The 125,221-nt window shown below is 44.5% G+C and overlaps 1 protein-coding gene across 1 annotated transcript; it reads right to left on the bottom strand.

Annotated features, from left to right (window-relative positions):
* Positions 1-37,684: 37,684 nt before the first annotated feature.
* Positions 37,685-122,456, bottom strand: LOC136626491 (nitric oxide synthase, inducible-like). The gene is made up of 25 exons (XM_066601550.1): positions 122,409-122,456; positions 119,921-120,043; positions 118,235-118,383; positions 117,680-117,842; positions 103,540-103,631; positions 99,609-99,750; positions 93,265-93,404; positions 92,129-92,303; positions 88,514-88,615; positions 80,377-80,571; positions 79,073-79,155; positions 78,406-78,550; positions 76,323-76,427; positions 67,859-67,908; positions 66,948-67,122; positions 66,378-66,510; positions 59,958-60,036; positions 57,760-57,941; positions 52,886-53,049; positions 47,818-48,028; positions 45,436-45,523; positions 43,720-43,838; positions 40,812-40,960; positions 39,440-39,634; positions 37,685-37,795 (listed from the first exon to the last, which is right to left on the bottom strand). The coding sequence occupies exons 1-25, from the start codon at positions 122,454-122,456 to the stop codon at positions 37,685-37,687; spliced, it is 3,318 nt and encodes a 1,105-aa protein (XP_066457647.1).
* Positions 122,457-125,221: the final 2,765 nt, after the last annotated feature.

Genomic DNA, 125,221 nt, shown 5'->3' with positions numbered 1-125,221 from the left:
TTTGAAAGGGGAGGGCGGCAATAGCCCACAATGCTGTTGAGAATTGATGAGAAATTGACATTCGATCTTCATTCCAATCCTGTGCCACCTCCGTCAGGAGCTGCAAACATGGGCATAAAGGGGACTCAGGTGCCAGCACTTCTACACATCTCCACAATGCAGCAATACTCAGTATGGGAAGCACATGAGCGGGCCCAGGGTCAAGCTCGTTCTCAGCCTCCATCTTGTATGACCCAAGGTGCCGCGAGTTACATACCAATGGGGAATCCATGTGCCCACACACTATTCATTCTGTGTTGGTGTCCGATAGCTCAATCGACACCACAAGGGGAAAGCCATCTGCACTCTGCTCCCTACCCAAGTCAGTCAGTGTCTTTGTGCCAGACAGGTAAATCACCACCATTGGAAGTTTGTGTGCACCTACAGCATAGGTGGGTCCTAGGCAACCCAAGACATGAACCATGAAGAAATCAGAGTGCCCAAACATTGCAGACTTTCACTGCGCCGAGGACATAGGCCTCAGCCCACACCCTCAGCAATCGCGGGCATGAAGCGGACTTCGATGCTAGTACATCAGTGAAGGTCTCATTAAATTAGTTACGCTTTCTTTCACCGCTCCAAAGACTGGATTAGCTAGGAAAAAGTTCTACAGGCCCAACCTGGCGCAGTTGATGTTCCCCCGGGACATAGGCCTCAGCCCACACCCTCAGCAATCGCGGGCATGAAGTGGACTTCGATGCCAGTACACTTGTGAAGGTCTCATTAAATCAGTTACGTTTTCTTTCACCGCTCCATAGACTGGATTAGCCAGGAAAAAGTTTCATAGGCCCAACCTGGCGCAGTTGCAGTTCCCCCGGGACATAGGCCTCAGCACACACCCCCAGCAATCGCAGGCATGAAGCGGACTTTGATGCTAGTACACCTGTGAAGGTCTCATTAAATCAGTTACATTTTCTTTCACCGCTCCAAAGACTAGATTAGCCAGGAAAAAGTTCCACAGGCCCAACCTGGCGCAGTTGCAGTTCTCCCGGGACATAGGCCTTGGCCCATACCCTCAGCAATCGTGGGCATGAAGGGGACTCCGATGCTAGTACAGCATTGAGCATCTCATTATTGCAGTAACGCTCCTCTTCTTTGGCCCAAACCAGTGTATCAGATAACTGTGGTAACACGAGAGCAAATACATGATGCCCAGTGCTGATCCCCTGACCCCAAGCAGGAGGAGAAGGTAGCCTTACAAGGCCAAGAAACCATGACCAGGACCTGCTGTAGCCTGTGTGGGAAGTATGTGAGCGGGTCCTTGATCAGTTTCGGTGTGACCCAAGGTGCCGCGAGTTACATAGCAATGGGCAATCCGGGTCCCCTCACACTATTCATTCTGTGTTGGTGTCAGATAGCTCAATCGACACCACAAGGGGAAAGCTATCTGCACTCTGCCCCCTACCCAAGTCAGTCAGTGTCTTTGTGCCAGACAGGTAAATCACCGCCATGGGAAGTCTGTGTGCACCCACAGCATAGGTGGGTCCTAGGCGACCCAAGAAATGAACCATGAAGAAATCAGAGTGCCCAAACATTGCAGACTTTCACTGCGCCGAGGACATAGGCCTCTGCACAAATCCTCAGCAATCGCGGGCATAGAGCGGACTCCAATGCTAGTGCAGCTGTGAACGTCTCATAAGTGCAGTATCGCTCCTCTTGTTTGGCCCAAAGCAGTGCCCCAGATAACTGGGGTAACGCAAGAGAAAATACATATTGGCCTCGGCCCACAATTCATGCCCTAGTCAGTCAGTGTTTTTGGGCCAGATAGGTAAAACACCGTGATGGGAAGTCTGTGTGCACCCATAGTATAAACAGACCCCTGTAACATTCCAGTAGAAAAGGTATAAGCAGACCCCAGTAACATTTTGGTAGCAGTAGTATAGGCAGACCCCAGTACCATTTCTGTAGTAGAAGTATAGCCAGACCCCTGTAACATTTTGGTAGCAGAAGTATAGGCAGACCCCTGTAACATTTATGTAGCAGACGTATAGGCAGACCCCTGTAACATTTCTGTAGCAGAAGTATTGGCAGACCCCTGTAACATTTATGTAGCAGAAGTATAGACAGACCCCTGTAACATTTCGGTAGCGGGAGTATAGGCAGACCCCTCTAACATTTATGTGGCAGAAGTATAGGCAGACCCCTGTAACATTTATGTGGCAGAAGTATAGGCAGACCCCAGTAACATTTATGTAGCAGCATTATAGGCAGACCCCTGTAACATTTATGTAGCAGAAGTATAAGCAGACCCCTGTAACATTTCTGTAGCAGAAGTATAGGCAGACCCCAGCACCATTTCTGTAGTAGAAGTATAGTCAGACCCCAATAACATTTCTGTAGTAGACGTATAGGCAGACCCCTGTAATATTTATGTAGCAGCAGTATAGGCAAACCCTGTAACATTTTGTAGCAGCAGTATAGGCAGACCCCAGTACCATTTCTGTAGTAGAAGTATAGGCAGACCCCTGTAACATTTATGTAGCAGAAGTATAGGCAGACTCCTGTAACATTTACATGGCAGAAGTATAGGCAGACCCCTGTAACATTAATGTGGCAGAAGTATAGGCAGGCAGACCCCAGTAAAATTACTGTAGCAAGAGTATAGGCCAACCCCTGAAACATTGGGGTACTGTGAGTGTAGGCGAAGGTCGGAAAAATTAGTTGGATAAGAGTATAGGCGTGGGCCAGAAAAATTAGTGTACCAACAATACAAATGTCCCCCTGAAAAATTGCTCAACCGAGAGGGCAGGTGAAACCCATAAATATTTTTTGAAAGATACAGCTCGCTGTTGCCTAATTTGTAACAGAGCCTGGAGACAGCCCTGTGAAAAAATTTGGTTCATGTTAAAGTATCAATACTTTTGAAACTTTAAACAATTGTAAAACATTGGTAGATGAGCTTTTTGGCAGCTCAGCGTGATGACATGTTTCAGGAGGAGGAGTAGCAGGAGGAGGACTAATATCAGAGACAGATTGACAAAGCTAAATGCCCCGTTTTTCTGGTGATAGAGAAAAATGCCTTTATCTGCGGTTGCAGCGAAAAGAATCTTTAGGTTCCGCTGCTCTCCGCCGGTGGAGAAGAGAAGTCTGGAGAAATCCAGGCTTTGTTCATCTTTATGAGTGTAAGCATGTCGGCACTGGCAGTTGACAGGCGGGTACGCTTATCCATGATGATTCCTCCAGCTGCACTAAACACCTTCTCTGACAAGACGCTAGCGGCAGGGCAAACACAGCACCTCCAGGGCATACAGCACAAGTTTGTGCAACGTGTCCAGCTTTGACACCCGAAAGTTGTATGGAGCAGAGGCATAATGGAGGACGGTGGTACGTACTCCCTCACCATCTTTTTACAGTGCTCCCTCCGACTCAGCCTTGACTGGGGAGTGGTGACGCAATCTTGCTGGGGAGCCATAAAGCTGGCAAGGGCCTTGGAGAGTGTTCCCCTGCCTGCACTGAACATGCTGCCTGATCTCTGCGCTTCCCCTGCTACTTGGCCCTCGGAACTGCGCCTTCTGCTGCTAGCACTGTCAGATGGGAAGTTAAGCATCAAATTGTCCACCAGGGCCCTGTGGTATTGCATCACTCTTGTACTCCTTTCCTCTTCAGGAATGAGAGTGCAAAGGTTCTCCTTGTACCGTGGGTCGAGAAGGGTGTACACCCAGTAATCCATGTTGGCCAGAATGCGTCTAACGTGAGGGTCACGAGAAAGGCAGCCTAACATGAAGTCAGCTATGTGTGCCAGGGTGCCAGCACGCAAGACATAGCTGTCCTCGCTAGGAAGATGACTTTCAGGATCCTTCTCCTCCACAACCCATAAACGCTGAACAGATGAGAGGCAAGCAGCATGGGTACCCTTTGCAGTGTGCCCAGCTTCCCCCTCCCCCTGCTCCTCCCCCTCCTCCTCCTCCTCCAAAACACGCTGAGATATAGACATGAGGGTGGTCTGGCTATCAAGCGACATACTGTCATCCCCTGTCTCCTGTTCCAACTGCAAATCGTCGGCCTTTATGCCTTGCAGGGAACTTCTCAGCAGGCATAGCAGTGGAATAGTAACGCTAATGATTGCAGCATCGCCGCTCACCATCTGGGTAGACTCCTCAAAGTTTCCGAGGACCTGGCAGATGTCTGCCATCCAGGCCCACTCCTCGGTTAAGAATTGGGGAGGCTGACTACCACTATGCCGCCCATGTTGGAGTTGGTATTCCACTATTGCTCTACGCTGCTCATAGAGCCTGGTCAACATGTGCAGCGTAGAATTCTACCTTGTGGGCACGTCGCACAGCAGTCGGTGCTCTGGCAGATTAAACCGATGTTGCAGGGTCCTCAGGGTGGCAGCGTCCATGGTGGACTAGCGGAAATGTGCGCAGACACGGCGCACCTTGCCAAGCAGGTCAGACAAGTGCGGGTAGTTTTTCAGATACCACTGAACCACCAGATTGAAGACGTGGGCCAGGCACGGCACGTGTGTGAGGCTGCCGAGCTGCAGAGCCGCCACCAGGTTACGGCCGTTGTCACACACGAACATGCCCGGTTGGAGGCTCAGCGGCGAAAGCCAGAGGTCGGTCTGCTCTGTCAGACCCAGCAACAGTTCGGGGGGCCGTGTGTCTCTTGTCACCTAAGCTGAGTAGTTTCAGCACGGCCTGCTGACGCTTGCCCACCGCTGTGCTGCCGCGCTGCGCCACACCGACTGCTGGCGACGTGCTGCTCACACTTCTTAATTGAGAGGTAGAGGTTGCGTAGGAGGAGGGGGAGGGTTTAGAGGAGGTGGCATAGACTGCCGCAGATACCAGCACCGAGGTAGGACCCGCTATTCTGGGTGTGGGTAGGACGTGAGCGGTCTCAGGCTCTGACTCAGTCCCAGCCTCCACCAAATTCACCCAATGTGCCGTCAGGGAGATATAGTGGCCCTGCCCGCCAGTACTTGTCCACGTGTCTGTGGTTAAGTGGACCTTCCCAGTAACCGCATTGGTGAGGGCATGATTTATGATTTATGTTTTTGAAAGCCTCCATTTCCACAAGCCTGTACGGCAGCATCTCCAGGCTGATTAATTTGGCAATGTGCATGTTTAAAGCTTGTGCGTTCGGGTGCGTGGCGGCGTATTTGCGCTTTCGCTCCAACGCTTGCGCTAGCGACAGCTAAACACTGCGCTGAGAGACATTGCTGGATGGGGTCGAGGACAGTGGAGCTGAGGGTGTGGGTGCAGGCTGGGAGACGCTCGTGCCTGTGTCCTGAGAGGGGGGTTGGATCTGAGTGGCAGGTTGGGGCACAGGGAAAAGGGCAGTGGTGCGACCCAGAGGCGCTGAACGGCCTTCGCCCCCCCTTGTGGGGTGCTTGGCCATCCTATGCCTGCACATGCTGGTGGTGGTGAGGCTGGTACTGGTGGCTCCCCGGCTGATCTTGGTGCGACACAGGTTGCACACCACTGTTCGTCGGTCATCCGCGCTCTCACTCAAAAATATCCACACCTTTGAACACCTAGCCCTCTGCACGGAGGCTTGGTGTGAGGGTGTGCTTTGGGAAACAGCTGGGGAATTCTTCGCTCTGGCCCTGCCTCTACCCCTGGCCACCCCACTGCTCTGCCAACCTGTCCTGCTGCTGCACTTGCCTCCCCCCTCTGAAGACCTGTCCTGAGTAGGCTTAGCAAACCAGGTGGGGTCAGTCACCTCATCGTCCAGCTGCTTTTCCTCCAAATCCTCTGTGCACTCCTCCCTCGGACTTACTGCCCTTACTACTACCTCACTGATAGACAACTGTGTCTCATCATCATCATCCTGCTCACTCACTGAAAGCCCCTGAGACAGCTGCCGGAAGTCTCCAGCCTCATCACCCGGACCCCAGGAAATTTTCAAAGGTTGGGCATCGGTGACAACAAACTCCTCAGGTGAAAGAGGAACCATTTTTTCCCACTCAAGGCAGGGAACCGAGAACAGTTCCTAGGAGTCTGCCTGCTCATCATAATATGTCATTTTCACGGAGTGAGGAGGCTGGGAGGAAGGAGGAGCAGCAGCCAGAGTTCAAGCAGTGGACTGCGTAGAAGACTGGGTGGCCGATACATTGCTGGATGCATTTTCTCATTTTCTGCCATCCACGACAGGACCTGCTCACACTGCTCTGTTTGTAATAAAGGTCTACCACGTGGACCCATAATAGTGATATGAAGCTGGGGACCCCAGAAACTTGCCTCTCTCCTAATCTCGCAGCAGCTGGCTGTGATTCACCTGGACCAGGAACTTGGCCTATGCCCACACCCTCACTTGGAACTCCACGTCCACGTCCTCGAGCCCTACCCCTACCCCTCATCATGGCGTATTACGAATAGAGCAGGGGCCAAATAAATTACCCCACTCTACAGCACTGACAATTGGGCCTTAATTCACCGCACACAGAGACTTGTAGATAGTGGAGGCTCTATGCTGTGACTAGGAAAAAGTAACCCGCTGTCTCGCGCTGATACCTTGGGGTAATTTACTGCTCGCAGAGACTTGTAGATTATAGAGGCTGTGTGGAGTGGAAGAAGACTGTAAAGCCAGTGGATAGTGCTGGTAACTGCGGCGATCTCAACCCCACCAACTGAAATGGTATTGTGGGAAGCTCTGCACAGCGGCTGAGCTGAAATACTTAGCAGTGGCCCCGGTAATATTACAGCACTGTTTAGCAGTGAGACCGTGGTCTAATCCACTTCAGACAGAGAACTCTATAAATAATTATGGAATTATTTGCGTACACTGTCATGCTGACAGCGGTATTGTAACGCAAACTCCAGGCAGAAAAAAAATTATACAGAAGGCTGCAAACAGGCCTAGCTATGTAATACTGAAGCACTACAACTCCCAGCAGGCACCCAGTAAAATACAGACGGTGAGAGGTAGCCCAACGAAGGTTTTTTTTTTTGTGAAAAAGAATACAGGCTGTATATTGTTTATATCACTTTCCCTCTAAAAGTGGCTGTGTTGGGCCTGGGCTGTGCGTATAATTCACTGCAGACACAGACCGATGTAAATAATTATGGAATTATTTGCGTACATTTTTACGCTGACAGCGGTATTGTAACGCAAACTGCAGCCAGAAAAAAATTATACGGAAGGCTGCAAACAGGCCTAGCTGTGCAATAGTGAAGCACTACAACTCCCACCAGACACCCTGTAAAATGCACACGGTCAGATGTAGCCCTAAGAAGGACCATTGGGGTTCTTGTAGACAGGATCCTACACTACCACTGTCCCTATCTCAGCAGCACTTTCCCTATACTCTGTATAATAGACTGCAGACTTAGAACGCTATAGCTGTAATGGCCAGCACAGCCCGAGATGAAAAAAAAAAATTTTGGTGCAAAACTGCTCCCAGCAGCCACAACAGTAATGCACACGGTCAGATGTGGCCCTAAGAAGGACCGTTGGGGTTCTTGAGGACAGGATCCTACACTAACACTATCCCTGAATAAGCAGCAGCACTTTCCCTATACTCTCCCAGTGTGTGTCTGAGGCGAGCCGCGGGCAGGACCGCTTTAAATACTCGATGGTCACTTGATCTCGCCAGCCAGCCACTCACTGCAGGGGGGAGGGATAGGGCTGGCACGTCACAGGAGGAAGTGGTAATGCCTTCCCTGTATGTCTATTTGCTAGAAAATGGTGCTAAAAATGCAGGGAAGGAAATGGAATTGACTCGAGTACCGCGTGGTGCTCGTCTCGAGTATCGAGCATCTCGATCACCCTAAGGGCGAGCACCCACTGGCGTTTTTTTACCTGCGTTTTGCGTTTTTCCTGCACAGGCATAGAGATAACATGTGTTCCTGTCCACTGGCGTTTTTTTTGCGTTGCGTTTGTGTTTTTAACATAGGAACTGTCAGTTGCATATGTGTCCTTATTTTTCTCAATGGAAATTAACGGGAAAGCCGCGAAAACGCCGCGAAAAACGCGCGGAAAAATCGCGGGAAACGCGGCGAAAACGCGGCGTTTTTTTCCCGCGGAAAACGCAATCGCCAGTGGGTGCTTGCCCTAATGCTCGAACGAGCATCAAGCTTGGACGAGTACGCTCGCTCATCTCTAGATATTACATTTACTTTTTTGGGCAGTTCTGAAGCCATAGACATAATAATAAAGCGTGGTGCAGAGGCAGCAGTATGCCTTCCTAAGCTCTTACTCACAACCTGAAGATTGCGATTTCAATCCCCGCATGGTTGAGGTAGCTGACTCAAGGTTGACTCAGCCTTCCATCCTTCTGAGGTTGGTACAAAGAGTACCCAGCTTGGTGGGGGTTAATAAATAAGTTACCTGAAAGCGCTGTGGAATAAGTTGGCTCTATACAAATGACAAGTCCCCCTTAACAAGTCCCTTATCCTACTACTTTTCCATGTGTATGAGCAGGTGAGATTCAAGCACATAAGCGAGGCTGTTTGTTTTTGCAGCTATTGAACATTTTCATCTTTTAATTTTACTATGTTTTTTTTTTTTTGCTTTTATACAAGTTTCAACTGATAAGAATTTCACTTTGTAGAGTTGGTGAACTTATGACACCAATAGACACATTTTTCATGTGGAATTGAAGGGAAATCAGAAAAAGAGATCCACAAAACTAGCTTTCATGAATATTAAAGAAAGAGGTGCTTCCAGCTCACAGGTGCGCGACGTGACCAGGTGCAAACATTTAGCCGTCGGGAGATCAGAGGGCTCCAATATACAGCTCTGTATCTATGTCTATTTCTCATTAGATAGATGGTATGTCAAATATTTCCTTTCTGGAAGCAAGTAAGACTATACCTACAGCCATGTTCTGGAATACATTTTTGACATTGTGATGTCTTCAATAGATGCAGCACATTTTACCAAATAATATATGCATGCTTAAAGGGGTTTTCCAGAGGAACAAAAGTGAATCTAACTGTAATAGCAGCCTCATAAGCAGAATCTTACTAATATAAATGCTGCGGCCAAGACCCTGCTGTTGCGCCAACACAGCGACCCATTAGGTCACCCAAGAAATTCAGTAGTTTCTTCCCCTGTGATGACGAACCAACACAGCCGCATATGACCATAGAATCCTAGAATGGTAGAGTTGGAAGGGACCTCCAGCGTCGTAATGACCCAGAGGATGAAGTTAGTACATTATTTTAACCCCTTAATGATATGGCCCCTTTTTTTCTTTTTTCCCCATTTCTTTTTTTCCTCCCCGTGTTTAAAAATTCATAACTCCTTTATTTATCCACCAGCGTCGCTGTATGAGGGCTTGTTGTTTGCGAGGCGAGTTGTATTTTTCAATGGTGCTATTTAAAGTACCATATAATGTACTGAAAAACTTTTACAAAATTCTAAGTGGAGTAAAATGAAAAAAAAGGACATTCCGCCTTCTTTCAGTGCGTCCTGTTTCTACGACACACAAACTACAACAAAAATGACATGATAACTTTATTCTATGGGTCAGACTCAGTACGATTAATACGACACCAAACGTGTATAGTGTTTTTTTGCAGTAGTACTTGTATTTTTTTTCTAAGACATTTAATTTTTTGAAATTATTTTCTGCTGCAGCTTCTGCGCGCAATAACTTTTTATTTTTCCATTGACGTAGTTGAGCAAGGGCTCATTTTTTTGCGTGATGTCCTGTAGTTTTTGATAGTACTAATTTAGAATACTTATCACAGAGACGGGAAGTCTATATGTAAATTTTTCTTAAAAGCCCTTCACAGGTATAGACTAAAAGAATATAGTTTATTAGAAACTCTTAAAAACATATACGGGCTGACTAACAGTACTAACATACATTAACACAAAAAAGAGGAGAAGATATATTTCGGTGCAAGTTTGAATTATGCATCCAATGTCTCCAATGTAGATAATGGTCACAATAGCATGGTCAGTATAAGTGGATAACTTTAGTGCATATACAGAGTTCCTGCACTGAATGACTGGTGACAGTCGTATGTAGAGGTCGCAGAGAACTACGGCTCTGAATGACTGGTGAAGTCACAGAGAAATACGGCTCAACGCGTTTCTCCGCTCGCTTTAGAGCGGTTCATCAGGAGCCTCAGATGTATATTTGACCAAAAAATCTTTAGTGGGATTAATAGCGTCAATCATTTAATTGACTAAGCTATCTTCCTCTTTTAGGATATATAATCAGGAGGATTAAATTGGCAAGAAAGTGGGTTGTCTGCGAAGATGTCGCCAACAGGTATATATATATGCCAGACACCGTTAGACAAAAAGTCAGCAGGGTATGATGGTATAGTGGCTACGTTGGTAAAGAAGGAAGGAGGACTCGGATAAAGAACTTATGCACTGACAGTAGTCACAAGTCAGATGCGTGTTTAGATATGTCAGCTATAAGGATCCTGTATTTAGCGCTGTATACCTATCCTCCTACAAGTGTTGCAATGTTAGCAGCACTAATGTAGAATTTCTAGTCATATGCACTGACATTAATAGAAAGTCAGGTGCATGTTCAGATAGGTCAGCTAAAGAGGATCCTGTATTTAAAGCTGCATACCTATCCTCCTAAAAGTGTTGCAATGTCAGCAACACTAATGTAGAAATGCTAGACTCCTATCAAAAGTTCAGACAACCAATCTAATATTCAAGCAGGCAGCCAAAAATAGGCTTCAACAAATTTTTCTGCTCAAACAATAGGTCCCCAAGATAAGGCTACCTAGTGTGCCAAACATAGAGTAAAATAACAAACAGATAAAGCCTGTGGCCCTGATGGTGAGCCACAGGCTTTATCTGTTTGTTATTTTACTCTATGTTTGGCACACTAGGTAGCCTTATCTTGGGGACCTATTGTTTGAGCAGAAAAATTTGTTGAAGCCTATTTTTGGCTGCCTGCTTGAATATTAGATTGGTTGTCTGAACTTTTGATAGGAGTCTAGCATTTCTACATTAGTGTTGCTGACATTGCAACACTTTTAGGAGGATAGGTATGCAGCTTTAAATACAGGATCCTCTTTAGCTGACCTATCTGAACATGCACCTGACTTTCTATTAATGTCAGTGCATATGACTAGAAATTCTATATTAGTGCTGCTAACATTGCAACACTTGTAGGAGGATAGGTATACAGCGCTAAATACAGGATCCTTATAGCTGACATATCTAAACACGCATCTGACTTGTGACTAGGGATGAGCGAACGTGTCCGTTACGGACACATCCGCACCCGGACACCGGCTTTGCCGAACACTGCAGTGTTCGCGCGTAAGTGTCCGGGTGCCGCCGGGGGGCGGGGAGATGCGCGGCGGCGCGGGCGGCAGTAGCGGGGAACAGGGGGGAGCCCTCTCTCTCTCCCTCTCCCCCCCACTCCCCGCCGCACCCCCCCGCGCTGCCACGGCGGCCCCCGAACTTTTTCGCCCGAACACTGAAGTGTTCGCAAAGTTCGGTGTTCGGGCGAAAAAGGGGCGGAGCCGAACGTGTTCGCTCATCTCTACTTGTGACTACTGTCAGTGCATAAGTTCTTTATCCGAGTCCTCCTTCCTTCTTTACCAACGTAGCCACTATACCATCGTACCCTGCTGACTTTTTGTCTAACGGTGTCTGGCATATATATATACCTGTTGGCGACATCTTCACAGACAACCCACTTTCTTGCCAATTTAATCCTACTGATTATATATCCTAAAAGAGGAAGATAGCTTAGTCAATTAAATGATTGACGCTATTAATCCCACTAAAGATTTTTTGGTCAAATATACATCTGAGGCTCCTGATGAACCGCTCTAAAGCGAGCGGAGAAACGCGTTGAGCCGTATTTCTCTGTGACTTCACCAGTCATTCAGAGCCGTAGTTCTCTGCGACCTCTACATACGACTGTCACCAGTCATTCAGTGCAGGAACTCTGTATATGCACTAAAGTTATCCACTTATACTGACCATGCTATTGTGACCATTATCTACATTGGAGACATTGGATGCATAATTCAAACTTGCACCGAAATATATCTTCTCCTCTTTTTTGTGTTAAAGGGGTTGTCCCGCGCCGAAACGGGTTTTTTTTTTTTTCAACCCCCCCCCCGTTCGGCGCGAGACAACCCCGATGCAGGGAGGTAAAGAAAGCTCACCGGAGCGCTTACCTTAATCCCCGCGCTCCGGTGACTTCTCTACTCACCGCTGAAGATGGCCTCTTCCTCCGTGGACCGCAGCTCTTCTGTGCGGTCCACTGCCGATTCCAGCCTCCTGATTGGCTGGAATCGGCACGTGACGGGGCGGAGCTACACGGAGCCCCATAGAAGACTGCAGAAGACCCGGACTGCGCAAGCGCGGCTAATTTGGCCATCGGAGGCCAAAAATTAGTCGGCTCCATGGAGACGAGGACGCCAGCAACGGAGCAGGTAAGTATAAAACTTTTGATAACTTCTGTATGGCTCATAATTAATGCACAATGTACATTACAAAGTGCATTATTATGGCCATACAGAAGTGTATAGACCCACTTGCTGCCTCGGGACATCTCCTTTAATGTATGTTAGTACTGTTAGTCAGCCCGTATATGTTTTTAAGAGTTTCTAATAAACTATATTCTTTTAGTCTATACCTGTGAAGGGCTACTAATTTAGAATACATACGACTTTTTGATCGCTATTTATTGCATTTTTTCTGGGAGACAGGGTGACTGAAAAAGTGCATTTGTGGCGTTCTTTTTTTTCAGACTACGTTTACCGTGCAGGGTAAATAATGCACTACTTTGATAGATCGGACATTTACAGACGTGGCGATACCAAATATGTATTTTTCTTTTATGATTTAGATTTTTTTATTATAGATATGGCAAAAGGAGGGCGATTTAAACTTTTATTACTTTTTTTTTTTTTTTTAAATGTGAAAAAGTCATGAAAAAGAAAAAAAACTCTTACAATTTGGTATGGGCATAATCCTACCGGCCTGAAGAATGACTTTAATACATTATTTATACTGCTCAGAGAATGCAGTGAAAAATAAAAATAAAAAACATGCAAAATTACAGATTTTGTTAATCTTGCCACTAGAAAAAATGGAATAAAAAGCGATCAAAATTTTGCATGTTCCTGAAATTAGATAAATGAAGACTGGAGTTCATCCCGCAAAAAACAAGGCCTTTTAGAGTGCTGGCAATGGGAAATAACATTTATGCAGCTCTTGGAATGTGGCGACACAAAAGCAAACCTTTAAGAAAAAAAATGTTTTAACCCCTTAACGACTGCCCCATCGGGAAACTACGTCCTCAGAAAGTGGGCTTTAATCCTAGAGGACGTAGTTTCATGCATCCTCTTAGGATTAATGCCCACTTGCCTGAGGACGTGACAGCTCCATGCTGTTGGTGCCCGCAGGTAGCCGACAGCATGGAGCTGTCATCCCAGGATGCGGGCAGTCCCCCCCGGAATTGCGATCGGCAATTTTGCAGTTATGCGCAGTACATTACGCGGCCGTACGCAGGGTCACAGCTGGGATCCGCTGCGGGCCTCTGCAAGCGGATTCCACCTACGGCTGCGTGAGCCCGGTGTTATTCAGACCGCTACCTGTAATACGCAATTTACAAGAAGCCCCGGGAACGCTCACCTTCCTGCTGTTCCAGGAGCAGCTTGTTGAGCGTCTTCTGTGTGAGACCGCCGCACCTCATCAAGCTTACGAAGACTCACGAAACGCTACTTTTTACACCCCATACCCACTACTGAGGTCACAAAATACCCCCCAAAAGCATGAGAGGAGGGGACGGATACCCGGTTTTATTGCCCCATGTACCCATCCCAACCAGCCTCCGTAATTACCCGTCTTTGGAAATACTATATTGTTCACATTATTACTTTTATCTAAGATTTAGGGAACGCCAAAAAGGGTGCGGAGGGGGGTGATATTTTTAGGGAGTCAATTTTTATTCCGTACAAATGAGCAATGGGGCCTGGAATTTATTCAGTTGTGCCCTGCAATCCAACAAGTGTTCCCTCCATTACAGGCCTTGCCATGTTTCCTGTAAGTAGATTAGGGCCACAATGGGTATGTTTTTGAACACGGGACAAATGGGGGTATCCATTTTGGGGTAAACGTCTTCATTCCTATGTACACTGTACAAAAAAACAGTTTTTAAATTGACAGAATTGCCAAAAAAATGAAAATCATAATTTTTTCCTTCTGCTTTGCTTAGATTTATTCAAATACTGTGGGGTCAAAATACGCAATACACCCCTAGATGAGTTCGTTAAGGGGTCTAGTTTTTAAAATGGGGTAATTTGTGGGTGTTCTTTATCGTTTTGGACGCTCAATGGCACTATAAGTGGGCAATGGGGCCTGGAATGTATTCCGTTGTACCCTGAAATCCAACGAGTGCTCCTTCCATTATAGGCCTAGCCATGTGTCCTTTAAGTAGATTAGGGCCACAAGGGGTATGGTTCTGAACACAGGACAAACAGGGATATCAATTTTGGGGTGAAAGTCTTCATTCCTATGTGTGCTGTACAAAAAAAACAGTTTTTAAATTGATACAACTGCCAAAAAAATGAAAATGTAATTTTTTTCCTACTGCTTTGCTTATATTTATTTAAACATTGTAGTGTAAAAATATGCAGTACACCCCTAGATAAATTCGTTAGGGGGTCTACTTTTCAAAATGGGATCATTTGTGGGGGTTCTATGTTGTTTTGGCCGCTCAAGGGCTCTACAAGTGGGCAATGGGGCCTAAATCACCTTCATGCTAAATTTCTGTTCTGAAAGCTACCGACTACTCCTATCATTTTGGGCCCCGTTGTGCATCCAGACAAAAGATTAGGACCACAATGGGTATGTCTCTGAACACAGGAGAAACAGGGGTATCCATTTTGTGGTGCAAGTCTTCATTCATGTGTGTACTGTACAAAAAAACCCAGTTTTTAAAATGACAGAATTGCCAAAAAAACGAAAATCACATTTTTTCCTTTTGCTTTGCTTCAATTCATTCAAAAACTGTGGGGTCAAAATGGGCAGTACACCCCTAGATAAATTTGTTAAGGGGTCTAGTTTTCAAAATGGGGTCACTTGTGGGGAATCTCTTTGGTTTTGGCCGCTCAAGAGCTCTACAAATGTGCTATGGGGCCTAAAACGCCTTCAAGGAAAATCTATGTTCTGAAAGCCACCGACTACTCCTTTCGTTTTGGGCCCCGTTGTGCATCCTGAACACGGAAGAAACGGGGGTATCCATTTTGGGGTGAAAATCCTCATTTTCATGGGCTCTATAGGAAAAAAATATGTCTTGAAAATGACATATTTGTAAAAATATGACATTTTATTTTTTCTCCTCTAATTTAATTCCTGAAAAAAACTGGTGGGGTCAAAATACTCATGACACCCCTCAATGAATACATTAAGGGGTGTAGTTTTTAAAATGGGGTCATTTGTGGGGGTATCTATTATTTTGACACTTATGAGCCTTTGCAAACTTGGCTTGGTGCAGGAAAACAAAGTGCTCCTCAAAATGCTGAAAAGTAATGTTAAATTTGTACGTCCTCTAAATGGTTAAAAAAAACACAAAAGTTTTTCAAGTGTGCATTCAGAATAAAGTAAACAGATGGAAATACATATCTTATCAAAAATTTGTACAGTATGTTTGGACATATTTGAGATATTACGGTTGAAAATGTGAAAAAATGACAATTTTTTCAAAATTTTTCCAATATTGGTACTTTTAATAAATAAACACAAATGATATCGGTCTCTTTTTACAACCTAAATGAAGTACAACATGTAGCGAAAAAACAATGTCAGAATCACTTGGATATGTAAAGCCTTTACGGAGTTATGCTACGTTGAACGACGCATGTCAGATTTCCAAAATTTGGCTCCGTCACTAAGGCGCAAACAGGCTTCGTCACTAAGGGGTTAAATATACAAAAATAGCAAAACATAAAAACCTGTATAAACTTGGTATTGCCGGAAACATGCGACTCAGAGAATAACGTTATCGCATTATTTATTCTGCACGCTGAACGCCGTAAAAATGAAATCCAAAAAACAAGTGGCAGAATTTTTTTTTCCCTAATCTCTCTACAAATTGTTTTACAAAAGTTATGCAATACATTATATATACCTAAAAATGTTGCCATTAAAAAGTACAACTTGTCCCGCAAAAAACAAGCCCTCATATGGCCGTGTCAATGGAAAAATGAAAATGTTATGGCTCTTGGAACGCGACCTCAAAATTAGTTGAAATTAAATGATTAGACCATTTAAAGAACCTGCCCTGGTGGGTCTGACAGGGTGGTAAGAAACCCGCCACTCAAGGGGTTAATACTAAGTTAATAATTTGCTTAAAGCAAGCCCCCCCCCCCCCAGACAAACAAGGATAGCCGCACCGCTTCTCTGACTACCTGATGCACATTGTGCATTAGTATGCATCAGTAGTCTAAGACACTACATGCTGCTCTGACTGGCCAGTGCTACTGACATGAGCAGCACTGGCCAATCAAAGCAGTGGGTAGTGTCTTGGACTAATAATGCATACTAATGCACAATGTGCATCAGGTAGTAAGAAAAGTGGTGCTGCCAACTTTGTTTGTCCAGGACCAGGGGTTCGCTTTAATGGTTTGGGTATGTTTTACCCCAGAGCTTATTCCTAAACCAGAGTTTTCTAACCTGTTTCAATAATCTCTTCATGGCCTTGCAGATGTTATGAAGTACTTCCTCATGAAGCCACTGTCCAGATCACTTCCAGATTGTGTTCTTGCATGCAGAAGAACAATGCTTATTGTATGTATGTACAGATGGTTCAGGTTTATTCTAACTTCCTTGAAATTCAATGACGTACTTATGAACATGTGTATACATAATAGGCAAGCCTGTATCTGATAAGAAACTAAGGGACCTTTTACACAAAATGATTACACTGGTCAACAATGAAAATCTTTCCGACTTAAAAATAGGTATTTCTTAATCATTTCATCATGGAAAAGAGGAAAATGACATTGAAAACGTTGAGTTAGCTATTGGCTCTGAGATGTAGCCCATGTAAATTAAATATATGTACCTTTATTCAGATCCACAAGGTTAGATGAGTGACAGTGGGAGAGTTGGGATAGGTCTCCTCACTGCATGATAAAAGTCTGGCCCCCAAGGGAAAATCTCTGCTCCGGAGAGAAAAATGTCCAGCATAATCCTATTGTAGAAAGAAACAAAATTATTTTGCCCCCTCTACACATCAAACTTGGACTCATGAAGAACTTTGTAAAGGGAGTGAACCAGGGCAGAGAAGCTTTTCAGTACCTCAAAAGGCAATTTCCACAGCTCTGTGATGCTAAAATTAAAGAAGGCACCTTCCTTGGCCCGCAGATTCGTCATCTTCTTAAAGATAAAAACTTTGAGCAAGTTCTTCAGGGTCATGAGACAGCAGCATGGGAGGCATTTAAAGATGTTGTGCATGGCTTCCCGGGAAATCAAAGAGCTGGCAACTGCGTTGAGATTGTGAATAAACTTCTAGAAAAGTACCATCGATTGGGTTGCACTTGCAACATGTCACTCAAAATCCATTTCCTACATTCTCACCTGGCACTCCCGGGCAAAGGCGTGTTGAAGCTAGGTTGCGATCCTGCTCTGGCCTTGGCTACGTGTCATCCCTCAGGGACCAGAGCCTGGTAAATGCCACCGTGACAAGACAGCACTTATTCCTCACAGCTCTTCATGTTAGCCAGGTGCCCAGGGTCACCCCTCTGGGGTGTTACATACCCATTGTAGCCCCAACCTACTTACTGGACACATGGCTAGGCCTGTAATGGAGGGAACACCCATTGGATTTCAGGGCACAACTGAATGAATCCCAGGCCCAATTATTCACTTGTGCAAAAAAAATATAGACTCTCTAAAAATAATCCCCCCCCCTCCATCCTTTTTGACATTCCCTAAATCTTAGATAAAACTAATAATGTAAACTGTGTGGTATGCCTGGTTTTACATGGGGCAGTAAAACCGGGTATCCTCCTACCATGTTTGCTGCAAACCCGACACTTTTTGGGGGGGTATTTCTTGACCTTAGCAGCAGGGATTGGGTGTAAAAAGTGGCGCTCTGTGAGGCTTCGTAATCTTGCTGAGGTGCAGCGGTCTCACAGAGAAGATGCTCAACAAGCTGCTCTTAGAACTGCAGGAAGGCGAGCGTTCCCGGGGCTTCTTGTAAATTACGTATTACAGGTAGCAATCTGAATAACACTGAGCTCACACTTCTGTGGAATCCATTGGATAGCGCCATTCGCATGACCGGGGGGAACTTCCCTCGGCCCTCCATGACAGCTCCAGGATGTTGGCTACCTTCGGGAACAGACAGCGTGGAGCTGTCACGGCCTCAGCCCGCAGGGCTTTAATCCCCAGAGAAGGCATGTTTTTACGTCCCTGAGGATTAAAGCCCACTTAGGCAGGCCGTAAAAACACTATGGGGTGGTCACTAAGGGGTTAACCCTTTCCAATCCACTGTCTAACGTCTTCCAACATTCTGATTGAAGCCTGTACAGCTCCGATGTCGGAAGACATCCGGCGGGGTATTCTTACTGTATATTGCCGGCCGTTCTGTTGTCGGGGGCCTCTGTGGCATGTCACATACTGCAGTACTGGCTCTGGCCAGCAGATAGTACCATTGTAAAATGGCAGAAAGAGAAAGCCCCTAGGAAACCCTGAATCTAAAATTGAATTGCAAATGGTTAGTAGCAGCTTCATGTTGGCGTAGGTGTTTTTGTTTGTGCCTCATGACTGCATTTTTGCGGAATGAATTAGGCTTTTTTGCATGCTTCCTGGTGAATTTTACTGTACTTTTTGCATTTGCAGGGCATGGCTTTGGCAGACCTACATGTTTCTGATACCACACTTCTGGCTAGCCTTGATGTAGAGGCGCTCTATACCTCTATTCCACATGAAGGCGGTCTAACAGCCATTAATTTCTATCTACAACAAAGGGGCAGACATTTTCTTGATCACAACAAGATGGTTCTAGAACTTTTACAGTTTATTTTGGAACACAATTATTTTGTGTTCGACCGAAAGTACTTCCACCAGCTCAGGGGGACCGCGATGGGGAGCCCTTGTGCGCCCCATTACGCGTGTCTTTACCTGGGCTGGTGGGAGGAAAAGTACGTCTTTAATGAGGCCACCATCATATGGACCCAATACATCGATATGTGGATCCGTTATATCGATGATATTTTCATTCTGTGGACCGGGACGGAGGTTCAGTTTCTTGAATTTGTCAGTGTACTTAACAAAAATTCCCTGGGCCTGTTTTTGACTTCGGAAGTCCAGGAACAATCCATAACCTTTTTGGACCTCAAAATTTCAAAGACTGAATCAGGGCTCATTTCCACAACACTTTTCAGAAAATCTACATCCACCAATAATTTTCTGCACTATGATAGTCACCACCCGAGATCGTTAAAAGATGGTATTCCAAAAGGTCAATACATCCGTGTCAAACGTAACTGCTCCAGTGAAGAAGACTGTCATGAGAAATCCAACGATCTCACGCGTAGGTTCCTGAATAGGGGTTACCCCCAGGAGGTTTTGGAAAAGGCACGCCAGGGAGCAACCACTAGAACGAGAACAGAATTATTAAAAGGGAGAAATAAGATGGAGGGGGTAAACCTCATACGTCTTATTGGTACCTACGACGACGAGGCTCCCAGGGTTAGAAAAATTATTTCCAAATACTGGGACATCTTACGTGAAGACCCTGACCTAGTCGATTCGTTACATCTGTACCCCGCGATCACCTATAGAAGGGGTAGGAGTCTTAAGGACCGCCTTATGCGGAGTCATTATACAAGACCATCCGCTCCCCCAACCTGGCTCACAACAAGCAAGATGGTGGGCTTTTTTCGGTGCCACGGTTGCAAGGCTTGCCCGGTAATGGAAAAAACAAAAACTTTTCAAAGCGCAAGTACTGTGCAGATTTTTTCTATCCGCGACTTTATAAATTGTCGATCATCCTATGTGGTGTATCTGGCAACCTGTCCGTGCCCAAAAGACTATGTGGGAAAGACTATCCAACAGTTGCGTAGACGTACACTGGCCCACTTGGGAAATATAGACAGAAACGAAGTCACAAGTCTTTCCACTCACATGCGTGAATGCCATCCTGATCACCTTGAATCGGTTGTATTCAGAGGCATTGAAATAGTACGGGACAACGGCCGAAAAGGCGACATGAATCGAAGACTCCTCCAAAAAGAGGCCTTTTGGATTGACAAATTGGATTGTTTGGCACCCAAGGGTCTTAACGAAAATTTGTCATTTGTTCCGTTTATTTAAGAATTCTGACCTCGGGTTATCTGTGATGCACCCCCACTACTCAGGTGCTTTAATCCCTCTTCTTTCTTGTTTCAAAAATATACTGAACCGTTCTTGTCCCTGTCTACTATCATCACACTAGGAGATAGCTACGTCATTTGACTTAGTAAATTGGACAATTTTCTATTCAATCATATGGTACCCTAAATCTATAGATCTTTCCCAAGGGGCTGATTTATCGTAATTCCATGATCTACCTATAAAGCACGTTCATGCTGGTCCAGCATTTTCTTATAACCATATGTTCAACAATAACACTTATGGGCAGACATTTTTTGAGGTAGCCATGTGGTAAAAAAAAAAATAAAAAAAAAAAAAAAAAGGTTTTAATGCCTTCCAATAAGGTTGTTTCTAACTGTAATTCGACAACAATAAATAAACAATGTATGCAGAGTGTCTTCGATAATTTCTACGCAATCTATATCCCACTGCAGTGCTTTATTATACCAAATAATATCTATATAGTAGGTCCCACAACACTTCATGCTGGGGATCCAAATAATGTGTTGAGCTGCATCATAATGCATATTGTTTTGTTTGTCCTTAGTAGTTAACAAACGGTGGCTGTCAGTTTTTTCTGTGACCTGTTAGCCACGCCTTCTCATACCTTACCTCTGTCAATAATGAATGAACAATGTGTTGTACTGGAACGCCTCTGTATTGAGGAATTCCCTAAGTGACAGTCACGTCACACGGAGGGGGCGGAGCTTGCGCTCAACGGCATCACGTCAGACGCTGCAGCTCTGCTGGTAGGCCGATCGGTAGCTGAGCAACGAGCAGCGTTGGTAGCGATGTACATAGGGGGCGGAGCTAGCGCCGCAGCGTCATCACTCCACACGCTGCGGCCTCACCCCTAAGCCGTTCGGCTGCCTAGCAACGCACACAGCATGTGGCGACGCGTCAAGCGGCCTGACGTGTATATATATATATATTTTTACGAATCAACTAGGTGTTGCTTAGCAACAAACCATGCGTCCTCCTCCCCATAATGGACATGTCATTCTGGACCTCCCATGAGTCTCTTGCCCAATTGGAAACACAGGGTATCTCCCTCCCACTAGGAGGAGCTAGCCCTATAAGAACAGACCAGTTTCAGACAGTTACCAGGTCTGTCAAACTGAAGTGCTGTCTCACAGGGGCAAGTTGTGTAGTTTAGCCAGCGGTCACTACCTTGGACCGCGCTGTAGTTTAGCCGTGGTTGGGTGTTTACTAACACAATTCTAAACTGACTCTTTTTGGCTCTTTACTGTGTCTGGAAGTCAATCATCAGACTCCTATACAATTAACCAGCCGACACTTTGAAAAAAGTTCGTTATATAATCATTCAATAACGCACTCATTCAATATAAGTGTCGCAGGCCAGAATTTTTTCAGCTATATCAACTCAGTTCAGCGGCTATTACCCGGACGGCATTATAATGTGCTTGCCCATGTGTATATCAATACTACACTAAACTAGTCCTTGCAGCAGCGTCTTAAGTGTATTGAGCATCAGCTGTCAGGCATCAGCATACAAAATCAGATCTGTGTAGTTTAGCCGTGGTTGGGTGTTTACTAACACAATTCTAAACTGACTCTTTTTGGCTCTTTATTGTGTCTGGAAGTCAATCATCAGACTCCTATACAATTAACCAGCCGACACTTTGAAAAAAGTTCGTTATATAATTATCAAATAACGCACTCATTCAATATAAGTGTCGCAGGCCAGAATTTATTCAGCTATATCAACTCAGTTTAGCGGCTATTACCCGGACGGCATTATAATGTGCTTGCCCGTGTGTCCATCAATACTACACTAAACTAGTCCTTGCAGCAGCGTCTTAAGTGTATTCAGCATCAGCTATCAGGCATCAGCATACAAAATCAGATCTGTGCAGTTTTGATGCACACTACACAGATTGATCAACAACAACAAATCTAGTATAATTTAATAAATTGTCTCAATTTCGTCCTGATGAAGCAGCGGTAAATTTATTTTACCCGTGCTGCAGAAACGCGTCGACGATTACGGACGACTTCTGTTGGCTTTAGTCGTTATTAGACTACAGCGTTTGACACACACATGAATCAAGTGTATGTCTGTCGTGTACTATTTATACTATAAACGTTGTTGACTCCTTCTGATATAATTGGCATAAGGAATTGTCAACACCACTTTAGTCCAGCTTTTTATTAAAACATTTAGATCGCTGTCAGACCCAACATAGGTTGGGATTATATCACATTTTTGGGTCTTGACGGACCGTTGCCCCTATCGGAATAGCAATTGTAGCAATTGTGACATATGGACACAGGGCATTGTTGTCACAATTGGATATGAATATAATAATATTTTTTTGTGTAATGGATTGCTGAGTATCAACACCCCTTACTTAATACTGTGGAGTGGCAATATATCCTGGTGTGAACGAGGCCCTCTAACATAACGCGCACGTTTCCACCAGTGGATAATAACCACAAGCTAATTATTTAGTGACCACCTTTCTGGCCCCCTTTCACAGGAAACGGCCACCGCTTTCACTAATTCATTTTACGCCCTCACAGTATTACCTACCTCTAAAACCAATGAGGTCGGTATGAATTGATGTATCTAAGCCAATTGCTTAAATTCCCATAGGTTTTTTGTGTGTTTGTCTCTTTGTGTCTGTTTCGGGTCTCAATTACCCCCGGAATCTAGAGGGGTTTTTTATCCTTTAAATTAATAAAGATTATATTTTATTTTCGGGCCTTTTTCAGTGAGAAATAGCTATTTAGCCTAATGAGTTCAAGTTGTGTTCTTTTTCTCGTGGAATTGCATATCCCGTTGTGTATTGCATGTGCATTTGCACATCCTTCCCCCCTAGACTTTTATGGTGATCTTTGGGGCACAAAAGTAGAGCATGCTGTGGAAATCAGCGGGTTCTATTCTCTGCATATTACCAGTGCAAATTTTGTGCATGCAAAAATGCTCACAGACACACCAGTGTGCCTCTGCCCTAGGAACTTTACTGTTTTTATGGAAAGTAAATACTGAACTGCAGGACTTTTTGCATCAAAAAAACATGGAAACCGGAATGAAGTTGTTTTTTTTTAACATTGTACTTAATCAGGGAAGGACCTTAAATTGCACATTTGGGACTTTTTCTACCAGTTGCTATAAATGTACATTCTTTTCTTTTTCACTTGCTGAAGTCTTCCTTTGGTGACATAAGAGTGATGTCATTGTGCCACTTGTATCGGGACACTGAAGGTCCTGGTAAGACGCCACAGTCTGTGTACTCTGGTTGGCCAGGCTACAAGCAGATGTTTTACGCTACCCAATGTTCTGACTTCTGTTGCGACTGCTGAGATAAGCGGCCATAGCGCAAGTCAGTATGCCTCTTAGAGAAAAGTAGCCCCAGCAAAGGACAGGACGCCAGGTGGCCCCAAACATCTACTAGAAGTATGGCCTGGTCTCCACCCAGCCCATCACCCGTCTCACCGCGGCCTCAGCAGATGGGTGGGGCAGTGGTGGTGCACGGTGACAGCATTTATTATTAATAAATTCTCCCTGCTGTTATAAATACGGATATCATTATGTAAGACTATGGTGGTCAGTTGGTCAATAAACCCTCAGCACATCCCTGAATGTCTCTTCATTTTACAAATATGCAGGACCTTCTAGAGTCCATACTGTACGCTATGCCAGAACTGTAAGAGTGTGAACAGAGAGGCCTTTTGGTTCCTATAGGTTTCCTAAAAATGATTAAAGGCATTTTTGGGGACTAAAATATTGATGAACTATCTTTCTTCTTCAGCATAGGGCAACCTGATCTCTTCCAGTATCTAGGTATGTTCAAACTGTTCTACAGTCCTTCGTATGCAATAAAAATAGGCCCAACACCGCGGTATGAGAAACATCCCCACATCATGATTTTGCACCACCAGGTTTCACTGTCTTCACAGCGTACTGTGGCTTCAATTCGGTCCTTGGGGGGTCGTCTGATATACTATATGCGGCCATTAGACCCAATAAAAACAATTTTGCTTTCATCAGTCTACAAAATGTTGTGCCATTTCTCTTTCGACCAATCAATGTGTTCCTTTGCAAATTAATTTAAGCTATTCAGAGCATGTCTTTTTCTACAAACAGACTTTGTGGGGAGTTCTTGGTGGTAACTTGGCTTCACTTAATGATCTTTTGCTTGTAGCAGTACTCACTGGTAAGGTCAGATCTTCTCTGATCTTTCTGCAGGTGGTCATTGGCTGAATCTTTGCCATTTTGGCTATTCTTCAACCCAATTGAACACTAGTTCCTCGCTTCCTTCTGTGTCCTTCAGGTTTGGGTTGCCACTTTACGCCATTTGAGATCATTTTAGATAAGCAACCTATAATTTGCTGCACTTCTCTGTATGTTTTTCCCTCTTCAATCAACTTTTTAATCAAAGTACGTCCTTTATCAGAACAATGTCTGGAACGACCCATATTCACCAATATTTCAGTAGAAAATGCTCCATAACCAACATCTGAAACATTTTCCACCCCCTACCTTAAATAAGGGCCAAAATTCATATCTGTTCTACCACAAAATTAATGACTTCACCAACTTTTCCCCTCACTGCTATGATTTTGAAAACTCCCCTTTCATTTAATGATAAAGTTATTCAGAATGAGCGGCACGCAGCTCCTAGTTGTGGGCTTAGTTTTTTTCCATTACTTTACTACACTTACAAATAAATTACTGGCTCTTTAGAAATATCACTTTTACTAAAAACAGTGATTTATCAGGCTAGGGCTCTTTCACACAAGCGTATTTGCGTAGCATATTACATGCGCAAACCTTTTGAGTGTAATATGCTCAATTTCAATGGGTTGATTTCAGAAAATCCGCATATTCGCTGCGCTAATACGCACAAAATCAAATGCACTTCATGTTTGCGCACACAGAAATATGCCAGAGTGGCTGAAAAATGCTTGTGCAAGCAATTTTTGGTTGTGCAAACATGCGCAAGCATTTGCACGACCAAAATGTCCATACACCTGTGTGAACAACTCCTTAATGATGTTGGTCTGCCATTTTTTTTGAACACTACTATATACTGAAGAGCGCTTGCCCAAGAGCCACCGCAGCCCTTTCAAACAGTTCATCAGAAGGAGTGCCAGAAGTCAGACTCCCATTGATACGGAATCAGTAACCCATCCTAATAACTCATCAGTATTTAAGTCCCTGAAACCCCTTATAAACCTGCCATGGGCTGCCCTCACTGAATGCACATTTTAGTGTTCATTTCACACTGGAGGTACACTTTAAAATCTGACAGCACCTTTTGTAGTTTATGAATCTTATGACCTATAAATAAGGAATTCATGTAAATTCAAGATATAATACATGTAATGCAATAAATTATCTTTATTTAATCTTACATTTATCACAGAGAATAAAATAAGGCAGCCAGTTTGGTAGTCAAAAGCATAGTACAGTATAGTATAGTACAGTATAATAGTGTTATCGGACCACACCGGTACCGATCTGATGACCTCGTTGCCAGGTGCCAAATTGGTAGCTATGGAAGCCCGTGATGAGGAGATTTGCTAGCAATTATCTATCAATAGAATGAAATTACTCCATGATATGTCAAGACATTTCTCCAGTGAGAATCTCAAGGAAATTCTACTTTATTATGAACATTGCCAACTCTTATACAGAAAGACGAGGGCGTATCCAAATGTTGCTTGGTACAAAGATTAGTGTTACGTAGCTTACTGTTACAAAGGTGAAAATACTTATTGATCACAAGACCTTTTGACATCTACCAAATAGTCTCAAAGCTCTTAAGGCCCGTCTCAGACATAGAAATTACCTAAGTCAGGATATTGCTGTTGCATTAGACAATATTTCTGCTATAGTTGTGTGTCTTCTCTGTTAACATAGCTTAGCCTTATTTAATTTGTCTGTTGACTTCTTATCTTAAAATCCTAGTTACCAGCACTACAAAGCATAGGTTTTAGTCTTCTATTTAAGGGTCAATAGTCCAATACAAGGTAAGAAACATACACTTATTGCATTCTGAAACTTAACACTTTATATTCCATGACAACAGTATAGAATAGTACAGTACAGTATAGCGCAGTATAGTACAGTACAGTACAGTATAGGCACATAATAGGCAAGCAAACAAAGCAAAGTTCAGCTTGACACAGGAGAAGTACAGATATGCAGCTATAGTACCTTAATATTTGCTACAGTCATATATCGTTTTAGAATTTATTTTTCTGTCTTTACATAGTCACATAGTATATAAGGGCGAAGTCAGGCAAGCATTTTTTTGCGTGCACCTATGTGCGCAAAAAAAACGCATCAATTAGAACCGTTGGTTTCCTATGCAGTGCTCATATATACGTTTTTACAGGCGCAAAGTCTTTCCACTTGCAAAAGATAGGACAAGATGTTCAGTGATGATGGGACTCCCCTCGGGAATGAAAGAATCCCCTGCCACAGCTGTGGCAGAGGATCGCGATGTTCTCCCATTGCTTTAAATGGAGCCGGCGGTGCAGCCGCCCCATTGAAAGTAATGCGATGCAGGCGACCCCCGCATGGATTTTCAAGGAAGGGCTTGAAATATAAGACCTTCCCTGAAAATCATCTCTAGCTGCTGTAAAAAATAAAAATATATACATCACCTCTCCGCCGCTGTCAGGCTCCGGCGCGTCTTCTCGCTGGCTCCCCGGAACTGTTCTGAAGCACTTTCTCCTGACTGGGGATTTAGAAATCCCTGCCTTCTGAAAATACAGCATTCACCCATTCATTAAATGACCGCTGAGTGCTGCTTGTGATTGGTCATAGTGCTCAGCCAATCAGAGGCAGTGCTCAGCCATTCATTGAATTCATGGTGGGGGTTGCCTGCATTTCAATGGAGCAACAGTAGCGCCGGCCCCATTGAAAGCAATGGGCACGGAGCTTCGGTCACACGCATTTTGAACATGTGTGGAGTGCAGTTTCTTCGAGCACATAGGTGCACAAAAAAAACCCACTCGTCTGACTGAACCCTAAGGCTGTAAAAAGATATTTAGTGTATCCATCCAGTTCAGTCTATTGTACTTTGGATACACCTGTTAAGGTCATGCATACAAATAGGCACGGAGTAAGCATTGTATGTTACCACCATGAGAACCATATTTTCCCTAATATTTTATTCTCTGTTGTAATACGGCATGAGGTGTATAATTTCAAGATTTCTCTTATGAAGAATCATAGAGGAGCCGACTTCTAAGAAAAGATCATCCAGAACTGTTTAAAGGGGTATTTCTATCATCTGGATAGGTCATTAGCAGTTGATGGACAGCGGACTACCACTAGGGACCTCCGTCCATCAGCTGATCTTCCGACCTGCTGTCATTGCAGCATGCTGGATTTTGTCATCTGCAGTCACTGCAGGAAGTAGGAGTGCTGGCTTCATTCCCATTGAAATCAATGGGAGCGCCATGCTTCTCTGCCACTTCTGCTTGTCGTATGGTCAGGAAATCACATCCAGTCTACATCATAAGAGGTGCAGGCAGTGGTAGAGATGTGTGGTGCTCCCTGTCACGTCACAGTGAGAGAGGGGGAGACCTGATCGATCCCACTGTTGCCACCAATTTGTCAGGACGAGAGAGAGGGGGGCACTCTACAATATCCAAACACTCTTGCTGCCACCACCAGCTTTTGTTTCCCAAGTTAGCTGGAACCCAGACTATGAATTATTAACACAATCTTCAGAGTTATGGTCCGTTTTAAAACGGACAAGGTTTGACTAATAAATTGCAGATTTAATCTAAAAAAGACTAGCAGTGCTAAATATTCATATATATACAAAAAATATACAGAAAAAGATGTTACGGTGAAATAAGGTTTACAGGCATACACAACAGACAGTACTTAAAATAAAACAAGGAACAAATAAAAGAAAGATACCAGATTTTATATGTTCAGCCCAAGGTTCTCATTGTACAGAGTCACTGGGAACAAACGAGAAAGTCCATGCGCCGTAGCGCATCGCGATGGTCTAACGCTGGGTCTCTCTGACCCCATAGTTTTTAAAGTTTCCGCAGAACACACCTCCCCTTTTCCCTTTTGAGGTTATTCAAAGAGGAGTGGGGTAATTGTGTTTGAACCTGTGAAAAACCATAATTCCTCATTTCGGCCATATTTCCGTAGGAGATCCTCCAATCGGGAATATATGCCGGGCATATTTCCAGTCATGACTTTATCTATTTAGCGATATCAAACGTGACATGAAAATTATGAGCAGGTATGCTGATACACTATTTGGGAGTGTTTCAGGACCCGCACCTCAATGAGTTTAGAGGCGTTTTATTCAGCTAGTCTGCTCTATACCAAAAATATAATTCATATTGAGCTAGGACCTTCACGTGACCAATAATCCTTATTAAGATATTTTTCCCTAATTTAAATGCTGGAGCCAGAGTGTCTGTGAGAATCCAGCTTCTAGTAGGATAATTTCCTTAGACTTTCCTTTAACAACTAGTTAACAATTTTGTTTCCCCATACTAATTCAAAACTATACAGCCAGTAGGACAAGATGAATGGAAGGGGCTCAATCACTCTTGTCAAGGGTAAGGCCAGACAATTGCTTTCTAAATACAAATATTCAAAAGACAGGGGGGACTGAGAAACTTTACAAAATGGATGACAGTATAGATAAGTCTGACACACACTAATAAAGTAGCTGACTTCCCACCAGTCTCCATATCACACTCCCATCAATTTCAATGGGTGTAAAGCCGGCACTCCTACAACATCCTACCTGCTGCAGTGACAGTGAGCCAGATGACCAGCTAATGGACAGGGGTCCCACGTGGCGTAACTCATTCATCACCCAGGGGATGAGTCATTACTGTTCAAATAGCCTGGAATAACCCTATAATAAATATAAATATATATGCGATCTGTTCATTCTTGTTATCAATAGTGCACAAGACCCCTGCCAGTGTAACTATAAACCAGAGATTGACGTGTCATAAAGGTAATTTAACTGAAAATCAATTTAACCATTAATATACAATGTGCTGACATTATGTGAGGTTTGTCAATATTCATTTAACAGCATTCTACAGGATTATCCCAAGCCAAGGTTTAAAATCTATTAAGATTATTTTATTATATAAATTAAATATTTTATGTTAAACATTTTTTAAATTTTTATGTGATTTTTTTATTTTTATTTTCGGTCACAATATGTTTTAAAAAAAATCCTAAGATCTTGTATTTGTCACACTGACCACGGAGCCTAAGGGTGGATTCACACGAGCATGTTTATGTGCGTACAATTTTGTGCCCAAAAACACGCTCCTATTAGAACCATTGGCTCCCTTTGGTGTGTTCACACGTTCGTGTTTTACAGGCGTGCAAACGCACGTACCTGCAAAACATAGGACATACATGCATCATAGGTCCCTGGTGCACATCAATATTCCCCAGCGGGGGGCGTGGCCTGGACGAGCACAAGATGGCAGCATAATACCTGACCTCAGCTAGGCATACCACTAAAAGCGGCTCCAAAGCGACTGAAGAAGCTTTCTCCTCTGCTAATTATACCGGCAAACACCTCTGCAAGCCGATATCCACCAGGAGATGTCCCGCAGAAGAGTCCAGCGCTCCCAGCCTAAATGGCTGGATGATTTCTTTTCAGCGCCGGCCACCCGACACGCTGCTGCAGCAAGCGCTCCGACATCCCCGGTGTCTAATGCAGGACGACGAAGGGAGAATTCCTCTTCACCAGAGACACAGATAAGATCTTCTCCGGAGCAGCTGCTACAAGAAGCGGTGAGTGAAACACACAAAGCCCCTATACAACATAACAACGCAGGGAAAAGACACAGCATGGCCCCACATGTTGCCCACAAAATGGCGCTGGCCCCCCTGCAGCATAATACAGATCACTCTCCATCAGCAAGCCCACAAAAACAGAAACCCAGGATAGAGGACAATACAAACGCAGATTTTCAAGATGAAACTCTTAAAGAGTATATTTCTGCTTTGCCCTCTTCTTCACAACCAGCCTCTGAAACATTTATAAAGGACATGGTGATGGCTTTAAGTGACGCACTGCAACAAAATTTTCACTCTCTAAAATCCTCCATAAAAACCTCATTAGAAGATATAGGCGCCAGAGTCTCGCATACGGAGAACAAAATGGGAGAATTTTCACAATCCCATAACGCATTGATAGATGCACATTACGAGCTTGTAGATGAAGTTTCCCAATTAAAAGCAAAAATAGCAGACATGGAAGATAGGAATAGAAGGAATAACATCAAAATTAGAGGAGTGCCGGAGTCTATATTAACATCTGAAATTCCGGATTACCTAAACCGCCTAATGGCAACTATGCTTCCTAACGCATCTGCACTAGACCTAGCGGTCAACAGAGCCCACAGGCTTCCTAAGCCCAGCTATCTCTCTGACTCTGTACCAAGAGACATTATCGCAAGGATACATTTCTTTCAAACAAAAGAAGCTTTCATGTCTGCTGTACGGAAAGCAAATCAGCTACCTGCACCATACGAAGGCATTCGCCTATTCACAGATTTATCCAAAGCTACCATGCAAGAAAGGAAAAAATTCTCCCATATCACCATAGCTCTGCGTCAACAAAAAATACCTTACAGATGGGGATTCCCCACAAAAATCCTGATTAGGAAAGATGACATAACCCATGCAATCCTCAAACCGGAGGACGCTTTCCAATTATGCAAATCCAGGGGCATAAATCTACCCCTTCCACAACATCAGCTACCCACAGGAGAAAAAGATATCACGAGATCCAAAGACTCGACCTACAAATGAGGGACACTCTACAAGAGGAAGCCAAATTCACCTAAGTTGGTGGTCCTGCCAGGCTGAAATACCCAGGCGAACTTTTCACCCCCCCACAAATATTGTACAGGCCCTCTAGCCTGAGACAACCCCTTAGTTCTTAATTTTCTTACTATTTCTGATCTACTAGTTTTGGTAGTTAAATTTGCATATACGCATAATATTGCTCTTCGTAATTATTGTAAGATTCTGAAACTAGATCCAGTATTATAGAGAGCAAGTTGTTTAATGCTATAGAACTCATACCTATATAGTTAAAGGGGTGGTCTCGCGAAATCAAGTGGGGTTATACACTTCTGTATGGCCATATTAATGCACTTTGTAATATACATCGTGCATTAAATATGAGCCATACAGAAGTTATTCACTTACCTGCTCCGTTGCTAGCGTCCCCGTCGCCATGGTTCCGTCTAATTTCGGTGTCTTCTTGCCTTTTTAGACGCGCTTGCGCAGATCCGTCTTCTCCCTTCTTCTCCCTTCGGCTCCGCTCGGCAGCATCGGCATTTTGGCTCCGCCCCCTTGTACGCATCATCGCGTAGCTCCGCCCCATGATGTGTGCCGGTTCCAGCCTCCTGATTGGCTGGAATCGGCACGTGACGGGGGCGGAGCTACGCGATGATGCGTACAAGGGGGCGGAGCCAAAATGCCGATGCTGCCGAGCGGAGCCGAAGGGAGAAGAAGGGAGAAGACGGATCTGCGCAAGCGCGTCTAAAAAGGCAAGAAGACACCGAAATTAGACGGAACCATGGCGACGGGGACGCTAGCAACGGAGCAGGTAAGTGAATAACTTCTGTATGGCTCATATTTAATGCACGATGTATATTACAAAGTGCATTAATATGGCCATACAGAAGTGTATAACCCCACTTGCTGCCGCGAGACAACCCCTTTAAGTTTTCTTATGTTTAACTGTTGGTCCATTTGTGCTCCCTCATCTTAATAAGAAATACCAAAACTAACAAAATGGCAATCAAAATACTCTCCATTAATGCAAATGGTTTAAATTCTCCATTTAAGAGATCCTCTCTCTGGAAGGAAGCAATTTCTTCCAACGCAGATGTATTGTGTGTTCAGGAGACCCACCTCGTAGCCTCCACAGGACCTAATATCTCGCACAATAAATTTCCAAAAATATTTTCTGCATGTGCATCTAGAAAGCGTGCGGGAACGCTGATAGCGTTCAGAGATACACTACAAACGGAAATAACAAAACAAATTATAGACCCTGCGGGGAGATACCTTATCTTGACAGGTACGCTTAACTCTAAACTATTCACTTTGGTAAATCTATACGCACCAAATAAATCACCCATACGCTTTCTAAACAAATTGACAAGGAAAGGTGGTACCCTAATCATTTGTGGCGATTTCAATACAGTGCCAGATAAAATACTAGACTCATCAAGAGGGCTCGTCAGATCTACCCCATCCCTGTCTCCATGGCTTCAAAAAGAAGCATTGTACGATACGTTCAGATGCTTAAACGCATCCTCTAAAGAATTCTCCTTCTATTCTTCTAGGTTTAAATCCTTCTCAAGGATAGATCTTATCTTAGTGAACAAAAAAGCTCTTCCATCTCTTACAGATGCCCAAGTGGGCCTAATAAAATGGACAGATGATGCACCTGTTACAGTATCTATCTCACTAGATCACACACAAGAAAAAAATAGAAATTGGAAAAACAATACATTCCTTATGAAACTCCCAAATTACCACAAGACTATCCAAGCGGAGATCAGGGAATATTTTAAAAATAACGTTACCCCAGATGTATCTCCAATCATCATATGGAATGCCCACAAGGCATATATAAGAGGCACTTTAATCAAAATCAGCTCACACCACAAAAGGGAAAAAACTAAAAAATTAGACACGCTTACTACGCAAATTTCTAACATAGAAAAAAAGTTGCAAGACTCTCCCTCTGAGGATCTACACAAAACTCTTTTTGAACTACGACAAAAACTTAGAAAGCTTTTATTAGATAACTTTGACAAGGAAATGAAATCTTCACAAGCAACATTTTACAAGTCAAACAATAAACCCTCACACATGCTTGCTAGACTAATCAAAAAAAGACCTCAAAAAACTTCCATACCTTACATCATAGATCCAAAAAACCCAAAAACAAAAATCACACACCCTACTCATATAACAGAAATCTTTCGTCAGTATTATATCAAGTTGTATAATTTAAAAGACGATAGAAACATGCCTCAACCGACACCTCAAAACATAAACAACTTCCTGAAAGGATTAAAACTGCCAACCCTGACAAAAAACCATATAGAACATCTAAATACTCCAATTACACCATTGGAAATCAATGACACCATTAAGTCATTGAAAGCCCAAAAAGCCCCTGGTCCCGATGGATTTTCTAATGACTACTACAAAATCTTTTATCCACAGTTATCCCTTCATATGTCCCGAGCCTTTGACCAAGGAATCAAACAAAAATATTTCCCCCCAGAGATGTTAGAAGCCACAATAGTGACTATTCCAAAGCCCGGAAAAACACCCACCTCACCAGAAAACTTCAGACCTATTTTGCTATTAAATTGCGATATAAAAATTTACTCAAAAACAATCGCCCATAGACTCCTGAAAATCTTACCTGAATTAGTACACTCTGACCAAGTGGGGTTTACAAGCGGAAGACAGGCCTCAGATGCAACAAGACGTATATTAAATCTACTTCACAAAACAACACAAACACATTCCCCGACATTATTGGTTGCCCTCGACGCCGAAAAGGCCTTTGATCGCCTTCACTGGAAATTTGCCTTTTCTACCCTAAACAAATTTGGATTTTCAGGAAACATTCTGAATGCCATATCAGCCCTATACACATTTCCATCAGCAAAAATATTAGTAGATGGCACACTCTCCAACTCTTTCCCAATCACCAATGGCACGCGCCAAGGCTGCCCTTTATCACCGCTACTGTTCACACTAGTCATGGAACCCTTAGCAGAACATATTAGAAACAATTTAGAAATACAAGGCATAAACGCGGGTCATAGACAGCATAAAATAAGTTTGTTTGCAGACGATATTCTGCTAACAATAACAAACCCACTCAAGTCTCTAAGAGAAGTATACCAAACCCTAACTAAATTTGCAGAAGTTTCCTTTTACAAATTAAATATTACGAAATCACAAATTTTAGGAATTTACATAACGGAAAAACTAAAACAGGACATCAAAAAGGAGTTCTCTTTCCAATGGAAGGAAAAAAGCATCCCATATTTAGGAATAAACCTATGTTTCCCCCTATCTAACTTAACAATAGTCAACTATCTCCCTCTTCTGGCTGACATACAAAAAGAACTGGAAAAATACAAAACATGTCCTCTGTCATGGATGGGGAGAGTGGTCGTGTACAAAATGATAATACTACCTAAAATCCTCCACTACTTTCGTACCCTTCCGGTCCGAGTACCGAAACAAACTATTGCAGAATTTCAAAAACAACTTTCCAAATTTGTTTGGCAGAATAAAAAACCTAGAATTGCGCTTTCAATCCTATCACTAAATAGATACCAAGGAGGAATAGGCCTACCAAGCTTGGAAACATATCGAAAAGCTACTATATTAAGCCAACTAACTTCTTGGACACAGCATAACCCAAATAAAGCCTAGCCCACATTGGAAATAGAACTAAATAAACAGAAACCACTACTTCCCCTTCTCCATGCTCAAACATTGGCCTGGGGCACCCCAAGTATGGCAAAAAATATGCACTTACCCAACTTATCCCCGCCCATGTTGGCTTCTTTGGAGGCGTGGAAAGATCTACTAGAAAAAGCAGAGTTTTTAACTCTATATACATAACCCAAAAAATACCTTTAAAAACTCTTGAATACTTAATTCCTAACCTTAACTTAACTTCATGGATAAACGCAGGAATTACATTTATCTCTGATCTAACTTTAAAACAAAACATCCTATCCTTCCAAGACTTATCTGCGAAATATCATATAAAGGAATCTGAAGGCTTCAAATATACCCAGATATCATCCCTCATACAAGCACATAAACTGCAAGACATTAAAATCCCAAAGATAGCAAATACAATTCTTAACTCCACACAAAACAAACTGATCACCAGAAACTTTTACGACACACTTACAGGCACACTAAAACAGGGAAAAAAGTGTCACCTATTAAACTGGGAGAAAGACATTGGTCAAGAAATACCAATAGACCAATGGATAAAAGCCTTTAAATGGGCTGGACAATCCTCTCATGGAGCCAATTTGATAAAGACCCACACAAAAATACTCACTAGATGGTACTATACGCCAGCCTTACTAAAAAGAAGGAATCTATTATCAAACGATCTCTGCTGCAGAAATTGTGGGGGACAGGGTTCCTTGATCCATGTCTTCTGGTCTTGCCCATACCTCCTAACATTCTGGAAGGATACCTTTAAACTAATCCAAGACATATCCGGGACCGCCCTCCCGTTCAATCCAAAAGTAGCTTTACTACTAATAGATCCCGGTGGTCTCATACCTAATTTAAAGAGACTAACAGGACATATACTGCTGGGAGCGAAATATCTGATCACCAAAAAATGGAAATCTGAGACCCTCCCAAATCGACAAGAGCTCATCCAACTGATATCTGAACATGGAATATACGAAAAGATAATAGCCCTAAGAAACAACTCAATACAAAAGTACAAAGAGATGTGGAGCCCTTGGTTAAGCCTATTCCCAGTTTAGGGGAGCCTTTTATGGACCAACAATCTTTGAGTTATAGGCCTAGTTGTAGAGGCCAATGTTTTGTTTACTTTATATGGATGAACAGTGAAATACTCTAAATTATCCCATACGTCCTTTCCCTACCCTTCACCCTTTCCCTTCCCTCCCCCCCCCACATATACCTTTCTATTTCAGATCTCTCCCCCCCCCCCCACTATATAAGGTGAGCACTCCTCGATTTAAGTAGTAACCGAAAAATAGAATATAAGTGTATAAGTGCTCACAAAATTTTAATTTATAGAAAAACCTATGTTTCCTTTATCAATGTGAGGACTGCATGTTGGTAAGCTGTTAAAATAATCAGAAACTTGTAAGGTCAAGCCTTTGATATAGGATATGATCTATTCACATTGTAATGTAATGTTTTCTAAGCGTTGATTAATAAAGAAAAAATGTTTAAAAAAAATAAAAAATTCCCCAGCGGGCAGTCCCCTTGTCACTGAGCACTGTGATAGCACTGTCACAGTGTTCAGTGACAAGGGGACTCCTCGTGGGGAGCAGAATCCCCTGCCACAGCTCTCACAAATTGTGGCATGCATTATTTCTGTGCGGGGCTCGCACATGAAAGAGTCGGGGCCGCGGGAGAGGTGAGTGCCCGCGCTGCTCTCTGCAGATGCTCGCGTCGGGTCCCGCTGCAAGAATTCTCGCAGCCGGATCCGACCCGGGCGTCTGCAGGCGGCCTTAGAATACATAAAATCTCTACAATAATGTTTAAATCAACTATAAAAAAATAAAATATGATTATAAATATGATAAAACTTAGTGTTGTCAAATTGAAAACCCCCTATTCATTCAATGTATTAGGCTGCTTTCAGACGAGTGTATATTCGCTCCTTATTTGGTCTATGTTTTGCAGAACCTAATACAGAGCTAATGTAACTCTATTCATAGGACTGTATTTGTCTTGACTTCTTTTTTCCATAATTGCCTCTATATTGGGTAAATAAATAGAGATCAGTATTTGCCCAGTAGATAATAAAATATATGGAGGCAAGTACTGATCAAATAGTGCTGAAATACAGATGACACAATGCAATGTCATCTGTAACACGGCCGTAATACGGATCCGAATTACGGACATATTACAATAAGCGCTGCGGAATAAGTTGGCGCTATACAAATAAAGATTATTATTATTATTATTAATACGCTTATCTGAAACTAGCCGTACAGAGATGAAATGTATCAACTGCTTGTCAATACAAGACCTACTGTATGTAAAGAGTGATGCTTATTACAAAGCCAATCACAAGTAGCAATTCTATAAAATCATTGTACAATTGCGCACACATAAGTCTGAATGCTAAATCCGTATTTTTCCTCCTCTAGACATGCTGCTGGAATGCCAAGTCTGATGTTCAGGCTAGTGCTGCAATGCTTTAACAAATGGGAACAGGCATCATGTAGAGTGAAGATCCACCGGAGACAAGTCATCTGTAGAGTCTTCACACGTCTGGATGGTTCAGAATTCTGTTGCTCCAGTTATAAAGGAAATACAACTTATGTAACTTAGAATACGTTTAAACAGCACTGTGTATAGAAATAAGTGATATTGCCAATATTGAATAATAAAATATGAAAACATTTTGATAACAGTTAATGTGTTCGTTTCTTGTGTCCCAATCCACATACTGTCCATGCAGGAAATATATTGCTTCAACATAATCCCAAAGGAATTTGCCTTCCAGATTTGAATTGGTTCCTTTTATACTTGTCCGTGTTTTGATGTACAATGGGTGGAAGAAATAACGCCTTGATCATATAGCAGTAGTCTGCATTTTGAAAGAGTTCAAACCAATTCATGGCAGCAATACATCCCCGAGGTTACATCCTGGGGCTGTTCTGGCTTATTTGATGCCCCTGTTGTCCCAAATATATCTTCATGATAACGCATGTCATGCTGTAAAAGATAAGTATCATTGTTATGTACTTCGCTAGACAATTAGTTCCTGTGGAGTAAGTACCGTATACTAAACAGCACACATGTATCAAACAATAGTGGACAATTCAGGCTAGACGGATAGTGTCCATATCCTACTACTGTCATCTTTGTCATCTCCAGTGGTTGGCATATAAGGCATCTCTAGTACACAGAAAAACTCTGCACCACTCATGTGTTGCAGAGTGTTAAGGCAGTAGTATGCAGTCCTAAGTTCTCGCTCATGAAAGTTTCAAGTTCAATCGCTGCCTGGTTCAGGTAGCCAGCTGTCCAGGATCCGGCGAGTCTTCTAAACGCTTTCTCTGATTGGTCACAGCACTCAGCCAATCAGAGGCAGAGTTTTCTTCTGGTGCAGATATTTAAATCCCCTGCCAGAAGAAAACGCTTTAGTGCAGTGCTGGCTTTACAGAAAGAAGACGCGCCAGACCCAGACAGCGCCGCTAGGTGTTGTATTAATTTTTTTTTTCTCTTTCACCAAGGCTTATTTTCAGGGAAAGGCTTTGTATTTCAAGCCCTTCCCAGAAAATCACTGCGGGGGTTGCCAGCATCTCACTGCTTTCGATGGATCTGGCTGCCTTGGCAGCTCCATTGAATTCAATGGGATAGCATTGCGGTCCTCTGCCACAGCTGGTGACAGTTGGATTCTTTAACCTGCGTGGGGTGTTCCCTCATCACTAAAGACTATGACAGTGCTGTCACAGTGTTCAGTGATGAGGGGATTCCCTGGGGAGATTTTTTATGCGTGCTGGTTAAGTCCAATGTGCGCATGAGAGGCACGGATGTCCAATCTATTGCAGGTGCGCATTTTTTGCACCTGTTAAAGACAGACATCTGACCAGTGCCATAAGGAACCAATGGTTCTAATACATGCGCTATTTTTTTGTGCACATAGGTGCGTGCAAAAAAACGCTCATCTCACTGAGCTCTAAGGCCTCATGTCCACGGGGAAAATCAGATCCGCTGCAGATTCTACATGTAGAATCTGCAGCGGGTCCCTCCTGCCCCGCGGACATGAGCGCCTAAAATAAGAATTTAAAAGTATTTACCATCCGGCGCGGGCGGAGAAGATCAGCTGTTCCTCACGGCCGGATCTTCATTTTCGGCCGGCGGATGAATTCCTGACGCCGGCGGCACGTCGCCGGCACGTCGCCGACGTGCCGCGCGCATGCGCCGGGCACATCCGCCGAGCCGAAGCAAGGAAGATGCGGCCGTGAGGAACAGCTGACCTTCCCCGCCCGCGCCGGATGGTAAATACTTTAAATTCCTATTTTAGGTCTCCCGCGGATCCGGACGGCTTCCATAGGCTTCAATAGAAGCCCGCGGGAGCCGTCCCCGCGGGAGACCCGCACGAAAATGGAGCATGGTCCGGATTTTTCCATGCTCCATTTTTTTTTAAATCCCTTTTATTGACGATCCGCGGGTATTTATCTACCCGCGGGTGGTCAATGCATCCCTATGGGATGCGGATCCGCATGCGGGAGATCCGCTGCGGATCTTAAATCATATTTTGCCCGTGGACATGAGCCCTAATAGTGTACTTTCTTCTGCATTTACTTTTGGCTCATTGTAAGTGAAGGACACGTCACCCAGTAATGTGTAATATACCTTTATCTGGGTCAGCCATTGCTCCACTTCCTCGGCATTTATACCCTTATTCTTTGCAATAATCAGTTTAATTGTTGTAGCCACATCTCTGGCCATCTCAATTTGCCCGCACACATATACATGGCCATCTTCTTCACACAGAATCCTGAACACTTCATCTTCAAGATTCTTTTTTAGAATGTGCTGAACGTACATCTGTGCATAATAAATAGGGAAGAAATTCATATTAAAAAGCACAACTGTATATTTTCTCACATAATTGAAACCAGCGATGACAACTGGTTTATAATGCTTAATACACTGATATAATGAAAAAGTACTAAGATAATGCAAATCTATGATGAAACATAATAAACATATTTAAACAGGTGGTCCACTGTGAACAAAGTATGTCTGACAGATCTGGATATGGCATAGGTGGCTCGGTGTGGTGCTACCGCTGGGACCTCAAGCCATCAACTCTTATTGCCAGTGAATGGATTAAAATCTATTCATTTAAAGCGACCCTCCAGTTTTGGAACAAAATTCTGCCCTGGGGCTAGAAGAGTATCTTACTGATAGTTTATCTTCTCTTTCTGGCCTCTCTATTTTGCTGATTTGGTGCTTCATTTGTGAGTGACCATCATGGCTACCGCCACCTTCACAGAGCAGCTACAGTGCATTGGTAGTGCTAACACTACTAACGCACTACAAATGCTCTTGCAATCTAAAGCTAGTGACGGTCATCTTTGCCACTTGAAAAATGGAACTGGTGGAATGAAGGGCCAAGAAGAGACGATAAGGTACCAGTATTGCCTTGACAGAATTTTGTTCCAAAACCAAAGGGTTGCTTTAATTTAAGGGGTTTTCAGAGACTACACTATTGATGACTTATCCTCAGGACATCAATAGTGTTGGCGGCCACCACTTGAAATACCTGCCGATCGGCTGATTGAAGCGATAGCGGTGCTCAAGTGAGTACCACTGTCACTTCAGTTCAAACTAGGCACAGTGCCGTACATTGTGTAGTGGCTATGCCTGGTATTGTAGGTCAGATCATGTGACAGATGAAAGTGACAACACATGCATGAGAAGAGGTTGAAGTGCTTACTCAAGTGCAACAACCTATTCAAACAGCTGAAAAGCAGGGTCTGACGCTCAGTATCCCTACTGATCAACTATTGGTGACCTATCCTGAGATCAGGTCATCAATAGTCTGTTTTTTTTACAGCAGGGTGGCTGTTTTAAAACTAAAAATGTGTCCCTGGATAAGTCTTTTAGTGTATAGATGCTTGAGACAAGTACAGTTCGGTGCAGTTTACTTTAAATAAAAAAGTGGCAACTATGCATGCTATTAATATTAGGCTTGTGGGATATATATAATATATCTCACCTTTGCTTGTCCAGCTAGTCGAGAGTAAGCAGTGAACACGTCTTGTACAACACCTTTTCTTTTTATGTATTCCTTGTCATCTTTATAGATTTCATCAACATCCGGGTGCTGGCAGCCGGCCAGCAATGTCATGGAGCCAACTTTCTTACCTAAAAATGCAAGTGTACGACATAATCATTAGCACATAAGATCTGTGTTGGATTATAACAACTATAATGCCAAATTACAACAAAAAGAAAGATCTGTTTTGGAGAAAATATTACAGAATATCCAAAACAGTAATTCTATAATATCACGGTAGTATGAGACTGGCTCACATTAGCAGTGGGATCAATTGAAATCCGTAGATTCTTATGACTTTTCTATCTACCTGCTAGCAGTTAAATTAACAGTAGTCTGAATGTAATTCACAGACAGACAGAAGTTATGGAGTATTTTACATTTTGCCAACAAGCTAATATTTAGAATAGCTGCACTTAAATTCTTTTTTCTAAAAAGTTCAGAATAGGCGATTATAAGCGTTTTTGCAATGTTTTATTAGCTTATTCTGTACATTTTTTGTACAAAACCCCATCTTCAGCTGTGCAGCTAGGGGAAAGCTGTGCTGAGAAATCAGTCTTCAGCTAGCTAAGAGGGAATTCCGGCTGTACCTGCACTGTTCTTTCTAGTGCAGGCACAACTGTTCTACATAACAGTTTATTAATAAAACCTTTTTTATATTTTATAGATTTTTACAAACATACTTGCTCCATGATCTGGGTATTATTGTATCTTGACGCCACTGGAAGCTAGGGGTTTAACAGGGCTTCCATGGAGGAATGCCCCTGTCACACCCCTAGCTCCCGATTGAATCGCTGCAGGTCCTGGAAGGTGCTAGGAAGCCCATGAGTTCCCCTCCTGGGTCGTTTCACTGAGCCCTCCTCAGACGCTTGATTTTGTCTCCTTGCTGCTGTGCGTAGTGTGCTACTACTCCCCCACCTCACCCCACCTGGCTGTGCTCGCCCGCGGACTGGCGTCAGTTCTACCTGTTGCTCCGCTCCGTCACTCATGGGCTCAGCTATCCCTCTGCCTGAGCCGCCGCTCCCGCTGTTTGCCAGCGCCTCTGATGGCGGTGCTGCTCCCGCTGTTTGCCGGCGCCTCTGCCAGCAGTGCTGCTCCCGCTGTTTGAGCAGTCCTGCTGCCGTGTCCCAACGGCACTTGGCGGATTGTACAGGGTGGCGCTGTCTAGCTCGTCGCTCTGCTACGGTGTCTGTGATGCTGCCGCTCCCACGGTGTGGCCTCCCTGCTGCCGACCCTGCTGTCCGGTAAAACACTTAGGGGGGTGCCGCCTTCTGGGGCATCAGCGGAGAAGCCCCTTGCACCTCCAGCGGGGGCCGCTATCTGCAATTAAAATCCATTGAGCTGCAGGCTAGCCTTACTGGGCTGCCAGGACCTGCAGCCCAGCCAGCTCTGCAGCCAATCACATACAGAGGGTGTCACCCTCTTGTCAATCTTGACTCCACTAGTACTTCCTGGTGGCGTCAAGATACAATAATACCCATGATCTGTCCCCCAGAGCTCCTGTGCTCCTCGATTCCCCGATGTAAGGAGAAGCTATTTTGTACTGCAAACGGCTTCTCCCCTTCACAACACGCCTGTTCCCAGCCAGACCTGATGCACTGTCAGTGTTTCAGTGCATTATGTGTACAATACTATATGGCTATCAATATAATGCTATCTCTAGCTGAAATGTGTGGCTTTAACATGTGTTGGCACTCTCACAGGTTATTAATAAATGGTTCAATAACATTTTTATGGTGCTCTAGCGAAGTACATTTTGTTTTTTGCTGCATGTTTCCTGGGACTCAGCCCGGTGATGTGTCTCCATGCACTATTACAAATCCATAAAACGTTTACTTCTACTACTATTACATCTAATATATGGTATGGTGTTTTTTTTTTAAACGGATTTCTCAGCACAGTCCTCACTTAGCTGCATAGCTGAAGGGGGGTTTTGTATGAAAAGTGCACAAAATTGGTAGATAACACAATAAAAAAATGCTAATAATTGCCTATTCTGTACATTTTTAAAAAAACATTCACGTGCAACTCCTCTTTTATTTCAAAAGAGGAGCTGCCTCTGATTGGTCACAGTGCTCAGCCAATCAATCAGAGGCAGCCCTTTCAGCAGGCGAGGATTTTAAATCCCTGCCTGCTGAAAGCTCTTCACAGCAGTTCAGGAGAAGACCCGGCAAGATATGCCTGAGCCCCGGCAGCTGCAGAGAGGTGAGTATATATATTTTTTTATTTTTTACACATTTTAGGGATGATTTTTCAGGGAAGGGCTTATATTTAAAGCCCTTCCCCGAAAATCACTGCAGGGCTTGCCAGAAGCCGATTGCTTTCAATGGAGCTGGCTGTAGCGCCGACTCCATTGAATTCAATGGGAGAACATCGCAATCCTCTGCTACAGCTGTGACAGCTGTGGCAGAGGATTTCTTCATCTCCATGGGGAGTCCCCTTGTGACTGGACACTGTGACAATGCTGTCACACTGTTGAGTGACAAGGGGACTCCCACAGAGATGAAGAAATCCTCTGCCACAGCTGTAGCAGAGGATTAGTATGTTCTCTGTTTGTCAGGGGGCCGCTGCTGCCACCGCTGAACCCGGTGACTAAAGCTGAAACCCCTGGATGTGACAGAATCCAGGGGTTTCACATCCAAGGAATCCCATGCTGCAGTTGTCACAGCTGCAGCAGGGAATAGTGGGCAGCACACTTTTTGTGCAGAAAAATGTGTCCAGGTCCGGTTCTTCCTGCGTGTTGCCTGCTTCGGTCATGCGAATTTTTGAATGCATGCGTTATGCGCACAAAAATTTGCGCGTAAAAACACCCTGACTGAGCCCTTAGACCTTCACCTGTTTGTCATACCTTTCTCTATGTCATGCAATCTCTGCTGCCAGAAAGCTCTGAATGGGGCGATTCCAGTTCCTGGACCAATGAGAATACATGGTGACAAGGGGTTTGCTGGTAGATGGAAAGTGTTTGTTCTGAAAAACAAAAACGAAAATAAAAGCCACAAATACATTACATTGGTGATTATATTAATTAATTCTACATTCATTGAATGGATTATATAGCTTGTTATTGTCTATTTGACATAAACAGCATTATTTCGTAGCATTTTATCTAGAATGTTTTGGCCAAACAATGATGGTATGATAATAGCAGTTTTATCTATTTATTCTAATCACTGGAGCCCTGTGTAGTGAAGAGTGTTAAGGCAGCAGAAATGCAGTTTTAAACTCTCTCTCACGACCTGAAGGTTGCAGGTTCAATCCTGCTTGGTTAAGGTAGCCAGCTTAAGGTTGACTGCCAAGGTCAGTAAAATGAGTTCCCAACTTGCTGGGGGGTAAAAGATGACTGGGAAAGTCAATGGCAAACCAGACTGCCAAGTCATGAAAATGTCATGATGGGATGTCACCATAGGAGTGACTTACCACTGAGACTCTCAATAACTGTGGTCCTGTGCTCTCCTGTCCTCACTGCACTCCTACGCATTGAGCAGGAGATTGAATGGAGCAGTGATCAAGAAGGTTCAGTGTAGCTCCATTTGTAGTGGCCCAGAGTTAGTAGGGCCCCTCCATATGTTTGTCTTGTCAGTGTTTTCTTTGTGGAATGCATTTGATTCATGTGTATTTCATGACTGCAGGACTGAAAGTATTAATGTGTTCTGTCCTGTCTGGAAAATGTATTGTTTCATGTGTGTCAATTGTTGTCACGTTTCATATATGTCTGGGCTGAATGCAATGCAGTAGAGTTCGTGTGAGAGTTTGGAGGCTTGGGTGAGCATGAGAGGAGCAAGTCAGCAAGTTGGTCTGTGTGTGGGACATGGAGGAGGCCAAGCGACTTCCTCGTGCTCAGCCTGGGCCCATACTACCCAGGAGACTTTGATGCTTCTGTTGAACGCTGAAGGAAGGAACACCTGCTAGACAGTGAGATGGAGAGTAAGTGTTTGCCAGTAGAGAGAGAGAGTTTTTGCCAAGAAAGGGAAGTTCGCAAATAACTGAGTGAGACGAATATCCCGGGGAGTTCTCCCTTCTGCACCACTTTCATTTATTGTTTGTGAAAAGACTGTTTATTTGCACTGGAGTTCAAAAGTGTTCAGTAAATGAAGAGAATTGACTGTCCTTGTTCTTGTTCAGAAAGTTACCCTGTGTGTGGACTACTTTATTACATCTGGAGATCACGTCACAACTGACAATTGGACTTAAGGCAACCCCCGGTTACTACTCCTTGATCTCCTCCAGCAGTAACGTGGTTGGGTTCCGAGCTACCCCTAGGGCAGGAGATGGTAGAGCCTCGTGACAAGGCCTTTCTCTACCCGGCTGTCTCCTCAGCTGTGGGCCTGCTCCTTGTACCCTGCTCATTCATCTTAACTGAGACTGTTGGGGATAGCCAAACAGTATCTGGCTGGTTCCATCAGCCCAATTATGATTAATGGAGCAGCATTGCACAAGCAAGGTGTCTATCAGTCACCATTGGACTTCCACTGTTGATCGCACGGATACTGATTCTGCTCTTATGTAAAACCATATTAAATCGAAGATTGGTTGAAGATGATAAACTGCTCTATACTTTCCATACCTCCGTATAAAACAAGGAACCATTTCATTTGCACTGATATTATTAAACCACGTACTGCATACCCCGTGGTGAAGTGGACCATCACCCCCTATAAATAAAACAAAATTTATTTTAAATGATGAACAAATGACATTTTTTGCCAAAATAATTTTAATATGGGGAGAATTCTGTAATACAATACATTTTGTCTGTCAAACAGGTATTTTTAATTCATCTGCCATATGGTTCTTTCACACGACCGTTGGCATTTTGACATGCACCCACTAGCGCCGTAAGAACACGGCACGGGTCCGGCGCATATATGCTGCACCCACAATGCCGTTGGGCGGGGGAGACAGTTTAGCTCTGCTAAGCTGTTCTCCCCCTTCCCTCCCCCTCGCCGACTTTTTGCAAGGGGAGGAGGTGGGACGAGGCGTGAGCTAGTGTGCTAAGCAATGGGAGGGGTGGAGCTTAGCCCCACCCCCACCCCGCCAACTTCCAACAGCCAGAAGGGGCGGAGAGTGGGAGAGAAGGGGGAGGGAGTTTAGCAGGCACACTGCTAAACTACCTCCCACCTCCCCTCTCCGGCAGTTGTCATTGGCTCCCATATTCGTCCAATACCTAGCAGTTGTCTTCGGGCATCTCTTCCGGTCAGGGATTTGAAAATCCCCTCCTCCAGGAAGCGGTGCCTCTGATTGACTGAGCGCTTGATGAACCAATCACAGTCATTCACAACCAATCACAGCTTATTTATATTTCAAGCTCCCTTCCCTGAAGATCCTTGCACGTGATGTTACAAAGTCGTGCAACTTTGTAACACCACATGCGACTTTATAGCGACACATAATCGCGATATCACTGTGATTTTCTCGGGGCGATATCTCGGCGCTCATGTGAAGCAGGCCTTAAGCTCATAACAACAAATATTCAGCAGATATCCCTCACAAGTATGAGACTAAGGCCTCATGCCAACGGCCGAGTCGGATTCTGACTGCGAAATCAGACCTAGCGCGACCCAGAGACCCTATACTTACCTGCTCGGATCTGCTGCGAGAGTCTTGGCCGGAACGTTGGTGCACATGAGCAATGCAGGGCAAGATGCTGCTGTCACACCGGCGATTACGCGGATCTGCGGCGGCTCGCTGCTGGACGGACGGCTTACATTGACAGTAATGGAAGCCGTTCGTGCGATTTTCTGCACAGAGTAAAACATGCTGCAATTCCTTCCCACAAGCGGAAAATCACAGTTGATTTCCGGTCGTGGGTAGGGAAGAATACTTTAACATGGCATGTCTATGGACGGGCATTGCTGCAGAATTTGCGGCGGGCATCTGGCCGTGAATTCTGCAGCGATAATCTGTCCGTGGACTTTGGGCCTAAAGCTGTCCGCTGCTCATATTAACAATGACAGAAAAAAGTGGCTCGTTATTAAATTCATGTTAAAGGAGTATTCCAGTTTCAGCAAATAGAGGTTATTCTCTGTAAAATGGAAAGTTGTCAACAACCATTCTAAGCTGAATGTCCCGAGCCACGGAAAATGGAGATATTCAATGTTAATTCATATACTTCTAGGGAGATGAAAATTTGCCCTGATTCTGCAGATTCAGCATGGTTTCTGCCTCTAAGGGCAGCTTCACGCAACCGTATTTGCGAATGTTTTAGTGTGCGTACAATATACATGGGTTTGTTCTCATGAGTGTGTTTTGCAGAAAAAAATAGGACCTGCTCTATCTTTCTGCAACAAAGGCTCCCATTAACCCTTTCCAATCTAATTTGTATCGTGGTTTTCCTAGGGGGCTTACTCTTTTTCTGCCATTATGCAACAGCGCTATCTGCTGGCTAAAGCCAGTACTGCATGAGGTGACACATTGGATAGGCTCTGACAGCAGAGAAGCTGGCAATATACAGTAAGAGAACCCCATCAGAGCTGTACAACCTTAAATCATAATGTCTTCAGGCGTCAGACAATGGATTGGAAAGGGTTAAAGTCTATGGAAGTTGTGCAAATAGCAAGGGGCTGAGTGAAACACTGCGCAAAACCGTGAAAAAAAACACATCTGGATCTCATTAGACTAAATAGCTTTTTAATCCACGAAAAGAGGGTGTCAAGCGCATGTGTGAACTGGTCCTGCGTGCGCAAAAGGTACAGTACTATGTGCCGATAGGCATGCAAATCTATCTCAAAAACATCGTTCATGCGCATACAGGTGTGTGGAGCCGCTGTAAAAGCCATACAGAATCTGTAGCTGTGCACATCTATGCCGTGGATCCACACACAGTGAACATACACTTAGAATACGGTTCTTAGAACTGTCTCTAGTGTAATACGGTAGTAATAAAACCACAACTAATATTGCAGAACTGGTTTTTATCGCCTCAAATCTTGACTGCCAATTTACTAACCTTTAGTTCTGTAGTTTACAACCCCAATGGTGAGGTGAATCTCTCCAGGAGTCATGTCGTTGGAGGAACTTATAGAGTAGTACCTGGCCTTAAGTGGTGGTAACTGAGTCAACAAAAACGTAGTCGGTACTTCCAGAGACGGAAACTCTTCCAGGACATCAAGAAATGAAGGGTAATTGTAGGCTTTCCAGGCATTGTACTTTTCCATGTCCTACAAATATAGATTTTCCAGGCAATTGTAATTGATGACCTATTCACAGGCGAAAACCCCTTCAATAAATCAAGATCTACAGCAACAATTGTGAAAATCAGTTACTGTATAGCCTGAATAAAGCAGGAACAGAGCCAGAAACGATGTAAACTGTATGGAATTTAACAGCCAAATAGTTGCATAAACTAACTTCACAAATTTTACAAACTATTTTATAGTTGAAATGTAGATTAAAATCAATGGCTTTGCAAATACTTGACTATTTTTGTACGGAGTTCAAATTATTTCATTTTGTGTTTCTCATTTATAAACCTAACTCTTCCAAATTCTGCCAGTATCATTCATTTGCCCTGACAGCAATTTAGTAGAATTCCCAATTTCCCTTTTGTATTTCTTCTACAACCATAGAGGCATCATGAAATTAGAGAAGTGAAGTTTTCAAAAAGAAACTCAATTTTTTTCAGTAGAATTGAACCGTGTAATACTGTAAAATGTCACTTCTTCACACCGCTATTTAGCCGCGTAAAAAAACGCCCAAAAATCGCGACCATGTCAAGCATCGGATTCCAATGTATCCATTCACATGACCGATTTTTGGGTGCGTATAAAAATAGCACCGGGAAAAATAGCACATTGGGGACCAATCTTGCCCTGTCTTTTGCCGAAAAATGCAGGAAGTTCCCATAAACCTCTATGGAAGCGGAAAAAAAGAGAAGAAGAGGGAGTTACATGGCGTACAACGCTTGGAAAAGAAGGCAGCTGGCTCTATTTAAGCATTAGTAGTAATTCCAAGGATTTCTGGCGGCTGATGAATTTCCACGCTGCAATGTATTTTTTTGCCAATACGCAGCGGCCGTCCATGTGAATGGCATAAAATAAAATTAAGATCGGAACTTGATCACGGTAAGTCTTCATTCATGTATTTGGGCGAAGGTAAAAACGTATACAGTCGTGTGAATAAGGCCTAAGACCATAGTTTTCCTTTAAATATGTGGCCAGAGATTGGGTATATAGTTTGACTCCAATGAGGTGAACCTGCTGATATTCATGATTGTGACATCAATCTGAGAGGCTTTTTGTAGGATTGGAACAAATGTTTTGCTCTTTATAATCACTGATTAAATCAACGAAGAGCATCAATCGTTCACCAATGCTGATCGAAATCATCATACATAAAACATGCTTAGTAGAGATGAGCGAGCACCAAAATGCTCGGGTGCTCGTTACTCGAGTCGAACTTCCCGTGATGCTCGAGGGTTCGTTTCGTGTAACGAACCCCATTGAAGTCAATGGGCGACCCGAGCATTTTTGTATGGGACCTATGCTCCGCTAAGGTTTTCATTTGTGAAAATCTGGGAAATTCAAGAAAGTGATGGGAACGACACAGAAACGGATAGGGCAGGCGAGGGGCTACATGTTGGGCTGCATCTCAAGTTCCCAGGTCCCGCTATTAAGCCACAATAGCGGCAAGAGTGCCCCCCCCCAACAATTTTTACTTCTGAAAAACCCTCATTAGCAAGGCATACCTTAGCTAAGCACCACACTACCTCCAACAAAGCACAATCACTGCCTGCATGAAACTCCGCTGCCACTTCTCCTGGGTAGCATGCTGCCCAACCGCCCATTTCAGTAATAGTAGCAGTCAAGACAGGCCCCAGTAACAATTCCAAAGCAGCAGTATAGGGGGAGCACAGTATTAGTTCCATTTCAGTAGTAGTAGCAGTCTAGGGTATTAATGAGCGACTACTACCCCCAGCAGACATGCAGTAAACTGAACACAGTCACAGGCAGCCCAAAGATTTTTTTTTTCCAATTTTTTTGAAAAAGCCCACTGCCTATATAGCCAGTATATCTCTTTCCCTGTACCACTGTCCCTGCCTCACCAGTACTGCCCCTATACTCAGTAAAATGACTGCAGACTGAGGACGCTATGCTCTGCACGCCCGATATACAAAAAAAAAATAAAAAATTGCAAAACTGCTAAAAGCAGCCTCAACAGTACTGCACACGGTCAGATGTGGCCCTAAGAAGGACCGTTGAGGTTCTTCAAGACGAAGATAACAGCCTAACACTCTCCCTATAGCAGCTACAGCAAGACGGCACTTTCCCTAATGTCTCTCAGCGTGCATCTGTGGCGAGCCGCGGGCGGCCCCAGTTTAGATACTCGGGTGTCACCTGATCTCCCCAGCCACTCACTGCAGGGGGGTGGGATAGGGCTGGAACTTCACAGGAGGAAGTTGTAATGCCTTCTCTGTGTTTCTATTGGCCAGAAAACGGCGCTACCTTTTCTGGGAAGAAAATGGAATTGACTCGAACATCGCGTGGTGCTCGTCTCGAGTAACGAGCATCTCGAGTACCCTAATACTCGAACGAGCATCAAGCTTGGACGAGTACGCTTGCTCATCTCTAATGCTTAGAAGTCATCTTGGCTTTCAAGGATTCATTATTCATCAAATCTTACAGATCTTACATTTAATTCTTTGTTCACATTTTTACCTAAAAACAGTTGAAAAACCGTTCGACTTTTCTATGCATAACTAGTTGTTCCATTGGTAGATGACGGCTTTGCACAATCAGGTCAGGTCTCTCAAATTGTATAATGCAAATTTCACACAATTCTAGTTGGACACTGTGATTGACGTCCAACCCAAGGTGCAGAAGTTGTGCAATTGTTACATGACTGCTTTGGTCCACAAATTGGGGTGTGACTGCTCAAAACTTGACAACTACTTTACTAACCTTTAGGTCTGTAGTTTACTACATGTGTGACTGCTCAGTGATGCCACTGCATTGAGAATTAAACAATATGAAGAATTAAAAAGCAGCACAAAGACACATCTGAAATTGCTCTCTAACTTGAGTCTAGGGCTAGACAGTGATTGTGGTTGTTCAACAATATAGTTGCACCAGTCATGCTGCACAATTTATACAATTTCATGCTTTTTGGGTGCTATGCAACAGTTGTTGATGAATTAAATCATGTAAATGTAGCAAATATGATGCATGGCTCAAAACTGTACACAACAACTTGTGCAGTTAAACCCTTACATGCTTGCTTGTACTTCTTAGTACCTAGTGAAAGTGTGAAATCAATCTCCCCCTCTCTCTCTCTCTCTCTCTCTCTCTCCATGTGTGAGGATTCTTTGGTGGGTGGGGCATGGGGGGAGGATGCTTGAAATATAAGCCCTGTCCTAAAAATAAGCCCTAGCTGCCTAAAAACAACAATAAAAAAAACACATACATCACCTGTCAGCTATACCGCGTCTTCTTCCAGGCAGTTGTCTTCAGGCATCTCTTCTGGTCAGGGATTGGAAAATCCTTGCCTCCAGGAAGTGCTGCCGCTGATTGGTTGAATGCAGCGGCACTCAGCCAATCATAGCCAGCGCTCAATAAATCAATCACAGTCATTCATTTATTCATTGAAGGGCTGTGGTTGGTTCATCGAGCGCTGGCTCTGATTGGCTGAGCAACGGCGCTCGAAAACCAATCACAGCCAGCCCTTCTTGGTGGCTTTTGATCCTTCAATCCAGGAAGGGCTGGCAGAAGACTAACAACAAGGGCAGAGCAGACGTGCGCCAGAGAAAACAGCGCCTGTTAGGTGATGTATTTTTTTGTGTGTTTTTTAATGCAGCTAGGGCTTATTTTAGGGCCTTTACATGACTTTTAACGATTTATGATAACTTTCTATGCCACAGTTTATTTACAGTTTATTAGTAGCCCCTTGGTATGTAAAAGAAGTGTACATTAGATCAAAAGACACAAAATAATCTGGTTAACATCCATATGCCTGAAAAGTGTCCTAATGACCTGTTCTTTTTTGTATTAGTCTGCCCACCATTTGATTTTAAGGAGTATTAATAAAAGTTAGTTTTTAAAGGAGATGTCCCGCGCCGAAACGGGTTTTTTTTTTTTTAAACCCCCCCCCCCCGTTCGGCGCGAGACAACCCCGATGCAGGGGTTAAAAAAACAAACAGCACAGCGCTTACCTGAATCCCGGCGGTCCGGCGTCTTCATACTCACCTGCTGAAGATGGCCGCCGGGATCCTCTGTCTTCATGGACCGCAGGGCTTCTGTGCGGTCCATTGCCGATTCCAGCCTCCTGATTGGCTGGAATCGGCACGTGACGGGGCGGAGCTACACGGAGCTACACGGAGCCCCATAGAGAAGAGGAGAAGACCCGGACTGCGCAAGCGCGGCTAATTTGGCCATCGGAGGGCGAAAATTAGTCGGCACCATGGAGACGAGGACGCCAGCAACGGAGCAGGTAAGTATAAAACTTTTTATAACTTCTGTATGGCTCATAATTAATGCACAATGTACATTACAAAGTGCATTATTATGGCCATACAGAAGTGTATAGACCCACTTGCTGCCTCGGGACATCTCCTTTAATTCTTTTTCAGTGACCTGTCACATCTAAAGGTGCTTTTAGACAAAGCGATTATCGTTCCAAAAAGTAGTTCAAACGAGTGAAAGTGAACGATACATTTAGTATAAACGTGAGCCCACAACTGAACAATGTACGTTAATCATTTGCTTTTCGTTCGTCATTCATTTATGCCGGCATAAAAACATCGTTGGCTCGTTCACATACAGTTTGGTTTAATCACCACTCGTTCAGTCATTCTCATTCACTTCTAAAGCGAATGTGAAAGACTGAACGATGTTTTGTTTGAATGAGCCGACAATGTATCTGCCTGTCTAAACAGGCTGCACAAGCCAATGAGCTAGCGATGACGTCACTTGCTTGTTCGCATTGGCTCATCTAAAAGGACCCTAAAAGTTAGCCAAAATAGACAAAGTGCATTAAAACTAATGGGCAATCTTTGGTGTGGGGAGAGTGGGCCTTGTACCTACTTTGCTCAAGTCTTCCAATCGCTGTTTGTCTTTCACGTCAGCAGCCAGGAGAGCCAATTTTTTCAGAAGCAGCTGGGAAGGTGGAGTAGTTATGTCTAGGAAGTAAGTCAATGCCTGGGAGACGGTACAAGGCGGGATTTTCTCACTGCTTGTCCAGAAGTTACCTGAAAACACAGGAAAGCACACAAATATATTAGAATGGGATCCGAAGTGTTCCTGGCAGCTTCTAATGTTTTCCAACTTTGCTAAGTCTAGGAGAATTTTTTTAAGTGACAAAATATGTGAAATTCCATAAAATTCTGTCAGTGGGCTTTCACACGCATGGAATTATTCCACTGGCATGCACTGCAGGAGGCAGCTTAACCCTTGGCAATCCAATTTTGGATTCAGGGTTTCCTAGGGGGCTTTCTCTTTCTGCCATTACACAATGGCGCCATCTGCTGGCTAGAGCCAGTGCTGCAGTATGTGACATGCTGGAGAGGCCCCCTACAACAGAGCGGCCAGTTATCTACAGTAAGAATACCCTGCCGGACGTCTTCCGACATCGGAGCTGTACAGCCTTTAATATCTTTAGACGTCAGACAGTGGATTGGAAAGGGTTAAGCTGCTGCTACAGAATTCTGAACTAGAATCCGCAGCTCTAACTGCAAATTTTCATGCAGAATTGCAGGCAGGTTTAAGCCATTTTTAACTATGCATCTAAATCCACAGGTAGCCCTACGGAATTCAGTGCAGAATTTACCATGTGTTGCGGGAGATCTGCTTTTGACCATTAAAAGTATGATGCACTTTGATCCCTTAATGTATTATCACCAGTGTTATAACCAATTGAAAAGTCACATAAAAATTGCAATGAACAAAATAAATACTTGGCAGCACAAGCTGGGGCAAAATAGCAGCAAGGCTTTTTTATTCTCCCATAACTTGTAAAACAGCTACGTTTCGACCTCCATGGTCTTTTTCAAGCTTAACAAAGACCGTGGAGGTCCAAACACAGCTGTTCCACACGTTATCCGAGAATAGAAAAGCCTTGCTGCTATTTTGCACCAACTTATGCTGCCAAGTATTTATTTCTTTCTCTGCTGGGCTATTTTGAGGATTTGGTTTTGGATCCTCTGACTTGGCTCTGCATCTCTACCTGCCCGGCCCAGAGTGGGTGACTGTGTGGTGCTGCAGGTGCATTTCTCATTGGACTGGATAAAAAATTGGAATGTGATATAGGACTTGTCAACATTATTAAGGCCCATTTAGACCCAATGATTCTCGCTTTAAATTCGCTCAAAGCCGTCTGTTGAGCGATTACCGTTGCGTTTAAATGCACGGACATAGTGCAGTTTTCGTGCACGAGTCGTTCCTTGCTCAATTTTAGTTTTCTTGAATTGAGCGATGAACTCTTATCAGTGGTGTAGGCTATCACAGTTGGCAGCACTGAAAAGATTCTTACAGACCATGTCCCGCTGGTAGTTCACAGCGGGATGCCGCTGTAGGCACGGAGAACAATACAGCTGTTTGTTTATGCAGAACAGCCGTATTGTTCACCGAACGATAGCGGCGGTGTCCAGCTCCGCCTGCATAGCTCTTAAGTAGCTACTTAGCTACTGTAGACTATGCAAAGATGATCGCTCAAACTGTCACTCAAACTATCGTTAGAGCGACTTTTGAGCGATCATTTGTCAGTGTAAATGGGGTCTTACATTGCAATTCACAAATACCATTACACAGTCTAATCACTTCTATGTGTAGTATGAACATATCTAATAAGATCCTGCCTGTCTTATGTACAAAGAACTTATTGATCCTCAGGTCCAAATAATTTAGTTTTCTCTTGGATGTTTTGAGATATAATATATCTGGGGTCATCATGTATTTTTTATGTACTTGGTTGGTTGAAATGATAATTTCTGGTCAAATTTGATGAATCAGAATACTAATGATATGTGTTTCTTCGAGTCACCACTGACCTCCCAATTATGATGCCACCAGGGTTTTGAGTAAACTTTACTAAATGATAAAAGTTTTGTTTGTTTTTTTTTGGGGGGGGGGGGGGGTAATTGCACGATTTTTCTGGTAATGTGATGTGCTCCACTTAATCTATATAAGCCTTCAATTAAAGGGAATTATCTGATTTATAAGGGGATTGTCCTATGGAATTGGGTTATCATCATAAGACAACTCCTTTATAAAGTGATTTATCACCTATATCTCTTTTTGCTAATTTAACCCATAGGCCGCCTGCACACGGGCGGAAATCCCGCGGCGGGGTTTCCCGCGGGATTTCCGCCGCTCAAAGCCTGCATAGGAGTGCATTACAATACGCACTCCTATGCAGACGGCCGCGGCATGTCCTATTTTTGTGCGGGGCTCGCAGAGCCTCGCACAGATACGTCATTCACCCGGCCGCCGGCTCCGGTCTGAGCATGCGCTGGCTGCCCGGCAGCCGGCACATCAAAGAGCCGGGGCCGCCGGGCGCGGGTGAGTACGCGCTCGTCTCTGCAGGCGCTCGGGTCTCGCCGCCGGATCCGACCCGCTCATCTGCAGGCGGCCATATAGTGAAGTATTTTCCATTTTTCTAATCTGTTTAATTTTTGATTTTTTTCTATTTTCTTGCCTGTACATAACTATGGGGGCAGCAATCTTACCAGAGTTGCAGAAATAAGCTTGATAGCAGCTTTTAGGGATATGCTTTATCGCATTATTTACAAATATGCTTTACAGCAGACTGGTGGGCCATTCCTACAATGGACAGGAGGAGAGGTCCATTGACAAATATGGAAGACTGGAAGGGGGAGGAGGTAAACTGTGACCATCACCTTTTGTGAATGGTGGATTTTGTTATCTACACTTGGGAAATCATTAGAGATGAGCGAACGTACCCGGTAAGGCCGATTTCGCAATCGAGCACCGCGATTTTCGAGTCCTTCACTACTCGGGTGAAAAGATTCGGGGGGCGCCGTGGTGAGCGGGGGGTTGCAGAGGGGGAGTGGGGGGGAGAGGGAGAAAGCTCCCCCCTGTTCCACACTGCTACCCCCCGCTCCACCACGCCACGCCCCGCCCCCCGGCGACCCCCGAATCTTTTCACCCGAGTAGTGAAGTACTCAAAAATCGCGGTGCTCGATTGCGAAATCAGCCTTACCGAGTACGTTCGCTCAGCTCTAGAAATCATCTAATATAAGTAAGCCTACATGCTTTTTCTGGCACCACACTTTGACCCCTTTGCTATAACTTTGGTGTATGATGTTGGTGTCATTAGATGACGCACATGCTCACCGCTGCCATAAAATCATCAAATGTGAGTTTAATACATTCAGGGACCTGTCAGGCGGGTTGAAAGTTAGAATGTTAAGTCTATGAGTGGTGCTGCTGTGCTTCAGGCATGAGCTGGAATGAGTGAAGCGTTGCTAAGCAACACAGCATACACTGCTAAGCTGCACCATAGCGATAGAGAGAGACAGACAGACAGACAGAGAGAGACAGCAATAGAGAGAGAGAGAGACAATCATAGAGAGACAGACAGAGAGAGCAATAGAGAGACAGAGTGAAAGAGCAATAGAAAGAGCGATAGAGAGACAGTGAGAGAAAGAGTAATGGAGAGACAGAGAGAGAGACAATGATAGAGAGACATACACAGCGAAATAGAGCAATAGAGAGACAGAGTGAGAGAGCAATAGAGACAGAGACAGTGAGAGGAAGAGTGATAGAGAGACAGAGAGAGACAGCTATAGAGAGAGGCAATGATAGAGAGCAATAGAGAGACAGAGTGAGAGAGTGATAGAGACAGAGGGAGCGATAGAGAGAAACACAGTGAGAGAAAGAGTGATAGAGAGACAGAGAGAAAAAGACAGCAATAGAGAGAGAAACATTGATAGAGAAACAGATACAGAGAGAGAGCAACAGAGACACAGAGTGAGAGTGATAGAGAGACAATGAGAGAAAGAGTGATAGAAACACAGAGGGAAAGTGATAGAGAGACAGCGAGAGAGCGATAGACAGAAAGAGAAATAGATAATGAGACAGACAGAGAGCAATATAGAGACAGACAGAGAAAGCAATATAGAGACAGACAGAAAGAGAGCAATAGAGAAACAAACAGAGCGAGAGTGATAGAGAAACAGACAGAGGGAGAGTAATAGAGAAACAGAGAGATAGCAATAGAGAGCAATAGAGAGACAGACAAAAAGAGAGAACGATAGAGAAACAGAGATAATGATAGAGAGAAAGAGAAACAGAGTGATAGAGCGTAGAGAGACAGCGAGAGTGATAGACAGACAGAGCAACAAGTAGAGAAAGATAGCAATAGAGAGACAGAGAGAAACAGAGAGAAAGTGATAGAAAGACAGAGAGAATGCGATAGACAGAACAAAAGCGATAGGCAGAGAGAACAAGAGCAATAGACAGACAGAATAAGAGCGATAAAGAGACAGAGAGCAATAGAAAGACAGAGAGAGCGATACAGAGACCCAGAGAAAGCGATAGACAGACAGAGAGAGAAAGCGATAGAGAGACAGAGAGGGACAGAAAGAGACAGTCAGAGAGACAGAGCGATACAGAGACAGAAAGAGAGAGAGACAGAGAGAAAGATAGAAAGAGAGGCAGAAGGGGCAAACAGAGAGAAAGAGACAGAGAGAGACAGACAGAGAGAAAGACAGACACAGAGAGAGACCTGTAGGCTTTTTTAAATTAGATATCTGCTCCAAATACAAAGTGACACTCTAAATAATCACCTAACCAAGCAGATTTAGATGTTCACAACCACCACTTTTGAAACATGTTATGAAATAGATGCCATTACAATCCAGTATTATAATGATGTAACAACCTTCTGAATACATTAAGAAGGAAGTCAAAGTATTCACCAAAACAAAGCAAATCCTTACCTTGTTCACTGAGTGTCTCCAGTCGGATGTCTTGATTGATTGGTGGAACATCCTTCAGAAGCTTGGCTATGCCTGTAACTAGCTCTGGCAGGTTGCCAGGGAATACACCAACATGTTCTCCCGGCACATACTGAACTTCCTGGTAATCATCACTGATAAGTTTCACTAGGAGGGTAGCACGGCTGCAAACAACAAGTAGGGACTCATAATACGACTGATTGCATATATAGGATTTTCACTCTCTGAGTAGAGTCAACAAATTCTTTTGCAGAGGGTCTACACCATGTTACCAAATGCCATTTTACACTGCAAAACTAATTGGAAAGTGTAAGCAACGAGCGGTGAAGTAGTGACGGTATATCGTTCGCATTGCATGCATTTACATTAAACAATTAGGTAGTTTTGATCGTTCATTGGATCATAACCGCCTCTAGTCATCCCTGCTGCCACTGCTTTCTGTTGAACAAATCATTTGGACAGCTGTTTACATGAAAGGATTTGCAGCAGATGAACGATGATTTTTAGGTCCACATGAAAGGTCCGATCAGTGGGAATCTAACCATTTATTGCTGATCATTCGGTTGTTCCATTTACACAAAAGAATTATCGAGCCAAAACACTGGACCTAACAATTATTCACAGAATATTTGTGCCGTGTGAAAGGGCATTTAGTTTGCTTCTTGGGTCTTTTTCAAGAGATGATAATTTGGTGTATATTATAGAAAAAAATATTCAGAAGTGAAAATTGGTAATTTTATCACAATATCAAAACATTTATTTGGGGTATGATTGAAGTAGACTGGCATTGACTTAAAGGCTATGTTCACCTCTGCACTCCTTTCTAAATCAATGTGTTTTGGGAAAGGAAGACTTTTTGTAATTAGTTTTCATTAGAAATTTCAGATTTTCTCATTTCTATGCTTGTATTGTTTTCCAAGGTGCTGCAGACAGGAGGAATGTAGTATTGGCAAATTCTGTCAGAGTAAACTGACAGCTCCTCCCCTAGCCTGCTCCCTGCTGAGAATATGCATTCACTGCTTTTCCACTGAGCTATTACAGAGGGCTATATGACAGTGTCAGGGGATGGTGGAGAAGATCGGGAGGACAGGGCAGAGAAAGCTACTACAACAGAGGGCATTCACTCTAGGTGAATTTTCTACTCTTATGAGCAGTGAGATGAAACCAACCGGAAGCTAGACAGAGAGAGCATAGAAAAATAGCTGTGTAGCATTAAGTGGGCATGGTTATGCTACACAGCCTCCGAAAAAAGAGAGGGGGAGCTGCATTTGTGTACATTCATAAGAGAAACCAGCTAATTAGTGCTAGGAATGCCTGCCCCGCAGTCAGAAACCTGAATGTAGGGACTTAAGATATGTGTATATTGATTTTTCATGCAAAAAAAATCCACATTATTTAAGTCTGTAATTCAGGTGCCTTTAAGCAATATGCCATGTTGCTAGAAGTAAAATGTTGGATTGGTGTTGTGAGGGCCAGCTCCAGGTATATGTGAGCCCTTCTGTTACAGTGGGCCTCCTTTCTAACCAGCTCTTGGCTTGACAAGTGGAGAGCATGTTTGCACAGATATCTATGGGATCCAAAACCATGTGGGAACTGATACCTGCTCAGGTTTGGCTGATGTTGGCAGCATTGAGCAAACTCAACTTCTATATTAATGAAGTGCTGATAGTGTTTGTAGGAGGTACTCTTTAAGGATAATATTGGCTGTGAAAAGGTTGATTGTTGGTATTAAAGCAGTATTCCCACCTCAGTCCCACTGCTTGCATCTACAGTGGGCTCCAAGAACTGGGTGGGTTTTATGGAAACAGCCAGGCAGCCTGTGCTACGCTGTTTCCGTAACTTCCATAAACAATGTGGGACAGCTTCTTATGCTGATTCCACACCTTAGAAGTTACTGAAATGGTATAGTTTGTTGTGTCACTTTGTTTATATAACTCCCATTTACTTCTAAGTACAAGTTAAACCTGGTCTGACACGTAAGTAAAATGGCAACATTTATTACAGGTGTTTATAGGGAAAATACATATTTCTGAAATGGCAAAAAGGGAATCAATGGCTAAATCACAAAATATTTGTACTAAATGTGACTGAATGCCTTCACGTAAAACTTTAGCAGTTATAGTCTTCTGGTGTCAAGCTATAATACCGGTAAGATGTACCATTGTTTTCATACTGCTTACCTAGAGTTACAGCTTAGCAAATTTTGCTTTTCCTTTAGGGTCATTTTCAGGATACTTCTTGAATGCAGTTTTGAGAGTGCTGAATGCAAAGAAAGAACATAGACATTTCTAATCATGTATGTGGATTATAGGTGATTATGTCTTACTTTCAGACTATGTAAATAAAAAGTGCTAGCTATTTTATTGAATGCATGTAATACACTTTGGAAGTTACCCACACGGGCGTATTTATGTTCCACATTAAGGCCCATTTACACGCAAGGGTTATCACTTAAACTTCGTTCAGACGATGGCATATAAGCGATAATCGTTGTGTGTAAACATTGCTATCGTTCACTCGTTGGCTGAATGATGATTTTAAGGTGAGCTTAAAAGCCATCGTTCAGCCGGAGAGAGATAACAGTGACCGTACACTGTTCTGCATGGGAGTCGGAGATTACTTTGTATTCTGCAGACAGCCCGCGCGAGAACAATGGAGGTGTGGGCAGAGCTTAGACAACATGCTGTGCTCTGCAAACAGCTCACAGAGACCCTTTTTGTACAGGTATGCACGGCACGGAACTCCCTGACCCTCACCCACGCCAATGTCCCTACCTGGAGGTAGCCCCAAAGGTGGACAGGACCAGGCCACCCACACTGACCCTACGCTGGACAGGAATGAACCGCCATACCTATGCAGATCACAACTTACTAGTACCGGCAGGCTAGGCCGATAGAATAATCCAACACGACAGGAAAACCACAGAACACAAGCAGAGCTGGATCAAGACAGGAGGGATAAACAACTTCAAAAAGGATTTATGAAACACCCTATGCACCCTCCAAGAACTCGGTAAATCCAACTCATAAGCTAGAGAATTAATGACTCGCGTTATGGTAAAAGGACCAATAAAACGTGGCGCAAGCTTTACCAAGGGGAGCTTCAATTTTAAATTCTTCGTGGACAGATAGACCTTCTCACCGACCTCAAATGGCTCTGACACAGTGGACCTTTTACAACTACTGCATACCACCACTTGCTTGCTCTAGATTCTTGTGCACACCATTCCAGACCTCCCACAACTCTCTGGTAACATCAACAGGGGGACAAGCTGTAGGTACTGGAACGGAAGTCAGGAACTGGGGATGCTGACCGAACACACATAAGAAAGGTGACACCCCTGTCTTAGAACTGAAACGATTATTTATGGCAAATTTGGCCGAAGGTAAAAACTCTACCCACCGACTGACCCTCTCGCGCACGAAAAGACGCAAGTATTGTACTAGGTCTTGATTTTTACATTCCGTTTGCCCATTTGTCTGCGGATGAAACGCTGATGAGAAAGACAGAGATGTTCCCAAGTTTTTACAGAAGGCCATCCAAAATTGGGCCACGAATTGCACCCCCCGATCAGAAACTATATTGACCTAATGCGGTAAAACTTGATAGCAGTGGTCTTACGAACTGCAAATGGATAAGGTTTGCGGATGACCCAGAATCAATAAATGCCTGTCCCACCCCGTAAAAGGCCTTGTAAGACACACTACAAGGCACCAGTAATTCAGGGAGTACCTGACCTCCTAGATGACCCTCCCGACAGTCACCTAGGAGCTGAAGTTTTCCTGCTGCTTCTGTATCTGCCTTTCCTGGAAGGACGCGATGCGATGACCAGCCTTGCCGCAGTAAAAACAGAGTTGGTTTGAAACCTGAACCGCCTCCGTTCTTCAGAACTCAACCAGTCCACTTCCATACCATCAGCTCCGGGGGTTGACAATGGGGTACAGGCTGTAGAAGTCACCAGAGACTTAGCACCATGTTCTTGACGGTACTTTAGCTTGGCTTTCCTTCTAGACCTTAGTCTACGATCAGCTCTGACTGCCAATTGCATAGCCTGATTCAAAGTAGAGGGTGACGGATGGGACAGCAATAGATCTTTTACTGCATCAGACAGGCCTACCAAAAACAAATCTTTGAGCACACAGTCGTTCCATGTAGATTCACCTGAATACTACCTGAAACTAGAGCAATATTCTTCTGCCGATTGTTGGCCTGGCGTAGGGCCAACAACTTACTGACTGCATAACCCGCATGATCGGGTTCATCAAAAATATTCCTGAGATCAATGAAAAAAAGAGTCCACCGACTGCAGACAAGCGGAATCAGACGGTAAAGAATAAACCCATGACTGAGGCCCTTCTCTGAACAGAGACATAACAATCCCCACCCCTTGGGGCTCGGACCCAGAGGAACGAGGCCACAAGCGAAAAAAAACAACTTACAAGCCTCCCGGAAGACAAAGAATTGTTTCCGATCCCACAAGAATACCTCGGGTAATGGGCATTTAGGTTCAGGTACTGGATCAGCGGGCACAACCAACCGCTGCTCATTATGGCTGAGACGCCCCGACAGGTCCTGAACTATCCCGGGCAGGTCACAAATCAGACCGGTAATCGTATTGTAGGACTCCATTCACACCGTGAATCCCACCTCAAAAAACTGCAGGAAAATATTTTTGGGGCCAGTTATTATGTTACAGTACTAGTAGGGTGCACAGGTACGCACAGCGCGGGACTCCCTGACACTCACGCACGCCAATGTCCCTTCCTGGAGGTAGCCCCAAGGGTGGACAGGTCCAGGCTGCCAACACTGAACCTATGCTGCCTAGTAGCAGGACAGGAAGGAACCGCCGTACCTATGCAGATCCCAACTTACTAGTACCGACAGGCTAGGCTGATAGAATAAACCAACACGACAGGAAAACCACAGAACACAGGCAGAGCTGGATCAAGACAAGGTAACTTCTACTGGAGCAGGACCGAAGTCAGACACACAGGGAAAGGAACCAATAACTGGCAACTGCTATCAGCAGCTGCCAGACTATATTCAAGAGTCTCCGCCCCTTGGGCGGAGACCAATCAAGACAGCTGGCTGGAGCTCCCAGCCAGCCACTATAACTCACAGAGGTAGAGCGCGCGCCTCTCATAGCAGGCACGCGCGCGCCTCTCATAGCAGGCACGGGCGCGCCTCTCATAGCAGGCACGCGCGCGCCTCTCATAGCAGGCACGCGCGCGCCTCTCATAGCAGGCACGCGCGCGCCTCTCATAGCAGGCACGCGCGCGCCTCTCATAGCAGGCACGCGCGCGCCTCTCATAGCAGGCACGCGCGCGCCACACACCGCGCCAGCACTCCGGAGCACGGCCCCGCCGCATGCCGACCCGTACGTGGGCACAACACCATCCCAGAACCCCGAGGTGAACCACGTCATTGCCACCCGTGGTCCCTGACCGGCCTCATGGTAACACTTTTACATACAAATGAGGCTGATAAAGTGTTAGTGGACACTAGTGTCCATTAACACTATATGCAAAATGATCGCTAAAACTGTCAACCTTTTACTCATTTGAAAGATTGTCTTTGTGTGTAAATGGGCCTTTACTCTCTTTTTTTACATGCATAATATGGAAAGAATAAATCCTATTCATTTTCATTGGGGTATTTAGACTAGCGTATTTTACACCTGACTTTTGGTCATGTGAAAAAAATTGCAGCATGTCTTGTCGTATACGTCCATATGCTTACACTACCTGCATGGTGAGAGGATGCATCTATATGCACTCCCGAGTCAGTAAGTATATGGCAGTTTTCTGTGATTGTTTTTATGTTTCCATATTTCCCCTTCTGTGATGTATTTATATTAGTGTAGGGACCCACTAAATGCAAGGAATCGTGAAGTGGTTAGTGGGCTCATGATTCTTGGCCAAAATCCAACCAATGCCTTGCATTTATTATCTATCATTCACATGCAGTGTGGCTTTAAGACTCCAGGGGGAGCCCAGGGTGGCAGTACCAATGTGGTTCACTGTTTGAAGTGCAGGGCAACCCGCCGAATTGTTATGACGTCATTAATAGGTTGCTGGTCTGCATGGTGAAATACATGAATCAGAATTGTCTGCCACTTTGTATCCACTCTGTGTGGGAGTATACACCAAGCAGCTACCCCCCTTTAAAACAAGAGGCAGTGTGAGTGGCTGTCTCATCGGTGTCTCTCACAGGTGCAATTAGCTCCCTCATTTATTTGGTAGTCTTCTACTTGCATGGTGAGAGGATGCATCTATATGCACTCCCTAGTCAGTAAGTATATGGCCTTCTTGTGTGATTGTTTTTATGCTTATATATTTCCACTTCTGTGATGTATTTCTTATTTATTTATTTTTTCTAGAGTTATTGATTATTTTCGGGGGTTGGGCTTATATTTCAACCCCCCCTCTTTCCGAAAATCCTTGTCGCGGAGAGTCCCCTGCCACCTCTGTCACAGCAGTGGCAGAGGATAGCGATCATGTCCTACGGATTTCAATGGGGCTGGCGCTGCTGCCGCTGGCCGCATTGCAGTCAATGGTAGAAGATCAGTATGTGACAGCAATGGCAGGAGATTCCTTCAGCCCTGCATTCAGGGCTTCAAGAAGTATTGCGAGAGCGATATCGAGCGTCAATCACATCCCGATATGGCTCTTGCCAGTGTGCAGGAGCCCATAAGTGAATAAAACCAAAGGGGACATTTCAGACCCACTTTAAGTAATATATAGTGGGTATGGAAAGTTTTCAGACCCTTTCATTTTTTTTTTTACATTTTGTTATGTTGTGGCCTTGTATTTAAAAAATTTCTAGTTTTTCCCAATCATTCCGCACTTAATAATGAAAAAGTGAAAACAGAATTTTAGAAATCCTTGTATTTTTAAAAATGAAAAACTAATATTTTGCATTGATATAAGTATTCACACTTTTTGGTATGATACTTGAAATTTAACTCTGGGAGCCTCTCATTTCTCTTGATCATCTTTGAGATGTTTCTACATCTTAATTGGAGTCCACCTGTGGTAAATTCTGTTGATTGGACATAATTTTGAAAGACACCCCCCTGTTTATATAAAGTCTCACTGCTCACAATACATATCAGAGCCAAAACAAGCCATGAGGAGGAAAGAACTGCCTGTGGAGCTCAGAGGCAGGATTGTGTGAAGGCACAGATCTGGAGAAGGATACAAAAACATTTCTGCTGCACTGAAAGTTCCCAAGAGCACAGCGGCCTCCATAATTCTTAAATGGAAGAAGTTTGGAACAACCAGGACTCTTCCTAGAGCTGGCAGAACCACCAAACTTAGTCATTGCATGAGAAGGGCCTTAGTAAGAGAGATGACCAAAAACCTAAGTCACTCTGACTGAGCTCCAAAGATCCTGTCTGCAGATGGTAGAAACTTACAGAAGGTCAACTATCACTGTGGCACTCAATCAATCTGGGCTTTTTGGCGAAGCAGCCAGAAAGAAGCCTCTCCTCAATTAAAAAAAAAACACACAAAAGCCCACCTGAAGTTTGAAAAAGAACCTAAAGGACTCTCAAACTGTGAGAAACAAGATTCTCTGGCCTGATAAAACCGAGATTAAACTTTTTGACCTCAACTCTAAACATTATGTCTGGAGGAAACTAGGCACTGCTCATCACCTGCCCAATACATCCCTACAGTGAAGCATGGTGGTGGCGCATCATGCTGTGGGGATATTTTTCAGTGGCTGGGACAGGGAGACTGGTCAGGGTTGATGGAAAGCTGAATGGAGCAACATACAGAGATATTATTAATGAAAACCTGATCCAAAGCACAAGTGACCCCAGACTGGGAAGAAGGTTCACCTTCCAACAAGACAATGACCCTAAGCACACAGCCAAGATAATACAAGACTGGAGGCTATAGTTGATGCCAAAGGTGCTTCAACTAAATACTGAGTACAGGGTGTGAATACTTATGTCAATGCAAAATGCTTTTTTAATTAAAAAAAATAAATAAATACAAATATTTCTACCATTCTGATTTCACTTTGTTATTATGGGGTATTGAGTGCACAATGTAACAACATAACAAAATATAAAAAAGTGAAGACTTTCCGGACCCACTATACATAATTGTTTCTAGCACTTGGTGGGGGTAGGACTGCCTGGGGCGCCGGCCAATTAGGAGGAATGGGGGGGCTCAGAACAGAGAGCTTGACAGCGCCTAGTGCAATCCCCCGCCATTGTTCTCTACCAGCACTGTAAAAAACTCATCTCTCGCAATTCTTGGTGCCTCACAAGTCATCAGCCCGTGTGAAAAATCGTGCACAGCCCCATAACTATAATGGGTTTGTGTGACGTCTGTGAATTAGACCCAAATATCCTAGTGTGGCAGAGGAATAAATTAGTTCGGCTGCTACAGCAGAGGGGATTGTTGTAGTGTGACGGACAATGTAGTTCTCTCTGTGTTAAGAACAGACACATTACAAATCTCTCCTGCGCCAGACTCCATGATAGCTCTTACTTGTGCTGATGCATTTTTTTACCCTATATACTAATTAATTTCTTAGAAGTTTTTAGTAATTTTTTTAGATTTTAGGTTAGGTCTATAGCCAAATACCCTTGATGTGATCTAAAGGTTCCGTTTCCTCTACAAGACGATAATTTTCTGGAATCCATTCTTCTGCGGAGGTAAAAATTTTTGGCAACGCAATTTTGTCTCTGTCGGGAACATCAAACACTTCACAGGCCGCCTGCAAATGATAGAAATGTGATTTTGTGTCCTTTTTACTATTATGCATGATGTCCACAATTAAGGCGGTTTCAGACAAGTGTATTTTAGCAACGTATTTGGTCTGTGCTTTGCTCCTCTGACCTTTAAAGGGTCGATTAGTATCAGAATCTTGTCTGTCATTTATCATTTGTTGTAAGTTTATTTCTTATCTCTGAAGTACATAAAATCTCCTGCTGCTACCTGAAAACTGTCAAAATATTTAGTGCTTCGTATACCTTGGCTCAATGAATACCCAATGCAAATATTAAATATTCATAGTATTTTAATTGTTATTATTTTCATATCTACAGTGTCTGGCATCATTATTTTCCATTGCATAAATGCACATACAAAGGATACATAAATGTAGGAGAGTTGTGTGAAAGTTGACAAACACCCTCGAAAATCCATGCATACCTTAAATGTGTGAACAGCCCATGACAAGAATGACTCCTCTTGCCCAGTAAGTTCATCTCCTTCACCTGTAGGACTAATCTGGGAGGCACCAAGCTGTGCCAGTCTCTCTTCTAGGGTATGGGCAAATGCACAAAACTGCGGATACATGCTGGAGCCAAGTCCAAAAACAGCATACCTGGTATAAAAGTAGAGATTTCTGAGACATATGTATTATAGATATATATATATCAGTTAAAGGGGTATCCCGGAACATTATTTTCTTCTGTTCATGACAAACAGATTATCAATATAAGATCATCAGGGACCCGCCACTCTAGATCCCCGTCAATGAACTAAATCCTGGGGCCACTGGAAGTGTGGCCCTAAATTCAGAAAGCGCCAATCATAGCACAGCGGCTCGGGTTGGTATTACATAGGTGAACAAAGAAAAATGGAATGCAAATATAGCAAATGCACACCCAATATAAAGTATACAAAAACTTTACTGATAAACAAATGGATACAAAGACCTAAAAATAAACAGCAGAGCATAAACACAGTTTAAAACGATATGCAGGCTAATACAAAACTTTCTGAAACCCCCCAAAGTAATGGGTGACAAAATATACATGGGAAATCTTCACTTTGTTCCTTGGATGCATTTCTCATGCACCTCATTAGTTAATATTATTTATTTGTATTTGTGGGGCCCGTTTTCCTTTTTTCTAGCGGGTCATTATGACAGGCGTAGCTTCCATTAAAAGCTCTCATCAATAGAAAAAATTAAGAAGTCCAAGAATACCCCTTTTAATCTGATCAATTACTACACTAACTATGCTAAAGAATACTAAATATCCTTTCATACTCCATAGTGTACATTGCAGTACTGTTCAGGATTTTAGTCTGTAGAGTGATTCTCTAGGTTTTCATACCTCAGTTTCTTCTGCAGATTCTTCAAGTTGAAAACTGCTTTCTTGAACTCCTATAAAATAAATATTCTATATATTCAGTACATACAAGTCAACCTAATTATTACTACAATTGTAGTAGTATAAGGCTGCTTTCACAGCTGTACTGGGACCTCCGTTTGGAGGTTCTGTCGCAAATTCAGCCCAAAATACCGGAAGTCCTGCATTCAGTACTTTTTTGTCCAGTAAAGTGCTGGAGTGGAAACCAAGCAGACCCCATTATATTCAATGGGGTCCATTTGCTGCTGTTCGGTTCCATTATAAGACGGATCCGTTCAGCCAGGGAATTCCCCTTTCCGCCTCCCATAATGAAGCAGGAAAACAGAACCCCCAGCGGAGATGTGAAAGCAGCCTAAGGTATTGTGAAATGTTGGCTATGTTGTACGGTATTATATACAGCACTGATTAGTTACACTTAGTAGACAGCACCTTGTATACACCAGTATAAGAAGGCTACATGTATACAACAGTCAGACAGCAGAGGGAACTAGAGATACTGTATATAGAGGATTCATAGAATGCAATGAGATCTAGCAAAGGAATAATAATTAGACCCTAGCAGAGAGTATATCGGGCCCAATTCAAGAAATCAGACTGAACTTGTATGTAAAAACTTAATAATACAGTATTGTTCCAAGAGATATGAATGTCGTTTAAATAGAAAACTAATTATTTTTAATCATTTTTATTAACATTATAATTTTTTAACCCTTTCCAATCCACTGTCTGACGTCTAAAGACATTATGATTTAAGGCTGTACAGCTCTGATGTTGGAAGACATCCGTTGGGGTTCTCTTACTGTATATTGCCAGCCTCTCTGCTGTCTGAGCCTATCCAACGTGTCACCTCATGTAGTACTGGCTTTAGCCAGCAGATAGCGCCATTGTATAACAGCAGAAAAAGAGTAAGCCCCCTAGGAAAACCAGGATACAAGTTGGATTGGAAAGGGTTAAATTATCTATCATTGTCTGTCTATCTATTTACAGCATGAACCAGTCTACAGAGTCAATAAATAGAAATATTTTGGACAATATCATCTCTATATGTGTGGTGTAAATGGACCCTAACAAACGATTATCATTTGAACAAATGAAGGATGTCAGAATTCACTCGCTCTCATGCAGCCTGTTTATACAGGCAGATACATTGTTCATTCCTTCAAACGAGAAGTCGTTTAGTCGTTCACATTTGCTGTATAGTGAATGAGAACGACCGAACGAGCGCTATTTAAACTAAACAATAAGCAAATGAGCCAACAATGATTTTTATGCTAGTATAACATAAACGATGAATGAAAAGTGAATGATTAATTATCGTTCGTCATTCGCTCGTTGGCTGCTTTTAGGGCTCCCTCACGCAGTGTATTTGCATATGCAAAATTTGCAAGCGCAATACTCAGAGAATAGAACCTATTGATTTCCATGGGTTGATTCAGCATTTTGCGCATGCATTTCGGACAAGCAATAAAAAACCTCTGTGCATTTGCATACCAAAAGTGACCATAGAGATCAATGGGTAGGGGGGGGGGGGTGCATAAATGCAAGTGCAATATGCAGGGAGATTCGTTATATGCTGCGTAATTCTGCTGGAAAAAGAACACATCTGGAACTAATTAGACTTTTTTAAGCAATGCAAATTGTTTGCCGAGTGCGAATGGACATGCCCTGTAGGCAGAAATAATATGGTAAAATACGCTGACATGCATGTGAACAAAGCGTTGTTCGTTCCACAAAACGCAGCGCTGATGGTGGTGCCTATGGATATATAAGAAGTAGGCTGTGGCATACAGCAGGGGCTGTGTTTCCTATGTTGATTAAGCACACAAGAGAGGTTCGCGAGGTCCAAGCACAGATTGGGCACAGCCTGTAGTTGTGGGTTGTGAAAGAAGCCTTGGTGGCCTCCTGAGGATAGAGAGGCTAGGGGCAGCTTGAGAATATGAGCTGAAGAGATTCCTAGAGCCCATGGTCCAGAGGTAGAGAGTGCCTTGGCATTTGGAGCATTGTAGCTATGGTTGGGGACTTATTGATTTGATGGGTCCATGAGAGAAAGACCAGCATCACAGAGGCTGTGCGAGTGAACCAATCACAATCAAGTCGAGAGTCCATGGAATGCGCAAGAATAGATAAAAAATAAAGGCCACTGAGACTACAAATAGAGTATAAAGAGACTGCATTCAGGCATCCGAGAATACAAAACGACAGTGTATCAAACATGGGCGACAAAGTCAAGAGTGTGTCAAAGATTTAAAGGTACCAAAGATAGTGCTACTGCACAGCTGAGAAACTGGACTTGATTCTACAACAATCAGCAAACTGATACAATGTTACGAAGATTCCAAAGACTGTGTTAGGGCTCGTTCACACATAAACGTTTTTTTGGTCACATAATATGCTGAGTAGGTACAAACTGAAAAACACCTATTACCTCCGCATTTCGATAAATTTACTTTTTTTATGCACATAACAATTACAAGGGATCCCATTGAGTCTTGTGTAAATATGCAGTGAATATGCAGGTTTCTTGTGAATTTACTGCATCTTTATGCAGGCCTATTGATTTTAAGATAGGACATGCTGCGTTTTTTTTCATGCAATCGAAATACACGTAAAAATATGCAGCTGTGAATTAACCTATTGAAATCAATGGCCTCTATTTACCTTGTATTACGCTTGTAATACGGAGCGCATTTAGATGTGTATGAATCAGACCTTACCGAGTGGATTATGTTGCCAGAGTATTTGAAACTGCGTTAAAATGTTCTGCAACTTGCAGTCCAATTAAATTGCTCACACTGTTTAAACCTGAATGTCACTCTGATTGCCCTACTGTGAAGACCTGTGGTGCTTGTACCATCGATTCCCGTAAATTACTTAAAATGAGCATACTATTAATTCCTGTGTATGCAACTTAAAGGGAATATAGCACCAATTTTTTTTCGCATTAATCAAAACCAGATAGTGAAACATAATCCATTTTTTAAATCTTTTTCTTTTCTTAGTGTAGATTTTTCTACTCTACTGTCTATACAGAACTATGGGGGCTGCCATCTATCCTGAGCTAGATTTAACAGCATTTAGAGCATTTAGAAGATATGCTTTACAGCAGCCTCATGGGCTACTCACACAATGGACAGCAGCTGACCCATTAACTTGTATTGGAGACTGATCTAGACATGCTCTGTGACCTGTGCAGGGGTCATTTTACAGGGAAGGGGAGTAGATAGTTACAGCTGATCGCATATTGTGAATGGTGGATCCTGTGTTATCTACATATAGGTGTAATCCTACCTGTGATGTTAGTGAGATGACTGCTACAAAGATTTCTCTACAGATCAGGAAGTAACAGACTTTGTGGTCAGTGTAGAAAATGAATCTTATGATATTTTGTCTTTTAAAAAGAGACTGTCACAAAAAATTTTTAAAAAATCACCAAAAATTCTTACAAAATACGATTTATATTTTCGGATGACACGTGCCCTTTAAAGTAACTGTACCGTTATGTAGTTGCCAAGTAAAGCTTGTTACAATTTGCCACTGAGTGAGCTTTATCTCTTAACCCCTTAACGACCAGCCCATAGTGTTTTTACGTCCTCCCGAAGTGGGCTCTATTCTCTGAGGACGTAAAAACATGCTTCCTGCAGAGAATAGTGCCCCTCGGGCTGTGGACGTGACAGCTCCATGCTGTCGGTGTCCGCAGGTAGCTGACAGCATGGAGCTGTCATCCCGGGCTGTTCGGAGCCCCCCCCCCGGCATTGCGATCGGCGCTATGCAATGTATAGCGCCGATCGCAAAAAAAGTAAATAAAAGTACATAAAAGTTAAAGATTCAGCTGCTCTGATGGATCGGATCCATCGGAGCAGCTGAAATTACTCACCCAGGTCCTGCACGCTGCTCCCCGCTCTCCTGCCGCTCCGGGGCCCGAAGCCGGTCTTCTGCGCATGCGCGCCAGGCGGCATTACGTCAGCCGCATGCGCAGAAGGCCCGGCGGCGCGGGAGATTTAAAATCTCCTGGCTCCCGGCTCCTGTAGGTAGCCGGGAGGCAGGAGATGTCAGCGGGGACTGCGGTGAGCGGTCCCCGGTACCGCGATCGCCGTTATCCAATGGTTAGCGGCGATCGCGAAAAAGTTAAAAAAAAGTTTTAAAAAAGTCAGTTTCACCTCCCCTCATGGATCGGATCCATGAGGGGAGGTGAAAATACTCACCCCCGTCCTCAGCGGTGTCCCGATGTCCCGGGACCCGAATCCCCGTCTGCGCATGCGCGCCCGATGATTGACATCGGGCGCGTGCACAGACGGGCTCGAGCCCCGGGAATTTAAAATCCCTCTGCTTCTGGCTGCCATGTGTAGCTAGGAGCAGAGAGATTATACCGGGGATATGATCACTGTCATCCAATGGATGACAGTGATCATGTAAAGTGAGAAAAAAGAGTAAAAAAGTAAAAAAAAAAAAAAAAGTAAAAAAAAGTTTTTAAAAGTTTAAAAAGCGTATGTTTCATCTCCCCTCATGGATCATATCCGTGAGGGAGGATGAAAGTACGTACCTAAGGCCCCCAGATTTATCCGCGGACCTTACCACAGCTTCTGCACACGCGCCCGTCGCCAAAATGGCGGGCGCATGCGCAAAAGCTGTGGATTGCCAGGATAATTTAAATTCTCCCTGCTCCTGGCTACAAAACGTAGCCAAGAGCATGGAGATTTAATGGGGGTCCGCGGTGAGCGGTTCCTGGTCACGTGTTCGCCATTATCCAATAATGGCGATCACGTAAAAGTAAAAAAAAAAATTTGAAGTTTCATCTCCCCTCACTGATGCGATCGGTGAGAGGAGATGAAACTTTTTACCGGAGGCCTGCGTATTTGAATCCCGACGCGATCTTCCTCCGTGGACCTTCCAGGATTCTGCACATGCGATTGCCGGCAAAAAGCCGGACACATGCGCAGGAGTCAGGGAGCCCAGGAAACTTAAAATCTCCTTGCTCCCAGCGACCAACGGTCGCCGAGAGCCTGGAGCAGTGACGGGTGGCCTCGTTGAGCGGTCCCCGGTCACGTGATAAAAAGGTAGCGATCTACCATAGGCCGGTCTCACATGACCGGATAGGAATGACGGATTCCGCATGCTTCTGATCCGCGGTAATACGCAGATCAATCGCATTGGATTACACAATTCCGCTCACATTAGCGGGTCAGAATTGCGTAATCCACTCGCAGAAAAGAGAACGCAGCAGGTTCTATTTTACTGCGGAATCGGCAACATAGAGCCCATTGTGCTCCATGGTCGCGGATATACCCGCTGCCCATACGCAACTACCTTGTATACGGGCTGCGGGTACCCGTGTCATCGCTAAGCGACGGTGCGGGAAATACAAACAAAGGTGTACTGTGCATGACCGCCTGTGTGAGTAGGCAGTTATGCGCAGTACATTACGCAGCCGTACGCAGGGTCACAGCCGGGCTCACAGATGGGATCCGCCGGGCCCTCCGCAAGCGGATTCCGCCTGCACCCGCGTGAACCCGGCGTTATTCAGACAGCTACCTGTGATACGTATTTTACAAGAAGCCCCGGGAACGCTCGCTTTCCTGCAGTTCCAGGAGCACCTTGTTGAGCGCCTTCTGTGTGAGACCGCCGCACCTCATCAAGCTTACGGAGACTCACGGAACGCCACTTTTTACACCCCATACCCGCCACTGAGGTCATGAAATACCCCCAAAAAGCATGAGAGGGGGGGGGGGGGGATACCCGGTTTTATTGCCCCATGGGCCCATTCCAACCAGCCTCCGTAATTACCCCTGTCTTCGGAAATACTACACAGTTCACATTTTTACTTTTATCTAAGATTTGCGAACGCCAAAAAGGGCGTGGAGGGGGAGGGGGGGAATTTTTAGGGAGTCAATCTTTATTCTGTACAAATAAGCAATGGGGCCTGGAATGTATTCAGATGTGCCCTAAAATCCAACGGGTGTTCCGTCCTTTATAGGCCTTGCCATGCGTCCTGTAAGTAGATTAGGGCCACAATGGGTATGTTTCTGAACTCGGGACAAACGGGGGTATCCATTTTGGGGTGAACGTCTTCATTCCTATGTACACTGTACAAAAAAACTGTTTTTAAATTGAAAAAATTGCCAAAAAAATTGAAAATCGTAACTTTTTCCTTCTGCTTTGCTTAGATTCATTCAAATACTGTGGGGTCAAAATACGCAGTACACCCCTAGATGAATTCGTTAAGGGGTCTAGTTTTCAAAATGGGGTCATTTGAGGGGGTTCTTTATAGTTTTGGCCGCTCAATGGCTCGATAAGTGGGCAATGGGGCCTGAAATTTATTCAGTGGTACCCTGAAATCCAACGGGTATTCCTTTCATTGTAGGCCTAGCCATGGGTCCTGTAAGTCTATTAGGGCCACAATGGGTATGTTTCTGAACACGGGACAAACAGGGGTATCCATTTTGGGGTGAAAGCCTTCATTTATATGTGTGCTGTACAAAAAAAACTGTTTTTAAATTGACACAATAGCCCAAAAAATGAAAATCCTATTTTTTTCCTTTTGCTTTGCTTGAATTTATTCAAAAACTGTGGGGTCAAAATATGCAGTACATCCCTAGATAAATTCGTTAAGGGGTCTAGTTTTCAAAATGGGGTCATTTGTGGGGGTTCTATATGGTTTTGGGCGCTCAAGAACTCTACAAGTGGGCAATGGGGCCTAAAAGGACTTCAAGCAAAATCTATGTTCTGAAAGCCACCGATTACTCCTTTTATTTTGGGCCCCGTTGTGCATGCGGACATAAGATTAGGGCCACAATGGGTATATTTCTGAAAACAGCACAAACAGGGGTATCCATTTTGGGGTGTAGGTCTTCCTTCATATGTGTGCTGTACAAAAAAAGCTGTTTTTAAAATGACAAAATTGCCAAAAAAACAAAAATCCAAATTTTTTCCTTTTGCTTTGCTTGAATTTATTCAAAAACTGTGGGGTCAAAATGCGCAGTACACCCCTAGATAAATTCGTTAAGGAGTCTAGTTTTCAAAATGGGGTCATTTGTGGGGGTTCTCTATGGTTTTGGGCGCTCAAGAACTCTACAAGTGGGCAATGGGGCCTAAAAGGACTTCAAGCAAAATTTGTGTTCCGAAAGCCACCGGTCGCTCCTTTCATTTTGGGCTCCGTTGTGTATCCAGACATAAGATTAGGGCCACAATGGGTATGTCTCTGAACACGGGACAAACAGGGGTATCTATTTTTGGGTGCAAGTCTTCCTTCATATGTGTGCTGTACAAAAAAAGCTGTTTTTAAAATGACAGAATTGCCGAAAAAACGAAAATCACAATTTTTTCCTTTTGCTTGATTTGAATTCATTCAAAAACTGTGGGGTCAAAATATGCAGTACACCCCTAGATAAATTCCTTAAGGGGTCTAGTTTTCAAAATGGGGTCATTTGTGGGGGTTTTCTATGGTTTTGGGCGCTCAAGAACTCTACATGTGTGCTATGGGGCCTAAAAGGACTTCAAGCAAAATTTCTGTTTTGAAAGACACTGACTACTCCTTTCATTTTGGGCCCCGTTGTGGACTCAGATATAACAATAGGGCCACAATGGGTATATTTCTGAACACGGGAGAAATAGGGGTATCCATTTTGGGGTGTAAATCCTGATTTTCATGTAAACTATAGGAAAAAAATATGTCTTTAAAATGACAGATTTGCAAAAATATGAAATTTTACTTTTTCTCCTCTAAATTGAATTAATTCCTGAAAAAAAACTGTGGGGTCAAAATACTCATGACACCCCTCAGTGAATACATTAAGGGGTGTAGTTTTTAAAATGAGGTCATTTGGGGGGGTATCTATTATTCTGACACTCATGAGCCTTTCCAATCTCGGCTTGGTATAGGAAAACAAAGTGTTCCTCAAAATGCTAAAAAGTAATGTTAAATTTGTACGTCTCCTAAATAGTTAAAAAAAAACGAAAGTTTTTCCAATGCGCGCCCAAAATAAAGTAAACGGGTGGAAATATAAATCTTAGCAAAAATTTCTATATTATGTTTGCACATATTTAAGATATTGCAGTTGGAAATGTGAAAAAATGACGATTTTTTCAAAATTTTCCCAATTTTGGCGCTTTTAATAAATAAACACAATTTCTATCGGTCTATTTTTTCCGCCTAAATGAAGCACAACATGTGGCGAAAAAACAATGTCAGAATCGCTTGGATATGCAAAACCTTTCTGGTGTTTTTCCATGTTAAAGTGACACATGTCAGATTTGCAAAATTTGGCCTGGTCATTAAGGCGCAAACAGGCTTGGTCACTAAGGGGTTAACTCCCCTGCATGGAGGGACACCCCCACATGTAAATTGGTTTAAATATCTGTTGCTCACATTGTCTTTGAAACTGGCATTTTTCCCAATAAACAGTAGAAACAAGATGTACAGCATTATACCCACCTCTCCATTACTAGGGCTGTCACCATTTCCAAAGGTACTAGTAATGACTAGCAGAAGAGGTTCTTTCTCCAAGCTAGCAATCTTGTAATCTTCCATACAGCACACCTAAAATGTTAAATATTGCATTACAAGAATGTTTTATAAGATCAGGTTTTTCACAGAACTGTCTTATGGTCATCTTCTAGCACAATCTTTGGCATAGACGTGGCTGCACTTTGGAGAAGTGTGGATTGGATAAATTGAGTTTCTTAGGCCTCCTTCACACGAGCGACACGGCATCGCCGCGAGAAAGTCGCAGCGATATCGCATCGCTGGTCTGTGCGATATCGCTGCATCTTCTTGCGTCAATACCACGATTTTGTAGCGCTACAAAGTCGCATGTGCTGCTACAAAGTCGCGTGACTTTGTAGCACCACATGCTAGGATTTTCGGGGGAGGCTTGAAATATAAGCCCTTCTTCGAAAATAAGCTGTAGCTGAAGAAGAAAAAAAAATACACATACATCACCGCTCCCATGCTGTCAACCCGGCTGCATCTTCTCCCCGGGTCCCTACAATGATCTTCTTCTTCTCTTCTGGCCGGGTATTCAAAAATCCCTGCCTCCTGGAAGTGTTGGCTGTGATTAGATGATGCTTAGCCAATCACAGCCAGCACTCAATGAGTGGCTATGATTGGTTGTTTCACAGTCATTCATTGAGCACTGGCTGTCATTGGCTAAGCATCAGACAATCACAGCCAGTGCTTCCAGGAGGCAGGGATTTTTGAATCCCCAGAGAAGAAGAAGATGATCGGTGCCGGGACCTGGGGAGAAGATGCGGCCGGGCTGACAGCGCGGGAAAGGTGATGTATGTGTATTTTTTATTTTTTTTCTGCAGTTAAGGCTTAGATTTTAGCTTTGACAGTAGCATTTGCTATTGTCAAAGTTGCATCGCATTGCATGAAAACCGCGTTTTCATGCGATGCGATGCAACAGAGAGGAAGACTCCATAGAGAAACATGGGCTACAAAACCTAGCGTGTCGCGGGCATATCGCCGGACCCACGAGGTTCTTGTGTCGTTTTGTAGCATGCTACAAAACATCTCATGTGTGAAGGAACCCATAGGAAAGCACAGGCTTTTTACACATGCGATTTGTAGCATTGCGGCAACGCTACAAAATCGTGCGACTTTGTCGCCCGTGTGAAGGAGGCCTTAAGGCTCTACTAAATAATAGTGTGACAAAATTTTTTGTTTAAGTTAAGGTTAAAATACTTATGGTGAGCACCTTGTATAAGTGCAGTCTGTGATATAAACATGGCTGCTAGATGTATTACTACAGTAGATCTTTACCTCATCACTCTGTTTATTTGCAACCATCTTGTTTGTGTGCCTCCTTGCGAAAAAAAAGACTATTGCTGATCACTATATTCCGCTATCAGTCTTTAAGAGTAACTCCATAAACACCTCTTACAAGCTGGCCATAAATGTAGCATTACATGTTGGACGCTCAAACAAATCACTGACCAAATAATATATGGATGAACTGAATCCAGTTCCAATGAAAGCCTCTCTTTATTAGCAGGTCTCATCTCTGGTTAATGAAGCAGGATCCCAGCTAGGAACGTTTTTTTTCTTTTGCTTCTGTCAAGAAGTGGAAATCATTCCCTAAAGCTGCCAGGAATGGGCACCATTGGCATAACTTTTTGGCTAGCTTACAATATGATGGAGCATCTAAGGACAAGGCCGCTTTCAGCCGAGTGTATTTTAGCTCCGTATTTGGTCTGTCTTTTGCGGATCATAATACAGAACTAATATAAATCTATGTATCTGTTCACGTGGCTGTATTTATCACGCCCATTTTTAAAAAATGCAAAATGACCTTTTTTTTCAGTTTTTGCCTCCATATTGGTGTAATTTTCTGTTGGGCAAATATGGAACAGTATTTGCCCAGTGGAAAGTATAACCAATATGAAGGTAAATACAGATCAAATACTGATGAACTACTGATGACATACGATTATAATGTCATCTATCATACATCCGTATTATGGATCAGTATTATAATATGCTCATCTGAACATGGCCTAATACAGATTTTTCTTACCTCAGTGTTAAATGCATGGCTAAATAAAGTTTGTAGCTTTTTTGCAAATGTCTCGGACTTTCCGGTTTCAGTCGCATAGAGGATAGTTGCCTTTGCTCTATCGGACAAAGGTTTCCATATAAGTCTGTAAGCAAAAAACAATTCCCCTGAAACAGTAAATACACTATGTAGATTAAACATATAATGTATACAACTGGCAAAACTTCTTGGATGAACATATCATGTATTCCTGTATCAGGGTTATAGGACTGATTGCTAAGAGCCCAGCAATCTTTTCTTCTACCATACATGTCCGTCAGCTACGTGGATTTTGAGTTATCTCATTTCATCAGCCTGCTTGCTCCATTATTGCAATCAGAGGCGTAACTTGAAGCTCCCGGGCCTGATGCAAAACTTGTAACAGGGACCCCAACTATAATGCTTTACTCATAGTACTGGGTTACCTATATGGAGAAGAGAGGCCTTATGGGCCCCCTAAGGCTCCTGGGCCCGGGTGCAACCGCATCCCCTGCATCCTCTATAGTTACGCCCCTGATTGCAATATTGGAAACTCCCTTCGAAACCACTGACTTGTTATTGAGGATGAATGGGAACAGAACCATGTTGTGTTTTGTGGAAAGGCTTGGTTCCTACTCAGATATCTGCATTAAAAATCTTAATATCTTACTTGGAAATAGTTTTGAGTCTTATTTCTTTCTTCTGCGGTTTCCGGCTCTCATCGTGCCACTCATGAGTTTTCCATGCATCAATCTGAAAAAAAAAAATGATTTACAAAGCTTTATCAGTAAACTAACGGAAATGTTCATCGCAAAATGTATACATTTGGACAATGTGTATAATACCTGCACTTGTTTTTCTCTGACATCTGTCCACTTCGCCGGTTTTGGTCCAGATTTTTGGCCGTTCAAGATGGCCACTGACATTTTCTACCTAGCTTATGCAGACTGAACACTAATCTCTAATTGGCCAGCAATGATCATGTGAGCTGCAATGGCCAATCAGAGAGCAGGTATGGTGTATTGGTAGTCTAACATTATGGGGATTGGGTAGTGTAAAGTTTGCATTGCAAAATTTGCAATTTTGGACAGCCAAAAATGGGACCCAGAACCGGCAGATTAGGCAGAGAAGAACAAGTGCAGGTGATATACACCCAACTGTTCTGGTCCCGGGACAGAACTTTATCCCAAAACCAGAGGGTTGCTTTAATTTCATTATCACTTTTTTCTATCTTAAAGGGGTTGTCCCGCGAAACAAAGTGGGTCTATACACTTCTGTATGGCCATATTAATGCACTTTGTAATGTACATTGTGCATTAATTATGAGCCATACAGAAGTTATCAGAAATTTTTCACTTACCTGTTCCGTTGCTAGCGTCCTCGTTTCCATGGAGCCGTCTAATTTTCAGCGTCTAATCGCCAGATTAGACGCGCTTGCGCAGTCCGGGTCTTCTTCTTTTCTGAATGGGGCCGCTCGTGCCGGAGAGCGGCTCCGTGTAGCTCCGCCCCGTCACGTGCCGATTCCAGCCAATCAGGAGGCTGGAATCGGCAATGGACCGCACAGAAGCCCTGCGGTCCACCGAGGGAGAAGATCCCGGCGGCCATCTTCAGCAGGTAAGTAAGAAGTCACCGGAGCGCGGGGATTCAGGTAAGCACTGTCCGGTTTTCTTGCTTAACCCCTGCATCGGGGTTGTCTCGCGCCGAACGGGGGGGCTGTTGAAAAAAAAAAAACCCGTTTCGGCACGGGACAACCCCTTTAAATTATCTTATTAAGCGCAGATAAACTAGGATTAAGGGTTATTACAACTAATTAATTGCATACAGGGGTAAAAGACAGCATTAGCAGTTAAGTGAGGACCCAGCTAAATATTTTATAGTGAGTCAATGGTCTTTAACCCATTCCTCTGATATGATTACAGTGTCTGTTTTCTTCAAAGACAATTCTAAGACGTCTTAAGTAGATTTTTCTCCTACCTGATAATAGTAAAATGGACTCAAAATGTAATTGAGCATCTCCTGATGATACACCTTAGTGACGCTTCCTGACATTGGCGGAACAACCCAAACCCAGTCTGCTGGACATCCTCCCCTTAGCCTGTATTCTTTATCCATATGCTTCATGAAAGACTCAGCAGCAGAATGATGGTCCATGATGGTCACATTGTGCTTCTAAAACATAGTTTTACAAGAGGTTAGCATCTGCTCCATAGATAATTTCAGCAATCTCACCAACTGATAGCTTCTTTTCAAGATTGACCATGTTGCTGTAATACGATATGTACAATGCATATTGGAATATGAGCGCATATTTTATAGCAATTTGGAGGCTTTCTGAAATAAAGAACTGCTGTTACTTTACATTTATGGCATATTCAGTTGATATTCTACTGTTTTCGCTGGTACAGAAACAGGTACGTGAGTTAGGTCATAACTGAGTACTCAACTGGAAATCACATGACAAAATGTCTATAGCTAAAGAAAACCAGTTAGCTAAGGAGACTTGAGACATTTTTCCTTGGACAATATTTGTGAATAGTTTTTCTTTATAGGGAAGAAGCCTGGGGGCCCTTTTACATGAAACAATTACAGTTCAAATAATCACTAAATTGTGCAAAAATGAACAATAATGGTTCAGTGTAAACATGGCCAACAAGTGAACGATGAACAATAATTCATACATTTACTCTTAGTCATTCATTTTATGCAGACATAAAGATAATTGTTCGTTGTTTGCAGGTCGTTCAATGTAAAAGGCGATCGATCATTCAGTCGTTCACAAACCATTCCCAAGCATTTATAGACTCCCCTGACAGACCAATCATGGACTGAACAAGTTATGACGATGTAAATGGCTATCTATGCATGTAAAGGGACGTCATTTGAAAGCAAATGACTCATTTTCTCATTTACTTGTTTGCTAGCTTCAACAACTAACTGTTCCATGTAAAAGGACCCTAAATTTACAACACTACTTATGGATGGCTCCCATGTAAATCAATTTGGAAGAGGAAGAGTCTTAAAAGAAGACAACTGGAGATACCTGTTTTTTTCTTTTTTCAAGGAGATGCAGTATTCCAATGGGGCTGCGAGAGGAAGACCATGAGGGCTCTGGGAGAGGGTGCCCTGTCCTGCAGGTTACAGCCTTTGTTGCTGATTGGCTATAACCTGCAGGACTCTCAGAAGAATTGAGTTGTTAACCAACATAGAGTCTTAAAGCCACGCTGCATGTGAATGATAGATAATAAATGCAAGGCATTGGTTGGATTTTGGCCAAGATACATAAGCCCACTAACCACTTCATGGTTCCTTGCGTTGTAGTGGGTCCCTACATTTATATTAGTGTAGGGACCCACTACAACGCAAGGAACGGTGAATTGGTTAGTGGGCGCATGTATCTTGGCCAACATCCAACCAATGCCTTGCATTTATTATCTATCATTCACATGCAGTGTGGCTTTAAGACTCCAGGGGGAGCCCAGGGTGGCAGTACCAATGTGGTTCACTGATGGAAGTGCAGGGCAACCCGCCGAATTATCATGGTGTCAGTAATAGGTTGCTGGTCTGCATGGTGAACTACATATACCAGAATGGTCTGGCACTTTGTATCCACTATGTGTGGGAGTATACGCCAAGCAGCCACCCCCGTCTATATCAAGAGGCAGTGTGAGTGGCTGTCTTATCGGTGTCCTGCACAGGTGTTATTCGCTCCTCCATTTGGTAGTCAGCTACCTGCATGGTGAGAGGAAGATGCATCTATATGCTCTCTCTCTATCTTTAGGATTATTTGTGAATAGGATCCCCGTCAGTCCCAGTTATCTGCGGGTTGTGCTCAGTAGGTTAGTAAGTGTCAGTCCCCAAAGTTGTAAGGGACTCCTCTATATGGGGTAATGGGTAAGTGTGATATTATTCAGTTTACGGTAATCCACGCAAAACCTTATGCCACTGTCTTTCTTTTTTACAAGTACAATTGGGGCAGCCTAGGGGCTATAAGTCTCCCTGATTATTTGGTTGTCTTTCATTTCCTGGATCATATTCTTTACTTGCTGATACGAAGAGGAGGGTATAGGATGGTACCTCTCTTTAATGAGGGCATGGCCATTAGTCGCTATGGAGTGAAAGATGCCTTTTACATGACCAAAATCCATATTGTGCTTACTTGTTTTTTCCACGGCCACATGTCTAACACCTGGCACCTGTTGTTCAGAGGTCTGGTCATCCCCAATATGCAGTTCAGTCACCAAGGATTGCAAGCTACCCGGATCAGAACTGATTTGTTGCGCCCCCTGCTGTATATTATTGTCTTCACAGTCTAGCACATCCTCAGGAGCTAACAATATATACAGCCACTGCGGTATATTTTCTTAAGGAGATGGGGACAGTTCCAACATTTATTAAACGGATCGGGACTTTCCTGTCCACAAAAGTGACCAGGCTTCTGGCAGCCATGAGAAAAGGGTGACCGTCAATCGGTATGGACACTTCCAATGCCTCATATGCACATCTTTGTAGCTAGGAACAAGTCTGGCATCACAACAGAAATTCGGATTCCAGTAGGACTATTACGGTCCGGATAGCCTTAACCCAAGCTCTTCCTACATGGCCCTTTGAGTTTGCAAACCACTGGTGCGTGGACAGTGTTTCTATGGCGGTTTTTAGAACTGCTCACTGAGCTTGTGATGCAGTTGGTACAGAACTCTGTAGTGCTTCCAACATCTCGGCATAGCCGAAAAGTAACTACAGGGGCATTTTTATCAGGGACATCCACAACTAAGATGCCCTGTCTGTACAGTTCCACTCTCCCCGCTATAACAGTGGGCTCCCAATACCCTACTATGGGTACAGGCAAACCATTACTGGCCACTACGTTAAATAGTTGTTTAGGTGGATAGCTTAAGGCCTCAAGGAACCAGAATCTCTCAAAGTCCCTTTTCAGAATGGTGGTCACTTGTGATCTGGTGTCTAACAAAGCAGGCAACAGGACACCGTCCACATAAAAAGTGATCTTGGGACACGGGCCAACATATTTTGAAAACTTGTCAGTGGTTTGTGGACCTACTCTTTGTCCACTGGGGGTGTGGTCCTTCTGCCTGCGAGGCGCCCGATTAAAGCCCAGCATGTATTTTCCTGGTGCCCATACTTACAGAAGGGGCAGGGCATAGGCGAATAACCCCCAGAAGATGCGGTGGCTCAGGCAGCAACCTTCGTTCAGAGACCAGCAGTCGAGGAGATAAGTGCTGTCTCTCAAGGTCCCCCAATTGTTTTACAAACAGCGGTGACACTACTAGTCAATCCGGCAATCTGTTTTTGCATTTCTAGCATAGGCTACTCAGCGGGTATCCTGGCCTGTGCAGCTTGATGGCACATGTTACGTTTATAGGGGCAGGCCACTGATCCTCCCGCATGAGACTCACCAGTTTTTTGCTGTTTATTAAAAAAAATCTCTTTTGAATTTCCGACATGGTGTGCAGCTTAAGATGCCTCGCAACCTCTGCAGAATACCCTTTACTGTTTTCCTATGCTCCGGCAGCAACGTCTTAACATCTCTCGCTGCAGCTCCTTCCAATTGACCTACTAATATCTCTACCCTCTGGTCTACTGCTAATGGAGAGCATCTAAACATCGCTCCCATCTTTTCTGCAAAGTCTCCTAAAGTGTGCTTTCCCCTATTATATCGGGGTAACCATGGAGCACCAAAATAATAAGGCATTGTTAATGGCGTGAAGCGTAAGACACTAGAGGTGGGCGGAGCAGCATAACCCTGCGCAGTGTCAACTGAAGCAGCAGCAAGCACAGGGTTATGAGCGACTAACGGAGCAGCGGCAGCGGCTTGCTGGTCGCTGGGTTGGTCATGTTTTCCAAGCGATTAGGAACACTTTTTCGACTTTTGTATTTTCCTACTTTTCGGGTGCTGGGCCTTTAAATGTACAGTGGTAATGCAGCAATGTGTTTACGGTCACAGAGGCAATGTATCTTGTTCATAGACGCCAAGAAAAACTGGTCTGCAATGTCCCGGCGGAGGGCCAGCCAGCTGTGGGGGAGACCACCGGCATAAACAAGATGGCAGTCATGGGTGGCTCTGCGGACTCTCTCCGCTACAGAGGCCTTGCTTGGGAACACGCACAGTTAAACAGGATTTAGAACTTAAGGCGACTAATGTCGAGTGTGTTTTTGTCACGGGTGACGCCAGTACCTTTAAGTTGTGAACTCCCAGTGGATGACACGAGAATATCAGAGACGAGTCCACAGTTTTTCTGTTGCAAAACTGAAGGTACGCAGTTTTACTGACGGTATTTTCCAATTTGCACAAAATTATACATTCCATGGCAATACAGGAATTGGTCTTTACACACACTATAGCAATTAAATGCAACACAGTCAAGGCTATTTAATAGGATTTTCTTCAAAGCACTCTCTCTCTATCTTTAGGATTATTTGTAAACGGGATCCCTGCCAGTCCCAGTTATGTGCAGGTTGTGCTCAGTAGGTTACCGCGAGGTCTGTGTCTGTAATGGAGACTGGGGTGAGGCTGTACTTGTAGTGGAGGCTGGGGTGAGGCTGTACTTGTAGTAGAGGCTGGGGTGAGGCTGTACTTGTAGTAGAGGCTGGGGTGAGACTGTACTTGTAGTAGAGGCTGGGGTGAGGCTGTACTTGTAGTGGAGGCTGAGGTGAGGCTGTACTTGTAGTGGAGGCTGGGGTGAGGCTGTACTTGTAGTGGAGGCTGAGGTGAGGCTGTACTTGTAGTAGAGGCTGGGGTAAGGTTGTACTTGTAGTAGAGGCTGGGGTGAGGCTGTACTTGTAGTAGAGGCTGGGGTGAGGCTGTATTTTCCCCGGTTTTCCAGTGTAACAGGGACTCATAACACTCATTGTTTTTGTAGCAGGATCCCAGCCTGTTCTCCTCCACACTGCACTGGTATTGAGACATTTCGTGAGCTTCCTTATTTTCGACTACAACCCTCCTTCTCCTCAGACTACGGCCGTACTTCTCTTCAGACTGCTCTCTGACTGACTTCTTTACTCCTGAATCACTCGCTGACTGACTCTCTCCACGTTTCAGCTCTGACTGACTGTGACAGGCTGTACGACTCACAGACTTCTTTTCTCACTAAGGGCTATTTCCCACGGGCGGATTTCCACCGCGTATTACGGGTGGAAACCTAATAGCGCAATGCTCATGGTGCGTAATTCCGCCACGGAATTCCGAACCGTGAAATCACCCGTCCTCACCCGGGGCTGGTTCTATTTGCCGCGGGCATACGTGCGGATGGCTTCCCTTGCAGTCAATGGAAGCCGTCCGTCGCGCTATCTTCCTCTGTAGCACAGAGGAAGATAGCGTAAAAACGCTTCCCTGCCTAACGCCAGACGCATCATGTGATGCTGTGGGCGTGTCAAATGACGTGGTCGGTGTGTCCCATGACGCTGCTGGCGCGGCATGCACGCCGAAGCGCCATGCGGGGCGACGGATCTGGAAGAAAGTATGGGGTCTCTGGGGGGGGGGGGGCGCCGTGACGGGCTCCACTGCGGAATTACGCTTGCAGAGCCCATCACGGCTGTAGGCACTAGGCCTGACTCTGACTGGAACTGACTTCCCACTCAAACTGTCTTACTGAAAACTGTGTAACTCCTCCTCATATCCCAACTTGCACTGCTCTGTTTTCCTGGAGTTGGAGTCCCTCTACCAATCAGCGATCAGTGTGACAGTAACCAATCAGCAAACAGACGTTGCCGGGTAGATTAGGACATCGTCTGTGAGGGAAGGAGAGAAACAGTGTTTCTCTGACAGACAAACTACAGAAATGTCTCCTAAGGAGTACATTAACGAGAGTTTTAAAGATTAGTTAATGTGTGACATCCTGTAGTACCTATCGGGCCACTACACTGTTGGCAACTCCTTAAGGCCTCATGTCCATGCAGCGTTTTTCCCGCTCGCGGATCCGCGCCCCAGAGGAATGCATTGACCACCCGCGGGTAGATAAATACCCGCGGATGGTATTTAAAAGTGAATAAAAAAATTTCTGGAGCATGAAAAAAAATGGACATGCTCCATTTTAGTGCGGATTACGCGTGCGGGAACTCATAGAGCACATAGCTCAATTGATCTCCCGCATGAAAAATAAAAGACAATTACAGTGCATCCGCAGCCCAAATCCACAGCGGATCTAATTTTCCCAGTGGACATGAGGCCTTAGGTGCGAGTCTCCCGCGGGGACGGCTCCCGCAGCCTTCTATTGAAGCCTATGGAAGCCGTCCGGATCCGCAGGAGACCCGCGCCTGAATTAAACTCACCTGCTCCGGGCGATGCAGATCTTCCTTTCTTCGCGGCAGGATCTTCTTTCTTCGGCCCGATGGATGTGCCCGGCGCATGCGCGTGGCACGCAGCCAGCATGCCGAGCACATCCGCCGGGCCGAAGAAAGAAGATCCGGCCGTGAAGAAGAGAAGACCTGCACGGACTGCTGCGGTTAAGTTTATTCTTATTTTCAGCCCTCATGTCTGCGGGGCAGGAGGGACCCGCTACGGATTCTCCATGGAGAATCCGTAGCGGGCCTGATTTTCCCTGTGGACATGAGGCCTAAGGGCTCATGTCCACGGGCAAAATATGATTTAGGATCCGCAGCGGATTACCTGCACGCGGATCCGCACCCCATAGGGATGCATTGACCACCCCGGGTAGATAAATACCCGCGGATCGTCAATAAAATGGATTTTAAAAAAAATGGAGCATGAAAAAATCTGGACCATGCTCCATTTTCGTGCGGGTCTCCCGCGGGGACGGCTCCCGCGGGCTTCTATTGAAGCCTATGGAAGCCGTCCGGATCCGCGGGAGACCTAAAATAGGAATTTAAAGCATTTACTCACCCGCAGCGGGCCGGGAAGCTCTTCTCTTCCTCACGGCCGCATCTCCCTTGCTTCGGCTCGGCGGATGTGCCTGGCGCATGCGCGCGGCACGTCGACGACGTGCCGGCGACGTGCCGCCGGCGTCAGGAATTCATCCGCCGGCCGAAAAACAAGATCCGGCCGTGAGGAAGAGCAGAGCTTCGCCGCCCGCTACGGATAGGTAAATTATTATTTATTTGTATTTTCAGCGCTCACGTCCGCGGGGCAGGAGGGACCCGCTGCAGATTCTACATGTAGAATCCGTAGCGGGCCCGATTTTCCCCGTGGACATGAGGCCTTAGAGTCTCACTTATCAAAACCATCTCAACAAAAGCTTGCTTAGATCTACTGCCCATGCGGAACAGTCATAGTTCACATTTCATTTCTCCTCTGCAATTTAGATAATGAAGGCTGCATTCTCACTGGTTGCTGTAGGCCCGCAGTCAAGTTTCTTGAAAACAGTCTTGTTATACGTAACTTAACCCTTTGCAATCCAATTTTGGATTCAGGGTTTCCTAGGGGGCTTTCTCTTTCTGCCATTATACAATGGCACCATCTGCTGGCTAGAGCCAGTACTGCGGTATGGGACATGCTGGAGAGGCCCCCGACAACAGAGCGGCCAGTAATATACAGTAAGAATACCCTGCCGGATGTCTTCCGACATCGGAGCTGTAAAGCCTTCAATCAGAATGTCTTTAGATGTCAGACAGTGGATTGGAAAGGGTTAAATGTAAACAATAGAGTAACAACTATTTCTCCTCTTAAAGGGGCTGTCCGGTTAGAAATTAACTTTTCAAATTTAGAGTAATATGATGTAAAGCAAGAAAACAAATAGATACTTACCCACCTCAGCTCCAGCAATCCAGCGCTGCAACCCTTAGTGATTCACCTGGTCTCTGCTTAGAGCAGAAGTCAGGTTACCGCTGCCTGCCAATTAGAAGCCACAGCATCACTGATCAGAAATGATGTGAGTGCTTATGCCAGGAGATCGGCCTCTGATTGGCTGACAGCGATCACCTGACTTGTACTGTCAACAGAGACTGGATGAATCGTGAAGTTGCAGCGCTGGATCGTTGCATTTGAGGAAGGTAAGTACTGTTTTGTTTTATTGTTTTAAGCGATGTGACTCTAAATTTTAAAAGTTAATTTTTAAATGGAAAACCCCTTTAAGGGAAGATATAGCTTTTACCTATAACACACACATATTGATTTAAAGTTGTCCATGATGGCAAAACTCACTTGGAAGCTGTACAGAACGGCTACATTGATTTCAGTGACTGCATGGTCCTTCCACAGTGAAGCCAGCTTGTGAGTTTCTAAGCCCATCCTCCTTCCCACCTCCTGAAAAGTCACATTGTTACATGTTAGTTAGTGTACCTGTCTGCAGGTGCAATATGATATATGTAATAAAAATATATAAACCAATAATATGCAATTTAGATTACTTTTTTCAGTGTTGCCTATGGTGTTGATTGGCAGATGAAGATTATAATTTATCTTTTTACAGCAGTCACTAAGTCTTAACCCCTTAGTGACCACCTTATTGTGTTTTTCCGTCCTGCCTTTGCAGGACGTGTATGGAGGGAGATAGCGCTGCTATCTCCCTCCATACATCGCACGTGTCAGCTGTTTATTACAGCTGACACCTGTGGGCAACAGCCCCATTCAGCCATGCGGCCGATCGGGACTTTAAATGCCATTGTCAAATCTGACAGCGGCATTTAAATCCCCCGAACGATCTTCGGGGGTCCTGTACGCCCCCCCCCCCCCCCCCCCCGCGGTGAGATTGGGGGAGCTGTGCAGGTGTCATGGTAGCTGGGGGCCTTCTGAAGGCCCCAGGGCTCTTATGGCAGAATACCTATCAAGCCATCCCCGAGGGTTGGCCTGATAGGCTGCCTGTCAGAATGCAGTACGATGTAATGCTATGGCATTACATCATACTTCATAAGCGATCTAAGCATCGCTAGTTGTTGTCCTGCAGGAGGACTAAAAGAAAAAGTAAAAATAAGAACAATAAAGTTTTATTAATTATGTAAAAATTAAAAAAAAGTTATAAAAGTTCAAAAAAAAAAACTTTTGCCGTATGTAAAATAAAAAAATCTAAATAATAAAACAAAAAAGTAGTACAGCAAAAAAACTATACACGTTTGGTATCGTAACAATCATACTGACCCATAGAATAAAGTTATCAGGTCATTTTTGTTGCAGTTTATGCGCGTAGAAACAAGACACACTGAAAGATGGCGGAATGTCGGGTTTTTTTTCCATTTCTCTCCACTTAGAATTTTTTAAAAGTTTTTCAGTACATTATATGGTATATTAAATAGCACCATTGGAAAATACAACTCGTCTTGCAAAAAACAAGCCCTCAAACAGCGACGTTGATGGATAAATAAAGGAGTTACGATTTTTTAAAAAGGGGGGAGGAAAAAACGAAAATGGAAAAAAGCAAAAACGTGTGGTCACTAAGGGGTTAAACTAGGCCAGCATCTATATATGGCAGCCAACTGTAAGGCCTGCATGGGTATTCCATGCTGGAATGAGCAGGAGCTTTGATGTCTCATGACAGCCGAGCTCCTGCTCTAACAGCCAGGATCAGAGAAATCCGCCAGCTCTAATCCCAAACTTCACCTAAGCCTGACACTGCTAAAGGTTTCTAGAAATGGGCAGCCTGAGAAAGCAGGAGAATCCAAATGGGATGTAATATGACAGCACATGAAGTGTTTTATTATGCAAAAATAAGTTCAATCCAACAAAATAATAAATCCCCCTTAAAATACTTTTATTGATATCTCATTAAAATCTCTGACCCAAAAAGTTAATATAGATAGATAATGAAATCAACCAATCATATGGACCACATGAATTACTCCAGAAAAGAGGCCCAGTAGCAACTCACAAAACTTCACAAGCAAAGATGTTCAAAGATACAATTTGCAAGGAACAGAAGGAGGCCCACTATGTGGTACTTATGGACCACTCAGGAATTAAGCAAGTTGATGTTTATTACAGGGATTCCACCACTTTAAGGTTGGATCAATTTACAGAGGGACATAGGCAGCAGATAACATCTAACCCTACCAGATACCCCTAAGAATGTCCCTCACAGAGGGGTGGTCACTCTGAAAAGAGCTTTTCCGCAATCCTGAAAAGTGTCCCTCACAAATTCCCGAATGTTACCCTACCTTGCAGAAACATGCTACCAAGATCTTAAGGAGGTGGTCCAGATACTCTCCAAACACTAATCCCGATGCGTTTTCCCTGTGGTCTCACGGGTTCATCAGGGCATTACAATGGAAGCTGCACTAAATAGCATGCCACAGTCTCCCATACAGAGAGGGCGCCTCTTTCATCTAAGGATGTCATGTGTATGGGAGACTGTGGCATGCTATCTAGCATGGCTCCCATTGTTACAACCTTGTGAAACTTTAGGGCATTTGTGAGGGCAAGTCTTCAGGATTGCAGGGGTCGCTCTTTTCAGGGCGACCACCCTGCTGTGAGGGGCATGTGGTAGGGTTAGAGGTTATCTGCTGCCTGTGCATACGTGTAACACATAGTGGGCCCCCTTCTGATTCTTGAGAACTGTGTCTTTGAATATTGCTGCTTGTGAAGTTATGTGAATTGCTATCGGGCCTCTTTTCAGGAGTAATTCATGTGGACCATTTTGATCGGTTGATTTAATTATCTATATTACTTATTTGGGTCAGAGATTTCAATAAGATATCAATAAACGTATTTTATTCGGGGATTTATTATTTTGCTGGATGGAACTTTTTTATGTAATCCCAGGTATATCACTTAATAGTGGTTTGTACATATTTATGCAAAAATACTAGCACTTGTTATTGCTGGGAAGCAGTTTTTACTGCCTTCGACCTTCCAGTATAACTTGGTTCACTGGTCTGATGGCAATCCTATCTCTACTGTATGCCTTCATTTTAGTAATACAATTACAGGATGTCTTCTGCAGAATTATGGCAGGCTGATTAAAGAAAATAATGACAAGAATCTGCCTTCCTAGCTCTGTAGCACTTAAAGGGGTATTCCGGTCACTGCGTAAGATTACAAGTTTTCACTCCTTTGCTGGATGGGTGAAAACTGATAGATCAGTAGTGGTCTTACTGCTGAAGCCCACACTGATCTCGAAAATGAGGGACTCATGTTCCCCTATTTCACTGTACATGATCCTTTCCCTCATTCCTGTAGTGTGGTGGCAAATGGGCGGCTGGTCGCACATGCACAGCAGCATCTCCATTCGTCTCGATAGCACAGACAGATAGCCCCATTGAAATGAATGGAGCAGCACCATCAATTCCATTCAGTTCAATGGGGCTGACAAGTGGCTAAAAGACATTGCCGGGCATAGAGCCCCATTCAAATGAATGGAGACATGCATGTGCTTTGCCTCTACATTCATTTCAGTGGGGCAAACAGAGATAGCCAAGCATTGTGCTCAGCTATTTTCACCAGTCCAATTCAAAGGAATGAAGTGGTGTGGCACCATTCATTTCAAGGGGCTGACACAAATATTATATAGCACTTGGCTATTTCTATGCACCATTGAGATAAATAGAGCAGGTGCCGGATGGGTGAAAACTTGTAATTTTACCCTCTGAATACCCCTTTAATTCAGATGCAAATGACAGTTGCATATTAAATTCATACAAGCTTCAGAGCACACAAGAAATAGGTGGACTACGTGTCAGTTCCTGTTGTAACTTTCCCTTGCTTGTACTCAGTTGTCCTTTCTGTAGCTGCTGCAAAGGGTCCATAGTCTCTAATATTCTACAAATGGTAAAATAACCCCTTAACCTCAAACCACTGTATAAACCTGCCATATTGTATGTACATTACCTCCAGAACGTTGTACCTCTGAACATCACAGAAGTTTCGCATACCAATTTCTGTCCCCATGTACCAGCCATTAAAGGGGCATGCTGAAAATTCAATACCACCAGCTTCAAACAGCATGCTGGAGACTGCGGGTAGTATGTACCATCTCAGGTTAAGGTCCTTAAACCACTCATATCTTGGGAAATAAGACAAACAATTAAACAGCTGAACATTGCTACATTGCCATAGGTTTTTATAGCAAATATTAGACTGCAACCTCCATTGTAAGGATTTTAAAGTTTAGCTCTTTAAGGGTATCATTATATATAGAAGGATCAACCATATAACGTGCTCCTGCCTGATGTCAGGTACACTTTAAATCCACTCCATCTTCCAATTTATACTCTCAGAATTTTATACAATTCGATTATTAAATGGGTTCTCCGGCCTATACTATTAATGGCCTATTTTCAGGATAGGTCATCAATAGAGATGAGCGAGCGTACTCGGAAAAGCACTACTCGCTCGAGTAATGTGCTTTATCCGAGTATCGCTGTGCTCGGGTCTGAAGATTCGGGTGCCGCTGCGGCTGACAGGTGAGTCGCAGCGGGGAGCAGGGGAGAGCGGGCGGGAGAGAGGGAGAGAAAGATCTTACCTCCGTTCCTGCCCGCTCTCCCCTGCAGCTCCCTCTCCATGCCGGCACCCGAATCTTCAGACCCGAGCACAGCGATACTCGGATAAAGCAAATTACTCGAGCGAGTAGTGCTTTTCCGAGTACGCTCGCTCATCTTTAGTCATCAATAATAGATCATTGAGGGTCGTTGGCTGGGACAGTGAGCCTGCGCATGCAGCTGATGTGTGCAGGATGCAAACAGCTCCATTCCCATTACAGTGGCCGAATATGGTATTACAGGCAAAGTCCCAATTGAAGTGAATGGCAACTTTGCCTGTAATACAAAGCCTGGCCACTGCGGTGAGAACGGAGCTGTCTGCTATTGCACACATCAGCTTCATGCATGAGTGAACTATCCTAACAAACAGACTATGATCCATCTATCAAGCCATATATCTATCTTTTCATTTGCACATACATAATGTATATATATATATCCAAACACAAGTTTTTTGGAGTGATCTGAATTATAATAATTTCTTACTTTGGATGCTCCATTACGACCTCAAATATTAGGTCCTTAGGTAATTTAAATATTTCTGGGTCCTCGCCATTTGCCTGCAGTATCAGAGGAAGAATCTCAAACCGCTCATATTTTGGCTCCCATCCAAGCTGTATACATAGCTAGAATAAAGGTTTACATTGCATTATATAATGTATGGGATTATTCGAGGTGCATTCACATAGGGAGGATTTTCTGTGGTTTTTCTGCAATGGGAAAAATCTGTAGCAAATCCACAACAAAATCCACATCATGTTGCAGATCTTGGTGCAGATTTTCTAAATAATTTTTCCACTGCAGAAAATTGGCCACATGTCAAGTACATACCATCAAATCTTCTTTATCAATATTTCTGCTACACCCAATCCACCCTCCACGTATTAATATACCGGATCAATCTTACTGAAAACAGCTATCTATAAATTAAGTTTTGTAACTATAAGTTATAAGGAAACTAATTATAATGTAATTTCATAATATGTTAATTAAAATAACAGCTTATAATGCAATTTAATAATATTCCAATCAGTATATATTAATATCCTAATTATACAGTTTAATGCTTGAAGGGGCTATAGAATGAAAAAAAAAGTTTACACTTTTTATGGAAATACCCTGTTTCCCCAAAAATAAGCCTTACCCTGATTTTTCTGGATTTTCAGCTTGAAATATAAGCCCTACCCTGAAAATAAGCCCTAGCCGCATTACACTTAAAAAAAGGGAATACATTACCTAGCAGGCTCGGTCCAGGTTCCTCCGGCTGCTCTCCAGTACTCCGACACACTTCTTGCTGTCCTCGGCTGCTCACAGAAGATCAATTCCTGGTTACGGGATTCATAAATCCCACCTCCCGGAAGTGATGGCTTTGATTGGTTCTTCAATAGAGATGAGCGAACATGTCCGTTACGGACACATCCGCACCCGGACACCGGCTTTGCCGAACACTGCAGTGTTCGCGCGTAAAGGTCCGGGTGCCGCCGGGGGGCGGGGAGATGCGCGGCGGCGCGGGCGGCAGTAGCGGGGAACAGGGGGGAGCCCTCTCTCTCTCCCTCTCCCCCCCACTCCCCGCCGCACCCCCCCGCGCTGCCACGGCGGCCCCCGAACTTTTTCGCCCGAACACTGAAGTGTTCGCAAAGTTCGGTGTCCGGGCGAAAAAGGGGCGGGGCCGAACGTGTTCGCTCATCTCTATTCTTCAACCATTGCTCAGCCAATCAATGCAGCGCTTGAGAACCAATCACAGCCATCGCATTGTGGAAGTGGGATTTATGAATTGGCCAATCAATGCCATGGCTTAACCAACTCATAAATCCTGTCTCTATAACGTGATGGCTGTGATTGGTTCTCCGACCGCTGCTCAGCCAATCAGTGCAGCACTCGATGAACCAATGCGATGGTGGCGATTGTTTCTTTGAACGCTACATTGATTGGCTGAGCAGCACTTGAGAAACAATTAGAGCCATCACTTCCTGGAGGTGGGATTTATGAATCCAGCAACCAGGAAGTGATCTTCAGTGGGCGGTTGAGGACTGCAAGAAGTGTGTTTGGAGCTCTGGAAAGCAGCGGGAGGGACCTCGACCGAGCATGCTAGGTAAGTATAATAAGACATTCCCTGAAAATAAGACCTAGCGCCTCTTTTGGGCAAAAATTTATATAAGAGAGGGTTTTATTTTCTGGGAACCACAGTAGTTCCATGGTCATTTATGGACTATTTCTGGTACAGTAGCACAGCATTGCAACTCGGGCTGTTTAAGGTAAATGAGCCTTTCCTCTAATACTTAGCACAATCCATGGACAAGTAGCACTGTTTCTGAAAAAAACACAGGCCTGGATTTCTGATCCTGGATAATCCTTTAAAAGGGTTGTCTCGCGCCGAAACGTTTTTGTTTTTTTTCCATAGGCCCCCCGTTCGGCGCAGCACAACCCCAAGGGATGTGTTAAAAAAAAAATATGTTATTACTTACCCGAATCCCTGCTCTGCGACGTCTTCCTTCTTCTTCCTTCTTCTTCCTTCTTCCTTCACCAAGATGGCCGCCGGGATCTTCACCCACGATGCACCGCGGGTCTTCTCCCATGGTGCACCGTGGGCTCTGTGCGGTCCATTGCCGATTCCAGCCTCCTGATTGGCTGGAATCGGCACATGTGACGGGGCGGAGCTACGATGACGACGCGGGACCAGCTCTCCGGCACGAGCGGCCCCATTCACCAGGGAGAAGACCGGACTGCGCAAGCGCGTCTAAAACCGCCAGAAGACTGCGAATTTAGATGGATCCATGGCGACGGGGATGCTAGCAACGGAGCAGGTAAGTGAATAACTTCTGTATGGCTCATAATTAATGCACGATGTATATTACAAAGTGCATTAATATGGACATACAGAAGTGTATAACCCCACATGCTGCCACGAGACAACCCCTTTAACTTAAAGGGGTTGTCCCGCGCCGAAACGTTTTTTGTTTTTTTTTAACACCCCCCCCCCCCCCCCCCCGTTCGGCGCGAGACAACCCCGATGCAGGGGTTAAAAAAACAAACCGGAGAGTGCTTACCTGAATCCCGGCGGTCCGGCGTCTTCATACTCACCTGCTGAAGATGGCCGCCGGGGTCTGCTCCCTCCGTGGACCGCAGCTCTTCTGTGCGGTCCATTGCCGATTCCAGCCTCCTGATTGGCTGGAATCGGCACGTGACGAGGCGGAGCTACACGGAGCCGGCATTCTGCACGAGCGGCTGCATTGAAGAGAGCAGAAGACCCGGACTGCGCAAGCGCGGCTAATTTGGCCATCGGAGGCCGAAAATTAGTCGGCACCATGGAGACGAGGACGCCAGCAACGGAGCAGGTAAGTATAAAACTTTTGATAACTTCTGTATGGCTCATAATTAATGCACAATGTACATTACAAAGTGCATTAATATGGCCATACAGAAGTGTATAGACCCACTTGCTGCCGCGGGACAACCCCTTTAAACCTTCTACAGCAGGGGTCCCCAACTCCAGTCCTCAGGGTCCACCAACAGGTCATGTTTTCAGGATATCCTATGGTAAGAACACCTGTGGCAATGTCTGAGGCACTGACAATAATTAGATCACCTGTGCAACACTAAGGAAATCCTGAAAACATGACTTGTTGGTGGTCCCTGAGGACTGGAGTTGGGAAACACTGTTCTACAGCATCAGAGATTACGGGATCAAGACTGTGATGACATTACAGGGTCAGCCCTGGCCCACATGATCCTTATGCTGGTGTGTGCTCACTGGATGAGGATAGGAGCACCTCTCTGGTAGTGTATGGCAGATTGGTTGGCTGGGAGGCAGGACAACCCTGCCAACCAAACGGCTTGTTTTTGTATACACTTATTCTAGCTCCTCCTCAGAGAGGACACCAGTGATAATCTCTTTTCAAAGGTGTTTCTGGTCATGTCATCAGTTCCATGCCCTGACCTAAATCTCTACCTTAAGCGAAGTTTGCAGTTTTATTCTCTTCTATTCTGGGGTGTTTGCCATCTAACTGTCCTGTGATAAGTAAATTAATTGTATTATTATTGTGCAATCTGTTCTTTGCCACAACGTCCATCCTCCACCTAGGGAGAGATAGTACCACACCAGATTCTTGATGTGGGGTCACCCTCATCAGGGTAGGCATCCCACTTTAGGCAGGGTTCTCCTTGCATCATTAAATTTAGAGTAAGTTCCTGCTTTTCCATCTTTTATTCTGGTTTATAACTATTTTGTGTTCTCCGTGATATAAAGTGTGTGCATATATTTACATCCAAGTAGGACTTTTTAGGTTATGCCCTGCATGAATATAACAAAACCTATATCCGAATATGTTTCGGTAACCCGCTTACAATTATCCTTAAAGGGGACCTGTCACCTCCATAAAGCATCATAGACTAACTTATGGTGCTGTTAGAGCAGGATACAGGGAGTCGGGGGATGCATTTTATTCTCACCTGCTCCCTGGATTCCGTGGTGCCCACCTCTGAAATCATTGCCCCTGTCAAAAATCTGACTCTTTTCAGAGTCCTGTGCACACATTTTTCCATATAAGTCTATAGGACAATGTGCACAAGCGACTCTGAAAAGAGTCAGATTTTTGGACGACGCACAAATTTCAAAGGCGAACACTACGAGAACCAGCAGTGAGTATGAAAAATACAACACATGGCTCCCTGTGACCTACCCTAACAGCACCATAACTTAGTTTATGATGCTTGAGGGAGGTAAAAAGTTCCCTTTAAATGTTTCTGTTCTGTCATTTTAAATTAACAAGGCCATAAATGATGTTCTCTTTAACCCTTTGCAATGCAATTTTGGATTCAGGGGTTCCTAGGGGGCTTTCTCTTTATGCCATTATACAATGGTGCCATCTGCTGGCTAGAGCTAGTACTGCGGTATGGGACATGCTGGAGAGGCCCCCAACAACAAAGCGGCCAGTAATATACAGTAAGAATACCCTGCCGGACGTTTTCGACATTGAAGATGTACAGTCTTCAATCAGAATGTCTGAAGACGTCAGACAGTGGATTGGAAAGGGTTAATCCAAATGCAAAAAACAGTAGAATTAATCACAAATAAGTGCTCTAGACTGTAGCGTATGACAAGCCCACTGTAAAAGGAGAAGTGCACCTGATAGATTGTCCAACCCTCATAGGCCTGAAGATCTCACAAGGGTCAAACTTTAGTGGCTACCACTCGCTAACACAGTTTAGGGTGATCCATTTATACTTTGATGTCTGCCATATCTAATATAAATAAGCCTACATGCTTTTTATGGCACCACACTTTGCCCCGTTTGCTTTAACTTTGGTGTATGATGTTGGTGTCATTAGATGACGCACATGCTCACCGCTGCCGTAAAATCATCAAATGTGAGTTTAATACATTCAGGGACCTGTCAGTCGGGTTGAAAGTTACAATGTTAAGTCTATGGGTGATGCTGCTGTGCTTCAGACATGAGCTGGAATGAGTGAAGCGTTGCTAAGCAACACAGCATCCACTGCTAAGCTGCACCATACACTACCCAACCAAGAGTGAGAGAGAGAGACAGAGAGAGAGACAGCGATAGAGAGACAGACAGAGAGCAATATAAAGACAGTGAGTGAGCGATAGAGACAGAGAGCGATAGAGAGAGTTACAGTGAGAGAAAGAGCGATAGAGACAGAGAGTGATAGCGATAGATCAATATAGAAAGTGCATCAGCAGCACAAGTATTCCACCCTTTTAGGGGACAGACCTGTATGCAAGGTATAATGCAATCGTCCAAAGAAAAACTGGCAGCATAACCGGATGCAATATAGCAGGTGGTCTTTATTTAGCCCATCACCACATGTCAGCGACGTTTCGGCTATAAAGCCTTCCTCATGCTTTTCTTTGGACGAGTGATAGCGATAGAGACACAGAGAAAAACAGACAGAGAGAGCGAAAGAGAGACATAGAAACACAGAGAGAAAGTAATAGACAGAAAGAGCGAGATAGATAATGAGACAGACAGAGAGCGAGTGATAAGCAGACAGAGAAAGAGAGCAATAGAGAAACAGAGAGCGAGCAATAGAGAGACAGACAGAAAGAGAGAATGATAGAGAGACAGAGATAGCGATAGAGAGTTAGAGAGAAACAGACAGCTATAGAGAGACAGAAACACAGAGAGAGAGCGTAAAGAGACAGAGAGAGCGATAGAGAGACAAATAGAAAGATTGCAATAGAGAGACAGAGAGAGCGATAGACAGACAGAGAGAGAGTGATAGACAGACAGAACAAGAACGATAGACAGACAGAGAGAGAGCAATAGAGAGACCCAGAGAAAGCGATGGAGAGAGAGAGAGGGACAGACAGAGAGAGACAGAGCGATACAGGTACAGAAAGAGAGAGAAAGACAGACAAACAGAGAAAAAGACAGACTAACAGAGAGAAAGACAGACAAACAGAGAGAGAGAGAGAGACCTGTAGGCTTTTTATATTAGATATCTGCTGCAAATACAAAGTGACTCTCTAAATAATCACCTAACCAAGCAGATTTGGAAGTTCACAACCACCACTTTTGAAGCATTTTATGTTCCCGTAGCGAACATCGGGTCAATCTAGTTTATATAATATTCATTCATTCTTATCACTTTCAACAAGTTCTCCCCATTTCACTAATATAGTCAATGTTGCATAATGGAATACATCATGAAGCTCATGAAAGCACTTGCTTTGTGCCATATTAATAAGTCTGAGTAATTTGTAGCCAATCACATAAATCTATTTTTACAGTTCCACGGTTGTAATATAGAGAATGACTATGACAATTACTAATGTATTTCACAGTGCAGATTTCCTTCAATTCACATACCTCGGTAAACTCTACGCTGGCAGGATCCCCAATAATTACCCCATTTGGCAATTCATACCCTGCATATCGAAGCAGCTGACTGTTCCAGACTCTGAAATCATGTTTCCCATCAGTACGCTGAGGAAATACGGTAATCGCAGACCTGAGAGAAAGACAGTATGGGATTTTCAATGGAAATAGACTAACGATTCCTCTGATTTTCAGTAAAGTGATTTAAGGATTGGACTTTGGAAACATTCTTATAAAATCATTGTCTTCTCACATCTGCACCACAGGTTTGAAGATGTAAGGATACCATTAAAAGTCATGATGCATCCTAGTTTGCTGTTTGCTCTCAGACGTCATAATATCACATTTCCCACCAGTCTCTTGCTGGTTCCGCTCTGTAAGTGTCTGTGCAGAGGATCATGTGCTGTGTTAGGCTAAGTTCACATAGAGTTATTGCCTCTGTCCATGGTTTCTCTCCTGGTGTTCCTTCTGAATCAGTATTCAAATGGAACAGAATAATGTAGTTGATTATGCTATTCTATCCTTCAAAATAAACAAACTAAAGTTGTAACTTTGGTCTCCGTTTCACTAATTAAAGTTTGTGGCTCCGTTTAGGATTCTATCTGAATACCATATGTGGGAATTCAGATGAAACAGGGAAACAAAAATCATTGATTGAGGCAATAACACTGTCATGTTTGCATTAACTAGTTATTTAAACCAGATTGGCGTATTGCCGATGTGGTTCCAATATACAGAAAGGGGTCAAGGAGAGCCAGGTAACTACAAGCCAGTAAGTGTCACTTCAAAAATTGGAAAAATATTTGCGTTGTTTCTGAGAGATGCCTTCCTGGAATACCTCAAGGAAAACAACGGTATAACCCCTCATCAGCATGGGTTCATGAGGGGTCGATCATGTCAAACCAATTTGATCAGCTTCTACAATGAAGTAAGTTCTAGGTTGGACCTGGGAGAGTCTATCGATCTTGTATATCTGAATTTTTCTAAAGCATTTGACACCGTACCGCATAATAGGTTGATATATAAAATTTGACAGCTCGGATTGGGTGAAAACGTGTGTATCTGGGTAAACAACTGCTCAGAGCTAGAAAGCAGAGGGTGGTAATAAATGGTTCATACTCTGATTGGGCAACCGTTGGTAGTGGGGTGCCACAGGGTTCAGTATAAGGCCCCATTCTGTTCAATATATTTATCAATGACCTGAAAAAGGGACTGCACAGTAAAATATCGATATTTGCAGACGATACGAAACTATACAAATTAATACAGCAAAGGACAATTTACGGCTGCAAATGGACCTTGATAAGCTGTGTGCTTGGGTAGAAAAATGGCAAATGAAGTTCCATATTGATAAATGTAAGGTTATGCACATGGGCAGGAGAAATGGATGTCACCAATATACATTAAATGGGGTATTGCTAGAGAAAAGTGATATGGAAAAAGACCTGGGGGTACTAGTGGATTGTAGATTTAACTGGAGTAACCAATGCCAGTCAACTGCTGCAAAGGCGAATAAAATCTTGTGATGCATTAAAAGAGGCATAGGGGCGAGGGACGAGAACATTATTCTTCCACTATATAAGGCACTAGTCAGGCCCCACATGGAATACTGCGTACATTTCTGGTCACCGGTGCTCATGAAAGATGTTACAGTGCTTGAGGGGGTTCAAAGTACGACAGCTAAATTAATAAACGGCATGCGGGGACTGGATTATCCAGAGAGGGTATTAACATTGGGATTTTTTACCCTGGAAAAAAGACAGCAACGAAATAACAATGTATAAATACATTATTGATCCAGGTCTTGGAATCAGGTAACAACTTTCAAACATTGATCCGGGGATTATTTTGACTGCCAGTATGGAGTTGGAAGGAATTTTCACCCCAAATGGGCTAAATTGGCTTCTGCCTCATTGGGTTTTTTTTGCCTTCCTCTGGCTCAACAAAGGGTGATAGAAACAGGCTGAACTGGATAGACATTGTCTTCTTTCAGCCCAACATACTATGTTACTATGTAGAGGTGACAAGTTCTGGATACAAAAAATGAATAAAACCAGGGGCTAGTTATTTCAACCAGATTGGTATATTGGTACGGATCTTTTAACTTATTAAAGATAATTGGACTGGATATAACAAGGTATGTAGGATTTCATTGCCAGAACTGCTTGACGGACCAGTATTTCAAGCGGAGTACCCACCCCAAAAAGGGCGACCCCGGTACAGGAGAGAGAGACTGGAAACTAGCCCAAGCTTGCCTAACAACAACTGCACTAAACACTAACTATCTAATTCTAAGTAAACACAAAGATCTGAGCAAACTAAATCAGTATTACTGAATACTCAGATTACTGAGTACTTTACTACAGTTTCCTGTGGCACTGTATGACCAGTACACACACAGTATAACCAGTCAAATTATATACTTTATAATTTCCACTGATAGACTTACTGGACTGAGAGACAACTCAGCGAGTCTGTCAGTGCTGGCACCAGAGGGAGTTTGTTAAGGTTGTGCATCAGGGAACTGTGCTTCTACAGGCTCCCTTGTGCACACCTTCACAGTTAAGGGTTAATTGAGTTGACTGGGTGTGGTATTCTCCAGCAGCCAATAAATATCAGCAAACTCTAGGGAGAGATTGCTGGTTATTTTAGTGCCTTATGTATCACTGTTTATCCCACTCAAAGCTGGTGGTTGCATGCCTGTTTGAAGTGTCTCTCTCCTCCCCTGAAGATGGTCTGGGAAACTGGTGTCCCTTCCCTGCTTGCGGTTTCTGGGGTGCGTACATTGTGTAGTGTTTGGTACGGTAACCACACAGGTGCAGGCGACCTGCAGGTTTCTCCTCTGATTGGCTAGGCGCAGGGACCAATCAGGGGCAGCTCTCAGCTGTCATTCAATAGCTGAGAGCTGCCCCTGATTGGTCCCTGCGCTGAGCCAATCAGAGGCAGCACTCACTCACCCATTCCTGAATTCATGAATGGGTGAGTGAGAGCTGCCTCTGATTGGTGAGGGCTGTGACAAATCAGATGCAGCCCATTCAGCAGGTGGGGATTTTAAATCCCCGGTTGCTGAATACTACTCGGAGCAGTTCAGGAGAACTGCCGGCCGGCCGCGGCTGAACTCCGTCTGCGGGGACAAGGTGAGTATATATTTTTTTAAAATTTTTACACATTTTTGGATGATTTTCAGGGAAGGGCTTATATTTTTAAGCCCTTCCCGAAAATTCATCCCGTGCTCGCCGGCAGCCCATTGCTTTCAATGGAGCCGGCTGTATTGCCGGCTCCATTGAATTCAATGGGCTGGACAGCGCTCCACTGCTCAGGCCCGTTTCAAAGGAAACGCGGCTAGGAGCAGATTTTTTGGCCCCGGTCACACGATTTGCGGATGCGCATCCGTCATGCGATCTGCAAATCGTGGCAAAAAACGCCCATCTGACTGAGGCCTAAGCCTGAAGAAGAACCCTGCGTTGGTTCGGAAGCTAGCTGTAACATCATGTATTTTTGTTAGGCATTAAAAGGTATCATATCTACAAGATTACGTGATTTCTCTTCCTGGGAACAATCACATTTTGCTCTACTGGCTAACACGGTACCAAACCGTTTTCATTATATCTTATCCTGTAGTTATATTCCCTTCTGTCTGCCCCTACATTTTGCTTATGCTCATTAGCAGTAAAGTATTTTTAGTTAAGCCAACATGCAAGTTACTTCATGTATTTCTTTTAGATGCACTGGATAAAAAAATTTGATTGCAAGGTATACCACTCATGGAAACTCACAGATGATGCTGAAATTGGAAAGCGGGCTTTATATTTACCATGTATATTATGTATATCACAAACACTGCACATACCACAACAGATGAAGAATAAAGTTGTATGTAAATTATATAACTTTATTAAAAAACCTGTTACAGATACAGTACCTTAAGTTACCACCATTCGTGGCGTACTTTATATGACGACAGATAAGCTGGAACATTTCTTGAACCGTCTTGCAGTTTCGAGCATCAAACACCTTCAATGTAAATTCCAAATGTGTTATTCACAGAATTTATCACATAATATCTAAAACTGTATGACCCCACCATGGTATCATGTATCAACGAATAGAATTAAACTCTTATATATCCATTGTTATTACTTACTAGAGGGGCGCAGGCGCTGAGAGATCCTTCACACAGATTGAGATCCAGCAAACATTTTCTGTTTTTGAAGGGAACCTGTAAGCATTTTCTACTCCACTAAGCGAATTACAGGAGCACCGCATGGCACATATATAAGGACTAGAGATGAGCGAGTATACTCGCTAAGGCTAACTACTCGAGTAGTGCCTTAGTCGAGTATCTGCCCGTTTGTCTCTAAAGATTCAGCGGGGGGCGGGGAGTGGCTGGGAAGAGCGGGGAGGAACGGAGGGGAGATCTCTCTCTCCCTCTCCCCCCCCCCCCCCCCCCCCCCCGCTCCTCTCTGCTCACTGCCGCAACTTACCAGTCAACCGCGCCGGCAGCCGCATCTTTAGAGACGAGCGGGCAGATACTCGACTAAGGCACTACTCGCTCGAGTAGTTAGCCTTAGCGAGTATACTCGCTCATCTCTAATAAGGACACATTCACATCTGTGTTGGAAATTCTATTCGGAGCCTGCAGCGCAGATTCAGCAAAAAATAACATAGAAAATAGTGCAGTATGCAGTATCTGGTATTTTTGTTGTTCAGCTCCGAGAATGACTGAAATCACTGGGAGTCCGATTGCAGATGTGAATGGGGTCTACTTATTGTAAAAAAAAAATCAAATACTTAGAAGTAGTCCTCGGAATCAAATGAAAGTTCCTATGTGTGATTGTAACATATCACGTAATTACAATATCAGAGCCAAAGGAGAATTTATTATGCAAATCTGAACACGTGCATGGAGGCTCGAGGACCCTGTTGTACCGCCTCTAGCTTGGATACAAGATGTGATACGGGCGGGCATGGAGGCTCTAGTACCCTGTTGTACCACCTCTAGCTTGGATACAAGATGTGATACGGGCAGGCATGGAGGCTCTAGTACCCTGTTGTACCACCTCTAGCTTGGATACAAGATGTGATATGAGCAGGCATGGAGGCTCTAGGAACCTGTTATACCGCCTATAGCTTGGATACAAGATGTGATACGGGCAGGCATGAAGGCTCTAGCACCCTGTTGTACCACCTCTAGCTTGGATACAAGATGTGATATGAGCAGGCATGGAGGCTCTAGTACCCTGTTGGGCTGCCTCTAGCTTGGATACAAGATGTGATACTGGTGGGCATGGAGGCTCTAGTACCCTGTTGTACCACCTCTAGCTTGGATGCAAGATGTGATACAGGTGGGCATTGAGGTTCTAATTCCCTGTTGGGCCACCTCTAGCTTGGATACAAGATGTGATACGGGCAGGCATGGAGGCTCTAGTACCCTGTTGTACTGCCTCTAGCTTGGATGCAAGATGTGATGCGAGAGTACGAGTCAGTCCAGAGATATTGAACAGGGGTCGGGTATAGTGGAGAGAAACCTGTGTCATTGTGTGCCTTGCTGCTGCCAAGGAGGGGAGTTTGAGAGGTGACGTATGCACTGGTCAGTGATGCTGGATGATGTAGATTGTTGCTTTGAGATGCCAGATCGATACATCATGTTATGCTACTATGTAACATTTAAGTACACAAACCCTCATATAAAGCGTAATAATTAGAGATGAGCGAGCACCAAAATGCTCGGGTGCTCGTTACTCGGGACAAAATTATCGCGATGCTCGAGGGTTCGTTTCGAGTAACGAACCCCATTAAAGTCAATGGGCGACCCGAGCATTTTTGTATATCGCCGATGCTCGCTAAGGTTTCCATTTGTGAAAATCTGGGCAATTCAAGAAAGTGATGGGAACGACACAGCAACGGATAGGGCAGGCGAGGGGCTACATGTTGGGCTGCATCTCAAGTTCCCAGGTCCCACTATTAAGCCACAATAGCGGCAAGAGTGGGCTCCCCCTCCCAACAACTTTTACTTCTGAAAAGCCCTCACTAGCAATGCATACCTTAGGTAAGCACCACACTACCTCCAACAAAGCACAATCACTGCCTGCATGACACTCCGCTGCCACTTCTCCTGGGTTACATGCTGCCCCCCCCCGCATGACCCAGTGTCCACAGCACACACCAAAGTGTCCCTGCGCAGCCTTCAGCTGCCCTCATGCCACACCACCCTCATGTCTATTTATAAGTGCGTCTGCCATGAGGAGGAACCGTAGGCACACACTGCAGAGGGTTGGCACGGCTAGGCAGTGACCCTCTTTAAAAGGGGCGGGGCGATAGCCCACAATGCTGTACAGAAGCGATGAGAAATCCAATCCTGTGCCACCTCCATCAGGAGCTGCACACGTGGGCATAGCAATGGGGAACCTATGTGCCACACACTATTCATTCTGTCAAGGTGTCTGCATGCCCCAGTCAGACCGTGTTTTTTTATAAATAGTCACAGGCAGGTACAACTCCGCAATGGGAATTCCGTGTGCACCCACAGCATGGGTGGCTCCCTGGAACCCACCGGCTGTACATAAATGTATCCCATTGCAGTGCCCTGGACAGCTGAGGTAACGTCCGATTAAATGCAGGTGGGCTTCGGCCCACACTGCATGCCCCAGTCAGACTGGGGATCTTTAGAAGTGGACATATGTAGTTACAACTCCGTGTGGACCGACAGCATGGGTGGGTGCCAGGAAGCCACCGGCGGTACATAAATATATCCCATAGCATTGCCCATCACAGCTGAGGTAATGTCATGTTTAATGCAGGTGGGCTTCGGCCCACACTGCATGCCCCAGTCAGACTGGGGTTCTTTAGAAGTGTACACATGCAGTTACAACTCCGTGTGGACCCACAGCATGGGTGGGTGCCAGGAAGCCACCGGCGGTACATAAATATATCCCATTGCATTGCCCAGCACAGCTGAGGTAATGTCATGTTTAAGGCAGGTGGGCTTCGACCCACACTGCATGCCCCAGTCAGACTGGGGTTCTTTAGAAGTAGACACATGCAGTTACAACTCCCTGTGGACCCACAGCATGGGTGGCTCCCTGGAACCCACCGGCGGTACATAAATATATCCCATTGCAGTACCCAACACAGCTGATGTAACGTCCGCTTTAATGCAGGTGGGCAAAAAATTAATTGGATTACACTGTAGGCGAGGGCCCACAAAAATTGGTGTACCAACAGTACTAATGTACCTCAGAAAAATTGCCCATGCCCAACCAAGAGGGCAGGTGAAACCCATTAATCGCTTTAGTTAATGTGGCTTAATTTGTAACTAGGCCTGGAGGCAGCCCAGTTAAAATAAAAATTGGTTCAGGTGAAAGTTTCAACGCTTTAATGAGCATTGAAACGTATAAAAATTGTTTACAAAAATTATATGATTGAGCCTTGTGGGCCTAAGAAAAATTGCCCGTTCGGCGTGATTACGTCAGGCTTCAGGAGGAGGAGCAGGAGGAGGAGGATGAATATTATACACAGATTGATGAAGCTAAAAGGTCCACGTTTTTGATGGTGATAGAGAACAATGCTTCCATCCGCGAGTGCAGACTACGTATTGTTTAGGTATCGCTGCTGTCCGCTGGTGGAGAAGAGAAGTCTGGGGAAATCCAGGCTTTGTTCATCTTGATGAGTGTAAGCCTGTCGGCACTGTCGGTTGACAGGTGGGTACGCTTATCTGTGATGATTCCCCCAGCCGCACTAAACACCCTCTCTGACAAGACGCTAGCCGCAGGACAAGCAAGCACCTCCAGGGCATACAGCGCGAGTTCAGGCCACGTGTCCAGCTTCGACACCCAGTAGTTGTAGGGGGCAGAGGCGTCACGGAGGACGGTCGTGCGATCGGCTACGTACTCCCTCACCATCCTTTTACAGTGCTCCCGCCGACTCAGCCTTGACTGGGGAGCGGTGACACTGTCTTGCTGGGGAGCCAGAAAGCTGTCAAAGGCCTTAGAGAGTGTTCACCTGTCTGTGCTGTACATGCTGCCTGATCTCTGCGCCTCCCCTGCTACCTGGCCCTCGGAACTGCGCCTTCGGCCACTAGCGCTGTCGGATGGGAATTTTACCATCAGTTTGTCCGCCAGGGTCCTGTGGTATAGCATCACTCTCGAACCCCTTTCCTCTTCGGGTATGAGAGTGGAAAGGTTCTCCTTATACCGTGGGTCGAGCAGTGTGTACACCCAGTAATCCGTAGTGGCCAGAATGCGTGTAACGCGAGGGTCACGAGAAAGGCATCCTAACATGAAGTCAGCCATGTGTGCCAGGGTACCTGTACGCAACACATGGCTGTCCTCACTAGGAAGATCACTTTCAGGATCATCCTCCTCCTCCTCCTCAGGCCATACACGCTGAAAGGATGACAGGCAAGCAGCATGGGTACCCTCAGCAGTGGGCCAAGCTGTCTCTTCCCCCTTCTTCTCATCCTCCTCATGCTCCTCCTCCTCAACGCGCTGAGATATAGACAGGAGGGTGCTCTGACTATCCAGCGACATACTGTCTTCCCCCGCCTCTGTTTCCGAGCGCAAAGCGTCTGCCTTTATGTTTTGCAGGGAACTTCTCAAGAGGCATAGCAGAGGAATGGTGACACTAATGATTGCAGCATCGCCGCTCACCATCTGGGTAGACTCCTCAAAGTTTCGAAGGACCTGGCAGATGTCTGCCAACCAGGCCCACTCTTCTGTAAAGAATTGAGGAGGCTGACTCCCACTGCGCCGCCCATGTTGGAGTTGGTATTCCACTATAGCTCTACGCTGCTCATAGAGCCTGGCCAACATGTGGAGCGTAGAGTTCCACCATGTGGGCATGTCGCACAGCAGTCGGTGCACTGGCAGATGAAACCGATGTTGCAGGGTGCGCAGGGTGGCAGCGTCCGTGTGGGACTTACGGAAATGTGCGCAGAGCCGGCGCACCTTTCCGAGCAGGTCTGACAAGTGTGGGTAGCTTTTCACAAAGCGCTGAACCACCAAATTAAAGACGTGGGCCAGGCATGGCACGTGCGTGAGGCTGCCGAGCTACAGAGCTGCCACCAGGTTACGGCCGTTGTCACACACGACCATGCCCGGTTGGAGGCTCAGCGGCGCAAGCCAGCGGTCGGTCTGCTCTGTCAGACCCTGCAGCAGTTCGTGGGCCGTGTGCCTCTTCTCTCCTAAGCTGAGTAGTTTCAGCACGGCCTGCTGACGCTTGCCCACCGCTGTGCTGCCACGCCGCGCGACACCGACTGCTGCCGACGTGCTGCTGCTGACACATCTTGATTGCGAGACAGAGGTTGCGGAGGAGGAGGAGGAGGAGGGTGGTTTAGTGGAGGAAGCATACACCACCGCAGATACCACCACCGAGCTGGGGCCCGCAATTCTGGGGGTGGGTAGGACGTGAGCGGTCCCAGGCTCTGACTCTGTCCCAGCCTCCACTAAATTCACCCAATGTGCCGTCAGGGAGATATAGTGGCCCTGCCCGCCTGTGCTTGTCCACGTGTCTGTTGTTAAGTGGACCTTGGCAGTAACCGCGTTGGTGAGGGCGCGTACAATGTTGCGGGAGACATGGTCGTGCAGGGCTGAGATGGCACATCGGGAAAAGTAGTGGCGACTGGGAACTGAGTAGCGCGGGGCTGCCGCCGCCATCATACTTTTGAAAGCCTCCGTTTCCACAACCCTATACGGCAGCATCTCCAGGCTGATAAATTTGGCTTTGTGCACGTTTAACGCTTGAGCGTGCGGGTGTGTGGCGGCGTACTTGCGCTAGCGACGGCTGGACGGTGCGCTGACAGACATTGGTGGATGGGGCCGAGGACAGCGGAGGTGAGAGTGTGGGTGCAGGCCGGGAGACGGTAGTGCCTGTGCCCTGAGAGGGGGGTTGGATCTCAGTGGCAGGTTGGGGCACAGGGGGAGAGGCAGCGGTGCAAACCGGAGGCGGTGAACGGCCTTCGTCCCACCTTGTGGGGTGCTTGGCCATCATATGTCTGCCCATGCTGGTGGTGGCTCCCCAGCTGATCTTGGCGCGACAGAGGTTGCACACCACTGTTCGTCGGTCGTCTGCACTCTCAGTGAAAAACTGCCAGACCTTTGAGCACCTCGGCCTCTGCAGGGTGGCATGGCGCGAGGGGGCGCTTTGGGAAACAGTTGGTGGATTATTCGGTCTGGCCCTGCCTCTACCCCTGGACACCGCACTGCCTCTTGCAACCTGCCCTGCTGCTGCCCTTGCCTCCCCCTCTGAAGACCTGTCCTCAGTAGGCGTAGCAAACCAGGTGGGGTCAGTCACCTCATCGTCCTGCTGCTCTTCCTCCGAATCCTCTGTGCGCTCCTCCCTCGGACTTACTGCCCTTACTACTACCTCACTGATAGACAACTGTGTCTCATCGTCATCGTCCTCCTCACCCACTGAAAGGTTTTGAGACAGTTGCCGGATGTCCCCAGCCTCATCCCCCGGACCCCGGGAACTTTCAAAAGGTTGGGCATCGGTCACGACAAACTCCTCCAGTGGGAGAGGATTCGGAACCCTTGCTGCCCATTCTCGGCAGGGGCCCGAGAACAGTTCCTGGGAGTCTGCCTGCTCCTCAGAATGTGTCATTTTCATGGAGTGAGGAGGTTGGGAGGAAGGAGGAGCAGCAGCCAGAGGATTCAGAGTTGCAGCAGTGGACGGCGCAGAACTCTGGGTGTTCGATAGATTGCTGGATGCATTTTCTGCCATCCACGACAGGACCTGCTCACACTGCTCATTTTCTAATAAAAGTCTACCGCGTGGACCCATTAATTGTGAGATGAATGTGGGGACGCCAGAAACGTGCCTCTCTCCTAATCCCGCAGCAGTCGGCTGCGATACACCTGGATCAGGAGCTCGGCCTGTGCCCACACCCTGGCTTGGGCCTCCGCGTCCTCGCCCGCGTCCACGTCCTCTAGGCCTACCCCTACCCCTCAGCATGGTGTATTACCAGTAGTGCAGAAACAGAACGCTGTAATTACATGTGCCGCTTATTGGCCTGTGGTTGGAGGCTGACTTCGCTTACGGAACGCACAGCAGAGCCAGGAAATAATTTTGCGCAAGCCTGCTGTAACACTTAGCTGGCTGCGTATGAATTAGGACAACTACCCCCAGCACAGACCCAGTACACTGAGGACAGTCACAGGCAGCCCAAATAGATTTTTTTTCCCAAATGTTTTTGGAAAGGCCCACTGCCTATATTCAATAAATATGTCTTCTGTCCCTGCCTCACCACCACTACTGGCCCTGGACTATGTATAATTACTGCAGGGCGCAATGCTCTGCACGGCCGATATACAAAAAAAAAAATGTGCAACACTGCAAAAAGCAGCCTCCACACTACTGCACACGGTTAGATGTGGCCCTAAGAAGGACCGTTGGGGTTCTTGAAGCCTAAAATACTCCTAACACTCCCCCTATAGCAACTCCAGCAAGACAGCACTTTCCCTGATCTCTGTCAGAACACATCTGTGGCGAGCCGCGGGAGGGGCCGATTTATATACTCAGGTGACACCTGATCTCGCCAGCCACTCACTGCAGGGGGGTGGTATAGGGCTTGAACGTCGCAGGGGGAAGTTGTAATGCCTTCCCTGTCTTTCTATTGGCCTGAAAAGCGCGCTAACGTCTCAGAGATTAAAGTGAAAGTAACTCGAACATCGCGTGGTACTCGTTTTGAATAACGAGCATCTCGAACACGCTAATACTCGAACGAGTATCAAGCTCGGACGAGTACGTTCGCTCATCTCTAGTAATAATGTAATTGTTGTGGGTGTTCAGCAAAGCTATTTGTAAAAACACTGGCTTCCTCCATCTCCGTTTGTCATCGCCGCGCCATTACGTATCATCCACCTGCATTAGTAGTCCATGTTTGAAAGATCATTGGGTCAAGATTTATTTTGGGGTCTTGATTTATTGTGAGCTCTATCCAGGGATCTGAATTAATTTTGGGGGCCAGATCAGCAGCCTGAATTAATTCTGGGGTCTGGTTTGAGGGTAGGGTTTCATTATGGGATCTAGTCAGGTCTGAATTAATTTTGGGGTCTTGTCTAAGATCTGCATTCATTTTGTGGTCTATAATATTACAAATATTTACAGTGAATGAAAAAAAAGCCACAGCAGCCTTCTAGTCTCATAGAGTGTGTGAGGGACTAGCGTTTAGGATCGGTAGCAACCTGGGCATAAGCAGTCAGAGACAGTGACACTTAGGATAAAGTCTTTAGTCCAGGCTTTGCCTGGGTTTATTTCCAAGCAAACAAAGCAAAATACAGGCCTTTACATTAGGCAAACATAAAGTAAATCCTGCTCGTCTGAGCACTTACTATACATGTAGCGTCCCTGTCTACGTACTGGTAAACAAATGGCTCCTGCACACAGCCAGCCAGGACTCTCAGACCTGCAAAGGTCTCAGCTACCCCCCTGGCCCTGTAGGCCCAGGCTTTATAAGGCCTGGTACCAGCCCCACCTGGTACGTGGGAGTGACCATCCCACCCTTCACTTTGGTCACTCCAGGAAAAGCCGGCCCGGATTATGCGGCTTGGAGCCACTTACTTGCTACAACGTGTCAGTAACTTAGTGTTACTGACACCATACTGCTGGCTTCCTCCACCGAGCCCAGGCTGCTCGGTGGCACGTATCTGCCCAAGAGCTCCCCAAAGCAGCATAGGAGAGCATCCTAGACGAAATATACCTGCCCTCCAGCACCTTGCCAGTCACCGTCTCACATACCCTCCCCCTCTGTTCGAGCCTGTGGGGTCGGACACCTTTAGCCGCCATGCAATGCGTGCTTGACAAGGCATCAGCATTGCCCTGTAGCTTTCCTGCCCTGTGTTCGACAGAGAAACTGAAGTTTTGAAGTGTCAGGAACCACCTGGTGACTCTGGCGTTTCTCTCTTTTGCCTGTGACATCCAGGTTAAGGGAGAGTGGTCTGTGATCAGCCTGAAGTGCCGACCTAGAAGGTAGTATTTTAGGGATTCAAGGGCCCATTTGATGGCTAGGCACTCCCGTTCAACAATGCTGTAATTTTTATCGGGTGGCGTGAGCTTCCTGCTTAGATAAATCACGGGATGTTCCTCTCCCTCTACTTCTTGGGACAGAACTGCTCCCAGTCCCACGTCGGACGCGTCTGTCTGAACAATAAATTCTCTTTTAAAATTAGGTGTGACTAACACTGGACGTCTACAGAGGGCCCGTTTTAACTCCTGGAACACCTTTTCTGTGTCAGAGTTCCACTTGACCATGACTGACTTACTGTTCTTGGTCAAGTCTGTTAGGGGTGCTGCTATGCTAGCAAAGTTCTGCACGAACCGCCTATAGTACCCTACAATGCCTAAAAAAGCTCTCACCTGCTTTTTAGTAGTGGGTTGTGGCCAGTCCTGAACGGCTTCAACTTTATTGATCTGGGGTTTTATAATACCCCTGCCTATTACATACCCCAGGTATCGTGCTTCTTCGAGGCCTATGGCGCACTTCTTTGGGTTTGCTGTGAGCCCTGCTTTTCTAAGGGAGTTCAGTACTGCCTGTACCTTGGGTAGATGGCTGTCCCAGTCTTCGCTAAAGATGATGATATCATCTAAATATGCTGACGCATATTGACGATGGGGTTTGAGTATGATATCCATCAATCTTTGGAAGGTTGCTGGGGCTCCATGCAAACCGAAGGGTAGGCAGATGTACTGAAACAGCCCTTCTGGTGTGGCAAACGCAGTCTTTTCTTTCGCGCTCTCTGTAAGGGGAACCTGCCAGTAGCCTTTAGTAAGGTCGAGAGTGGAAAAGTACCTGGCATGACCCAGTCTCTCAATTAACTCGACCACTCTCGGCATTGGGTATGCGTCAAATTTTGACACGTCATTTCGCTTCCCGAAGTCATTACAGAAGCGCAGAGAGCCATCAGGTTTTGGTATCAGCACGATAGGGCTGGACCATTCGCTTTTCGACTCCTCAATTACTCCGAGGTCTAGCATTTTCTTGACCTCCTCTGAGATGGCTCGTCTGCGGGCTTCTGGAACCCTGTACGGTTTCAACTGAACCTTTACCCCTGGTTCAGTTATAATGTCGTGTTTTATGACACCAGTACGCCCTGGTATATCAGAGAACACATCTGAGTTACGTTGTATAAATTCCCTCGACTCTTGTTGTTGGGATTTGGACAGGGACCCTGATACACACACCTCTGGGACCTCACCATGGGGGGGTGCTCACTGCAGTCAGGGCTTCTCTGTCCTTCCATGGCTTAATTAGGTTTACATGGTACAACTGTTCTGGTTTCCGCCTACCTGGCTGGTATACCTTATAATTTACCTCTCCGACTTTCTCAATTATTTCATAGGGCCCTTGCCATTTTGCTAGGAATTTACTTTCTAGGGTGGGCACCAACACTAGTACCCGATCCCCAGGGTTGAAGGTTCTCACCTTGGCGAACCGGTTATATACCCGGCTTTGGGCTTCCTGAGCCTGCTGTAAATGTTCTCTAACAATGGGCATGACCGCCGCAATTCGATCTTGCATGAGGGAGATGTGTTCAATAACACTCCTGTAGGGGGTGGACTCGTGCTCCCAGGTCTCCTTAGCTACATCAAGGAGCCCTCGGGGATGTCTACCATAAACTAATTCAAAGGGAGAGAACCCAGGATTGTGGTACTTCACGGATTGAGAACATTAAATATGGCAGCAGACAGTCCCAGTCCTTCCCATCCTTATTGACTACCTTTTTGAGCATGTTTTTTAGGGTCTTATTAAATCTCTCAACCAGACCATCCGTCTGTGGGTGGTACACAGACGTCCATAAGTGCTTAATATTCAGCAGCTTACACAATTCCTTCATGACCTTTGACATAAAGGGGGTTCCTTGGTCCATCAGGATCTCTTTTGATATGCCCGTGCGGGAGAACATGTGAAGTAGTTCCTTTGCAATACCCTTGGATGACGTATTGCGTAAAGGAACGGCTTCGGGGTAACGGGTGGCATAGTCTACAACCACTAATATATGTTGGTGACCCCGGGCAGACTTTACCAAGGGCCCAACTAGGTCCATAGTGATCCGCTCAAACGGCACCTCTATGATGGACAAGGGCACTAAGGGGCTCCGGTAATGGGGCATAGGAGCTGTTATTTGACACTCCGGGCACGACTCACAGTAACGTTTTACATCACCATGTACCCCCGGCCAGGAAAAACGCTGAAGGATGCGTTCCCTAGTCTTTTCGCTCCCGAGATGACCTCCCAGCACATGCTTGTGCGCCAGGTCTAAGACCATCCTGCGATAAGACTGAGGTACCACCAGCTGTTCCACAACCTCCCCACGGACCTTGTCAACCTGATACAACAACTCTTGATTGACTGCCAGGTGTGGAAACACAGTATCAGACCTCGGGAATTGAGGCTCTCCATTTAGTACTTTAACATTTTCCCTGGCCTTTACTAAGGTGGGGTCTCGGAGCTGCTCAGTTCCGAAATTGGCACGTGAGACCTCTAAGTCAGGCATAGGAACCACTTCGTCCTGTACCTCTGTCTCACCCGCTAGTACTGTTAAGGGAAAGTTATCCCCATTCTCTTGGGTCACCCCTACTGCTGGAACCGTACCCTCAGGGTCAAACGGTTCTGGACACACATCATACACATTTGCATTAACATGAACCTTATTTGCAGACGACCCTCGGTGCCGCCACAAGTCCCAAAATAGGGGAAAGTCTCTCCCGAGGATCATGGTGTGCATTAAGGATTTGACGACGCCCACCTCATGGGTGGCAAGTCCATACGGAGTCTCAAGTCTTACAAGGGCAATAGGATACTCCTTGGTGTCCCCATGCACACACACAACTCCCATGCGACGGCCGGTGAAGGTTGTGGGATCGACCAGGCTGGAGTGCACCAGCGTAACCACGCTCCCTGAGTGCAGTAGAGCTGTCACCGCAAAGTCATTCACCTTTAAGTGACATAATGGTCGATCAGTCTCTGACACAGTCTCTGCAGAACATACTGGCCGTGCGAACATCGACCTCCGCCGGGCAGAGTCACAGTCCATGGGTTCCACGGTAAGTGGACAGTTGGCGGCAATATGCCCGGGCTCACGACAGCGCCAACATAGTATGGGGCCCCGGTCCCCTTGGGGTTCTACCCGGGACCGGACTGTCCAGTTGGGACTCCTCTTCTGTCCCACATGATCCCCCTCTGAGCCGCCTCCCTTTGGGACACTTTTGACACCCCTTACATACGTAACAGTCTTACCAGGTGCTCCGGCCGACTTGCTGTTCCCGGGGTTGGAACGTCGAGGAGGCACGGCTTGCAGTAAGTCCTCCGTGGCTTTATACCTCTCGACGAGGCTCACGAGTTGGCCCACATCCTGGGGACCCCCTTGTCCCACCCAGCACTGGATTGCGGGGGGCAACGAGCGGATGAACTTGTCCAAAACCACTCTTTGTACGATCTCCGCCGGGGACGACTCCTCTGGCTGCAGCCACTTTCTCACCAGGTGGAACAGGTCGTACATCTGGGAGCGAGCTGGTAGGTCGTCCGTGAAAGTCCAGGCGTGTACGCGTCGGGCCCGCACATGGGTGTCCACGCCCAAGCGTGCCAGGATCTCACCTTTGAGCTTATTATAGTCCTTGGCATCCTGCTCCCCGAGGTCAAAGTAGGCCTTTTGGGGTTCTCCTGTCAGGAAAGGCGCTACTACCTCTGCCCACTGAGGCGCTGGTAATTTCTCCCTCTAGGCCACTCTTTTAAAGACCGTGAGATAGGCCTCGATGTCATCGGTGGCCGTCATCTTTTGTAAGGCCGCCTGTACCGCGGTACGGGTGGTGGGGAGCGAACCAGATGACCTCTGCACACTTTGCGCCAGGAGATCATTAGTCTCGGCCTGAGCTCTCATGGCCTCCTCATGGATCTTTTGCTGGGTCGCCGCCACTTGTTGCTGCTGGGCCAACGCTTGCTGTTGCTGCACGTTCATTTGTACCAGCTGCTTTATCAGTTCCTCCATCTTGGCAGTATCTGATGGCTGTGCCGTTGCAGCTTTCACCCAGGACATGGGGGTTACAGCACTCTCCAGTCAATCTCTCTTGGGCGGTTGCCCTTAGCAATGGTTCTCCAGCTGCTGCAGCAAAATGTCCATTAATTGGTGTATGTCTCTTTAAGACCGCTGCCCGCATCCAAACACTATATGTGACGGACTAGCGTTTAGGATCGGTAGCAACCTGGGCATAAGCAGTCAGAGACAGTGACACATAGGATAAAGTCTTTAGTCCAGGCTTTGCCTGGGTTTATTTCCAAGCAAACAAAGCAAAATACAGGCCTTTACATCAGGCAAACATAAAGTAAATCCTGCTCGTCTGAGCACTTACTATACATGTAGCATCCCTGTCTACGTACTTGTAAACAAATGGCTCCTGCACACAGCCAGCCAGGACTCTCAGACCTGCAAAGGTCTCTGCTCCCCCCTGGCCCTGGCCCTGTAGGCCCAGGCTTTATAAGGCCTGGTACCAGCCCCACCTGGTACATGGGAGTGACCATCCCACCCTTCACTTTGGTCACTCCAGGAAAAGCCGGCCCGGATTATGCGGCTTGGAGCCACTTACTTGCTACAACGTGTCAGTAACTTAGTGTTACTGACACCATACTGCCGGCTTCCTCCACCGAGCCCAGGCTGCTCGGTGGCACGTATCTGCCCGAGCGCTCCCCAAAGCAGCATAGGAGAGCATCCTAGGCGAAATATACCTGCCCTCCAGCACCTTGCCGGTCACCGTCTCACAAGTGCTATAGGAGCAATAATACAGCTTCAAACGTTATCTAGAGCCATAATATAGCTCTTTGCATGAGCCCTTAATCATATGACGTATATGTAAATATACGGAGAGTGAGATTTTTGGTTTTCTCATCTCTGGTGCAGGTAGAACAGGGGCCCAAGTTGAACTTTCACACCACGACCCATGAGCCATTGGGTTTTCTATCTAAATTTCACACGCGATTTCTGTGCTTTGAAGATCATAATCCAATGATAAAGGGACCAAAAAAGACTGTAAAATAAATAAAACATACTAAAAATGCTAAAAGATCTATTTACCTGCAAATTATTCCACTGGATCCGTCCAATACAGCGGGGAGCATTTCTCCATGCATGTTTAGCTGCATATACCAACTCATCGTATGTTAGCTGGTAGGTTCCAGTAGTTGCAATCTCTTTGGTGACTTTTTCAAGTCTATTAAGGTGGTTTTCCATTTGTGGCCTGGAATAAATATATATATTTACTGATTTCTATAGTCATTTTTAAAAGAAAAATAGGGGTAGATGGCCTAAATTAAAGGGGTCTGTTCTTGCAAATGATTCTCTTTAAATTCTCAATGTTCTTAACCGAATAAATGAAAATAGAAGTCTGCTGTACATCGCTGCACACTGTTGTATATAGGAAATATAATTATTCACAGATATAGCTACAGGGGAGAGAGAAGTGGCACCCAGGCCATCTCACACATAAGAAGGCATTGTAAATGAGACATGGCAGGTGACGGGGCCCATTACAGATTTTGCACTGGAGCACTTAAGCGTCAAGTTACGACTCTCTACAGTTGAGTTTCTCGGAATCATTATTGCACTAAACTACTCGTAGCAATGACTTACTCTTTGAAAGACTGGTAATATTGATTAATAAACTCTTCTGCTTGAGGTAATAGAACATCTTGCGGTACTGGTTTATCCCTTGTACCTCTCATATAGCACTTATCATACATCATTGATCCGCGACAAAGATTTGACTGACAGCTGAGGTTCTGTGGACAAAATAGTGATTTATTACATTCTCATCATTAAAACACTACAGGAGATATAGGATAACACAACATTTCTTCAGAATGGCCTACAAGGATCATCTTTTCTTCTGGAGGACCCCACAGTCCATGCATTATGTAGAGAGCCCATTGATTGAATGAGAGCTGTGCAATGTTTACCTCCCCTGTGGTGGGCACTGAAAGGGCATTACTTATTCTGGGTTTCTTCATAGATTACATTGGATTACTGGGAATCTTGTGGTCACCCTATTGTTAAAAAGCTGTTTTGTAATTAAAAAGTGATTGTTCAAAGTGAACAACCTCCCTAACAATGCAACATTATTAAAGCCAAAGGAGGTAATAGTCAAATAAGGCTCTGTCCATATCTATGCCAGAGGTTCTGTTTGGGTCATCGGGCGCAGATCCATCCCCAAACCACAGATAAAACAGCATAGCATAGGGAATAACGAACGCTGGACAAACTCCATCACAGTCAATAGGGTAATTCCCATCACAGGACAGATCCGACTTTCAATTTTCTTGCTCGTATGAAAACAGAAAATTTAAATGCAGATGTGAACAGAACCTTATACCTGCAATTGTCCATGGAATATCAGTGATTCTGTTGATCAAAGTGACCTTAAATTGTACAAGTAGTTCTTACAATCTGAACTCATACACAGACATGTAGCTTTAGCTTGCTTGTCACAGGGTGCTACATAGATATTGTAGTGCACATACTCTATTTGTGTAGTCCGGTAGTCAATAGAAGACAAGGGACTACACAAATAGTGTTAGGCGCTAAAAGAATGTTTGGCATGTGAAATAAACAGATGTGGAGGGCTGGACATTCATTTGAAGGTTGAAAAAAGACCAACAAGTTCAACTTTTTTAGACTTACAAACCACAGATCATCCAGAGGAAGGCGAAAAACACTCTTTAAAAGGCAGCGACCCAATTCACCATAACAAAAAAAAAATTCTCTATGATCCTTGATGTCAATCAGACAGATCCCTGGATCAATATTCAAACATTAAAGCGTTTTTTTGGGACTCTGACATTAATGATCTACCATTAGGGCTGGTAATCAGTACCAGATCAGTGAGGGTCTGACTCCTGCACCACTGTCGATCAGCTATTTGAAAGGTGTTAAGCAATTGAGAGACACTGTGGCCTCTTCATTGCACAGTACTGTACAATGTATAGTGACAGTGTTGGGTATTGCAGCCTAGCACCCATTTATTTGAATGGAACTGAGCTGTACAAAAGCCATCTGATCACTGAACATCATCTTAGAAGCCAATGAAGAAGCCGTGGAACTTGCATGAGCACTGTGGCCTCTTCATATAGCGGATCAGTAGTGGTACAAGGAGTTGGATGCCACTGATCCTAAGGCTTGGTCATCAATACCAGAAAACCCCTTGAATACAAGTATTAGCCTTGGTATATTATGTTAGGACACGTAGTTACTCTTAGGGCCTTAATACAACTCTTTATTGAGCTATCCATACTGTTGTGTACAAAAGTATATGTTACATACCTGTTTTGCCTTGAGATGTAATGTGTCTTGCCAACTCTTTCCATTCTCATAGTTTTTTATCCTGTAATATTTGGGGAAATCCACATTTTTGCCTGAATGTGCATGGTTTTCACGTGCATCCTCCTGAAATACGCAAATATGGTTATCAGAAAACTTGTGAGTGAAAGGTTAATATTCTTCCCAGATGTGATACTGTCCCAATTTCCAAATCAGGGATAGGACACGGCCTTTGAAGAGTAAGGGCCCTTTAACATGGAATGATTATTATTCAGATTCTTGCTGGAACCCTGCAATCTGAACAATAGTCATTCAGTGTAAATGCTGCCATTGACTGGATGATGAATGATTCCAATATGCTGTAATAATCGCAGCACAACAGATATATAGGAGAGAAATACTCACTAGAGCTGAATGGGCTCACTAGGTGCCAAGCTGAAAATGGATGCAGACCTCCCATCCAAAGTCAATCAAGATATATACCGGTATCTTCAGCAGCATCCAGGGTTGTTGAAAAATTTGCAGTAACTTCTTAGAGATTTAAAACTTCACCTTTAATCCATTTCGCATATACATACAGCAACGTTTCGACTGTGTAGTGTACAGTCTTTATCAAGCCAATACAGTAAAGGCTGTATTGGCTTGATAAAGACTGTACACTACACAGTCGAAACGTTGCTGTATGTATATGCGAAATGGATTAAAGGTGAAGTTTTAAATCTCTAAGAAGTTACTGCAAATTTTTCAACAACCCTGGATGCTGCTGAAGATACCGGTATATATCTTGGATGATGAATGATAATTCGTATGCTTATCATTTGTTGTTCAGTTTAGGAAGTATAGGCATAAAAACTGAGTGCCGTTCGGCCTGCATAAACAGGCAGTTGTTCATGGGTTCCTGTTTACTATGAATGGAGGCGGACCGGCAGCCAGAGCCATCTCCATCCCGCTCCGCCTCCATTCAGGGTGGATTAGGATGCAGTTTGATTTTGTTGTAGGCTATGACCCCTTAAAATATTAGGAGGTGAAAGTGCGACAGTGTTAAATAGTGGCAAACATGCTGTTCCGCTATGTATAGTATGTTATTGAGCTCTTTTTGCTATAGATGAAATGAGGAATGGTTTGTATGGAGGGCAAAAGGCACAATTGTCCAGAGGCCTTTATGAGTAGGGACTTCCACTTTCCACTTCCTTCAAAGACTTTCTAGACACTTCCATCAGCAAGACATAGGTGTCTAAAACCATTTCTCCAATGCCCTACCTGCTCTCACTGCTTACTAGAAGAAATTCGTTCATCAAAGGTGACTATCTGATCGGTGGGTGCTCCAAGTGCTTAAGCTCGGCTATCTCTAGCAGTTCTACTGAAATGAATGTAACAGCAGTGTGTATGTGTGATTACTGCTCCATTCAGTCAGGGACCCCCATTTTTGTGACTTTGGAGGCTCCTAATGTTTGGAACCCTACCAATCAGATAGTTATTCCCTACAACTTCCGTGGAGAGGGGATAATTTCATTATGTAGGATAACCCTTTTAAATGTTGCAGTTTAATTTCATAGAAATAGGAGGATAAGTACATCCAGTCACCTCCAGATCTGCTTACCTCTGCAGAAATAAAGTACCAGGCATGCAAAACTACATCATGCCCAACCCTTGGTTTTCCCAAAAGCAAACACTGAGGAACTACTAGGCTGCCTTCAAACACATTAGATTTTCTTTGTACCCTGCCACCATTGGCAGGATCTGATGATAATTGTCTACTGCATAAGACCAGCTTAAAGGGGTATTCCCAAGTTAACTTTTATCACCCATCCATAAGCAGATCCAAAGAAAACCGATAGCTTCTCCCCTAGCCTGCTCCTCTGTTGTGAACATTTATTCACTGCCTTTCCATTGAACTATTACACAGGGCTGTATGATAGTGCAGGGGGAAGGTGGAGAAGAGGAGAGCAGAGAGAGCTACTATTACAGAGGCATGTAATTCACTCCAGGTGAAATATCTACTCTTATCAGCAATCAGGAGGAACAGGACCAACAGCTACTGTGTGGGAGGGGATGGGATGCAGCTTTGTAGTATTGAGTGAGTGTGGTTATGCTACACCCTCTAAGAGAGGACAAGAAAGAAGTGCTGAGCTTGTGTAGGTTTATATGAGAGACCAGCTGATCAGTGCTGGGAATTACCCTGAGCCCCCTGAATGTAGGGGAGCCTGCAAACGAAGTATGATGTTTTCTAAATGCATAAGAAGGAAAACTCAATGCAAAAAATGGTAAGTGTATCATTTCTTTTTGCAGGGAATTAGCAAGATACATGTGTATTGATTTTTCATGCACACAGATTTTTATAGTCAGTAAGTTAATATTCAATATACATTTATGCATATATTATTACTTTATGCAAATCATGCATTGTATATGGTTTCATAGACAAAATGTTTCAGTGCCACCAACTATAACAACCATCTCAGACAAAAGCCATTGATCATGTAGTACTTACCTCCAACTTACTTTTCGATCCATTGGTTTTGGAATCCCCTTGTTTCATCAAACTTTAAAAAAAATTAAGCAGAACCCTGGTGGTTAATACTGAGCGGTAATACTGTCAGATGCAGGCACAGTTGTGTTTCTTTCTTTCAAATGTTTTATTTTCTGTGTGGTGATATTCACAATTGATATTAGCTTCCCCATTGTAGTCCCTAAGTTATGAGTACAAGATCTCATAAATCTCAAGAATAATGAAAGAAACATGTAAGTAATTCAATTATCTTTTATATATTTTATATGTCATTATATTATGTCTTATGTTATAAAATTGTATATTGAAGTATAACTTAATATAGGATTAAAATATAACTAAATATAGTGTCTAGACTGAACAAAAGTGAACTTACGGCACAGGGACAGGGGTTGTCTATATGAGACAACCCATTACTGGGCTATCAACTTAAATGTTTCTTGTTTTCTACACAACTTATCGTAAAAGGACTACCAACATTTTTACAGATATATTGGAAAACTATAATGATTACAAATGTTGCATGTCTATGATTCCAATATGAACTATTTAGCAGCATTTACTCTGACTGTAAAATGCTGATAATTACAGTTATTATAAGCTGCAAAAGTAACACCAGCCTTTAAAAAATCATGGCCAAATCAATTTTTTTGTTTTACGGACATTGGAAAAGTATTGTTTTTTTATGGACTGTCAAGGAATTTCTCGACAGTTGGCACCCCTGACCCATTAATATATGGTAGCAAAAAATTTGTAAAATTATATGTCATATGGGGAATTAAATGGGTGCCTCCATAGTGAGATCCACACCTTGCAGTGGCTCTTCCCCCTGCATTACTTCTAGATACCCAATACGTCAATGATTCTGCTGATGTAACAGCCCTTAGGCTGGCTTCACAAAGGCATATTTACGTGCACAGTATGCAGAGAATAGAACCCATTGATTTCAATTGGTTTATTCACATTTCCAGATTTTGTATGCGCACTTCAGTCACGCCAAAAAAATTAAAACATTCTATTTTTCTGCGTACTTTCGCACCAAATGTCCTCATAGAAGTCAATAGTGCAGATGAACATGCAATACATTAGGAGGTGCATGAAACACTGCGTAATTGCACAGAAAAAAGAACACATCTGGAACTCATTAGCTGTTTTATTCGGTGTGTCTTTGTTTGCAAATGAACATGCCTTGCGAGTGCAGAAAGTACAGTAAAATATGGTGATGCGCAAACAAAAAAGTACCGTTCATTCGACAAAAAACTCTAAACTCACGTACAAATATGCGTATGTTCGTATAACGGCCACCTAAGGCTAAAGGCTGTGTTTTCGGGCAGCATGCTATCCTTGTAATTCCATAAATGGCAGATGGCCTTATTTTAGTCGATGAGGCTATTCATATGAGCGATTTTTAACATGGACCGCTTGTAAAAAACATTTTTTTCAAGCATATCCTATTTCCCTATGTTTAGTGGTTGCTTTTTTGCGCTTGTAAAATGCCCAATACATAAACAGAGAGTACGTTTGCGAAAAACACATACATGTTAAATACACAGCAAGATGCATATCCACATGCAGAGAAACGCTATCTATTTTGCGCAACAAGTACACATCTGCTCATGTGACTGAGCCCTTACATAGTACTGCATTTTCTGTGACAGTTGTAATTATCATATAATGTATTCTTTATTATACATAAAGCCAATGTAGATGAAGACACCAAATGTACAGAAGTTATTACCTAGTCAGCACTGACAGCCTCCGATAGTCATGGATACATGAACTAAATACATTATATGTAGCAATATCCTCATGTGTGCAGTAAGTATAAAACATCATTGGAGAGTAAAATCCTGAGGACTGGACGTGACGGGACATTCCTCTTACCTGAGATACTTTACATTCTTGGACAGATTGTTATTTTGATCAGTTGCATCATCCAACATTTTTTCCTTACTATTTCCAGAATTCACGAGCCTCCAAGCGCACATCCTTGTTCAGGTATCAGTGATAAGTCAGATGTTACAGAAGGTGCAAAAAGAATTTTCCCCTGGGGGCCGGCCTTCTGGATAGACAAATAGGACCAAGTATTAGGGAAAAAAAGGTTCTGCTATTGGTCCAGGAAACTTTTTTATTCTCACAGTAAGAGTGGATTCACGCGAGCGTGTTTATGTGCATACAACTGTGCGCACAAAAACATGCGCCTATTAGAACCATTGGTTCCCTATGGTGTGTTCACATGTCCGTGTTTTACAGGCATGCAATCAATCAGTACATAGAATTCAATGAATGCCCAGGTGCTGCCTGTGATTGGCTGAGTGCTGTGACCAATCACAGGCAGCACTCAGCTGTCATTCAATAAATGGCTGAGAGCTGCCTGTGATTGGCTGAGCACTCAGCCAATCAGATACAGCTCTTTTAGCAGGTGGGGATTTTAAATCCCCGCCTGCTGAAAGAGCTTCAGAGCAGTGCAGGAAGAAGATAGGTTAGACGCGCCTGAGTCCCGGCAGCTGAGGAGAGGTAGGTACAATTTTTTTTAATTTTTAACACACTCTTGTGATGATTTTTAGGGAAGAGCTTATATTTAAAGCCCTTCCTGAAATCCCTGAAGGGCTTGCCAGAAGCCCATTGCTTTCAAGAGAACATAGCCATCCTCTGCTACAGCCGTCACAGCTGTGGCAGGGGATTCTTTACTCCCGGCAGGGAGTCCTCTTGTCACTGAACACTGTGACAATGCTGTCACCTTTAAAATTAATTGGGTAGTTGTAAGAAGTATATTATTCAAAGGAGAGGGTGAA

The sequence above is a fragment of the Eleutherodactylus coqui genome, chromosome 4 (assembly GCF_035609145.1).
Source record: "Eleutherodactylus coqui strain aEleCoq1 chromosome 4, aEleCoq1.hap1, whole genome shotgun sequence".
Lineage (NCBI taxonomy): Eukaryota > Metazoa > Chordata > Amphibia > Anura > Eleutherodactylidae > Eleutherodactylus > Eleutherodactylus coqui.
Note: the sequence above shows the minus strand (reverse complement) of the source record. Positions and strands in the feature narration are given on the sequence as shown.

Excerpts from the sequence above, each read along its gene's own strand:
- LOC136626491 (XM_066601550.1), bottom strand. The coding sequence starts at position 122,456 with ATGAAACAAGGGGATTCCAAAACCAATGGATCGAAAAGTAAGTTGGAG. Across the intron at positions 80,572-88,513 it reads CCGTTCTGTACAGCTTCCAA|AAGCACAATGTGACCATCAT; the intron begins GTGAGTTTTGCC and ends ACTATGTTTTAG. Across the intron at positions 39,635-40,811 it reads GACTAGCTGGACAAGCAAAG|ATGTACGTTCAGCACATTCT; the intron begins GTGAGATATATT and ends TATTATGCACAG.